The sequence below is a fragment of the Cupressus sempervirens genome, chromosome 3 (assembly GCF_028749045.1).
Source record: "Cupressus sempervirens isolate cs-2001-9-10 chromosome 3, ASM2874904v1, whole genome shotgun sequence".
NCBI classification, from domain to species: Eukaryota; Viridiplantae; Streptophyta; class Pinopsida; order Cupressales; family Cupressaceae; genus Cupressus; species Cupressus sempervirens.
This window is the reverse complement of record NC_143120.1, coordinates 349227801-349371979: the sequence shown is the minus strand read 5'-3', so window position 1 is coordinate 349371979 and position 144179 is coordinate 349227801. Positions and strand designations below refer to the sequence as shown.

The 144179-nt window shown below is 35.5% G+C and overlaps 1 protein-coding gene across 7 annotated transcripts; it reads right to left on the bottom strand.

Annotated features, from left to right (window-relative positions):
* Positions 1-64170: 64170 nt before the first annotated feature.
* Positions 64171-120715, bottom strand: LOC149566422 (RNA polymerase II degradation factor). Of its 7 annotated transcripts, none has more exons than XM_089819773.1 (15): positions 120188-120715; positions 116279-116530; positions 114732-114842; positions 114574-114629; positions 114185-114329; positions 98905-99084; positions 98392-98700; positions 70816-71046; positions 68230-68430; positions 67974-68111; positions 67423-67878; positions 65546-65644; positions 64872-65449; positions 64663-64764; positions 64171-64548 (listed from the first exon to the last, which is right to left on the bottom strand). In XM_089819773.1, the coding sequence occupies exons 1-15, from the start codon at positions 120551-120553 to the stop codon at positions 64545-64547; spliced, it is 3228 nt and encodes a 1075-aa protein (XP_089675899.1). In that variant the 5' UTR covers positions 120554-120715; the 3' UTR covers positions 64171-64544. The 7 variants fall into 7 exon arrangements, with proteins under 7 accessions (XP_089675899.1, XP_089675900.1, XP_089675903.1 ...); XM_089819774.1 differs by having other exon boundaries at positions 114741-114842; XM_089819777.1 differs by lacking the exon at positions 70816-71046.
* Between the last annotated feature and the right edge of the window lie 23464 nt (positions 120716-144179).

Genomic DNA, 144179 nt, shown 5'->3' with positions numbered 1-144179 from the left:
ATGATTTATTTGGAAATAATTGTTGGTCATGTTATGTGATGGGTTTTATGCTATGGTGATTTATTGCATTCTTGTATCTCTACACTTTCTATGAATGTGAGTGATGTAAATGGATTAAATAGGTATTTTAATACATGTTTCTTTGGCTATGATATTATATGCAATTGCACTTGATCATGTGTTTTAGTGTACAGGAATTATATCCCTGGTAGTGGTACATGGAGATATTGATTCAGCTATTCATATTTTACCAATGTCATCCTTGTATGGTCGACGTATCCCTATTTTAATTACTTAAATCTAAACCTTTCGGTGATTAGTAAATCTGAACTCATCTGCATTATGCGATTAGACTAGTGAGCGTGTCTGTGCATTTAGAGGTTCACTCTATCACGAAAGTGTTAAGTAATTTTCTGTGATTTTGGGTTTTCAAGTTTTAAATCTTTTCGGATTTAATTTCTAGTAGCTTTGTCTTAGGTGAAATTATGTTATAGCTAATAACCTTTTTTTTTTTGGGTCAATTCAGAGTTTAGGTACTCTAGCTAGCTAATTTCTAGAATCAACTATTCACTTGAAAAGTGAATTCATTATTGACTTCTCACATTTTAGAAATAGAATTTGAGAGCGATTTGGAAATCCTCTTCTGAAGGATTCTTGTTTTGTTCATTCTGGGAGCTGTGAGCATGGGATCCTTGCGAAGTTGGTCTCATTGGATTCGGCTCAGGGAGTTTTTGCTTTGCCATCAATTTCAGTAGTTTTGGCGAAGTATTTATTTTATTGCACGAGTTTCAATTTCTGCCCTTTTTGCTGTCAGGTAGGGCCTTCTTGTTTTATTATTTTCACTCCATTTCAGCTTTTGTTTCTTATAGCAGTATGTTAGGAGGTTGAAAACTATTGTCCCCCTTCATTTCTATTTGGTTGTTCTACCCAGTTGGTCGAGTATGAACGTTTTCCCTATTTTTTAAATGGAGGTTTGGGTTTTTGAGCCGTTATGTTGGCCGTTTTTGCATACGGTATTTGATTTTAGTTATTTTTGGATTTTCAGGGTTTTTGTACCCAAAGGCCCAATGGGTTTTAATTTTGGGATTTTTCCAAAATTTGAGTTTTTTAACCTCGTTTTGTGTGCCACCCTATTTTCTCAAGTTTTCTTGGCACAATGTGGGTCGTGGAACTAGATGATCTGTTTGGATATTTGTCAAACCACTTTTGCATCTTTTGTTGCATTGGGATGCATCTTGCATCCGTCCTCTCGATTCTATTTTTGGTTGAGGGATTTTTTGCTTTGTGTTCTCATCCAATCCTTTGTTATGATCTTCGTGATGGTGGTGTGCGACACACGAGTACATGTGCATACATTATCGGATGACTTGCGAGTCTCGATCTTCCATGGTATTTCTGGAAGTGTGATCATTGGGGTTGGGTTAGGAATTTGCATGCCTACGGGCACTCATTGCGGGATGAGCATGGGTAGGGTAGGGTAGCATATGGAGGAGGCTTCTATCTTGCATCTTGGTGATCATGATGCCATGCGTTGGCAAAGGAAGTTTTATATAAGTGATAACTAAAGAAAATACTGGGTGGTAATAAAACTTAAGATAATAAAATGTGTGAGCACCCGGTTAAATTCGAGGACACAATGTGTGAGCACCCATTTAAATTTGAGGATACACAATCTGAGCTTGGGCTTTTAAATGCCAAGTGACTCTCCATGATGTCATCCCCTACATAGTATCCCTCTAAGATGTCTGACCAAGACCTACAGTTATGCATTGTCTTTGTATTGGATTTAGTCATCATACTTCTTGGCATGAGTGTTGGCCATGGATGTTTTCTTTGTGTGTGGTTGTGGTTGGTTCATTATCTCCATTAGCATAGTAGGTGTGCACCTATGAGTGCCACATGGTTGGGAGGCATAGCTACCTACACCATTGCTAGGGACCGATGTACAAAGATGGTCTTGTATCCTAGTGCGACCATTGTTGGAGGTGTTCACTTGGTACTTCAGTCTATGGAGTATGCTTTCTTATGATTTATGCTTTCATTGGGATGTTGTTTATCATGTTTAGATGATGTTATTTTTAACGCATTCTTTATTATGATGACTAGCATGTAGTAGGTGACGTTATCAACTTTGTAGGATTATCTTCTACTTTACTACTAGCATGTTAGATTTCCTTTTCTTTTTGTAGCATGTTTAGTAGTGATATTTCTGTTATGATAGTATCAAAAATTCAATCAGTAGCTTGGGAATGTTGCGTGCGGGGGATGGCTAGGGCCCATGATGGTCTGATGATGCTATTATGGTTGGGAGGAACAGTGTACTTAGCTTTTTATTTACATTTAAATGTAATATTACTTTCAATTTACTGTGATGTTTCTTTCTATTTATGTCATTCATTATTGCTTTGAAATGTGGATCTGGTACGCCCTGGTGTGGAGGAACTTTGTTTTGTAGTTTTCGTAGCTTTCTGTTGTGTTTCATGTTTGCATGTTGATTTAAGATCTCGCGTGAGATTGCACTTTCTTATACTTAAGATATATTTTAATATATGTGACAATTCATTTGAGATAGGTTGCAGACCTCTACGAGCTAAGATAAAGATTCTAGGAAATTTCAAGGCTTCAGAAATTCAGACTTAGCCAAATTTCAAGACTTCAAGATTTTAGCCTTAGCCAATTTAGAGGAATCTGCTTTTGTCTTTCAGCTTGGTTGATCTCTTATGTTTTATTGGTTATGTTTTTGTCAGTGATGACATTTGGAGATTCGTTGGTGTTGGATGTTTGTTTGTCTTTTGTTGTAGTATTTTTGATCTGTGTAGGTTGTTACCATGTACACTTACACTTGGTTTTAAAAATATATATTCTTGCTATATTTCATCCTTGTTCCAAGGATCTTCAGGTGGGGCATTACAAGAAGCATGCTCTTATGATGATGAGAATAAAGGTGACATCAAGGTTTCCTTGAGGTACACATATCTTTAGAAAGAATGGGTACCCAAGGAATTACCTCTAATTAACATTGATTTTTGTGTTAATAAGAGGATATATCGCATAGTTCCATCATCCTTACATGGTTTGGCCTATTTTCCATGGATGGCATAAAGGTTAGTTATAAAAAAAAATTTGAATTGATGGAATATGTAGGACCTTATTACAATTACAATAATTGGATGTAGACAGTTCAATAAAAAAAAAGTATGCATAGGTATGCACTGCCAGCAAATTATCTACAATGGAAAGAAAATGATCAAAGTAAAAGACTTGCTATGTACATTGATGGAAGGCCAAAAGAAATAGGGAATATTGTAGGTTTTATAAATAGTATGCATCCTAGGCCAACTAATAAGCAACCTAATTGTATTTTTGAGGTGCGTAAGGGAAATCATATTTTTTTATGTGTGATAAAATAAATAAGTGCAAGGGAAGAGCTGCTAATAGATTACAATTTAAATCGCATAGATACAAAGAAAGTTACTATCATGGGACTTGTACGTACTATAAATGTAATATTTAAACTAATTACTTCCAATTAATAACTTCAATATATAATATACCATTTTATTAATATATTTTTTTGCTAAGTCAATTATTTCTTTCATTATGTCAATTTTTTTATATACATTCTTTGTCACAGGACAACATGGCCAATCCATCGGATGACAAAAGCAAGGATGTTGCTCCCACCCCTTCTTTAGTGCAGGTAAACCTTTTGTATAAAATTTGGTGTAATTGTAATTTTACAAAATGCCATATTATTATGTTATTTTCCTTAAGGTTTTGGACTTTTTTTTATTGTTTTATTGATATTTTTATCACAAGTTGATGCTTAGGGAAAGGGAAAAGAACCAATAACACAAGAGAAATAAGTTTATGATATGGCAGCCATAGTATTATGTGATGATGACATTGCATATACCACTGACCCTATACACATGTATAGAAAGAGCCTAAAAAGAATCAATCTAAAAATTCTTGTGCTTGTGATGGATCCAAATCCAACCAAAGAGAAAGAGGCGATGAGAAATGAATTGTGTTAGAGAGCACATTGTCTAGAAGTAAGAAACAATGAATATTTAGCTAGTACAATAGTTCAATAAAGCTTTATGTTTTATACTAATTTATGGATCATGAACCAAAATATGTATGTGTTGTTACAAAAAAATTTGAGACCTCACCGAGTTGTTGGACCCAACGAGGGTACTGCTGCAGTTCCTACAAGTATGTGATTTCAATTTTCAACCATCAGAAGGGACATCATCAAAATCACCATGTACCACGATTCTCTATTATAGTACATTAATAGTCAAAATTGCACCATTATTTTCTTCATGATTATTATTTACAATTTTATAAGAAAGGTAAAGTATATTATAGTTATCATGTTTTTGCAATCTAATATTTTAAAAAGACAATACATTCTATATATGATTATTTTTTAGGTCTTGATGATGTGCATATGCCTCCTTTGATGAGGTCGGCCAACACTCTAAGATTTTTGATTGCAGGATCAGAAACAAGGAGCATGCAATCATCCATGCCTGTTGCAACTAGAGCTGGTAAATCCTTGTTTTGATATATTTTGTTATGTGTTAAATATGATTTGATTTGTACTTTCTTGTTCATTTGATCATAGTATGTCATTGATTAACTTTGTGTAGTGATAGATACACCTTCTCATGATGATAGAACATATACCAATACTGGTGATAATTTACCATCCTTTTTTGGAGCAACCTATGTTATTTCTACTGGATTGTTGGAGACATCATTATTGATGATTGAGAAAGATACGATTCCCTTAAAATTGCCTAAGATTTTGGGTACTTTAAAATTGTAATTATTTAGAGTGTAATTGTAGTTTACTTATTCATAACTCATTTTCAACTAATGATCCCACGATGATTTTGTAGGAATTTTTTTTTTATGAATTTATTTTTTATTTAACATTGAAGATATTTGGGCCCACATTGTGTAAAAGTTACATATCTTTGTATAATTGGTAGAATATTTTTCCATTCATCCATTTGTTGTAATATATTCAAGGTACATAGCTTAAACTAATTTTTTTATCTAAATTTTTTGTTTTTTGTTAAAAGGTGGATTGAGAAAGGCCCTGAATTAAAAGATCAGCTCATAAAGTCTCTAGAGGATCTCTTTGGTCAAAATATTTTTAATAGAGCCCAAATTCTTAAAAAAGATTGCAAACATCTAAAGACTATGAGAGACCAATACAGAAGGGCTCTATAGGTCAACCCAAAGTATGAGCATCCTCCTATGCTTCTAGAGCTGGAGTGGAATGAAATCATTGATGATGAAATAGAGATAAGACTAAAAGATAAAGGAATTAAATGACCACCCAGAAAAATAGGTCTGTGGTAGTATTAATGTAATTATGCATGTATTAGTGATCTTTATATTTATATAATCTAACATATTTCAAATTTTACATATATAGGCTGCAGGATACATCAAAGGCTACACAAGCTAGAAAAGATAAGGTTGGCCAACACCATCTTGGCTCTAGTGGATAAATGAAACTTCATGAACAACTTATAAGTAGTAATAGATGAAATTTCATATCAATTTTTTAATATAAAATTAAAAATAAGAAACATATTCAATATTTATGACATTATGCAAAAAATGTAGGGCTTTTGAATCTAATCTAGCATCTACAGAAGAGGACAAACAAATTGGCTTCAAGTAAGGCTATAAAGTAGTGGTTTCCCACCATTGCACAAATTCTAGTGGCCAAAGAGATGTAGAAGATTATGGTTCATTGGTCCAAACATAGGTAAATATGCCTAATGAATAATAACTCAAATTGAGAACTTCATGAGAAATAATATATTTGATGTTAATTTTGAACAATGATAACTATGTTCATGACATTTCATTGCAACCTTCTACTCATGACACATATCCTACACATGAGGAAGGCCCTGATGTGCATTATAGTGATATAGGTATTTATTAAATTTATATTGATAATTAATTATGTAATTATTAATAAAATTTAACATTCTCAATTACAATTGGTGTAACCTTTATGTGAAATTTTTTGAGTATGTAGAATGTCATGGTGACAGAGTCGAGTGTGATGTTAGTGTTGATCATGTTGAGGTTGGGACTAAAAAAAATGTGATAGTAGATGATGTGGCACTATCAGGTAAGGAAAAATCCATGTTATGTTCTTCAGATTAATGAAACATTTATAACATTAAACAAATGTTTAGAATTAAACCCATTTGTTTGTTATTACAGGGGTTCATCAACCTTGTGCTTGTCATAAGATCAGAACCACAAGAGACAGAGGAGAATGCCAAAGATAGTTACGATGTGCATATTAGCCTTTATCTTTGACAAACATCAAAGAAAAAACAAAATAAGAAATGAATGTTAAAAACTTTGTTTGATGATGAATGTGTTGATGACTTTTTTTATGAATGATTCTTATTAATGAATTTTATGCAATGTTATTTAATATTGTTATGTGATTATAATGATTGATGTGTTCACAAACTATTGATGAATGTTTATATGTATTAATGAATTTTATGTCATGTTAATGAATGTTATGTGATTATAATGATTCAATGTTATAGTTCCTAATGAATGAATGAAATATTTACTTAGATGTTAATGGGGAATTTAGAGTAACTATAGGGGGGGAAGAGAGGCCAAATGAGCTTCTACCTTTATGTGGTTGTCCTTGTTAAGTAGAGAATATTAAAGGATTCTTGAAACCAAGTGAATCTCAAATTAAACTTATCAAAACTAAATACCAAAATATGGTCCCATCATCGAGCGACTGGAGAACTTCACCATAGTCACTAACGACTATCATTTCTTCCATGTCGACGTAGACATGTCTATGATTTTTGTTGCTATAGACTCCATATCAATTACCACTATAGTTTTGTTGGCTAACAATTTATCTTCCTTAGATTTTGGTTTATACCTTGACTCTTAATGTGTCCAAAGTGGTGAAAAACAAAATAGTTAACAACAAAATGGGTCAATGTAGTAATCTATTAGAGACCCCTAAATTGAAAGGTACAACTCCCTTGTAGTGCAAAGATTTGCAAGGAATTTGTTTTAAGTAGATCAACTAACTTTGAGGGTATGTTCTTAACTAGAGAGAAGAAGTGGTATAACTAGATTGCTTGACACTTCAAACAATCTAGGTCGACTTCGTATTTTAACTCACAACCTCCGTAGACATGAATGTATGTAAGTCATTATTAGGCTCATCTAACACCTAAAATGTAATCTATTCTACATTTGAATGTAAGATATAGAAATGCACAATGTATAAGAAGAGAAAAAATGGTCAACTAGACAATACCTAAATTGCTTGAGTTATTGAGATTTGGCAATACACATATTGCTTCCTATTCAGTCCCCTTTATTAACCAAAATCCCATACTTATCACACAACAATGAAATGCATATGAACTAATCTTGCACAGAACATAGGAATTGAAAAAACATTGTAAATGAGGAAAGTAAAGCTTACAATCACTGAAAAGAAGGAAACAAAGCCTGGTTTGTTTGCAATCTTATAGTTTTCATTAGCAACATGTTTCATTCCAAGCACAACACAAGACTTAAATAAACAACAAGATTAAAATGCAAAATTAGAGTCTTAGATAGTAGTCCCAGCTACAAGGGTTTTCCCATATAATAATTTTTCAATCTATTTTACTCTTCAAAAAGTTACACTTATAGGCCTTGTTACGAATGGCCAATTACATTTGATGATTACATTATAGAGAATCTCTAAAAAGATGAATGCTAAAAATACAATTGACTGAGTCATCATCCATTACAAATTCCAAGCCTATGAGAAGAATGCCAAATATGGCTACAATATCATATGAGAGAGAGAGGGGGGGCAAGACTTGTCATATTGTAGACAAGAGGTATGTAACACATCTGACAGAGTATCAGTTCTTCTTCGGAGTTATGGATTTAGCTCTATAGGCATTCATTAGCTCCATGACACTCGGGATAAGGATGTTCTCAGCTTTGACCATCCAATAGTCATGCATTTTTGTTAGATCTTCCACTCTGTAATCTTTGATTGAAGCTTCTCTATTGCACATTTTATGATGTAGTCCACTGTTATGAGTTCCAGAAGCTTTCCCACTTGGAAATTTTCTAGATCATAAGTTTCTTCAATGAATGCCAAAGAATTAGTCTCCATTCACTCCATGTCCACCAGCTGATGGTTATTGGTGACATAAGATTCAGTATGAAGGACCTTTAAACAATTAAATATCCTATCCATTTCCTTCACTAAATCATAGACACACTTCAAGTTAGTTTCAAACCTCACCAAACTCTCATATTTTAACTCCAAAGATTGATTCCAATGAAGCAATGGCTCTTTTCCAGTTTAAAGTATCCCATGGTTCACAACCACATTGGTCTTTATACCAATCACCTCTTGTAACAAAGCCAATTTCTTTGTTGAGTTTTCTTATTCCTTCTTCATTGAGTCCTAGTGCTTTGACACTACTTCCCTCAATCTATCTATGTCTAATAATAGATTTCCCAAGTTCTCTATGAGGGGAGGACCTTGGAACTTGAGTTCATCTATCTAGGCATGACAAATTTGACCAAGTTGCCTCTTTTGTTGTAGCATAAGCAGTAAATTCTTATTCTCCTCTACACTTGGATCAAATGTAATTGAAGGTGCTCTACCAAGTATAGCTCTAGTGTAATCCATTAATTCTTTATTTGAGTCCTTGAGTACCTCTTTCTCAACCCTCAATTCTTCCAGTCTATCCTCAATCTTCTTATTTGTTGATTTCCATATGTTGACCATAGAATCATGCACTAGAATGCCTATGTCAATAGTTCTAATTTGGAAATCACTCATAGTCAGTTCATGAGACTTTCCCTACTTCTAAGGTTCTACAATCTCTACTAGTATATGACTAGTAGAGGAATCAGTTGCCAATGCTATTATGTTCTTCTTCTTCTTTGCCATCTTTAATGCTAGCTGATCTGAAGTTGCTTGCACAATGAGCTCCTTGGATGAGGCAACTTCTTCAGATCTTTTCTTTTATGATCAATAGTCTCTTCCAACCATGACTCAGTTGAAATGACATTGATTGCTGATTGTAGGGTTGTAGGATTGAAGAACTTCCTCACCACTGAGGGTTTGTCCTTGCTCTGGGTGATAGTAGGAAAAGTAGTTACCTTGGTGACTAAGAGGGTGAGTGTCACCCTACTGAGATGCCTCTTTCTCTTGATTGTCCAAGGGATTATTGTAACCATCCAGGTTGATGACTTGCACAATAGAGGAGGGCTTAGCCATTGACTCCTCCTCCTACTTCTCTTTGTTCTTCTCATCATACCCCACATTTCTCGTGTCTAGAAGAGATCCTCCTCCAAAGGTTGGAGTAATTTGGATATTCTTTTTAGGAGATTGGTCTCCTCCTCCACTGAAAAACTATTTTGAACCAGCTAATGTTTAAGTAGCAGAAGTTGTGGATGTAGCAGTAGTTGATTAAGTGATTCCAAAAGATACTCCACCAATAAAACTTGCACTTCCAATTCTTTTCTTCCTCACTCTAGTCCATTCCACTCACTTTTCTATCTTTTTGATGATTCCATGCATTAGGACTTCAATTGTGTCAACAAGAGGACCTTCAGGTAGAGGTTATACAATGGGAGTCTTCTTGACTTGCTCATAGGTTGAGGGATGCATGTAAGAGCCATCATCTTCAAGATCATAAACATCAACAATATCATTATATAATTTAATTTCATCTATTATTAGCCTAGACCAATACCTCTCTCTAGTCTGGTATTCATCATAACATCCAGTACAATAGTCTTCATTATCTGAGACATGCCTGTGAGCATATCCAAGCTTCAAATGATATCTCACAAAGTTCACTGGGTCATACCAAGGCTTTATTACCTCATAATCAATAAATTTAATCTTACTATCAAAGATTTTGACTAGATTCTGGGCATCTAACCTAGAAGCATAGGAGTAAGGTCCTACCACTATTAGGAAGGAAATCATGACTATCTTCTTCACATAGGAACACAAGGTTTTCACCTCTGGTATTTGTCTACATAGTTCAACAAGAACAACCTTGTGCTCAGGATACCTAGGAAGCCTTTTGGGAAACCATCAAATGCACCAATCATCAAGTAGAAGAAAGATGGAAATTAGATGAAACAAAATCTAAATTGGCTCATAGTTGATATAGCCTTAGGTGAAAACCTTCGCTCAGGGAAACCCTGCAATTCCTGACATAACCTAATTTTGAAGGCATCATTAACCTTTACATATTCTTCAAATATACTTTATAGATATAGATGGGGATATAATTCACACACTTTTTTAATTTCATCGTACTCTTCAATATTGGAAAGACCCAACCAAAGGTGGTGTATGGCTAAGGCATATATCAAGTATGAAGCAATACAGAACTTCTTGAATGTCTTAGCCAAATTTAGCCAAGAAGCAAGCTCTTCACATATTATTTGAGCTCAATCAATCTATAGTCCATCAACACATATGGCATGTAGCAAGAAGAAGTGATGTTTGATGAAATCTAAGATTTCCTCCCTTCCTTTCAATCTTGGCAATAGTGCCAAGATGTCCACAATCTCTCTTTTTAAATTGGTTCCAAAAAGAGTCTTCAACAGTATACTTCTTTTAGAATGAGGTGTCTAGAACCAATTTCTCTACATGTACTCTCTTCTTAGGGTCTTCTTTTCATTTAACATTGATGTAGAGGATAAGAATTCAATGTCACAAGTTTTCTTCTTTCACTGGGATGCCAAATGCAAATTGCATCAACACTTTGTTTATAGATAGTGGAATGGAAAAATTAGGTAGCAATATTTACTTTGTCTCTGAGTTGTATCTTTAAATACATTCCTTTACCAGCCCTGGCACTTGCACGGCCATGGGGAATCTGACAACTTCAACTAATCTTCTTTCCTTCAATTTTTGGGTTGTTGGGTGAATTGACCTTCTATGCAGATCACCTAAATCGTAAATTTGAATGAGGTATCTAAGAATTTCTTCAATTCACTTTCAAAACCAATCAGACAATCATACCCTACTGCTTTGTTTTCCATTAGCTTACAATTTCATAAAGGGGACAAATTGCTTGATAAATAGTCATTAAAACAATAAACAACTATGTTTGGGAAAAATATGATCCTATAGATGCGAGAATCCAAACGTTGGTGCCACACGAATGAAATAAATCACAACTAATGGCCATAATGGTAGGATTTGTAATAATTTGATGGTTAATGATTATTTAAAGCTTTCCACTTCCACCGATGTGATGATTCATAAATATGATGATCATATCATTCACTTAAATCTCATATAGTAGTGATATTAGCCACTTACCAAATCAATTGAATTTGGCTTAATGGAAACTCCCTTCTTTACTTCAAAATTTGGAACAACAGTTCTCACCACAATTTCCTATGTGTGGGGAAGGAGATCTTAGAATTATATTTTTGCAAGCTTGTCTTTTCCTTTAATTCAGGATTGTAGCATGAGCAATACTCCTTCGGCACCTTGAGCACTTTATTTTCCTCTTCTCCGCACAAGGATTTCTCTCTTAATTCTACAACTTAATTTGGGGAAGCTGTAGAACTAATTCTCTACCTCAATCACAAATACTTGATTTCTTTTATTTCGGGGGCAGAGACTTGCAACTAATTTGACCAAAAGCATCTTTCTACCATCACCATACAATGTCCCCATATGTAGTTCTTAGAACTTTTTTCCTCCTTGTCCTCTAGAAAGGAAGCCTTGAATGTTTCTATTAGATAGAAAGGAACCATTGAGACCTTTTATTTTCAAAGATAGAAGCATTTTGAAATATTTTTCCATACCTTGGCCACTTCTCCTTGTATATCCTTGAAATGAATTATTGACTATAGATTCATCATTTAGTTATGCGTATCAAGGGCAGGATTAACTTCTTTATAACATTGCATCTAGGTCCCACTGAATTAAAGAAATCTTTTGAATGGATCACAAGTTTTCTTAGCTTTGGAAACACATTAGAAAATGTTTGCTTTTAGAGGATGAGCAGCTTAAAACATGAAGTTTCATCTCTCTGCATAGAAGTTAAATTCTAACTTCAAATCTTTGATCTAAGAGTTTCTTAGCTTTATATCTTTGCTTCTATTGGTCTTTTATCATGAATCAACTATATATATATATATATATATATATATATATATATATATATATATATATATATATATATATATATAGATGCCATTGTTACTCTATTCTTTGGACTCTTTCTTAATGAAGTTCACCAAAGATGGATAACCAGCAGAATGGATCATAATCCGTAGGAAATATGCTTACTTTAGGTAGGAATAAAATTGCAAAATAAATAGGAATTTCCTCTCATTGGGGAGACACTCAAACAACAACCCGATTAAACCTAGATCACCTAATACCTTAATGCAGTGAACTGATAAGAATCCCACATGGAGGTACAAGGGGTTGTAGAGTAGGGAAAACCCAAAAAAGACACAAAAAGAATGCCCTAGGATTCTTATGAGTAAGAGAGCCACCTAGGGGCTATCTAGACAAGAAACCGAATATAATTGCAATAAAAACACATCAAGCTAGAAGCTCAAAAGGGATGGACTAAAATTTTGGCAAAAAGTTTCATCACATGTCTACACTATTAGGTATTATCACATTTCCATGATGAATCATATTCTTCTCTTCTATGATAAATATTATCTATTGGTAAATAAACTTGTCACTTTGAAACTCTTGACAATGTGCCCAATGAAAGTGTGAAAAACTAGATACAACTATAGGATAAACCACTTCATAGTGTGATATTCCTCTGCATTTATGAGGGGAAACTACCTTGTATATATTTTTTAAGAATGAATCCTTTGAGTAAACTAAAGGATTTTTACTACTTGAGATCCCTTATAACAAATGTACAAATAGTTCTGAATATTTTATTAAAAATACCCTATTAGATCCACCATCCAAACCCCAGACTATGCATATGTGTGCACAATAATGAAAATTTGATTTATAAACAACACATATACACTCAAAAAATATGAAATAAGAGAATATGGGAAGTAAATTCAATAGAAATGATTATTTCCTTTATGAACTAGAGTAGAAATATAAAAAAGTTAATCATGTTCTCATATGATGAATATAAGACAAGAACATATGAACACATTACACACTTGGTAATACTCTTAAAATCTTCTTTGTATACTGATAATTTGTTTTTCTTCTATTTCTATTTCATAGGTATCGACTTCAATTGAAGCAACACTTAAACTCTTCATTGCATCTGCATCAGACACTTTGTTTTCCATCTATGAGTTGATCCTATTAGTGAACATATTCAAGAGAAATTAGTAATCAATATGTTGCATATCCTTTACTATTTATGTTTCAAACAAAAATTAAAATATTATGCTTGAATGGACCAAATTAATGGAGATAGTATTAGATGTTAACTATGTCAATCTCTTGGTTTTAGGCAATGCAAATGAGGCCCTAGTTCAATATGAAATCTCAATTGATATGCATAGGACATTAGGTGGAGCTGAAAAATGCAACAGGTTTTATTTTTTGTTACAGGTCATTAATTAGGTATTTTAAGATATAGACCATCACGAACATTGTAATTTTGTCTCTTATAGTCGAGGGTAATATCCTTAGCATGCAAGCAAATGAAGACTTTTTATTTTCTCCATTGTTGAGGACATTCTCTTGGCCATAGAAGCCAAAGTGTAGGGCCCATTTGTCGTTGCACCAAAAGCCATCACTATTAGTGAACATGGAACACCACATAATTAACCACCCGTGGGTAGGGAAGCGTGTTGCATCACCCAACAATCTCCCCCTCGACGCGCATACCAAGTGCTTACGCAGGTCGGGAAGGCACCGGGGAGATTTGAACCCATGACCAGGCCAAAACCAGGCTCTGATACCAATTGGTGGGCCCATTTGCCATTGCACCAAAAGCCATGACTATTAGTGAACATGGAACACCACATAATTAACCACCTGTGGGTAGGGGAGCGTGTCGCATCACCCAACAATAGGAAACTTGGAAACAAAGAATATAACTGTTTCCACATAACCCATAATAGATCTAAAATAAACATAGAATTAAAATTCACATGCAAGAGAATAGAAAACATACCCACAAAATTGTGACACAAGATATACCCTGGGAAACCCTCATTGAGGGAAAAACCCAGCCTCCAAAAGCATCCATCATCATGTATTATTCAGCAAAAATACCATTGCCATACAACCATGGAAGCCTTCATGGCCATAGCCACAACCGAGCAAACTATGTGAACAAGCATGAATCCACACATCCCATGCCATGCTTTCAACCTTCACAAATGCTCCCTTGGCTAACCTGTCAAGCCTTGTCCCGCTCGACTCTTTCCTTTTGTCTTCTCCTTGTCACTCTCTCTCTCTACAACAACTACCCTTGTGGCTGCTTATATAGTAGCAAGTCCCACAAAACCACGAAGTGGTATTACATAAACAATGTGCTAAAACCATGTGCTACCTAACCCACTGACCCCACATCTAATATTGGGCATTTAATTCTTTTCCCCAATATTAAATAATTACATGAAATATTTTCACAATGTTACAATACAACTCATCAAGAATATTCCATGGGAATCTTTACATGTTGCACGTCCATCTAGGTACAACATTACATAATAAAAATAAAATAATAAAATAACAATATTATGCAATGTGTGCAACACCCATTATCTCAACACAAAGTTATAACATTCATAATGGTTTATTAATTTAAAAAACTTAGAGACCTGTTAAAATAATGTAAACATGGTGCATTTTTTCAGCTCCACCTATTGTCTATGCATATGGAATGCAGTTGCACATGCATTCTTGATTTAAAGTGGTTGAATATTATTTTGAATGGGAGGGAGAGAAGCCAAAGACATATGGGTGCTTTAGTGGTTAAAGAAAATGATTCTTCACTATTTACATTGTAGTTCTATCACTGATTTCCTTATTTTGACTATTGGTACATTCTACATTTTGACGTTATTATAAGTAATATTTTGTTTACTTTTTCAAAATGTGTCATGCCTTAATTCACTAAAAGTCATCTCTACTAATTGCAACCATATTGGTAACATGTTGATCTTACTCTTCTTAAAGTTGTTGTTATAACACTATAGATCTTAATATGCATATAGCACACTCACCAATGCAACAAAATTAGAACATATCTTTAAACTTTTCAACATCTTTTATAACACTATTGATCATGATTTTTGTATTTGGTTGTAAGGTACCAAGCAATAGAACTGAATAAGAAATTAAGGTTGTACGGTAAAGAAAGAAAGTCTCCATCATTTGAGGGTAATTCCAAGTAAGGATTGAATCTATTTATGGTTTGATCTAGTAGGAAAGTATTGATGATAAAAAAATTTAAGGTTCCTACATAATGTTGTTTTGTTACATGTTTGGTATTGAATGAGGGACCAACAAAAAACCAAGAATCACTAGTAGTTGTCCAATATAACAAATTCAATAACACTTTGTCCTACTAAGTATAAATTTATCTTTCTTCCTAGTGCTTGTTGAGTTGTCATTGTACATGATGCTTAATAGTAGGAATCCTTTCGAACTCCTCTCTTGAAAGGCTAATCTAGGATCAACTCCAAGGTTCTAGGTGATCTTGTGACCTACTAGAATCCACTTAGTAGAAGATAAATGTGAATGTTCATGTAGAGGCTTTTGCTAGTTCTAACCAATTTGTGAAAAGATGTTGAATTTGCTTGCTATCTCAAAAAAGTAACCACACAAAAATAAATATATTTTTGTATTTTTCAGTTTATAATGAATCCAGTTTTAACTATGAAACTATATAAATTCCTAAATTAACCAAGTGTTTGTAAAGGAAAATAACAAAGATAAGGTAACAAGAATTTTAAGCAAATGACTTCAAAAGTAAATCTCTAAAGGACATAAGCCATGGAAACAACAGGTATGTGAGTTAAGCCTTTGAAAAGATTGGTAGGTAACCAATGAAAATAGGAGCAATGCTTCTTTAATTCCACTAATGCAATTGTCAATGGGAATTCCGTAACCATAAGATGTTTCACTTTTCACTAGATTGCAAGGCCACAAAAAGTGTGCTCATGCAAGACAAAAAGCTATGCAGGAACAATAGGGTGATCTCTTCTCCAACTAAGTACATCAGTGGAATTTGTAAACATGTGGAAAACACTAGAATTAAAAGATTTCTCAATCAAAATAGAACAATAAAATAATTGGCTCCATTACACTCCACGGACATACATCCACAAAATATAACACACTTTGGCAAGAATAACTAAACTCAAAATGAGAGAATCAAAAGCATATATTATTGCATCAAAATAATAGCTTGGAATACATATCTTATTCCTAAATTTATAGGAAATATTCTCATCAATTTGTGTTGAGAGTGAGATATCTCTTTATGCAAATATATGCTTCTAAACTAATAAAACAAATCTATTTATGTACAAACTGACTCTCTAACTAGTGCTAAGTAGGACTCCACTCTTGTTTATATCACTTAATGTGTGCATGAGCCTTTACATGTCTTAAAAAAAGAAAGCATGAGAAAATAAGACTAATAAATCCATTAGATGATGTAGGAGTCTCTAGAGATGCCAAAAATAGAAGCTCAACCTTATCTGGAGGTTTGCAAGAGTTGAACTGCTGTCAGAATGCATTTTTGCTGCATGGAAACCTCTAAATTTGGAACTGGCAGTTAACTATCGATGCACCTCTAACTTCTTCAAAAACTTTTGGTTCACCTTTTGAGAAGCACACCTTTGGAGAAGCACACCTTGTGCACCTTGGAAGAAGTGCACCTTGGGAGACAAGTCCAAAAAATGCAAAATTTTCCCAAGTGGCAAAGCTGAAATTCTAGCTTTTGGGTTTTGTTCCCCTTCATACCAAAGCTATGTCTAGATGTTTGCTCTTGAATTTCTCTATGATATTCGTCACTTGGGTTGTATCTAGAAAATCTAAAGCATCATACTTATCTTTTACTACTTGCTGATAGTTTCCCACTTTTATACGAGTCTCTGCAAAATCTTTGAGCTTTACATCCAACTCTAGCAATGCCTCCTCCATCTTAAATGCTTGTCTTTTGTCTTCATCAATCAAAGCTTCTGCAAATATCTTTCAAAAATATTTGATGATGGTTTTCAATAGTAGGATTTTATCTCTTGACTCATGTTTAGTGATGTCAATGCACACATCACTATAATACTTCTTTGCTTCCAAAATTTGCTCTTGGGTTTGATCCTTGAGCTTATGAATATCCACATGTAATGTTTCCATTACTTTATTACCAGTCGCAATCTTCTCAATCCAATAATCTATTTATCTAACTCATCCCCTATATATACATCCATCAGCATATGATACCTCTAACCTCTTATTGATTGCAATGCTCAATGGTCATTTCACTAGGTATGTACCTCGTCCATCAATCCAAAATCCTTGTTTAAAATAGCAACCAGTTTCTCTGCATTATTATGCATATGGTGCAATAAATTGAGGTTCCCCTATATTATCTACACACCCTTTTCCTCAAAACTTTCTCATCATAACTGAAAAGCCTTCAAAAATGGATCCAACTGTACAACTTCCTTTTCTTTATCTTTCCTCTCTAAAGATACTTGAAGAGTGGCCTCTAGATTAACTGGGTCAATAGGACTGACGAACTCGTGCAAAAATTCCCTCATGATTTTATTCTACTTTCTCAACTTGACCAATTCAGCCTCATATTTATCTAAGTAATTAAACACTTCTTTAATTCTTATGGTGACCATTAATTTAGCCATGTCCATAGTTGGCTTTCCCAACAAGACTTCTTTGATATGATAATCATTTGTAGTTAGATCTTCAAAAGCTACATTTAGAGGATGGATAGCAATGTGAATGAACAAGTCCTGATTTTGGTCCCTCGTAATGAAGGCCAATGTATGTGCATCACCCTTAGGTAACTTAGGCTTCTTGAGAGCTTCTACTAATTTTCTCATTCCCTCTTCCTCGGTACAATATAGTTCCCTTCTAATGCATAACCATCACCTCTTTTCTCAACCATCTTGGAGTAGTTTCCATTAGAGACTTATACTTGGATGAAGGTGCGGGTTTGTTCTGCTAGACCCTTTCCCTTATTTCTCCTCTCTGGAGTCCTTTCTTTCTATGAGGGATCTACACCAGGCATCCCTGTGTTTGTTGAGCCCATAGTCCTTACCTCTATATCTTGAGAAGTTTGTTGGAGTTCTTCATATATTTTCCCCTCCTCTGATACTTCATCAATGGGTCTTTGTTGTGGCTCTTCTTCTTACACTGGTTGCACCTGTTCTTCATTGACTGGAGGGAGAGGAGCGGTTGAACCTTTATCCAAGAAAGATAAATCTTCACTTGGTGATGGCGGGGCACCTTGAATTCCTTGTGACTGAGGTAGTGATTGACTCTAATCCCCTTCCAAAGGCTGATTTGTTGGTGTATCCCTTATCTTATCACCAACAAGTTCAGTGCCCACGATCATGAAGTTAAAATTTGACATATTAAATTCATCATTTCCTTGATTCTCTTGCTCTTCAATCCATTGTTGTAGCTCATCCTCTGAAGTAGTAACCTGAATGGGTTGTGTAGGAATGGATGGTGGCATTATAGTGGAACTCCTTTTTTCTACCTTAGTTTTCCTAGCCAGATGAGTCCTCTAACTCAAGGGAAGGTTATCCTCTTCATCTTCTTCATCCTCTTCATCTTCTTCAAGAATGGTTTCTGGGACTAAAGGAATAGGAATAACCTTACTTTGCACTTTATGTCTCCTAGTCCTTTTAATTGGAGTCTTAGCCTTTTTCTTCTTAGGAGCTAATAGAGAGGCTTCTTCTTCTTGAAACTGTGGGAACACCTCCTATTCTTTCTCTTTAGATCCTTGTCCCTATTCTGGTGGTGGCACTTGTGAATTATCTTGAGCTTGAGTGGCTTCTTGGACTTGAGTTGCTTCTTGGATTTGAGTCCCTTCAACCTCAAGCTCAACTCACTATGGAGAAACTCTTTTCCTTTTATTCTTTCCCTTTTGTGCCTTGAAGTACCCAACTTCCCTATCATAGTGATATATTGTCTCTAGCCTAATTGGAGTTTGGGCTGTGAACATTGGTACTGTAACCTTTGCCCCTCTACTTTTCACTGGGCCGACTATAGCTTGGAAAACTACTATTTGAGGAATCGAGTCCAACTTAAATGGTCTCTCAATCTATTTCTTGGTCAATTGGATGGTATGCCTCACCCTATCATTGATTTTTGCATTTTCTTCTCTGTGAATCTTTGCATTCATTATCAGTTGATCGCATATCTTATATCGATTATATAGAGGATTCAAAACATCTAAAGTGTCTTGTTGAACAACCTTCAATGGGACCTTTATTTTCAAGGTACTGTCTACCAAATAAAGATTCATCCTACAATAATCCCTTATCTAAATGTCATAGTCATCTACTACATTCATCCAATGATCCTCTATAGCATCTTCATGTTTAAATTGTTTTCCTGCCAACAATTGGACTTTGCCAAAATTATCAAAACATGGACAAGGGGAGCTATAATCCTCCAAGAAGTATTGATCCCATTCTAACTCAAAAGTTAAGATATCCTGCTTCTACTTGACACCAAACAAAACTATGGTGATGGGCCATACCCAGGTCTTCTTATGTTGTTTCCTTACTCTGTCATATGCAGACAAGAGTTGTTGTGCAATCTCTATCAAAATGAGTCTATCACATGGATACCTAGGGAGCTTCTTGGGATTTATAGTTCTACCCACTACCTTAAGTAAGTGAATGTCTTGAATTGGATGTAGTAGGCACCTATTTCTATAATTTTTGTTGTTGCCTTTTCTGGCACCCTTTTTGCATAGTCTCCCTCAATGAACCAGGTGATTGCCAAAATGAAAGAATCATTCACTATTATGTATTCTTTACTATGATCCAAGAGATATTTCTTTGCTAGATGGGGGTATACCACATAAGGCCATGCATCAAAATCTTGTAATTAAACAATCTTGGGTAGTCTGTAGTCCTTGCTGCTAACAGATACACCAAATAAGATGGCATATAAAACCTTAGATCATTTTTTACCACTAGTAGTTGTTCATCTAAATTCTCACTGAGACTTATGGCCTAGTCAATTGGCATATTTTTCATTCTAATGGTTTCAATGAAGTTTACCATCCATATGTTTAAGTGTCATGTTGCTAGTAATCCCATGATTCTACTTAAGAGTACTATGGAATGTCCAATATCATCCTTCATGTAACGTCTTTTTATATCTACTTTCCCATATTTTCTTCCCAAAGATGTTCTATCAATGAGATATGAAGATTGAATAATTATTGTGGCTTCTTGTTCATGATTTCTATACCACCTTTCTACTTGATGGTATGTCAGTCTTATATACTGACTTGTCCTCAAAAGATGAAATACATTCTCTATATTCTTGGGTCTTAGATTGAGAATGATCTCTCTAGTTATTCTTTTGACCACCCTCTCTTCTGAAACATAATTCTTAGCCAAATCCATGATCAACTTAGAAGATTTTGCTGAAACTAGGTGCAAAGTTGCGTTTACTAATCCTAATCTTATAAGTTCAGACACCATTGGGGGCCTCTCATTTGGTTTTTTGCATAGAACCAAGAATTTATTCTAGTCAATGTGACCCATTTATTTATCTTGGATCTCTAAATGCACATTCTAGAAGTGTGATTTTAGTTGGACACCTTGAAACTTAAAAACCATTGGCTTAGGAGCAATCTTGTGGTGAGGGAGGATGAAGAAGAAGCCATTATATCTGCTAAAAAACAAAAGCCTATTAGTCTGGAAGGTGGAAAATATCAAACTTAAACATGCTCTGGACACCAAAGGGTGTGCACCTTGTGCACCTTGCGGGGTGCACAAGGTGCATACCCCTATATTACAAAGGGCCTTTTCATAAAGAAATCGGGTGCGCATATGCACACACATGTGCACCCAAATTTCTTCAAGACTTGGCCTTTGTAAAACCAAAAAATGGTGCACAATTGTGCACCATTTTTATGATAGTCTTCACTCCAAGTCAATGTAAGGTGTGCATGTGTGCACCTTAGATAGGTGCACACATGCACACCTTAAATAAGGTGTTAAGTTTTATAGTTTTTTTAGTTTTTGCAAAATAATAAGGTGTGAACCTTGTGAAACAAGGCTTATATAGGCCCGAGATGTAGCGCACCTCTTGGGGGTGTGCACCTATGCATGTGCACAGGTGTGCACACCCAAGAGAATGTGCTCCCACACTAGCGACTAGCACACTAGTGCACCTTGAAGGGTGTGCTAGTTGTACTAGTGCACCCTTTAACCATAAAAATCACATTTTTTATCAAAATTTCCAGTTTCCAAAAATTGGGTTTCTCAAGCAAAGGACTAGGGTTGACTCAAACACTAGATAGAGCCCTAAAAAGGACTCAAAGCAAAAAAATAAACTAGGGGGTCCTCATTTCCAAGATAAATGGGGCATGCATTGTGAAAACCACAAAAGTTCTTAGTGGTTAGCATACAAAGGTAATTGACATCTTGCTTTTAGAACCTTTCTTTTCTTTTCATAGTCATCATATTAGCCTAGAAAAATACAAAAACATAGATTACATATCTTAGGGAGAGTTGTTTTTTGAATTAGAAGGAACATTTTTCATAGGTCATTCCTTTAGTGCTCATAGATATTTCCTTGATTTCTCAAACATCATTTATATTCACTCACCTTGGATTAGGCACCTTACATTTGTCTTTGACTGATATTCTTATCACCTATTTGTCCTATTTTTTTGAAATCAAAAAAATCCACAATGATATAGAACCTTGTCTAGATAATTTTCCTTTGAAGTCATATAATATATCTACCTTAGATTTAATATTAAAAATAACAAAAATTAGATTCCTTAGTCTTGCATATGCCAACTACTTGTTCTATGACCAAAGATATGATGAATCCTAGTTAGGATCAAACTAGAAATATGACTTTTATTATTGATAACTTTGTCATTGAACTATAATGATCTTGAAACATTTTTGGGACATGAGAGAAAAATAGTTGATAACCTACTACATACTATAGAAAAGTAGAAATTTTCACTAAGATCAATAAGGTAATGACCAATGGGGTAGCCATAGAAAAGTTTTGTATTCCTAAAGCACAAGGAGCAAGTTCTAATGAGCTACATAAAGGAGAAAATAAGTAGTTCTCTTACAGATTTTTTTTCCATTTTGGATAGTACATGTTGATATGAATTAAAACTACCATGTTAGGTTGCTTGCAATAAAAACTCATTTCTAGAATGATTGAGTAGGTTTGCAAAAGTTACAAACTTGTAAATGTACATGTTTACTTCTTAATTTCCCTTGGAGTTTCAATGGTATGAGGCAATTTTTTTGTAAATAATTAGCTTGTGTGATATACCTACATTCATGCTTATGACTTTTTAGTATCCTCTTGAGCCATGCATCTAGTCATACAAGATTATGACAATATCATTGGATATTATCACACATAATGACAATATATATACATTTTTTAAGAAAGGGTAATACGATAGAATCATTATTACAACAGAGACATGGATTCTTAGACTTTATTATAAGTATAAAGTGGTATTTGCAATGAGATATCCCTCAAGTAGTCTGAACAAGCCTATATTTTTGGCCTTGAACTTCTCAAGTTTTGTTTCATCAAGGGAAACATCGAGGATGCTTTCATAATTCATTGTAAAGCACATCTGCACATTTGCAACATCTCTACTTTCATCTAGCTCTACATTGAGATCAAATTTTCTAAAAAAGAGGGAGGTATGTGAAACTTTTGTTAAATTTATTTCTCTTGTCTTTGCATTGACATCAGTAAGACCTTTTTGCAATCTAAATCTTTTTTATCACTATGATTGGGAGGCAAATCTAAGTCTTTATCCTTAAATTTATCACAAATGGCATCATTTATTACACTTGTACTAACTTTAGATCCTCTAACTCTTACTCTTCTTCCCCTTCCTCTCATAAATCTACAATATTCACCCAATTTATCCCTTTCCACATCCTCCTCGTCACTTTGATTCTCATCTCCTTCTTGTTCTTTTATTCTCCTACTATCATTATTTTCATCCCCACTAGCAACATCTAAACTTCCCATGCATGAAACTTTCTTAGCGATCTTAAGACCCCCCACATATATGTGAATCATTGATCAACATCCCCTCAATTCATTATCATTTTTTTTTTCCAAAACAGGGATATCATCAAAGTTTTGATGGTCTTTCATCAATCTTCGATGATGTTTTTTGTCGATGATATGGCAACGTCATCAAAATTGCCTAGGATTTTGACAATGTTTTGTTAAGGTTTCGACGAGGCCTGTCATCGATGGCATGGAAAGATTGTCAAAAACTATTGGTAATCATCAAATTTTTGATGTCTATTGGTTATGGCCTGATGCCATTTTCTTGATAGAGATTGGACTCATTTTTTATGATGTCATTTGTTGATAAATATATAGTCGTGTCTTGTGTCGATATTTCGATGCAATTATAATGAAAAAATGTTTCAACTATATTCTACCAAAAAATCAACAAATATTCATCAAAAAGTAGGTCCAAATTTACTAGTGTATAGTTCCAAAAGCTTGAGGCCAATCCATTCCAGATTATATTTGTAGAATTCAAATAGGAGGCCATCAGGATTGGGTGACAACATTTTCTAGGGAGAGGATGGCATTCTTAATATCATCAAGATTTATAGACATAATGAACTTCTTAGCATCACATTTGGAGATATTTTTGGGGATAAATTTGAAACATTTCTCTAAACTAGCCTTATTATGTTTAGAGATTTCTTAGGTAAATAAATCTGCATAGAAATTTAAGAAAAACCTCCTTTATGCAATTAGGATCATTTCTTTTCTCCTCACATATCTAGATATTTCCTATCATTTCTCTTTTATTTTTGGGTCTTGTGATATGGAAATTTTATCTCCCTCTTTAATCTAGTTCATTCTATCCCTTGTTTTTTGTCCTTTAATCCTATATTGTTGCACCTTCCTAAGTTGGCACTTAACCTAAATCAACCTTTCCTCTAACTGAGGTTCATAAGTTATAATCTTTAAGTTGTAGATATTGTTCAATGGTATTCAATGTACTCTGCAAAAATATTTCCTCCTTATTCCTATCCATGACTTTCTTCTTACCAATAATTTGATACAACTTCCTCCAGGATTCCACTAGGGAGATCCACGTTTCTCTAGGGCTAAACTCTAGATTTCATAGTTTATCAAGACTAGTCATCATATTAATGACACCATCACTATCTTCATCATTAAGGAGGGAAGTATTGAGTTTGAAGCTACCTCTTTTCTTTTTCTTGTTGTCAGAATAATTGTCCAAAAACACATTAGCATATATCAGATGGTGATTTGAAAGTGATGAAGGAATAATACAAACTAGATCATGGTCATTATTCTTTTCAATAGAAAATACAAATTCTTCAACATATACCCTATCCAATTGACAATAGACCCTTTGTTGTCTTGATTAGTAATTGCACCATGTAAACCATATATCAAAGAATGATTTCTTTTGAAGAGCTTGAGGGTCAACAATTTTAATTTTTCTCTTGAAGTTGGACCAAAAGAATTGTTCATTACCTTTCCAATAGTCATCTTTCCCCGCCAATCTTATCCTTTTTGTTTTCCATCATATTGAAGTCTTCAACAAAGATCCAATGTGCTTTTTGAAAATCATTAGTTAAATATTCCCATAGAGTATCTTGCTCCCTATAATCATTAGGTAAATAAATGCTACAAACCCCAATACACATGTCATTGTGTTTATAGATAACCCATAAGGCTCTATTATAGGGGTCGGAACCATTTTAGATAACCTTATCAACTCAATGTAGACCAACTAAGATAGCAATGCCACCTTTTCCTCTAAGGTGATTAGAATAAAATCCTATAGTTTGGTCCCAAATAAATCTCAAAATGGTATAGGCTTGAAACCCTACAATATTAATTTCTTGTAGGAAAATAACATCTTTTAACTTGAGGTTGTTACATCATTTTCTAACTATATATTTCCTATCAGACATCTCAAGGCCTCTTACATTCAAACTATGCAGATGTATCATTTCGATTGTTGGGATATAGAATTACTATAGAGTCTATTAAAATAATCAAGAATATCCTTCCTGGATTTCCTACTATCATTGGAAGGGATTGCCTCTCAAATATTTTTCTCTTTTTCTTTGAAGATTTGTTCTAGACTTTTGTAAAGTGCACTTCATTCATTCCTTCAGAACTATTCTTAACATTCTTTTGGATAACAACTAATTTTAAGGTCTCATTCAAATTCTTGTCTCTACTCAAGGTCCCGTGGGTTCTTCTCTTAATATTCTCTTGTCTTTCATTAATGTTGTTGAGAGCCAATTGTTGAAAATTCAATTTTGGTGGGAGTGAAGAATTAGCATTAACCTTAGAATTAGCATCAATAAAATTGGGATTTGGTTGACAAATGGTTAGGGTATTAGAAACATTAGACCCATAAGTAGGCATTACTTCAAATTCATCTTCAAATAGAGGGTTATTCAAAGTGACATATTTACCACTATCAGTAGTCTATGTTAGTGCATCTTTGGACACTTTTGCATTCAAGTCCTTAAGAGAGTCTTTATTATTGTCTAGAGTGCTAGACTTAGAAGAATTTATATCATTAGTATTATCTTCCTTGGACAAGTCTAGTTTAGCAGAATCCTTAGGGTTAAATTTAAAATTTTTATCAAATTTAGGGTTCTGCAAATTATGGAGGGTCTAACACTCTTTCTTTGTGTGACCATTTTTTTTGCAATGAAAACACAACCCTAAATTTCCTAATAAGGAAATTTCCCACACAAAATTTTCTTCTTCTAGATTCATCGAGATGAAATCTAGAAATTCAATATTAGGTGTTAGGGAAAGCAAAATCCTAGCATTTAAGTGAGGTAAAGTATACCTAACATCTTCAATATGTAGCACTAAGCCCAACAGCTGAACAATTTGAGCAATAAAAGGCTAGAATTTTGGTTAAAGGTTCTTAATCTTAATCCAATGAGGATTGGAATGAGTGATAAATTTCTCAACTTTTGCATTAGTCAACCTTTGATAAGCCCTAAATAAAGACCGGTCAACATTCCAATAGTTCTTTTTCAACACCCTCTCCTACATTCCATGATATTTTTAAAAAAAAACCATAAATGACTCTTTCTAAATCATTCTACAAAAACTCACTTGAATCCCTAATTTATTTCCCTAAACATTAGCAATCCATTCATTAAATTTATTTTGAGAGGGCAATGGTTCCTTATCTAACAAAACAAACAAAATAGCAATATCCGTCAGCCGCTTTTGTTCTTTCCTAATGGCTAGAACCATGTCTTCATTAGGAGATAGAGAGAGAGTTTGAAAATCATGAGGGGTGGACTTACTATCTCTTTCTTCTCTGACATCTTCATCCTTAGTTTCTCTTCCCTCTAGTATATCTCCATTGGTTGTGGGTCCTTGAACACCAGCTTCTTTCCTACAAAAATCTCCACTAAAGGTTATAGAAGGTGGACAATCTGGCTTTGAATCTTCAAAAAGCACTGCCTTGTATGAGGGTCGATTGTTTACACTACCATTAATGGGTGGTACCTTACTATTAATGCCATGACAATAATTATTCTTAATCCCCTTTTCAATGTCTGTCCTAGAGCCCAAATCTCCATCATTCTTGGACACATCCTCTACACACATGGGTGAAATAGGCTGGGAGTTAAGGGTACTTGGCTCTGAAGACATAGTATCAAAAACCCTAATCAACATGCAACATATGAAAAAAATGAAAAAAAGTAAAAGGATGATTAGAAAATGATAACACAAGACACCAAAGAGCACATGAAAACCAAGAAAAAATATGGAGGCCACATAAATGAAGGAAAAAGTATCACAGGTTCTACACTGCAATCGATGAAGTCATACAGTTATAGAGCCCCAACCCACTGAAAGTGCTTTGAATACATACATAGATACATATATACACACACACACACAATTAATATTATCCAACTTGACTATAAAACTTTAAGACCAAGATCACACAATATGGACTTGTTGAGAAAGATTTTAGAAAAAACCATCAAGCATAGGCAACTTTAAAAAAAGCCAAATTTGTCCCATGAATAAGTCACCACAATAGAAGTTGTAATAACCATAAAATAGTTGAATCCAAAGAGTCCTTAGAAATTTCTTTGCATCTTCAATCAACAACATCTGAAGCATATGTTAGACTATTTATGTTATATATAAATCTGAATATGTTTGAGTTGATGCGCATGTGAAGGGTAGAGTTGTATGGGATGCACAACTAACTAAACAAATATTTTAATTCAATGTTAAATACATCCAAACATGAATTCATATGTATGGCGTCAATCATTTAATGGAATGATTCTCTCCTTTGGTGATATAACAAATATTTCTTGGTTTACAATTATAAAAGAAGTGGTGGCTTAAACATCACACATTAACAACTGACTTCCTAGGCTTAAAAAGTAAAATAGTCAAAGTTGACTAATTTTTTGCAAGATTAATTTGTTCCTTAGTGTGTAATATTTAAGGATTGTCATAGATTTGTTTTAAAAGAATTCAAAATTTGTAAGTAGATGTAATTGATTGTATAAATCCAAATCCATGGTCTTTACCTATATGCACCTTGCCTATCCAAAATCAAGACAATGGTAATCAATACATGTGCCCATCAAAGCATAGGGGATCTTGTCAAATGGTGTAATTACAAGTTCCCTACAAACATACTTGTGAAAAATGGTTTGCCTAGAAATAATAAACTAGTTGACAAAATACTCAAATATGTATCATTGAAATTGAAGAACTCACAACCCTCATTTCCTTCCTTCCTACCCACATGGAAATATTTACATCTAATGGTGTAGCTAAAAGTTCTTAGGTAGGCACAAGTGCAATATGTACAAGCATAGGAAAGGTAGTTTTTTTCACTAAATGTCTCAAGACTATTGGAAGTAAATTGGTAAAGTTAGATACTAAGAAGGTGGAGGGTGAATGAGGATCTATAAAGCTTTTATCCTTTGAAACAATGATCAAACTAATATCTTTCACCTTAAACCCTTATCTCAACAATATCACAAATCACATAAACATATATTGCAATTATGTATTAGATCTAATATCTATTCACATCCATAAACATGAAAGTAAATAAACAACACATAACACAAAGATTTGATAACCCAAAAATCCTCCAAGGCAAAGGTAAAACTGGGGTGGGGATGACACCCACAAATCTTCACTACTATAGCAATAAAGTTCACCTGTTAGGGCTACAAGTTTGATCACTTCTAATGATCTACCTTGTTAAGAGCTTATAAGACTTATTTAGTCTATTTTGATTAAAGGATTTAAAACTTACAGCAAAGTAAGCACTTTATTAGGAGATTTACATAGGCCTATTAGGACCAATCTGTTAAGATATTTACCTGATTCACTTTGCTAGAATGTATCAATACCTGATCCTTTTGTTATCACTCTAATGCTTGAAAATAGATCTTCTCTTTCCAATGTATGATCCTCTCTCTGACCTAATATAACTCTACTATGCAGTTCACTACTCTTCTTGGTCACTCTATCTGATTCTCTTTCAAACTTCTCTCAAGTATCCAAACGCGCACACACATACACCATATAAAAAATAGGGTTTGGATCCTCCTTTTATAACTAACTGGAGAAGGTTCCAGATCAAAATCAATGATCCAGATTTCTACCTTTTGCTGCTTAAACCTTCTATTTTTCTAATTGGTTAATCACCTTGAATAGAGATTAATGATCCAAAAATAAATGTGTAAGTATTTCCTTAAATTACTCCTCAGTCATTAAACATGCATTAAGTCAACCAAAATGGGTTTAACTTAGTGTTTGTGCAATTCCAAATAAATATGCCAATGGTTGTTTGCTTGGCACATGAACACTCTGACACTTGGTCATGACTAATCTTCATGTTGTCCCTCAGCTTCTGTATACTCAGCCCTTACTATATAACTTGACATGAACTAATTCTATATAGCTCAATTTTGTTGGAAATAATTCTTCAAATTGTATGTTGTCATTGATGTTACACAAATTTCAATATCAACTGAGTAGTCGGGCAATGAAGAACATTCAATATTAATCAAGTAGTCAGGCAATAAAGGGTATTCAGTATTAACTGAGCAGTCAGGCAATGAAGGACTTTCAATATTAAGAAAGAACAATTAGTATTAACCAACTGGTCGAGCATCAAGCGAATCACAGTGTTAACTGAGTGATTAATCCCAGTATTGACCGAGTATCAACACATTACACATGTTAATTAATTAACTAATTGAGGCTAATTAATTGTTTGTTTAATGGTTATTTGAAAAGGTATTAAAGACTAATTGATAAAGCTTATGATATATAAGAAAGGTTAAGAAGTGAGGAGAGTGTGAATAATGTGGAACAAGATGGATATATGATCAAACAAAAAGGGAAGACCATGCAAATGTGGGAGATAAGTAGCAAAAAATATTATGATCAATAAGGATCCAGAGGTCAAGCCAAAAAAGAGATCTAAATCGATAAAAGAAATTGCTTCATAAATTAGGTCAAATTATTATAACCTTTTAATCATTGTAGCAGTGAATAAATATCCTAACAAAGTTGACTTAATAGTTAGATTGTAAATTCTCTAGGAAGGTGACATTTCAAGATTGAAGTGTTTGAAGACCTCTAACCAGGACACTCTGAACAGGGTGATCTAAATCCTCTAACAAGGTCATACTTAACAGTATGTATTGTAACCTTTAATAGGGTTGGCTCCTAATAAGGTTCACTTCAAAAGAGTGAAAATATTGTAACTAGTTGCATGGTGGTTTTTCTAAATTGGGTTTCCACGTTAAATCTAAGTGTCATATGTGCTCATTTTATTTTTTTAATGCTTTATGTTTTTGCAACTAAGTTACCAAAGGTTAAAACAATAATAATCATTAAGACTACTTTGTTAATCGAGCTACAACAGGAACTTAGTTTTAACCAAGCTAGATAAAGTATTTCATTATCAGTGAAAAGTTTTATTTGGCATCTAGGGACAAGGAATTATTTTTGTGGTAATTGATTAACCCCTCCCCTTGTAGTTACTATCTTCATTTCCAATAATTGGTATGAAGGCATTTGGTGCTTGCAGGAAAGGTTTCAAAGACCTAAGCTAAAGATCAAAATGTCATATAGAAGGGATATTCTCAATCTTAACAAAGAAATTTTTTTAGTATGGCAAGAATTAATGAAGCTACACATATCAAGCATTGGAGATACTAGTCTATTCTACTTGGAAAATAGATATGTGCCACAACCTAAAACTATGACTATGGAATGGATAAAAAAAGGCAAAAGAACACAAGATAATGATGATTGATATAGCTTCCTCTCTCAACTATTCTAAATTTGATGAAGTTAAAGATTGTCCAACTACATTTGAAATGTGGGAAAAACTGCAAAAAGTCTAAGCAGGTGATAAAAATGTCCAAAGAGCAAAGGAAGAAATTTTAAGAGGCAAGTTTGATCAAATGAAAATGAAAGAATGTGAAAACAATGTCCAATATAATGAAAGAATCAAAGAAAGTGTATGTGAAATAAAATCTACAAGAAGAAAAATAATTGATGAAATAATGGTAAAAAAGGTACTAAGAACTCTTTTTCCTATTTATGTAATTAGAGTTTCAAAAATTCAAGAGATGAGTGTTGGAATTCTTTAGAATAACTAAGAGGAGGGGTGAATCAATTATCCAAGGTCTAGATGTACAAATAAAAATTTTCAATGCTAATTAGATCCACATCCATAAAACCCTAACATGCATGCATCCATTAGATCATACAATACCTTAACTTTGTAGGTTACTATCCTAGTTCAAAATAACTTTGCAAAAATGTAAACATGAAGTAGCATAAGAACATTCACACAATTGACACAAGGATTTTATGTGGAAACCCAATTTGAGAAAAACTATCAGTAAAATGCTACTAATTCTCATTCTTCTAAAGTGATGCCCTATGAAAGGCCAACCTTATTAAAGGTTATAATAAACACTGTTAAATGTGACCTGGTTAAAGGATTTCAATCACCCCATTTGGAGTGAACCTTGTTAGAGGATTTTGGACGATTCCATTAGAATGTCACCCAATTAAAGGATTTACAAATGACTGTTAGGTCAACCTTAATCGAAAGGATTTTATCCACACTGGTCCAATTATTAGAAAGTAATAGTAGGACTTGATCTAATAAAACTTACAACTCACTTGCAAATTACAAATCTATGCTTCAGTCCTCCATTCTTCTTGGCATTCATACTCTTTGGCTCTGATAGCTTGTTCATCCTTCAAGCATTCATCTCCTTACACCTTCTTTCTTTATATGTCAACTTTAGTCTCTTCTATTTGGCCACTAGATGAAGCAATACCCTAGACTCCTTGTCTTCCTTAGATTCTTGCACATGAAAACCTTTGCTTCTTACCAGCTATCTCTATAAATAGAGAATTTAGATCTTTTTTTGTTAACCACAATTGTCCATTTTAAGGTTAGGTAGGATTCAATAAATCTACCCACTTTTCCATTTGGTTTCTCTAGAAACATCCTCTATAATCTTTCTTGAAATTGTCTCAAAATGGTTTATCTTGATTTCTATGCCACCAACTCATCATATTTATCTTCCACATGCTTCACAAAAGTCAAGAAATCAAATTAGTCAGCTTAGATTTGTCAAATCTTCAATTTAACATTGTTTTCTCTCACTTGGCATCTATATTGTTCTATCACTCAGCCAACACTAATTCACTCAGAAAACACTAAAGTTTACTGATGCTCAGCACCAACTAAACTTTACTCGGCATATACTAACATTCACTCAACTTGCATTATTTGTCTTCTTTTCTTCACACCTCTTGATCTTCACTCAGCTTCTACTAATTTATGCTCGACTTGCACTGATTACTTGGCAAGGCTTGGCAAACTCTTTTCTTACTTGATCTTATTTTAGTCTTAACTTGAGTAATCTTTCATTTGAGACTTTAAGTAGATAAACAATACACTATAGTATCCAAAAAGAAATTATCTCACTAGCAAGTGGCAGGTTTGACATCATTGACAAAATAATGATTGTTCCATTACAAGTTCTTCAATTCAAAACAATATATTTTCAACAATGAGATCAAATCCAATAAATGATATAACCTTGGATGCACTTGTGGGAGGATTGACTACTTTTGAATTTGACAACTTTGATAACTATTCTCCTAATCCTAGCAACTTTGATCTACATTCAAAGCCAAACTAACTCTTGGTAGAAAAGGAGAAAACTCAAAAGGAAAATAGGTTTAAAGTGATGAATAAGATGATATTGATGATGATCTTGAAGTCCTTGAATCATTACTTGCACAAAAATTACCAAAAGGGAAAGGTAATTTTAAAGTAAAAGTTTCATTGCTTTGTTTATCATGTGAAGAGGTTGGTCATATTGCTACAAGGTGTCCAAACAAAGAAGATAAAGATGAGAGAATAAATAGCAAGTTCAAAGGCAAGAAAGACTTCAGGATCCACGAGGACTACAAAGACAAAGGAAAGAAATCTTGTTACATTGCTAAAGATTTTGATAGTGATGATAATGAAGAAGAAGTGGTCTATATTGTTGTTAAGGATGAATTTGATAATGAGGAAAATGAAAATATGACACTTATTTCTCATGTTAGTAAAAATGATACATGAATCATAGATAGTGGTTGTTCTCATCACATGATTGGTGGCAAAACTAAGTTTGAACATTTAGAATACTATGATAGTGGAAGTGTTGGGTTTGGAAAAAGTGAACCATGTTACGTAAAAGGAAAATAATTCATAGCATTAACTGAAGGAATCAAATCTAACAATGCCTACTGGGTTGAAGGAATAAGACACAATCTACTTAGTGTGGCACAATTGAACAATATAGGATATAAGGTAGAATTCGTGAATGGAAAAGCTAAGCTATTGGATGGTAAAGAAACCTAGTTGGGACTAGCAATCAAACAAAAGGTAATTTTTTTTACCTATTTCTCACTAAAAATACATATTTATTGGCACAAATAGAGGAAATTTGACTATGGCATAAAAGTATTGTCATGTTAACTTTGATAACCTAGTTACCATAAAAAACAACAAAAGAGTAAGAGGCATACCAAATATAAAGAAACCTAAGATGGACATGTGTAAAAAATGTCAAATTGGAAAGATGAGTAAAATAAGTTTTAGAAGTAAGACTTTCAATTCTAAAGAAGTTTTGGAACTAGTTCATACAGATCTTTGTCGACCAATAGGTATAGAACACTACTGTGGAGATATATACGTCATTCTATTTATTGATGACTATTCTAGGATGATGACTATAATGTTCTTAGAAGATAAATCTGATGCTTTTCAAAAGTTCAAATGGTATTTGGCTAGAATTGAGAAGAAAAAGGGAAACAATCTAAAATATTTGAGATTAGATAGAGGAGGTGAATTCATCTCAAATGAATTCAATGAGTTATACAAAGAAAGAGGAATCAAAAGATAGGTATCAACACCTAGAACACCATAGAAAATGGTATAGCAGAAAGAAGGAATATATCCATCATAGAGTGTGCAAGAACACTAATGATTGATAAAAATGGTGCACCAAAATGTTGGAAAGAAGAAATTAGCACAACAGTTCACACACTAAACTGAGTCCAAATGAAGAAGGAAACAGAAAAAACACCTTATGAATTATGGTATGGATATAAGCCTAATGTTTTTTATCTCAAATTATTTGGAAGAAAATGCTATATCTTGAAAGATAAAAGGAAAGGAAAACTTGATGCAAAAAGTGATAAAGGTATATTCCTAGGTTAGTTCAATAAAATTAAGGCATACAAATGTTTGAATCTTGCAACTCACAAATTCATAGAAAGTGCACATGTGAAGATTGATGACTTTGTAGAAAGAAGTAAACAATAAAGTAGAAAGGATCCCAAAGACTACAGAAATTTTATTTACTATGAGGAGGAACCTAAGACTCTACCACAAATTGTTGAAGCTAAGCAACAACAAAGTGAACTTACCAAGTCATAGATAGTATAACATGAGTCACAAAAAATACAATCCGAGTTGTAGTCAGTTCAGAAAGTGCAACCTAAGTCATAGGCAATACAACCTGAGTTAAAGTTAGATCATCTAGAGGAACCTAATTCATAGATAGAGGAGCCTGAGAAAAAAGGCAGAAGATCACAAGCATGGAGAACCTAGTGAGCCTAGTTCAGAAACAAGAAGGAAAGAACCAAAACTTGGAAAATATGTCAGAAGACATCATGCACCTGAACAAATAATTGGAGGAGAGATAGATGGCATACCGACAAGGAATAAATTAATAGGTACATACTTGCTTAGTTAATTTGAATCTAAATATGTAAAAAGATGCTTTAGAAATGAAGGTCGAAAAGAGGCAACGAATGAAGAAATTGAGCAAATAGAAAAGAATAATAACTGGTCTCTTGTACCTAGACCTAAGGATAAGAATGTGATTGGTACAAAATGGATATTTATAAATAAGTTAAATGAGAAAGGAGAAGTAACAAGGAACAAGGCAAGGCTAGTATGCAAAGGTTATGCACAAGAAGATGGTATTGACTATTGAGAAATGTCTTCCCTTGTTGCAAGACCTAAAGGAGTCATAATTCTACTAGCATATGTTGCACATAAAGGATTCAAAGTATATCAAATGGATGTAAAATTAGTCTTCTTAAATGGAATCCTAGAGGAAGAAGTCTACATTAAATAGCCTAAAGGTTTCATTGATCCAAAAAAAAAAGACATGGTATGAAAACTACACAAAGCTCTATATGGACTGAAGCAAGCTCCTAGAGCATGGTATGAAAGGTTGCATGGATAACTGGTAAGAATTGGTTTTGAAAAGACAAATGATAATAATAATTTGTATATAAAGGAAGGACCAGAGGACAAGATATTGCTTGCAGAAATATTTGTGGATGATATCATATTTGGAGGACATGAGATGCTATTCAAATCATTTGCTAAAGAAATGAGGAAAGAATTTGAAATGTCTATTTTTAGAGGGATAAAATCCTTTTTTGGCGTACAAGTTCATCAAATCAAGGATGGCATATACATCACTCAGTCAAAGTACATCAACGAAACATTAAAAGCATTTGGAATGGAAGATTTCAAACAAGTTGGAGAACCTATGTCTATTGGACATAAACTTTCAAAGGAGGTAAATTAGACTACCTACAGATCAATGATTGGCAAACTACAATATGTGGTACACACCAAACATGATATTGCATTGGCATTCAACATAGTTATAAGGTTTTTTGAAAATCCTTAAAAAAATCACATGATGGTAGTAAAAAAGATTCTAAGGTACCTAAAAGATACTAAAGAATATGGTTTATGGTATAAGAAAGGAGGAAACCTTGAGTTAAGAACCTTTACTAATGCAGATTGGACAAGAAGCATTGTCTACAAAAAAAGAACCAATGGAGGAGCATTCTTTCTTGGAAAGAGATTAGTACCTTGGACAAGAAAGAAGCAGAATTATATTTCTCAATAAACAAAAGAGGCAGAGAATGTTATTGCAGTAGTTAGTTGTTCTAACATAATATGGATCAAGCAATTATTGTCAAGAATGAAGGAGGAAATCAAGGAACCAATGGTTATCTATTGTGATAGCACAAGTGCAATCAATATATCCAAAAACCTTGTAATGCACACAAAGACAAAACACATTGCAATCAAGCATCATTACCTAAGGGAATTGGTTCAAGACAAAGAGGTGATAGTGGAATATGCGAACACCAAGGAGAAATAGTAAACATATTTACTAAGGCATTACCTAAGAATGCATTTATGTATCGAAGAGGTAAACTAAGGGTTATTCCTCTATTTGATGCTCATTAAAGCACAAAATAGTGATGCATCAACCAAGTTTCATTGAAGATCTATCAAGTCGATAAAGATTTTCACACTTTAGGTGTGAAATGAAAAACATATTACATATGAATTGGTACAAAAGGTACATAGTAACTTCAAATTATGTATCCTTTGGCATTTGATGTCAAAGAGGGAGAGTTTTGGTATTTCAAGAAGGAAAGTATACAGATGATGGAATATACAACAAAGAGAGAGCATAATGAAAAAGGTACAAGGAAAAGTGATGATAGATGTAAGAATGAGAATTCATTTGAAGCTCCTGAGACAAATCCAAGTAGAGTCAAAGAGGGAATTGGTATAGATGAGAATTAGAATCAAACTAAGGTTATTATCAAATTGCTCATACTTTTATCATTGTATGTTGACATGTTGTGTTTCCTTCAATACCAAAGAGAGTGATTGTTGGAAACAATTCTTCAAATTGCATGTTGTCATTGATGTTACTCAAATTTTAGTATTAACCGAGCAGTTGGGCAATGAAGAACATTTAGTATTTAGTATTAACTGAGTAGTTAGGAAATGGAGGGTATTTAGTATTAACCGAGCAATCAAGAAATGAAGGATTTTAAGTATGTTGCCCCACTTTTCATCCTGTACCTATTTGCAAAAGTGGAAAATTTTGTGTCTTAGTTTGGTCTAGGTATGTCTAGGTCTAGTCTTTCCTCCTTAGGTGAAAAGATTCTCCATCAAATTTCCCATCTTTTCCTTCTCTCACATTTCATGGCTGGGTGGGTTTCTCCTTAATGTCGTATGGGTAGCTTGGTACCTAATTCGATGGAGATTCTTGCATTTCATGAAGTTATTCACAAAATTGGACTTGTTCATGACTTGTCTTACTTTTCCCAAGAAGGAATGACACTTGCAAAAGATCAAATATTGCCTTCTCCTTGGCAGGTTTTTAACCTGTGAAGGTGATTCCTCACGGCGCTTAAAAAATGAAGATCATGGATCAAGATAAGAAGATAACAAGTTGTTTTATGGAAAATTTTTGTTTTTATTGCAGTATTTTACTTTAATAAACACTTGGGATTCATCGTGATGCTTGAAATCATCTTAAGTGGAAAACCTAAAGATGAATTCTCCTCGGCAGGCTTGTGACCCATGAAGTTTGTTTTTCGTCGAAAATAATTATGAAGGAAAGAGGTGAAGAAGTGGGGCCCCCTTTTGACTTTTGCAATCCTTTTGTGGTTTTCTGAACCCAAATAAAAGGTTAACTCAAGAGTTAGAATGTAAATATAGCTTGAGCAAAAAATTGAAGATCGCCTTCTCCTCGACAAGTTTTCAACCCATGAGGGAAATTTTTCGCATTCACAAAGAGATCAACTATTTAAGAAAATTGGGTTCACAAATTACACATGAGGCATCTGAAGATGTTAATAGAAACAATCTAACCACTCTTGGAGAGGTATACTAGACAGAATCTAGCTAAGCGAATATTTCCTTACGGAGTACTCTATTCTTAATTTTTTGAAACTGAATGGAAAATGGGAAGGTAAATATGAAAGGAAAGAAAGTTACCATTGGGCCAACAAAAATATTGAAAAGGCACCAAAATGTTCATTAGAAGCTCCTGCATTTACTGATTCAATGGATTTATCCTTCAATTCATTCATGTGGCACAGGTCTTGAAGATTAACAAGTGAATTAGGATTTCTATATAGAGGGAAACATAAAAAAAATTCAAATTACCGCTTTTTCTTGAACTGTTATGCTATTGAATTGCACAACATTTTCAAATCTCTTATACTTGCAAATTCTATCCTTTGTGTTTTATTCAAGTTCAAAGTTTTGATTCACTTCTTCCTCAGATAAAATGGCAACCAAATTTGTTGGATTTGATGGACTTAATGGAATCAAATCCACATTGCAGAGTTTCACAGATACCTCACTCTATTTCTATGACATGCAAGATTTTCAACGGAGGCTGAGGTTAGAGCCAATTCATCCTATAATCGAGAAGCTCCAAGGAAGTGGGCTAGTGGAGGCAGCTAGGTTTATGGTGGTAGTTCAAGCTCCTAAATTGATTGTTGAATGCATAAATCACTACAACTTGGATACCAGACAAATTTGTTTTCCTAACCATACAATTCTAATCTCTATTGATAGGAAAACTATGGTGAATTGCATTTGAGTTCCAGAACGGGAGGAGTTTTCTAAATTGATAATAGGAGGAGCAATGTCCGAGTTCTCCTGGAAGAAGATGGTGTGGAGAAAAGAAATAATGTGATCCTAGTTTCAAAAGTCTTAGGGCGCCAAGAGTAAGGTTCCTAAAACTTTATTTGGCATTGATCTCAAGCCTGAGATTGTAGACATTCTAGTTCTCTTGCACAGATTGAGAGGTGAGGTAGAAGCACTCAATTTTGTTGAACAATATTTCTTTTTGGTACAAATTATCTGTACAGATACATAGTATGTTGATTGGGCCTATGAGGTAAGTGAGCATTTGTCCAGAGCCCTTAGTGCCGCGAAGTTTTACAAAACCTTTTATATGTCTTATTTTCTGATTTATATGCTAGCTTCTCCACAATTTTGGCCAGGCCTTCCAAAAATAGAGAACTTTCCTGATTATGTGAAAAGCTATGAGTTATATCCATGTTTGAAATTGCAGAATAGTTATGCAGAATATGTCAAGGTTAATGACGCATTTACGATGAGAATTTTTTGGGAACTCCAAGGATACCCAGAGAGGAGGTTCAACCTAGAGGAAATGGCCGCTATTAAATAGTTTGGTAGCTATTTTATCCAATTCTCATCCTTCTCATATTTACATCATGCAACTTTCAATGGACTTCCTTTAAAACTGCCCGGGCATCTGAGCGATATGATCGAGTTGATAGAGATCATGAGGCAGGTGATCCAGGTGAATGTGTTGTACAAGCCTAAAGAAGAAAGAGTATGAATTCCCTATGAAGGTTGGAGCCTACAGTTGCGAGTCTCATTCTGATGTGAAAAATATGCTCAAAGAATTTGAGACTAAATATCAATTGGAGGCACATGAGGTCATGAGACCTATGTTCAACCCGAATGGATATGCAAGAGATGTGTTGCAGATTGGGAGCATGATCAAACGTGTTACCACTATCGAAGACTATTGGGTGGACTGTAGAGTTGAGCTTGAAAGTATAGATTGTGCTTTAGCTAGGCTCATAGTGGAGAATATTAAAACATATGGTATCAAATTTGATGTAGAAGGCTTGAAAGATGATGGCCAAAATATGTATTATAATACATATTTAACTAAGTTAAGGGGCATTCCTATCAGTTCAAAGCCTTATCTAGATGTTGAGGAGAATTTAGATATTATGATGACTAGGATCATCAAGAGAATGGGGAAGTGGGTTGAATGGACAACCAAGAGGAGCCGAAGCAAAGGTGCAGCCACTCAAGCTTCTTTAGGAGTTGCAATGCCTTCATCCCAGAGTGCTACACTAGGCATAACAATAGCTACTACTCAAGGACCAACTCAACCTTCATGTGGAGGTGATCAACCTCCAAACAAGAATGTCCCCATAGCCAAGACTTGTCACGATGGCTCCCTCCCGATCATTGGAACCTAGACTGGTGCTAAAGAAAAGAAGATAGAGGAACCAAAGGATAGTGCTACTGCCCCTATTCCATCCCCACATGTCACACCAGTTCCATAACCTCATGTTTAGCCAGCAAGTGCTACACTTCTGCAACCAAGTGGCTCTATAATACAAATAGTAGATTTGGGAGATGGAAAGAGCAATAGTAGTGAGTCTACCAAGTTTGATGAGGCAAAGAAGAAGACTCCAAAAGTAGATAAAGGCAAGAGCTTTTTTAAGCTCATCTCTTGAGATCTAAAGAATCCCTTCTCTTCAACTGTTGTGGAAATCACTCCAGCTAAGAAGAAGATGTTTAGTATAGAATCACTTGGGATGGCCTCCAAGGTGATAGGTACTGACTCTTGGTTGGAGGATACTCTGGAAAGAAAGAGGAAAAGAAAGATGAAAGCACTTCCTCCAAAGATATTGTATCCCTTGCAGTTCATTCTGGATCTGCATTAACAAAAGTAAAGAAGCAAAAAACCTTGTCTATATTTGGGCAAGATCTAGAAACAGGGCACTTGAAAATGGAGATAGCCAAGCCCAACAAAGCAGGAAGAATTGAAGACATGATTGCTGATGATTTTACTCTACACTCTATGGATCTTGGAGAAGCTAGGAATGACACCAAACTTGGCTTTTGGAAGTCAACCAACAAAGTGATTGAGGGGCAATTAGAAAGTCTAAAGTTGTCTAAGACCAAAATGAAGGCTGAGATAGAAGAATTGAATAAGTTCATCAGACAATTAGTCACTCCATTGGCAACCATCTCTAGAGTATCAGTGACCAAAAATCCTACTGCTACTAAGGTTCAAGCCCTCATCTCTCAACTTCAAGAAGATAGGCATTTTGGTTAGATTGGTAAGGAATGGATTGAGAAGCTCAAATCAAAAGGAGACACTATTATAGAGCAGATTGATAATGTTATATTAAGGTTGGAAACAAAAAAAGATAACATCATATCAAATAGCAATACTATGGCTGGAAAAAGGACAAAGTGCGATGATTATGTCTCCCTCTTGAAGATGATCATTCAGATGAAGGAAAGGGAAGTTGTTGAAGCAAAAATCTTGTTGAAGGGAGACGAACCTTTGTTCGAGTGGCTTCAAAGCATGCAGTTCAAAATAGAAATGATCTAGTCAATAGAGAAAGGGCTTAAAGAAATAGAGGATAAAGTGAAGAAAACACAAGACAAAGGATTTGAACTCATGAAGGGACTACACACAGATTCAAAGACTAGTGGTCAAGGAAAAGCACTCATTAGGATCAATGTCATGAAGGAGAACTTTTCCAAATTTCTGGATAGTCTATCTGAAGTATCTTCCAGTAGTCAAAATAGGGTTACTAAACTCTAAGCACTTAGTGAATGCATACACATGGCCATAGAGGAACTACCAAATCAACTGAATGTTGTAAAGGAGTTGGCTAGAGAACATTTCAAATGGCTCTTAAGATATACCAATATACACGTGCCTAGACATGAAGAGTTCATCCCAATCATAGTTGTTGCCAAGGCCTATAGAGAAAAAGTAAAAAAAGGGAAAGAAGTCAAAGTGATTCACATTCTGCCTCATTTTTTTGTTTTCTTTTCTAATTATTGAAATGTGGCAAATTGGTGCCTTGCCATTTGTCATTTTTGAGAAGATGAACCAATTGAACTTCCATTGTAACAGTCATCTCGAAATTGTATATGTATGAGATTGAAAGATTAATAAAAGGTCGACAAATTTTTGGTGTGAAGTACTTTATGTTGCAGAGACAATTGAATGGTATTTTATATCAATTATTTTCTATTCCAGTTCTATTAGATTTAGTCTTATGTTTTCTCTTTTGTTTGAATTGAAGAGAGGAAAGAACAAAGTTTCACTCCCCTATTTCAAAGCAACAAATGAATGTGATAAGTAGTGTCATTGTTCATTCAAATAGAAATCCCTTCAGCATTTTCTATTTGTTAATCACAGTTTAGATTCAAATTAACGTAGTTCAGTACTAGCTATTACTCTGTTAAGCTTTGTGAATTCATAGGATGTGTGGATTCATAAACTGATTTAAATCTTTAGAAATTTTTATTTGCCTAAGTTAGATCTTGTTTAGGTTTGGCTTGGTTCTACCTCTTATGTTCTCAGGTCAAGAACACACCCCAAATTAGTTTTAGGAGGAAAACATAATTCATTGCAAATCTATTCTAGACAGTTTTACCTACCAATTTAGAGAAAATCCAATCCATCCATAAGTGGCTTTTCAATTGTTTGTAATCAGATATTGTTCCAAGTTTGGGTATTTAAGGGTTATAATTAAAAAGAACAAATCTATTTACCAATAAATTTTTGGCAATTTTACTAGGGATACAAATAGTTGCTTGACTAAAAAGCCAATGTCATGAGGAAAAATGGTACTACCTCATGAAAACATTATTCCAGTGCTCCAACCTAATCTTGGTTTTCAAGACAATCAAGAAGACATAATTTCATCCCTTAATAGATTTGTTTGGAGACATAGGAGGAACGTTGAATATTACTAGAGTGCTAGTCAAATATTGGAAGAAGAAGAAAGAATATTTGAAGCTTAGGAAAGAGTTGTTCAAAGGAGGGACATCCAAAGAGAAAAAAGACAATTGAGACAAGTAGCTCAAAGACAAAATTAACTTAGCACCCTGGAAAAAACAAGGTTCCTCAGAAGTACCAAGGAACAGGGTGGGCAAGACCCTATTTTTGATAAACTTGTAGAGCTTGGTTTTCCCATCTTAGACGTTCCAAAGCGAAAAGGTGAAAAGAAAATTCAGAGTAGACCACCTTCCCTTGTTAGGAATCAAGACACTAGTACTTCACATTCTACCTATCAGGTATTGGCCCTGCATGGAATTACTGCTCCCCCAGTTGCTAATTTCCCACCATACACTGCCAAAACAATCATGGTTGCTCCATGGGCCATAGCAATAGGACCATTATCACTGACAACTTACCATCCCATTCTGGCTAGTTCAAGGAAGAATTTCCCAAAATTCTCAGGAGATGGGAAGGTTACTATAGATGAACATATTAAAGCCTTATTTGCAGCTACTCACATCTTAGTTGTTGGACATGAGGATTTTGTCATAAGATTATTTATGGAAACCTTAATAGATAGTGTAGCAGATTGGTTCTATCATCTAGATGATGGCTCAATAACTGATTGGGATAAAATGAGAACGGCCTTCAAGACAAGGTTCAAAACTATGGAAGATGAACATGCCTTGTTAACACAATTGACTTCCATTAAAAAGTAATCCACCCTGAGTATGAGAGATTTTGTTGCCAAGTTCAATAAGATTATTAGCAAAAATCCAACTGCTGATAGACCTATAGCCGATAATTTGAAAACCTTCTTTATCAATGTGATGCCTCTAGATGTCAATTATGATTTGAGAAGAGCACATCCCACGGATTTAGCAGATGCACAAAAGAAGACAATTAAATTTGAAGATGATTTGATTTCCACAGGAAAATGGAAGCATGAAGTTCAAACTAAAGGAAGTTCCAATAATACTACATCATTTGATGAAATGATTCAAACATTATCAAATGAATTGATAGTAGTAAAAAGACAATTACCTAGATTCAGTAAGTCCTATCAGCGGAATTATCAAAATTTTCCAAGAACAATGATGGAAAATATCCGCAGCTCACGAGCTCACAACCTAGGTTGCAAATTGAAGTAGCACCACAGAAGGGAAACATGTGTGTCTTTCACTTGACCATAGATCACAATAGTGAAATTTATCTGGAGACTACACGTGTGATGCAGTTATTATCTACCAATGAATTGAACATTGCAACTCCTTGTTCAAATTCTGATTCATATTCAAATGGTGACTCTAGAAATTTATTTTTGGAATACAAATTAGATTCCAAACCAAAAGGCAAATGTTATGCAACCATTGATGGAACTTCATATACAGTGCTTACTCGGGGCCAAAGACTAAAGAATCAATCCTCCAGTCATGCTCACAAGAATGATTCCAGTCCTTCAGCAAGTAATGTTCATACTGATCAAGGAATATACACCTCAAAAATGGGTAAGGAAAAAATATCTTTTGATTTCATTCAATTCTATGAAGAATCAAAATTTCAAATTTCACCTATAGATTATTTGAAATCTCACCCTTTTGAGTTAAAAAGACTAGTAGATCTATATAAAGGGAATGCATCAGATTTGAATCACAATGTGATTGTTGAAAAAGGAGACAAATATTTGACATCTAGCTTGTTTAATCAAGAGGATTATACTATTTTAGCAACATCTCCTAGGCAAAAACTCGACCCATTTTATATCTCATTGTATATTAATGAGTGCAAGCTAAGCAATTGCATAATAGATTCAGGTGCATCAAACAATGTTATGTCATATTCTATAGCTAAAGCCCTAGGTCTCAACCTTACTGAAGTGCATGGGAGGTGTTATTCTATGGATGCCAAAAAAGTCCCTTTGCTTGGGAAAATCAAAGATGCTCAAGTAGCCTTGGCCTCACATCCAGAGAAGAAACTCTTGTTGACCATTCTAGTAGAAGATATTCTAGCAAGCTATGGACTTCTTTTAAGCAGGAGTTTCTGTCAGGACTTAGGAGGAGAAATTAAATGGCACTGGTCCCAAGCAGTCATACCTATCAGGAATAAGAAAGTCAAGTTAGAACTTGAAGAAAAGGTAAAATTCACAGTTCTAAAATTAGATGATCCTAAAGCCTAGATCCTCTATCAAGAGCTAGAATTTGGCAATTACATGTTATTTACTAAAGAGGCTCTAGATGAACAAAGAAATTAAGATCAAAGCAAAGGAATTCTTAATGGAGATAAAGATGTAATAGGCATATCGACACTTGAATTTGATAAATTTTGTGCCTCCTCAGGGTCTGGTGTAGGTGTAATATTGATACCCCCTGAGGGAGAACTTGAGCCCATGGCTTTCAAATTAGAGTTTGGGAATACAAATAATACTGCAGAGTATGAGGCTTTGTTATTAGGGATAATATCAGCAAAAGAAAAAGGAGTAAAGCTCCTGAGAGCTCAAGGTGATGCTGAACTAATTGTCAAACAAATTAAAGGACAATATTCTGTGAAAAATCATAAGTTAAAGAACTATAGAAATAGATTTTGGGATGAAATAAAAGGTCTAGATGCCTTTTCTATTGAAGCAGTGCCAAGGGAGATGAACACCAAAGCTAATTCTCTAGCAATTTTTGCTTCTTTGCTACTACCCCATCCAAAATTCATGGATAAGAAATACCAGATTGAAACTGTGTATCGAGCTTCTGCTCCAAACAATGTAGAATCCTAGAAGGTTTTTGAAAATGACAAGAGCTTACAGTTGTTCCTAGAAAATGACAAATCCAATTCTGCACACGAATCCAAGAATGATAATCATGAAAGTTCTGATGTCGACAAGAATCAAAATGATAAAGTTTAATTGCAAGGTAATATCATTCCCCCATACTTTGTAGCCTTGGAAAAAAAAATTAATAGACATGATGCCTACGTAAAGTAGAAAAGTCCAAAAAGGGGACCTACCATTGGAGAGTATGAGGGGGTAAATATTGGAGACACTCATGATCCTAAAATGATCAATATTGTAAAATGATGTTCATCTAAAGAGAAGGAAGCTGCGAAATGACTCTTTATAGAATATCAGGATGTTTTTGCTTGGAGTTATGAAGATCTAAGAAGCCATCAAGGTGGGGAGGTAAAACATCAAATTCCACTGAAACCTGATGCAGTTCCTTTCTGGAAAAAACAAAGGAATTATAATCCTAAGGTCACAGATGCCATTTTTTGAGAGTAGATAAAATGTTGAAAGCAAGAATCATCTACCCGATCCATCACTCCACTTAGGTAGCTAACATAGTACTGATCAAAAAGAAGAATGGAGAAATAAGGATTTGCATCAATTTTCGCAATTTGAACTAGGTGTCTCTAAAGGATAATTTTGCTCTTCCCAATATGGATTACTTACTATAAATAGTGGCTAGATCCAAAATGATGTCTATGCTTGACAAGTTTTCAAGTTACAATCAAGTTGAGGTAGAGGAGAAAGACCAGCATAAGATGGCATTTACCACTCCTTGGGGTACGTTTGCATATAACAAAATGCCCTTTGGACTCATCAATGCTAGTGCTACATTCCAGAGATGTATGAACAAAATGCTTGATGATCTGAAGGACCAAATTATAGTTATATATTTGGATTACCTCACCATGTTTGCAAAAAAGAGAAAAGATCACATGGAATATTTAAGGAAAGTCTTATAGAGATGCTGAGAACATGGAATCTCACTCAATTCGAATTAATCAATTTTTTGTGTGATAGAGGGAAATCTCCTTGGTCATATAGTGTCTCAAGAAGGCATTAGAATTGATCTTGAATGAGTAGAGGCCATCTGAAGATTAAGCTTGCCCTCAAATAAAATAGGGGTTAAGTCATTCTTTGGGCAAGTGAATTTTCTCAGAAGGTTTGTACCAGATTTTGTAGAAACCACTAAACATATTGTGGATATGATGAAGGGAAATTCAAATTTCAAATGGAATGAGGTAGGAAAACAGGCCTTTCAAAAAATAAAAATTGCTATTGCTAATGCCCCAATGTTGAGTCACCTGAATTATAAGCAAGATTTCCTTATTTACTGTTATTCTTTTGAGCATACTTTATCAACAATACTTATGCAAGACAATGATGAAGGGGTACAAGCCCCAATAGCTTTCCTGAGCATACCCCTGAAAAATCATGAATTGAAATACTCACAGATAGAGAAGCATGCTTTTGCAATAGTCAAAGCACTTGAAATTTTTTTGTTCTATATCTTGCATTCACATTCTATCATTTATGTCCTGGATGTAGCTATGAAAAGTGTGTTGACACAACAGGATGTAGGTTGCAATGCCAAAGGAGCATGGATAGCAAAGACACAAGAATATGATATAGAAATCAAGCCTACCAAGCTAATAAGGGGTAATACATTGTGTAAATCAATTGCAAAAAAAAAGATCGTTGAAGAATTAGAAGAATTAGGAGAAAAGCAACTAGTGTTGGCAGTAAGTCTTCATGATTCATGGTTTGAAAATATTACTTATCTACTAACATATGGAGAATGTTCGAAGGGCCTAAATGCAAGACAAAGAAGAGATCTTAAGTTGAAAGAAACTAAGTACATAATTTGGGATGGAAAATTATTTTAAAAGGCTATTAAGGGTACTTTTCTTAGATATGTAGATAAATAATAGCAAGAAAAGTTGTTGAAAACATTTCATGATGAAGTGTGTGGAGGGCATTTTTCATCCTCAATCACAACTTTCAAAATATTGAGACATTGTTATTACTAGCCTAGGATGTTCAAAGATGCCTATTCTTGGGTGGAAAACTGTGAAAAATGTAAGATGTTTTTCGGGTGTCCTCAATTGGCTACTCTACCATTAAGGCCTGTCATCATTGAAGGACCCTTTCAACAATGGAGTCTTGATTTTATTGGTCCTATTAGTTCAACATCCAGTGTTGGCCACTAGTACGTGATAATTGCAACTGATTACTTCACTAAGTGGCTGGAAGCCAAAGCAACCAAGAAAACTACTTTTGAAGTAGTGTGTGAATTCATTAAGGAGAACATACTGGTCAGGTTTGGTGTTCCTATCAAATTAGTGGTGGATAATGCGACCTACTTCTCTTCAATTAAGATTACTAATTTTTGTTTTGAGTATGGAATCACTATTAGTCATTCATCTGATTATTTCCCACAAGGAAATGGTCAAGCCAAGTCTAGTAACAAGAATTTGATAAATATTGTTAAGAAACTAGTCTCAGATAATCAAAAGACTTAGCACAAGAAAATTCATGAGGCACTATGGGCAGATAGGGTGACACCTAAAAGAGAAATTGGCATATCTCCTTTTGAATTAGTATATGGAATTGAAGCTAATCTACCATTACCTTTAGAATTGGCTACAAACAAACTCAGAATAGTGACCGAAGATGATATCTATAAAGATAGTCTAAAGAAGAGAATTTTGTATCTGATCAAGCTTGAAGAGGAAAGAAAAGAAATGGTGGGTCACATCACACAAAAGCATATGAAGGTGAAGGATATATTTGATAAGAAGGCTAGACCATGAAAATTCATGGTAGGAGATAGTGTGTTACTCTGGGATAAGCGAAGTGATCCAAAAGGTATACATAAAAAGTTTGACACCTTGTGGAAAGGTCACATCAGGCATTTGAGAATAATTCTTTCAAATTGGCTTATGAAGATAGCGAAGTGCTACCCCTAACCTATAATGGTCAGGATCTGAAGCTTTATCAAATTGCAAATTGAGAACAGGAAACCCCTATATTGTATTATACTTAGGTTTAGTTTCTTTTCGTGTTTCCTAGTTAGTTTCTCCTCTTACCTTTATTTTCCTATTTTTGTTTTGTTTTGATCGTTGTCTTTTATTTTTGTGAAACTAGAGATTTTCAGTTCCATGCTTGGGTATGCTCTACCCAAGTCCCTAGTCAAAGCTAGTTGTTACTCCACTTTTCATCCTATACCCATTTTGCAAAAGTGGAAAATTTTGTGTATTATTTTGGTCTAGGTATGTCTAGGTATAGTCTTTCCTTCTTAGGTGAAAAGATTCTCCATCAGATTTCCCATCTTTTCTTTCTCTCACATTTCATGGCTGGGTGGGTTTCTCCTTGATGTCATATGGGTAGCTTAGTACCTAATTTGATGGAGATTCTTGTGTTTCATGAATTTTTTTGCAAAATTGGACATGTTCACAACTTGTCCTACTTTTCCCATGAAGGAATGACACTTGCAGAAAATCAAATATTGCCTTCTCCTTGGTGGGATTTTAACCCATGAAGGTGATTCCTCACAGTGGTTAACAAATGAAGATCATGGATCAAGATAAGAAGATAACAAGTTGTTTTATTGAAAATCTTTGTTTTCATTGCAGTATTTTACTTTGAGAAACACTTAGGATTCATCATGATTCTTGAAATTATCTTAACCAAAAAACTTGAAGATGACTTCTTAGCGGGCTTGTGACCCATGAAGTTGGTTTTCTGCCAAAAAAAATTGTGAAGGAAAGAGGTGAAGAAGTGGACCCCCCTTTCAACTTTCGCAGTCCTTTTGTGGTTTTTTGAACCCAGAGAAAAGGATAACTCAAGAGTTAGAATGTAAATAAAGCTTGAGCGAAAAATTGAAGATCGCCTTCTCCTAGGCGGGTCAATCCATGAGGGCGATTTTCTGCACTCACAAAGAAATCAACTGTTTTAACAAATTGGGTTCGCAAATTACACATGAGGCATCTCAAGATGTTAATAGAAACAATCTAACCACTCTTGGAAAGGTATTCTAGACAGAATCTAGCTAAGCGAATATTTCCTTACGGAGTACTCTATTCTTAATTTTTTGAAATTGAATGGAAAATGGGAAGGTAAATATGAAAGGAAAGAAAGTTACCATTGGGCCAATAGAAATAGTGAAAAGACACTGAAATGTTCGTTAGAGGCTCCCGCATTTATTGATTCAACGGATTTATCCTTCAATTCATTCGTGTGGCGTGGATCTTGAAGATTAATGAGTGAATTAGGATTTCTATATAGAGGGAAACATAGCAATTTTTCAAATTACCACTTTTTCTTGAACTATTATACTATTGAATTGCACAACATTTTCAAATCTCTTATACTTGCAAATTCTATCCTCTGTGTTTCATTCAAGTTCAAAGTTTTGATTCACCTCTTCCTCAAGTAAAATGGCAACCAGATTTGTTGGATTTGATGGACTTAATGGAATCAAATCCACATTGTAGAGTTTCATAGATACCTTGCTCCATTTCTCTGTCATGCAAGATTTTCAAAGGAGCCTGAGGTTGGAGCCAATTCATTCTATGACTAAGAAGCTCCAAGGAAGTGGGCTAGTGAAGGAAATTGGGTTTTCAGTGGTAGTTCAAGCTCCTAAATTGATTGTTGAATGCATAAATCACTACAACTTGGAAACCAGACAAATTATATTGCTTGACCATATAATTATAATCTCTATTGATAGGCAAACTATGGTGAATTGCCTCTAAGTTCTAGAATAGGAGGAGTTTTCTGAGTTGACAGTAGGAGAAGCAATGTCTGAGTTCTCCTTGAAGAAGATGGTGTGGAGAAAAGAAATTATGCGATCCTGGTTTCAAAAGTCATGGGGCACCAAGAGTAAGGTTCCTAAAACTCTATTCAACACTGATCTCAAGCCTGAGATTATAGACATTCTGGTTCTCTTGCACAGATTGAAAGGTGAGGTAGAAGCACTCAATTTTGTTGAATAGTATTTCTTTCTAGTACAAATTATCTATTCAGATACATGGTATGTTGATTGGGCCTATGAGGTAAGTGAGTATTTTTCCAAAGGCCTTAATGCTGCAAATTTTTACAACACCATTTATATGTTTTCTTTTCTGATTTATATGCTAGCTTCTCTACAATTGTTACCAGGCCTTCCTAGAATAGAGAACCTTTTTGATGATGTGAAAAGCTATGAGTTCTATCCATGTTTGCAATTGCAGAATAGTTATGCAGAATATGTCAAGGTCAATGACACATTTATGATGAGAATTTGTAGGGAGCTCCAAGGATGCCCAGAGAGGAGGTTAAGCCCAGAGGCAATGGCAGCTATTAGTTAGTTCGGTAGCTATTTTATCCAGTTCTCATCCTTCTCATATTTGTGTCTTCCAGGTTTCGATGGATTTCCTTTGAAGCTACCTAGGTATCCAAGCGATATGATCATGCTAATAGAGATCATGAGATTGGCAATCCAAGTGAATGTGTTGAGTGCAAGCCTAAAGAAGAAAGGGTATGAATTCCCTATGAAGGTTGGAGCTTACAGTTCTGATTCTCGTTCTGATGCAAAAAATATGCTTAAAGCATTTGAGACTAAATATCAATTGGAGGCATATGAGATCATGAGACCTATGTTTGAACCGAATGGATATGCAAGAGATGTGTTGCAAATTGGGAGCGTGATTAAACATGTTACCACTATCGAAGACTATTGGGTAGACTATAGAGATGAGCTTGAAAGCAGAGATTGTGCTTTCGCTAGGCTCACAATGGAGCAGATTAAAACATATGGTATCAACCTTGATGTAGAAGCTTTGGAAGACGATGACCAAAATTTGTATAGTAATACATATTTAACTAAGTTAAGGGGCATTCCTATCAGTTCAAATCCCTATGTAGATGTTGAGGAGAATTTAGATATTATGATGGCTAGGATCATCAAGAGAAAGGGGAAGTGGGTTGAATGGACAACCAAGAGGAGCAGGAGCAAAGGTGCAATCACTCAAGCTTCTCCAATAGCTATAACGCCTTCTTCATCCTAGAGTGCTACACCAAGCATAATAATAGCTACCACTCAAGGACTAGCTCAACCTTCAGGTGGAGGTGATCAACCTCCAAACAAGAATGTCCCCATAGCCAAGACTTGTCATGTGCTAAAGAAAAGAAGACGAAGGAGCCAAAGGATAGTGCTACTACCCCTATTCCATCCCCACATGTCACACCAATTCCATCACCTCATGTTTCTCTATTCCCTTCTCCCCATACCACTTCAGTTCTCTCTCCTCATCATAGCCCTGTTCTGCCAGCAAGTGCTACACTTTTGCAACCAAGTGGCTCTACAATACAAATAGTAGATTTGGGATATGGAAAGAGTAGTAGTAGTGAGTCTACCGAGTCTGATGAGGCAAAGAAGAAGACTCCAAAAGTAGATAAAGGCCAGAGCTCTTCTAAGCTCATCTCTTGAGATCTAAAGAATCCATTCTCTTTTACTACTGTGACAATCACTCCAACTAAGAAGAAGATGTTTAGTATAGAATCACTTGGGACAGCCTCCAAGGTGATAGGTACTAACTCTTGGTTGGAGGATACTCTAGAAATAAAGAGGAAAAGAAAAGATGAAAGCACTTGCGCCAAAGATACTGTATCCCTTACAGTTCGTTCTAGACCTGCATTGACAAAAGTAAAGAAGTAGAAAACCTTGTCTATACTTGGGCAAGATCCAGAAATAGGGAAACTAACAATGGAGATAGCCACGCCCAAAAAAGGAGGAAGAATTGAAGACATGATTGCTGATGATTTTACTATACACTCTGTGGACCTTGGAGAAGCTAGGCATGACACCAAAGTTGGCTTGTAGAAGTCAACTAACAAGGTGATTGAGGGGCAATTAGAAAGTCTAAAGTTGTCCAAGACCAAAATGAAGGCTAAGATAGAAGAATTGAATAAGTTCATCAGATAGTTAGTCACTCCATTGGTAACCATCTCTGGAGTATCAGTGACCAAAAATCCTACTGCTGCTGAGGTTCAAGTCCTCATCTCTCAACTTCAAGAAGATAGGCATTTTGGTCAGATTGGTAAGGAATGGATTGAGAAGCTCAAATTAGAAAGAGCCTCTATTATAGAGCAGATTAGTAATGTTATCTTAAGGTTGGAAACGGAAAAAGTTAACATCATATCAAATAGCAATACTCTGGCTGAAGAAAGGACAAAGTGTGATGATTGTGTCTCCCTCTTGAAGATGATCATTCAAATGAAGGCAAAGGAAGTTGTTGAAGCAAAAATCTTGCTGAAGGGAGACAAACCTCTATTCGAGTGGCTTCAAAGGATGTAGTTCAAAAGGGAAATGATCCAGTCATCAAAGAAAGGGCTTAAAGAAATAGAGGATAAAATGAAGAAAACACAAGACAAAGGATTTGAACTCATGAAGGGACTACATACAGATTCACATACTAGTGGTCAAGGAAAAGCACTCATTGGGATCAATGTCATGAAGAAGAACTTTTCCAAATTTCTAGATAGTCTGTCTGACATATCTTCCAGTAGTCAAAATGAGGTTACTGAACTACAGGCACTCAGCAGATGCATACACGTGGCCACAGAGGAACTACTAAATCAACTGAATGTTGTGAAGGAGTTGGCTAGAGAACATTCCAAATGGCTCTTAAGATATACCAATATACACGTGCCTAGACATGAAGAGCTCATCCCAATCATAGTTGTCACCAAGGCCTATAGAGAAAAAGAAAAAAGGGGAAGAAGTCGAAGTGATTCACATTCTGCCTCATTTTTTTGTTTTATTTTCTAATTATTGAAATGTGACAAATTGGTGCCTTGCCATTTGTCATTTTTGAGAAGATGAACCAATTGAACTTCCATTGTAATGGTCATCTCAAAATTGTATATGTATGAGATTGAAAGATTAATAAAAGGTCAACAAATTTTTGGTGTGAAGTATTTTATGTTGAAAAGACAATTGAATGGTATTTTATATCAATTATTTTCTATTCCAGTTCTGTTAGATTCGGTCTTATGTTTTCTCTTTTGTTTGAATTGAAGAGAGGAAAGAATAGAGTTTCACTCCCCTATTTCAAAGCAACGAATGAATGTGATAAGTAGTGTCATTGTTCATTCAAAGAGAAATTCCTTCAGCATTTTTCATTTGTTAATCACAGTTCAGATTCAAATTAACTTAGTTCAATACTAGTTATTACTCTGTTAAGCTTTGTGAATTCATAGGATTTGTGGATTCATAAACTAATTTAAATCTTTAGAAATTTTTAGTTGCCTAAGTTAGATCTTGTTTAGGTCTGGCTTGGTTCTACCTCTTTTGTTCTCGGGTCAAGAACACACCCCGAATTAGTTTTAGGAGGAAAACATAATTCATTGCAAATATATTCTAGGGCGTTGTACCTACCAATTCAAAGAAAAGCCAATCCATCCATAAGTGGCTTTTCAACTATTTGTAATCAGATATTATTCCAATTTTGGGTATTTAAGAGTTATAATTAAAAAGAACAAATCTATTTACCAACAAAGTATTAACCAAGCATTGTCAGTATTAACCAAGTGGTCAACCATCAAAGGAATTGCAGTGTTAACCGAGTGATTAATCCCAGTATTCATCAAGTATCAACAAATTACACTTGTTAATTAATTAACTAATTGAGGTCAACTAATTGGTTGTTTAATGGTTATTTGAAAAAGTATTCAAGCCAGCTTGACAAAGCTTATGATATATAAGAAAGGTCAAGAAGTGAGGAGATTATGAATAATGTGGAACAAGATGGATATGTGATCAAAGAAAATTGGAAGAGAAAGCAAGTGTGGAATATAAGTAGCAAAGAATATTTTGATCAGTAAAGATGCGAAGCTCAAGCCAAAATAGAGATTTGAATCTACAAAAGAAGTTGCTTCATAAATCAATTCAAATTAATATTACCTTCTAATCATTGTAGCAGTGAAGAAATATCCTAATAGAGTTGACTTAAGAGTAAGATTGTAAATCCTCTAGCAAGGTGACATTTCAAGATTGAAGTGTTTGAAGACCTCTAATAGGTCATTCCTAACAAGGTGATCTAAATCCTCTAAAAAGATCATACTTAACAGTATGTATTGTAACCTTTAACAGGGTTGGCTCCTAATAGGGCTCACTTCATAAGAGTAAAAATATTGTAACTAGTTATATGGTGGTTTTCCCAAATTGAGTTTCCACATTAAATCTTGGTGTCAACTATGTTCATGTTATTTGTTTTATGCTTTATGTTTCTAAAACTAAGTTACTAAAGGTTAAAATGGTAATAATCATTAAGACTACTTTTTTAATTGAGTTACAGCAGGAACTTAGTTTTAACCAAGCTAGATAAATTATTCATTATCAATGAAAATTTTGATTTGACATCTAGGGACAAGGAATTGTTTTTGTTGTAACACATTCACCCCTCCCCTCTCAGTTACTCTCTTCATTTCCAACAAGTTTATACTAGATTTTGTCTCACTCAACATATACAAGAGTACTCAATGACCATAGACTTGCCCGGCAATAATAATTGCTCAATTTTAGCTAAAATGTGAAAAAGTCAAATATGCATAGCTCGACCTTAGTAGGATGGATCAGTTGCAATGATGACCGACCAACTCTTTCATAGGCATGACTAAATGTTCGACACTAATAGACAACAAACGGTAGAGATCAACAATCTCTCCCTTTGACAATAGTAGCAAAAATAATTTGTCATGACTCAAAATTATATTCAAACTAAAAATCCTACTCCCTCTTAGGCTATGACTCAGTCGTCAAAAGACTTCAATATATACAACTTATATACATAGCTTCTGAGATACTATGACTTACATACTTTGACTTCAAAATGAGTATCCATTACATTTTTTTTTAACTAATCATACTTTTGATATCCATCTACATATATTTCCCCTTGGTGATATTCCACCCTTTTTGACATATATCCCCCTTGTTTTTGTCATTCATGGCTGCTGGGAGGAAGGGGTCAAACCATACTTGTCCAAAAATGGTTTGTGAATCTATATAAGCATTGCAAGTGCACTGTTCAACTTGATCTTATAGATTCCAAAGCTAAAATTTGTATTTCTAGATGACAAGCTAGGTCAACTAGACCTTCTACAATAGTGAGGTGTGAATCTTTTTTTGCTATCTCCTTCACTAGTGACAACTCTCTTTGCATCACCTTTGGATGCAGTATCAACATTAACTGAATGGAAATGAATTTTTCTCAAATTCTCCCATCTGTGGCATGCACTTCAGCCAATCTCCCTTAAGCAAAAATCAATCTATTATAATGAATGGAACTTGAACTTGTGTCCATGTTCAAAGAATGTCTTGTAGACTTTGGATCTAACTGTAACTTCTCAATCTAATCTTTAATACCTTGAGTAGACCTTGGTACATCACATAATGTTTTATACAATTTTTTAATATTATGTACCACACCTTCCACATTATTTACAAGATTGGAAAGTTCAACATGCCTAATGGCTATTTCAGTTGACACTTTATCTAAAACTTTCTTCTCAAATTTCTTCTCAGACCATTGCAATAATTTCTCATTTGTATCTATATCATCATTATTTATCTTTTCAACAATATGCACTCATTGGTCTATGATATTGGCTTTCTCATCAACATCTTTGATATCACGTGCATTAACAAAAATATCCTTAATCTCTTGAAGTACCTATTTTTGTTGATGTTCCCTTCTCAATTCTTCTTGTCTTGTCTTCTTGGCCAAAAAAACTTGCAATATCTTCATTTACTCATAAGTTAAATCAATATCAAACTTGGGAATCACTATAACTTTTTCAAGTGTCACTGGCTTGCCAGGTGAACTTTCCTTCTTCTTCAACATTTTCTTCTTAGGGGTGTTGTTTCTCGGCAATGCTAGTTGTAGAGAGTGTGATGAAATATCTACACCCAGTCTATTTAGGTCATGTGCTCCACTAGCATCAATGCTTGTTGAAGTTGACTCCTTCTGAGTTGTAGTCACCTTTTGTTTAGGTGTAGCACTTATCTGAGCTTTAGTCTATTCCTTGATCACTACTAACCCTATTCCTTGATCACTACATCACTTGGTGTCTCTGTCTCATTTATTCCCTCAGTAAGAGGTCCTGAGACTAATTTTGTTCCTTCACTTGTAGTAGATTTCTCTACTTGATCATTTTGCACATCAGTCTAACCCTATGTGGTTTGATCTGCCTTAGTAGACTCTTCATTTCTCTTCTCTCCAACTATTGATACACTATGTTCCTTGGCATCTATGACTAATGCCTTTTGTTGCATTTTTTGTAATTGTGCATTGAAGTCAATAGTAACAATAGGTTCTTATGTAATTGACACACGTACCTATTGATCCACACTTTGCTCTCCAATCTTTGGATATTCCATAATTTGAACAATAATTGGATTGCAAGTATCTATCAGTGTGTCTTTTATAGATTTTGGAGCTTGCTCCCCTTTCTATTAGTTGGTAGACACTATCTTTTTTGGCTTGGTTGACACTAGAGTCACATTGGGAAAAGTATTGTTAGGACTTTCATCCTCAATGATGACTGTCTCTATCTGTTTTTCCTTGTCTTAAGCCATTTTCTCTACAATTACCACTAACTATTATGCATCATTGTACAAATCTTTTGTGTTATCTAGTTCCACTCTTTCATCTTCCTTTTCCTTTTCTTCAACTAGTGCCGACATTAGCCCAAAATATTTCTTCCATACAAGTTTTCTCTCTTGAATTGTCTCTTCAATTCTATTCCTCAAAATTTTGTATGCTCTATTCTTAGGTATAAATTTCTTTGCAAAATCTCTTAGGGCTATAGACATATGAGTCTTACCCAAATCAAGCATAGTTTAGGTTGAGGTTGTTTCCTTTGTTTGTCTTTGTGTACTTAATGCCCATTTCCATTAAGAATCGATCTAATTTTACAATTCATTGGAAAATTATTACCCTAATTATATAGGTGTATATTTGAAATTAACCATCAAATCCAAAACTGCATGTTCAACCTTTTCTTTATCACCTCTATCTAAAGATTCATATTTTACATGTTTGAATCTAGTTAGGCTCATTGAACTTTTAATATTTTCTCATACATTTTTTATATACTAAGGAGATTGCCTTGGCACAATGTGAAACTTACTCAAATCATTTGATTTTGTCCTCTCGCCTTCATCATCTTTTTCTTTATCATATTTGACAATGAGTTTCCTCCTCAGCCTCTTCTTCTGACCTTGCTCGATCTCCTTGACCTCTACTTTCCTCTTCTTGGGAGACTTTCCCTTTGCTAGCCTAGTAATATTTATTGTTCCTTTCTTTGGCTAGGCAGTTGCAAGGGTTGTTTCCTTGGATCCTTGCCTAGTTACTCTTCTTTGTGGTGTAGAAGTGGGTGGTGTAACCACTTTCTTGAGACTCCTCTTGACCTTGGGATCAACAATCACAATCTTCTTGCCTTTTAGTGCCTAAGGCTCGGCAATCACTAGCTCTTCTCCTTTGGATTCATCATCTTCATCATCACTCTCCTAATCTTCCCCTTTACTTTCAGTGATTTGTAGGGGTGCCTCACCAAGTTTTCCCTCTAGATCTTGAATCATTTTCTTTCCTTTCTTGCCCATCTTAGGGACCTTCGTCGGAATCATCACTTTTAATCTTTGCAATTTCATATGTGTCAAAAGGATTGACATTCTTGTCAATCTCCTATGATAACAATGTTGTTACTGCTACAGACATCTCATCAACATTAACATCATATTGCATCAACCTCAACCATGCAACTCACAATATGACAACCTGAGCATAGGTATAGTCGGTATCCACCATTAAGTATATGTGATCAGAGTATTTATCAACAACTGACATAGGGATTCTCGTCCTATTCTTCATTTTTCTTTTGAATTCATCAAGATAACCATCCAAAATTGTCTCAATTTTTTTACCTAATTGCTAAATGTAACCATTGATTTTCTTAGTTATGGATTTTTCCTTGTCCCATACTATATCTTGAATGGTAGGAAATGAATTCTGTACATAAAAGAATATGAATGCTATGAAAGCCAAACTTACTTGAAGTATTATTTGTCTTTTTGATGGCTCCCTGATTTTCTACTAACTAAACCAACTAATGCAACTTGTCCAAGTCGTAGCTATGGTCCTTCTTAACTATTTTATATCCCAATTCTACTACTATGCAAGGCAGACTATTCACTCAGCTCAACTGATAGAATTTATGAGCAATCACTCAGACTACAAACTCAATAATAGGATCACAATTGCATCTATAGACATCCCTTGGTTATTCCACCTCACTTTGGTAAGTTCTTCAATCACAGCCTGGCCTAGCATTAAACTATCTTGACTCAATCAAGGGTAGAGTAATCAGTAACTTGATGGATGGTTGATTTAGTGATCTTCATTGGCCCATTCTCGCCATAATTTCATATTGTGCAATCTTCTCAGAACAATCTTAATCCACTTGACCTTAAAAGCCTTTGGAAAATCTAGGGTACGAGTTAGCCTTTTCTCGACAACTACTATGTTTGTTTCCTTCAGCACTCCATTTTTGCATAGTGTGTCATATGTGTTCCTCAGCTCAAAGTGTCCAATTTCTCCAATCTTACACATGTAGCATGATCGCACATCATGCACCATAATGACTCGTAGTGGAATAGATGACAATGCTTCATATGTGTCTCCAGTCATCGCAATCTCAAGATAAGCCTTGAATTTTGGCAGGTAGCATGCATCATTTCAAAAAAAAGGGCATTGATGTCCTTTAATGCCTACTTTCCACTTCTAAATGTAGAAGATGCTATTGTGAACTAGAGTTTCTAAACTTCAAACAATTTTGTAAAACAATCAAACTTAGTTCAAATAAACCTTGCAAACTTACTCAATTTTGCTAATAGCACAATAGATGCAGGCACTAAATTGCTCTGGAATCTCCTTTGAATCGATCTGCAAACTCTCAAATCGCTAGGTGAATAAAGAAATAAATTCAAGATCCACTATATACCTTCAAAAGGTGGAAATACTCTTTCATTTAATGTTTTGTACATTTAGTAGGTTGGTTCAAAATGCATGACAATTGTCTCGGCATACATAAGACACCTCAACATTCATAATTCCATTCACTGGCTCGATGTTAACTATCTTTGAAAAATCCCATATCTTACTATTCAAATCTCTGTTACACAAAAAAAAAAAAAAAAAAAAAAAAGCCTTCAACTAGGAATGTGAATTGTTTGATAAAATGCCATGGATAGATAGCATCTTAATTGATAAAATTGAATAATTGCAGAATGTACAGAAAATGGGTTTTGTAAGGAAGATCTTCAAATCCTTATTAAATGAAGCACATGTCACAACTTAACATTTTGAGTGTTGTTTGTACTCCATTATGTGAATGCAAGTTGTCCATACTTCACTTATACTATTTTTTTAAATATCATTGACGTTCCATTATTAATTATTTGTCACTTGTTGGCTATACTAAAAACCTTCTACATGGTTATGAGAATGCTAGTCGGAAATTAGATTGGTTGCACCTAGAAAAATTTTAGCTATAAATATCAGTTCATAAGATTTCTTGGTAAGAAGTTTCAATCAAGAATGGTATGTGGGAGAATGAATACCTTGTCGAACTTACAAAAGAATCGATCTCATATGAAGAAGCCAAGGAATGAAGAAAACATGCCAATTTTTTGACTGATGGATGAATATCTTAGTACTAGAATAAAGTTCTTGATTTCTCATAGCCATAGGATAGATAATTACATAGCATAAATAAAATAAAAACTCCAATAAAAAAGGTTTATGATATCTTAGTCATCTATGTCAAACTTATCACAACACAACTAGAAAATATATCTCAAGGATTTCATCATCTTATAAGTGTTTTTCCTACTAAAGATTTTGTAGCACATAGTGTGATTAGTCAATGGTTATTTACAATACTTCATAGCATAGTACTACAAAAAGCCACATGCGTAGTGTCCAATATAGTGAAAAGATAAGTGTAATGAAGAAAGGAAGTGGCACTAAATAAGACCTACAAATATGGTTGTTTCAACAATAGGTGTTATCTTCCCATACATGACAAATCAATTCAATCGAATCAATGCTATAAAAGATAAAAAGAGTTTGTAAGGATTGGTTATACCACCAAACTATCCTATTACTCGAAGGATAATTTTGTTCATGGAAGAACGTGATGCTATGTAGCCTTGATGCAAGAAACAAGAAGATGGAATGTACTATGATTGTCAGAATCAGTGAACATCAAGTTTCATGAACCACAAAATCATTGGATGAGTAAGAAAGAAGATACGGTGTCACTTCTACAATGTGAATATCATTTTTTACTCTCTTTGATGTTATGGCATATCACCTTTTCATAAAAATGATTTATATCACTTATTGTAAATAAAAGTCATTTTTAAGCTCAATAATTGTTAGGTTAAGATTTTAACTTTCATTTTTGTAAAAGTTAAGACTTGGTTAGAAAAGACATGAATGGGTAACCTCCATATTCTAACTTGGCTGGTTACTAATCTGAAGCGTTAGTTATCAAAAGAGCCTAGAAATAAAAAGCTTAGGCAATGTAAACGTGGGGCTCTAGGAAACCTATAAAGTACTCTAGGAAACCTATCCCCATTAGTGCCAAACCATAACGTCCAATCCAATTTATTTTCCTTGTTGGAAGACACAAGGTGAATAAGCACTAAAATGTAGAAGTATGGGTGAGGAAATTTAGATTCAAGCATTACTTAGCAGCTCCTTTCTCCTCACAACTCTCCTACTTCTCAGCATGAAGATAGTTGAGCCCACGATCAAGATTAGGACCAATCACCTCACCATTACACTCCATGGGCATCTCTTAATAAGGGCTACTTCTAATCCTTTCTATTCTTGTGACTGTCTCGGCATGATCTTCGCTCCTCTATTGCAAAGGCCAAGCCTATGAGAATTGGTAACACACCACGTGGACTATTTTGAAATGATATACAAAAAATTGTGAATTTTATAGTGTACATAGAATCTGCCAAATAACAAGCGTTGTCCTCCCCAATCGAGCAATAATCCAAGCAGTCTAACTAAAACCAAGACTAATGCATTCCTCCTCTGTTTTAAAGCTCAATTTCCATCTTTTAAGGAATGATATGACATGATAGATTTTAAAGACGTCCACAAGGCTAAAGTAGCCTAAGGGACCTACACGATCACCCCCCCAAAGCAGGAGCGGAACTAATATAGCTGCAAAGTTTTCGTTAACTTGTCTCTCCTTCTCTGAAGTTTGATAATCAGAGTCATTGTTCTCTTCACTTGATCTTCCTTGAATAAGTAGTTTAAGTCCTTGTTCTGCAATATCTCTATATACCCAGATCTGATGTTGTTGTATCCCAGACAATCCTTGACAAAGTGTTGCTCCGTCTCTACTGCTCCCATATTACAAAATAAACATGTTTTGTCTACCCACTCTTCCTTTAGAACTTGCCATCTACCAGTTTCACATCACAACCAATGTGCACTAGTTCCGAGTTCTGAATAGACTAGAGCAACCTATGAACCAAAGGTCCCTAGAAAAGTGCCTAAACATAATATTTGTAGACAAGAAAAAAAGGAAAGAAGCCCTTGGAAACAAGGGAACAAAAAGCAAAAACTACGAGTGAATAAATTATTATTATAGAAATGCGAGGAAATTAAAGAATATTTCTCACGTAGAATCATCTATTTTGGTATTGGTTTATAGACAACACCACACAAAAAATGGACCCACGAAAGAGAAGCAAACAAATCACAGCCAAGCTAATCCTTAATAAATGCGCAAGCAGATTACATATACATACAACGCACTATGGATACCTAGAAGAGAACAATTGCTTCCCATCCTTATGTGTCGCTTACTCATAAATCAGACTATTGCCTTTCCCATAAAGAGAAGAAAAAGACACTTTTTCAGTAGTCATTTAACACGCCAGCATGCATCACCAAAAGAAAAATAGTAGTATTAAATACCTACCTTGTTCACTAGGGCCCTTGGATTAAGACAAGTATCCCTTTCCAACTTTTTACAGTTAAGAAATTGTAAATTACACTGTAACACCAATCCTGGGGTATGTGGGAGCGTCAGGATAGAGGGACGAGTTTCCAGGATAGAGGGACAATGGGCCTCAATTATGGGACGAGGGTGGATAGCTAGGGAATGGCGACAAGGGGAGGATGGGGTGTTGTATAATATGCATATTGAACTTGAAATGCCAGTTATGAAATGATGTTTCAGTATAACATACCAGATTAAAATGCTTGAACATAGAAAAATTGCAACACAAAATAGAACCATTGACCATTCAACATAGTAACAAAGTAAATACCCAATAGTAACATCAAAAACTTAAAAATCAAATAGAAATTCAAGTACCCATCCCAATAGCAGTTTGGTTTCGGAATGGCAGTATGGTAGTGGAATAGCGGCGTGGTTGCAGAACTCGAGTACTCCAAGTACCTGTTGCAGGGACATATTGGGGACAGGTCCTTTAAGGTTTGGGAGGGGGTGCAAGTCCCCGTATTTCACTGGTATATTGTGAATATACTTATGCACCAAACAAAAAATGATAAACAATAGAGCAATCCTTGCGTAGAAAAAATCACTAAGAAGCTTGAAAGAAATTTTGAAGGAAATAGTTTTATGGCAAGCTCTAAAAAACAGCATAAGTTAAAAAATACCTTAGGATTAAATTAGGTGTCATGGTATCTAATCAGACTAGCATAAAAAGAAATTCCACAAAAACTTGAACATTATGTAATAAATTAATCAGCACCGGCATAAGATGATCAGCTTACCGACCACCCAATGTGATGAGACTCCCCACCTTTATCTAGTCTTTATTATCCATACACGTGGTTACTAGTTTCCATTTCTATCTCGAATGAGCTTAACTTTCCCTGCTGATTGGTCCAAAAGTGTGAATTAAATCTCACTTCTCAATACAACCATGTGATTGATCCCAGAAAAGCATTGAATGTAACACTGAAACCTAGTAAGCTGGACTTTGCTTCCAAAATTTGATCTGTGTAATTCCTCTATGACCAAGGTACATCCCCAAGCCTCTCTTTAACAGGAAATTATAGGGAAGCAATGGCAAACATGGAAGCACTGTGAAACAAGCTACCTTGCAAAAACCAGACTAATAACTCATATTTAAGTACCGAGTTTATTAAGATATATGAGGGTTGGCTATTTGAACCAATTGTCCAGTTTCTTTGAAGGCCTACAATATCAGTAATATAATGTAAGCTTTAGTGCCTAAATCAAGCAGCACATAATTGTAACAGTGATGTATACGGACTAGAAACTCGAGTCACAACATTTGCAGTATGAAATGTATGATCATAGAAAATAACTTTCTAAACATATGCACATAGCTTCACTAACCATCTAACACAGCAGAATCCCCTTAATTTAAAGTTCTGGCAACAGACCTGTCATAAAAATGGCCTAGCAACTACTATTTCATTGGAAAACAAAGAAGGTAAAAGACACCATGTCACACCTAGCAGTTGACATGATTCGTCTGATAATATATTATAAAAAATAGCTCTTTTTTCCAAGGATCACAAACTCTTAAAAAATTCTATGCATTTATTAAACATTTGCCAGAGCCATAGTGTCAATGTCTAGATATATTCCTGACCTCGCCTCATCACAGGTTTAGTGTCTTTAAATACAAAAATAAAGATTTGTCATTAATTATGTCTTTATGCACAAGGAAACTATATTTTCAGATTTAAAAGTTACAACGTTACACCCATAAATACATGGCCGAGTTGTTCAATTTATATTCGACATGTTCTAGAGAGAAACCTGCAACTGCCACTGAACCAAAAACTGCATACAAAATCAAAATGTAAAGACATTCCTACCTAAAGTTTAAATTCTTTTGAGCCCTCCGTAAGTGCAATTAAAATCATAGTTTTAGATTATTTTCACCTTCAAGAGAAAAAGATGGGGGCATGATGATGAAATTCTAAAATTAGTTCAAAAAAAAAAAGAAATTGATGATGAAATAATTTTTCCCATTGATTGTGAAACTAAACCCAATCTTGAGTAGCAAAACAAGAAAGCAAACTAACACTGCAAAAGCACCAATGCAATTGATCATAAGATTTCAAAAGTCAGATAGTTCTTATTGCAGCATGGACAGCTTGCTCAAACATGTTGCCCAGCAACCAATTTGTAGGGGAATTCCTCCACTTAACAAAATCATTTCGGCAACTCTTTCTGCGCAATATTAATTGGCCTCAAGTCGATTGCAGGGCCAACAAAAGAAAAAAACCCATAGGTCCCAACCAAACGCCCACAAACTCCACTTGCTGCAGAATTAATTTTCAAGGCATCGAGCCATAAATCTTACGTGACACATACTAGATCACCTGAAAAAGTACACATAAATGAGTATGACTTATAAACTGTATGAAATCTAATGTTCTAGCTGCCAATCTTAATATGTTGAAGCAGTTGCCCTGACAATTGAAAAAATATGTTACCTGACTGGGGTAGTAGAAGGATCAATTCTAGTAATACGACTCTCCTGAGTCTGAGGTCTGTTAACAAATTCTTGCTTAATGTAGGACGCAGATCCAGGAAATCTGATAAAAAATAAAATAGAAGTTTCACTTTGCAATGCAAATTTAAAGAATCACAAGGATCATGCCAATATTGAATTTTTCCTTGTTAAAGAGTAAACATCACTCACCTCCCTTGCCTTCCAAAGGACATTCCAATTCTCCCATTGATTGCCCCTGAATTTTTATAACCATTTGAAACTGCCTTGTCAAAGTTTCCCATGGAAGAAGCATTTGAGTTCATAGCCAATCCATCGAGTCTAGTGTCCGTGGTTATAGCATCTGCTTTATGAATATCTTCTTTGGAATTGAGAGGCAACTTTTCTGTGGTTCTATGATTTACATGAGGATTTTGGCCAATGTTTCCATTTACTACTGGTGTCCTTGATGCTGAACTTTGACTTTGTTTCAGCATCTCAGCATGCAGATGTGCATACTGATTGGAAGAATTAGAAACTATTTGTACCATAGGCGATGGATCTAAGGAAGAGCCTTTTACATCCTTTGAATTAATAAATATGCCCTTTCTTAAACGATGCACTTGAGACTGTGCTACAGGAGTTACTGCTATAGTTGGCATTCTTGCTGATCCAAAAGGTGATGCTGCAGCTGCAGCTGCAGCTGCAACTTTTGCTTCAGCAGTAGTTGCAGAAATTGTAGCATGGGCTCCCTCACGTAGATGAATAAAGTCTCCCTCAATGATAAACAACTAAAACCACATGCAAACATTACAATCATAAAGTGAGAATGCAGGATCTTGACTCAAAAGGTAACTGTGAAGAGCAACTAAATAAATGCTACTCACTTCACGGTGAGAAGCTACAAATTCATCAAGTCGTCCATATTGTTTCTTGTAATCATGCCAGTGAAGAGGAGCAAGCATTTTTCCAAGTCTATTTGGTAACTGCAAGCAGAAATTTTTTTAAATCACAAAAAAAATCATGTCCACTTAAATAAGAAATTAAAAACTCTCTCAAACTTTGACACTTTATGTACCACACAAAAATAATTAGCATTTATCTGACAGAAGCCAATACACACAAGAAGCATTAACATAATCTACCTTTAAAGGCATGAGTAACATATAAATGAGTTTTAAAGCAATATATAGTTGCAAGATGCCAGGGTCTGGTCCAGAGTCCATCCATTCCAAAGTAAATTTTCCATATGGAAAAAGCCCAATTGAACCCTCCAATCCTTTTTTATTAAATTCTCTTTTTCAAATATCTTTATATTACACTCTCTTTAGGTTCACAGAAAATAGGGATCAATCAATCATTTGAAAAGACATACAAGAAGATTGAGTTTTTGAACTGGCCTGTGCATAGTCATGGCCAAATGCGAGATGATGCAATAAAAGTTAAAACCAGGACAAGAAGTTTAAAAGCTAGATATCTACAGCAATTTCTCCTGCTTATGGTTTCTACAATATGCCTTCTACAGCTATTCTTAGCCCCGAATTCGAATTTCACTAGTGCCTCCATATCTTCAATTAGTGCTTGCCAGTCCTCAGCACTGAAACAGATATGGCTACAGCAATTGCTATCAAATAGTGTCTCTACTTTGCTAATGTCAACTTTGATAGATTATCATATTGCTGAACCCCAACTTATCCTATGTACGTTTGGAGCAACGTGTCAATTCTTTTAAATCTCATGAGATATAGTTGTAAACACGAGGTACTAATTTTCTGTTTGCTCCCCCATGCCTGTTCACTAAAGAATAAATGTAATAAACTGAGATTAACCAAATTCATAAAATCTGAGGTTTACATTAAATAAATCATGATAAATCAAAAAAGCTCCTTGAAAGTTGAATGGCAGAGGATATTCAAATGTGGTGTTAATTTTAGCATGCTTTGAAAATCAAAATAAAGAATTGTTTAACAGTCATCTAAATGTAGAAGCAATGATTGTGGAAAAATTATTAATTTTGGCATGCTTAGAGAATTAAAAATCATAATATGTAGAATTGAAATGAGTGTAGCCTGCAGAGCTATGCATTCTTTTGTGGAATGGGCATACTCATGATAGTTGAGAAACAAAATGTAGAATATACAAGAATGTAATTTTGGCCAGTAGCACTGTGTCCTTTAGTTTTGGCCAAGATAATAAGTAATTTTTGGCATGCACTTTCATTTACCAATAGATGAAGATGGTTGGCATGAACTCTTCAGCTTTCATTGGGGAAGCTTACTAGTTTTGGAACCGAAATTAGACAAATTTTAAAATAAAAAAAAAATCAACCATATTTTATTTTAAAAACTTTTTTCAAGAAAAGACTTCAAAAATATCTATTTCCTTATTAACACCAAAAGTAAAATTAAAAAATGTGCCCTTGTGAGAAATATCTGGATGGTATTGCTCCTATATCACAAGTTAATTATGCTATTTCAGAATTTGGTATTGCTGCAATTCATTGCTCTTTCATGCTGATTCATCTACAGACAAACAAACAAAAAATCTCTTCTGCACCTTCTGTCTAATCTGAAAGATCGCGCCAAAGAGTATATTTTATTTTAAAGAATAAGGCAAGCATAATACAATCTCCACATCTAAGATCACATACCCAACCCTGAGGTGCATTCCTTTCAATAGACAATTTGTAATGATTAAAGTTTATTTGAGATGTGTTAAAAATAACAAAACCAATACAGTTACTAATACTTAATTTTCTACTTACAGTTGTGCTGATCTTGATGCGAGCACTGGCTTCTGCAGGAATGGCTCGAACAAAGCATCCCAACAATGACCTCTCATCTAAAAGAGGTGGGTCAGACGGCTTGCAATATCCATCCAACACCGAAGATCTCTGTGGTGATTGTACTGGAGAAATTTGAAAATCACCAGTTTCTGAGTGAGGCTTACAATCAGATGCATTCTGATGAAGATGACTTGAACCTCCAAATGGAGAACTCGGAGAGACTGAAACAGGTGCTCGAGAAATTGGGCCCAATTGCTCCGCAGTCGAGGATTTATTCTGTGAATGTGTAACATGCTGAGATTCATATGCCATGTCTTGATTTCCCAAATCTGCTTTTGATTGCTTCATCTGATGTTGTGAAAATGATGGCAACTGCTGCTGTTCCAATCTTCTACTCTGCTCCGAAGGTTGGAAGGATGAATGAATTGATATAGCCTAATCCAAAACATCCTTCAGAGTTAACTTCCATTCCAAACTTATTCAGATACAAAAAAGCGTCTGTTCCTGAAATTTCCAATAACCATTTTTACCTGTGGGTCCTGCTGACAAGCTTGATCCAGGTTCTGTAGTTCTGAACTTTCCTGTAGTTGGGGGTGATGTTCATCATATTCCTGCTGAATAATAGAAGACATTTTTTTTTCTTGATTTTCTTCTTTTGGTTTCTGTGCCTGCAATGATAACACAGTTTTTTTGTATATAATCATACAAAAAAAATTAAAAACCATGATCTGCTGAAAACCACAAAATTAAAAGCAATTCCAAATGATTAATGAGTCACGTACTAACCTGCTGCTCTTTCTGCATATCCACCATATCACCCCCTGTCTGTTCATGTTGAGAGTGTGTCTGCAGATCTTGATGCTTAGAATGCAGCACTTGAGATTTCATATTCACTTGATGAGTAGAATGTGATTGCGGTCTTGGTGGAAGTCTCTGAACTTGTGCAGGCTGATTTTGATGCATGTAATTATGGCTTTGATGGGTTGGCTGCAAGACATGGCTTGTGTCAGACACAATCTATCCAATAAAGAATATGGTACAAGCCTCAGATGATTTTAACATGCATTTAAAGATGCCAAGAGACAACCATATATCATTAAAATTAATTTATTATAAACATGAATTATTATTATAAATTGATAATTAATTTATGTACAACTTATTTTAACAGATTAATTATTATTAGTATTATATTATTATAATTGGTGTGATTTGAAAGATAATAGTTTAAATATCCAGCACCTTTACTGAAATATTAACTTAACTTAGGTAGGCATGCCTCTAGATTAATCTCTATATTTTAAAAAGATAAATTTTAAATATCTATTCTAATTAATATATCATTTGATTAATTTACTTATAAAATACTAATAATGATTATATACGAATCAATATTAACATATTGTTTATAAGATTATTTCATACGTGTAAATAAATAAATTATTATTTAACTAACTAGAAATAATTTATATATACCAGATGATCTTATAATGATATATTAATATTGATTCCTATATAATTATGATTAATATATTGTAAATAAATTAATCAAATAATATATTAGATATATTACAATATTATTATGTATTACAGTATTAGTCTATTAGATTACATTTATTTTTATAATTATTAAGTATTCTGTAATATTGCACATGGCATGATGTGAAAGATATAATTCAAATATTAGGCACTTCAATTTTATATAGGTTAGATAGAAACCTGTAGATTGATGTCTCTTACCATATGTTTTAAGAGAGATGTATTTAAGATGTCTATGCTAGTTTTACAGTAAATTTCAAATAAATATATTTGTCTTAAGCCCATCCTTGATCAGAGACTGCTTCTCAGTTCTGCAATGTTTGCAGGCATATATAATCTTCTACTTGAGCACAAATTGCAGAAACAATCTTAGATCAAGAATGGGCCCAAGACAGATTGGGAACTTGTCTCAAGTACTGGACTTCCTCTGGAACCTTGCCTCAATTTGTCAGGAATCCTGTATTCCTAAAGCTTGCACCAATGATGTGCTCACTGTGGAACAACTTCTATAGGTTTTGGAAATTTGGTGAATGAGAGTAGAGTGCCACAGTAGTTGTCTCACTCTCAACATTGGAATCCCTTGGCTAAAGAAGGATATGTCATTGCCCTTGTACTTAAATTTGGTTCTTAAATGCCTGCATATTTGCTTATGATAAATAAGTTGTAATAAAGGGTGGAACATCTTATATGGCTGAGGTTTCCAAAGGGCTCCCAAACTTATTTCTACGCATATGGTCTGTGAAGTGACAGTATGCTTGGAAAGCTAATTTTAGTTCTAGGCGTTGAGAAGACATACACGAATTTTACCTTCAGTCAAGTTCTTCTTGGGCTCAACTTATCTAAGAAATTGCCCAACGAAACATGTTAGCTGGAGGCAAACTTTGGAAAAGATGGATTGATTATGAATATATTGCCTTCAAGTGCAGATCATGCCTTGTTATAGACTATTTTGCCGTGAAGTTCCATAAATTTTCTTAGTCTACTCTTAGCCAAAGGTGACTTAGCTACTTTATGTGCTAGGGCTCCACATTGATACCACGTGGTTAGTGGTGTTGAGTATACTCTCTGGGACCTCCACAACATTTCCCTGTCTAGATTAGTTGATTCTCCTCCAGATCATGCTAGTAGGACCTCCTTTGAGTCTTCCAATTCTCCTAAGGACAACATTTCCATGCCTAGATTAGTTGATTCCCCTGCAGATCATGCTAGTAGGACCTCCTTTGAGTCTTCCGATTCTCCTAAGGCGCCTGCTCTTCAACCAATTGTTGCAGGGCTTGTAAAGGTGCTCAATTAATTATTTTACCTAACAAAATAGGGATGAGTATGTAAGTTCAAGATCATAGTGTGGTTTGATAATATCAAGATAGACAGAATATATCTTTGAATGGATTTGATGAACTTAAACCAGAAACCAGGCTTCAATTCTCAATTTTTATGGCTCCTCAGTGGCCGACTCAGCTTTACTGAATTATAATAAAGATTAATGTTCATTAATATCATATGCCAATTCTATAATAATACGGAATATTTACAATTGCATAATTGCTAGTTATTCTATTATATTAAACACAGCATATAGTGTAAGAGATATAATTTAAATATTTGAATACTCAATATATATTTAAATACTAGAAGAATATATTAATATTAATTTTAAAGGGTGTTTGGGTTTTTGTAGTTACATTTTAAAATATGTTTCAGTACCTTGAGGCACACACTCGATATGTCAGCAGTAAAGGAAGTTTTGCTAACACACTCACACAAATACGCCCGATTTTCCATCACTATAATTAAACATAAGAGCTGAAATTTCAAAAATAGCAACAAGCATACCTGTTGATGTTGTGGATTCAGAACTTCTTGGCGAGGAACAATAGCAGATATTGATTGAAATTGCCCAAACGGAGGTGGAGGAACCTGGCCAGCAGGTGGTTGTAAAGTTTGTGGAATGCTTTGTTGATGCACTCCAAACGGGTGCATCATTCCCATTGGATCTGATGGAAGAACAGCACCCATGCCAAAAACTGGAGACGGTGAAACAGGTAGTCCAGCAGCATGCTCCACCTTTAAGTACAATTGTATGACACTTCATCAAAATCACCATGCTTTAAAAGGCCAAACTAAATACCAAACATAAGTTTAGAGAAATCACATCACACCAACACATGTAGAGCAATCATGTCTAGACTTCTCAAATGGAATAAAATAAAATCTAGAATCCAAAAAAGAGGGTAAAAACAAAGGCTACCCAACAAAAAGAAATTGAAGATAACTGAAATGGAGTAAAAGGTAATTGAAGACATAAAGGAGGGGAGGAGAACTAGGAACCTTGCTCCAAAGACAAAGTATGAAAATCACTCATTATGTTTTTCTTTGCAAATTCTTAACTAAAACATAGTTAATTGTTTTTCTTTTTTACTAAGTTAGTTAATCATTCAATCTTAATTTTCAGCACATTGAACCACTGGTTAAAAAATCTCATTTCCATTTGTTCAATCTGTTTTAAAAGAAAATGTTGTCTAAATTTTAAAAACAAAATGAAAAACATATTTGTCTTTTCTTTTTTTCGTAGCTGAATGATTACATTTGACTGTTTAGTGTTCACTTTCCTTTTGACACCTGCTCGAAATGCTGTGTTTAAAATTGTGCAGTTGCACTTTAAAAATGCACCTTCAATGGTCTGAACATGTATTTTAGTAAATCTTGGTTTCTTGTTTATAATGTTGTTACATTTTGTGATGCCAACAAAAATTTGTACTATGAGACTTACGAGGAAATGGGGATGGGAGAAAAAGTTTGAATGATGTTCAAAACCGTTGGCCTAGAAGATTGAGGGGCAATTTAGCCAAAAGAATCTTTTGTATCAATTTCCAACCATCAATAATACAAACAAAGCTAATGCTGCAGAGGACAGTCAGTATTGGAAAGCAATATTTGCTCTCCTGGTTGTCATGGCAGCATTACCAAGGTCAACACACATTGTCTTTGTGGCATTGTCCAAGAGATTGGAGTATGCGAGGAGCTCACACTTGATCAATTGGCTGAATTTGGATTGTTTCACTTTCAAGTAATCGTTCCACTTCATCTGCATCTACCCATTATTTTAGGGGTTCCAAGAAAGTTTCTAGTGCCATACTTACATCTTCTGAGGCAAGAGTGGAGCCTAAGAGCAAAAGAAAGGCCACATGTTCAGCCCCAATCAAATTAACAGATATATATAATTTATTGGTTCTAACTTCTAGACAAGGCAGAAATGACCTTCTCAAACACTTTTTTGTTAATTGTGTTCCACATTTCGCTCTCCTTATCTAAAGAAGGCTATGACTAAGGTATTCAAAAAAAGTAATACTACCGTGCCTTCCGATCAGAGAAATCTCTATGCCACAATCTTGGACAAACATTATTTCAAGGTAGATGAAGACCACATAGATCTCCCATGGCTGCAGCAATATTAGAAATAGGTGGCATTTATTAGACATCACTCACCTATCATTATTATTCATGTAAAGATTGGCCTTACTTCCTTTAGGTGATTGACCACTTACAAAAACACAAGCATGTAAAATTTTACTTCCATATCATAAGAAATGCATTTAGGAGGTTGATCCTCAAACTGCAGTCCCAGTGTAATATATGCATGCAAGCTAGCCAAGGAATCTGCTGAATCCACACAAAGGAAAATCTTTGGATCCCTTGTACTATGAATACAATAAAAAATGCATTAGAGGACATCAACAAAATTCAGCATCAATGAGGTTGTGGCAGATGCAAGGAAGACACATATTTTAATTTTGCAAACACCATACATCTTGGGCATTGTTTTGATCATTTTACTAGATATATCACATCATATGTTTTGTATTCTCAATTTCCCTCATTGTTGGATATGGGAATCCTGAAAATTGTAGTATTCAGGAGATCTACAACTACATTATTATGTAACTTGAAATAATTTTAAAATGGTATGATAATTGTGTCATCAATGATCTCTTAAATAAAGTTTACAGACGCTAATAATAGCGTGAACAAAAAAGAAAAGTTGTCTTAATTCAGACAATGTATAAACATAGAATTGAAGGAGCAAACAAAAAAGAAAGCCTAAATGGCCATTATCTAGAACTAGCTAAATATAGCGAGACATTAAAAATATTAAAAATATTCTAATACCCTCCCTTGATGGTCATTCTATCAACTACACCAAGTTGCCCCCTAAACTTGCTTAACTTTTCCAAATTGAGACACTTGATGAGGATATCTACAGTGTTGTCCTCAATGCGTACATAATGCAATGTCTCAGTTCCATATTCGACAAGTTGGCGGATGTAGTGACAATGAAGATCTACATGCTTTGTTTGTTCATGGAATACTAGATTCTTGGCTAACTTCATAACTTTCTCACTATCATAAAAGAGGGGAGTTGGGCCTACTTGAGGCATATGCAAGTCGACAAGTATCCAACAAAGCCAAACTTCCTAAAAAGTTGCCTAAATTGTTCCTTTGTACTCAGCTTCAACAGATAAGAGTGAAACCGTATGTTTCTTCTTGTTGGCCATGAGAATGGACCTTAAGCCCAAACTGAAAAACATACTCAAAAATAGACTTCTAATCATCGATAAAACCTCCCCAGTCTAAGTTTGTATAACCAATGTATTGAGGGCCTTGACTTCTACCATACAAAATGTCAAAATCAAGAGTGCCTTTCACATATAATAAAAAACCACTTCATAACAACCCAATGTTCAGCCTTTGGGGCTATCACGAAGTGAGAAATGTAACTAACAGCATAGTTGTTGTCTAGTGGTAGTGAGATAGATAAGACTATCCACTAGTTGTTTGAATGCTAACTCATTCTCTACTGGTGAATCTGATTTAGCTGAAAGCTTTAGCCCTTTCTCCACAACTCTAAAAATGGGATTGCAATCTTGCATCCGAAATTTGTCCAACAAACTTTTGACATACTTTGACAAAGATATGAAAATGGAAGTATCGGTCTGTTAAACTTCTACACCAAGACGGTGGAGAAATCCCAAATCTATCATGTCAAATGTCTGGCACAAATTCTATTTGGTTTGTTCAACCAAGTATGTTGCACTACCAATAATAATAAATATCATCAACTTAAATGACAAGAACAAGAATCTCACCACTAGCATGATTGACATACAAAGTAGAATATGAAGTACTCTACTAAAGCCCCTGATCAATCAAATACTTATCAACCTTGATGTACCATGCACGGGGTACCTATTGAGGCCATAGAGAGTTTTTACCAATCAATCAAATAATTATCAATCTTGATGTACCATGCACGGGATGCTTGTTTGAGGCCATAGAGAGTTTTTACCAATTAGCAAACCTAACGCTCTTTACCTACAATCTGAAAACCTAGAGGTTGTGTCATGTAAACCTCTTCCTACAAATCACCATTTGAAAAAGCACTCTTAACATCTATCCAATAGATGCTAACCAAACTATGTTGAAAGGGCTAGGACAAGACAAGTTGTACTCATTTTGGCAGTGGGAGCAAATGTCTCCTCATAGTAAATGCCCTCTCTTTTGTGTAAACGCTTTAGCAACCAACTGTGCCTTATCAAGTGTGTCATTAGCCTTACACTTTACCTCATAGACCCATTTACAACCTATAGGTTTTTTCCCTAGTGGAAGAGCAGACATTCTTCATGAGACTCTGATGTTCAATTGTCATTGCATGTTCCCACTCTAGTATACCCTTAGACTTTGACTATGCCCGGGGCTCAAAAATAATGTGGATATTAGCCATAAGAGCAAAATTGATTTTGGCATGTCGCTTTCTCTTATTTCGAGAAGATCTACCCTCACCTAGCTCATCATCATGAAGAGTAGAAGGGCTAATATCTGTTGTAGAAGGAACAATACGACATGGAATCAATGGATGTGTAGCCTAAATATCCTTTAGTGGAGTTGGTGGCACAATTTCAACTAGATCCTTCCCATCATGAGAACCAAATGGAAAACAAACATCCATCTTTATAGCCTATGGAAGGTGATCTTCAGAACAAGGTTGAAATGGACATGGGGCTTCATCAAACACCACATCTTGACTGAATATGAGACCATTTGTATCAACATCAATCAATCGATAAGCCTTATGTATATCATTGTATCCTATGAACATCACTCTCGAGCTTTGAAATCCAGTTTGGTGCACTTGGACTCTGGAATCCAAACATATGTTGTAGAGCTAAAAGCCTTCAAATGACCAATTTTGGGCTTCTCTCAAAACCAAGCTTCCTTCAAAGTCATCTTCTTAACAGCCTATATGGGAGACATTCAGAAGATACATAGTTGTAAAGATTGCTTCTGCCCAAAACTTCTTTGTAACATTAAGATGCTCCAACATTGATCAAACCATCTCAATAATTGTACGATTCTTGCGCTCAACAACACCATTTTGCTAATGGATGTAAGGTGAAGTAAGTCATTGCTTAACCCCATGTGATGCTCAAAAGTAGGAGAACCCAAACAAACAAAATTCTCCACCATTGTCGAGCCTAAGAGTGATAATCTAACAACTGAACTCTTTTTCCAACTAAGGTCTTGAACTTTTGAAACACATTGAACACCTCTCATCTATGCAGAAGAAAATACGCCCACATCTTCTTATTGAAATAATCAAGTTGAAAGAATCTACAATTTGTGACTGGTGGAGTAGTCATGGACCCACAAACATGTGCATGGGCCAATTGTAAGGGCTTGGATGCCCTCCAAGCATTATCATCTGAAAACAAAGCCTGATGATGCTTCCCAACCTGACATGGTTTGCCCTCTCCATGAGTCTATGTCTAAATCTCAAGTAATCCAACGACAAGACTATTTTGTGCCAACAAAGAGAGAGTGAATATTCAAATGCCCACATTGTCGGTGCCAAAGATTGCTGATGGAAATTTGTTAGACTACCACGGCTTGCTTAGGAGAATCACTTGTATCAATGAGTCTATATAGACCAAGATCCACAAGACCAGCTGCAACTGTAGAATGAAGGTCCCCATCAACAATAGTACACTTGTGTGCACTGAAACAAATCTGGTTGAGTAACTATAGATTTAGCTTCATGCTTAAAACATAGACATTGAAATATGTCAAATCCCTCCCACAAAGAGAAATTTGTATATTTCCTATACCGACAACTATACAGTCCTATCCTCCTTCAAGAACAATTCAATTAAAGAAATGCATCAACTCGATGAACCAATCTTGACAATTTTTGATGATTTGATGGGCATGCGACCATGAACATGTAGAAGGTAAACTCCTTCTAGTTAAAATGCGTAGTACCTTGGACCTGTTGTTGAGAACCTTTCTTTGAAGATTGCACTGCAACCAACCATTTCCGACAATCTACCTTCATATTGGTGACAATAATTATACTGAACACTCCTTAGAAGTTGGAGGTTCACCTAACCCTTTCTGATGTAGGTAGACTAGGTTTACCTTTATACTTAAATAAGGCTTTTTTTGTGAAGGCCACCTATTCAAAGGAGCAAGAACTGGCTTGAGTTCCAAAATGTTGCTTCCATCTAGCCTGTTGCAGAAGCTTATTGCAGATATCTGAAAATAATATCAGGGCAACACTAGTAGAAGTGATATTGAGCCTCTTTGTAAGTATAAAGTGCTTCTAGGATTAGGGCAGGCTTTTCAGTATGATCACTACCATATCCTTTTCCTCATCTTGCAGCCAATAACCTCTAGTTGGTCATGTAGATCCTTGATTTTCAGCAAATGTGCCAAGCGAGTTGTCTTCTCATCCATCATGATAGAAAAAAATACATTCTTTAGAAAGAAAGTGCAACTCTTGTCGAATGTCTCATTAAGATTCTTCAAGATGCCCTAGACTTTTTTAGTTGTTTTACTGGAAGGAACCCATGGGAGTTGATCATTTGTAGCTGAAAGTTTTAGTAACATGAAAGCTACCCAATTTCGTTCATCCTATTTATTTTGATCTAGATAAGCTTGAATAGAACAAGCCTCTATCCCCAAGACAATCTTTTCAAGACAACTATATTCAAATATCATCATGTCAATCGGCCCTTGGTCTAATGGTGAAGTTAAATGGCTCACAAAGAGCCCACCAAGGATCAAGTCTTGTTGAGTGCAAGGCTCCAACATCATAAGGGATGAGGTCGGGATTGTGCCCCGAGTGATTTTGATGGCGTGGATGCACCTCAGCCCTTGACTCTAAGCCAAAGAGGTTTCAAGCACGAGTGGAACCGTATCAGATTCCTAAATCATTTCTGTGGTGGCCTTCGCTGGTTGGTAGCTAGCAAGCTTCGTGTCTTCGTCGAGTTGTCTCGCAAGTCTAAACCCTCCATAAAAAAGCAATCATCATCATGCGCTACTTCCAAGTGTTGTAATTGCGAAAATTGAACCATTGATTCCCTCGCAACATAATGTCGGTCAAAGAGGTCATCACTGAAACGAAGATTGCTGGTCAACCTAGTGAAGACACATAAATTGAGACAAAAAATGTGTTAGAAGACTAAAAAACTGGATAAGAAAAAACAAATTGCATAAACTTATAATAAAAGTCAAAATATATATATATATATATATATATATGAGAGACCACAAAATATATTGAACCCAAAACTCGCAATTGATAACTGGATGTGTGTTGGCCAAAACAAACAATAACAAATGGCAGGTCTTTTTTGTTGACAAATCTAAGGAAAATACCTCAAACAATTTGGAAGTGTTGACGTGGCAATGCAAAATGCAAAAAAAGGAGTGTCGGGTTGATTGTAATCCTGTGCACTTGTTTTGTTTTTCATCTTATTATTTATTTGTTTATTTTCAAAAACGTCGTGTCTAGAAATATTGCGCAATTGTGAGTAAAAAATCAAGTTGCGCAATTTGCAATAGGATAGCCTGTCAAGGAGAATGTGTGGGGGCAGTCTTTGTGGACGACGTGGCATGGGAAAAAAAACCAAAAAAAAAAATTGTCTTTGTTGAGCTTGCGTGGGTTTGAAAGAATTGTCGGGCATTGTGGTTTTCTTAAACGTTATTTCCTGTGTCAACAATGTTGTTGACAAAGATCAACTTTTCCTTTTGGGGGATTTTTTCACTTTTGAAGAGCTATCTCAAATACAACTGGAAAGCTCACTTGTTGACAATTTCAAGAATGAACTTTGTTTGGCCCTCCCTCTAGCGCCAATTTCCTATTGATGTGAGTTTTGTTCTACTGCAACATGCAAAATTAAATACTTAATGTTTCAAGGAGAAACACTAGACACTCAATTCTCTCTTGATATAAGGTCATCTCTCATGCTAAGCTTGCAAAGTAAAGATCATGAAATGTTGGTTATCACAAAGGGACATAAGCTATCCATTCAATGGATACCAACTCTTACATTGCTAAAAATTTGGCTTTGTGCAATGAAAATATAGCTCAACCATTCCACTTCAACTCCAACTTAAGCTTCTAACTTCTATTTCTCCTTCTACTTCTACTATGAATGCAAGGAATCATAGATGGACTTAGACTCTACTATATGTAATCTCACCATTTGCTCCACCCACCTAGTGCAAGCTTCCAAGGAATACACGTGATTTTCACCTCAATGTCCTCTCTCTAATCCCATCATTTGGATGCAAACCAAAGATTGAACATCAATTAAAGTTAAGTGTTTTCATCGACAAGAGGCTAGTGGCTCGGATTTGTTCAAGTCAAACAAGAAAACATCCACAATAACTTCCATTCAACTAAACTAATTCCACATGAAAAGAAATCTACTCCAGGTGAAAGATTTAGAAACCATGCAACACTTCAAAGCAATAACAAGTAATTCACCATGGAAAACCAACAATGAATTATCCATTACTTTGAATGCATCATAGCAACGATATGATCGAGTCTCTCCCATAGCTATCCTACTCTAGTTTACCTCTCTACTACCTCCAATCTCTAAGTTAATCTCTCCTCTAATCTCTAAAACTAATTATTACAAACGAAAATGCCTTGCCCTTTCATAGCAGTTCCATTACAACGAAGAGCCGAGATCAATTTGAGATCAAGGGCCAAGATTTCTTGCCACAAACCCTAATTAGGGTTGCCAAATTTGCAACCAATTACATGAAGGCACCAATATATGCCCCAATAAGAGAATTACAATGATTTTGATAGCCAATGAGAAAAAACAACACTTGACACAATTTGATTGACTATGGTTGAAACTGAAATTTTCTAACTAGAGGAGACAACCAATTGCCACCTCATCATCCTTATCATGTGCTTGGAGTCTTGGCCTGTAGAGTATCTCCGACATGTGTGATCTTCACCATCCTTTGAAGTTTCCTCATGGAATCGCCTTTAACCACTTGCCTCTTCGTGAATCCATGAACTTGATCTTTCTTGATTCTCCTTGAACACATCCTCATGTAGCTGGTTCCTCTATGCTTTCCAGAATTTCCTCTTGATTCCGACTCGAGTTTGCAAGTTGATAGCTTGACCATGAATCCTTCCTTCTCACTTGAGTCCTTCGACTTTAGTCATCTCCTTGTAATAGTCTCTTGAAGTTTTGAAGCCTTAATCATCACCTTGCCCTCTAGCTTCTCCTTCTTTAATTCACCTTGCCAAATTCTATTGGCGTGATGATGGAGGGTATGTGCACCAACAACGCTCTAATTTTCCAAGATTTTCCAAGAATGAAAATCAATTCAACCCTTCTCCTCAATTCACCTTGCAAAACAAAGGAGGAAAACATTAAGCTTGTGAGAAAAATCTGAAAATAAAATTTCATCAATAATAAAAAAAATTCATCCCAATTTAAGACCAAACATCTTGCAAAGTTGAGGCAAACTTTAGTCTCATCACAATCCAAAACCAATTATTATTATTATTATTTGTATTCTTTATTCTTACTTTTCGTCACTTTCTCTCTCCTCAACTTTCTTTTTTTGAACTTTGACGGGAGAGGTATGGTGGTTTTGGCAATTAACAAAGGATGAAAGTTGGCTAGGGAAATTTTGGAATATGTGAAATTTCCCAAAGACATGGTATTCTAAAACTTCCCATTTGAACGTTCCTTGGCGATCCCTTGCTCTATGGTGTTGGTCTCATGCCATAAATCAATCTTCTAATGCCATAGAGGATGGCAAAACTTGGTAGACTCAAAGTGAGGAACTTTCACAAGAGGGTGGATTTTCCCCAAAGGAAATTTCGCAAGAGCGAGGAACCACAATAAGGCCAATACACCTCATTTCATTTCATTATTTTAGAGCAGCAAGGAGCAAAGTGAACAAAAGAGGTTGGAGGAGTTTGTGAGAGCTTAGTGGGTGATTTTGCAAGGGATTGCAAGATCAAGAGGAGCAAGAGGAGCAAGAAGATTTGATTTGGCAAATGTCTCATCAAGTTTAAGGTAGGTTTTTTTTATTTTAAAACATTTTTTTTTGTTTTAGAAATCAATTTATAATTGACTTTTAGCTTTGAGTTTTCGAATGTTTCATTCTTGAATCTTGTTGATAGTAAATAGTTGATAATTCTTAGATTCTATGATTTTTATAATTTATATTAATTTTTTGTTATTAAAATAGGCCGAAACATGTTTAGCTTACTTTTTTTTTCTAAATAGTAAAGTTTTAAGTAGGCTGAAACCAGTTTGTTATAATGTTTTTTAAATAATTCTTAATTATTTGAGCTGAAAATTGAAATGTATCACGATCCATAATCATTCTTATTTTGTGAAATGCAGTTTTATAAATGGCATCTAGATTCAATCAAACTGCAGAAGACGTGGATATTAATGAGAGAAGTACATCTGATTAATACTTGAGCATGAGGGAAGTGATCATGGGGCTAATATAGATGCCCCATCTAAGGAAGAGCCTCCTTATGTTGCACCAAGGGTGCCTCCTATTGATTGCCCTTCACAGATTTTGGTGCAATTCGCTAGGGGTACTTATGCTCCAAAGTCCCCTCTTAAACAATTTGCTACGAAAATTACATGCTCTACACCTACAGGTGGTGGCACACGTAACTAGAAGTGTAATATATGTGGCACAGAATGGTTTGGGAGCATTATGAGAGTTAATGCACACCTTTTCTGGACTAGTTATGGTGTGAACCCATGCATATTCTTGGCAAATCTTGAAAATGTGAAACACAAAATTGAAGTGAACAAACTATGGGGCATTTCTAATGACATTTAAGTCTCGGTGCCTAGATCTTTGGCTGCTAGGCAACAGGTACAAACTATACAGCAGTTACAGCGGCAGTGAGATACATCTACTTGTATCTTGCATCAGAGAGCAGCGACTATGTCACCTACACCATTTTCCTCACCTACACACAGTTCAACGGGAGATAGAAGCAAGGGGAAATGGAAAGCAACTACAAGTCGTAGTGGTAGTAACCCCATTGCTCATTTATTTAGCATGCACGCAAGGGAGTGGTAAGATGATGTTGTTGGTGATTTATTCTTTTCCAATGGCATCTCTACGCATGTGATTCAATCTCCCTATTTTGTGAGGATGATGTCCATGGCAGTGAAAGAGGGAGAGCCATCATATGTGCCACCAGGTGACCACAAGTTGAAGACTACATCGTTAGATAGAGCCTATGACAAGGTTGGGATCTTGATGGAGTAGATGAAGGCATGTTGGATGGATTCAGGCTGCAGCATTAGCATGGATGGGTGGATGGACATTAGTCATCGTCCACTCATCAACGTTATGATCACATGCACCGAGAGCCCATACTTTTTGAAGGCAGTTGATTGTTCAGGACATCGTAAAGATGCTGATTTTCAATTTCATGTGCTTAGGGAGGCCATAGAGAAGGTTGGGCCACAAAATGTGGTCCAAATTGTGACAAATGCAGCCCATGTGTGCAAAACTGCAAGGAGGCTTGTTGAGGCAGCCTATAGGCATATTTGATGGACTCCATGTTGTGTGCATGCCATGAACAATGCACTCAAAGACATGGGAAAAATTGACCGGATTAGACAGGTGGTTAATGATGCGAGAGGTGCAGATTTTTATCTACAATCACCATGCATCACATGCACTTTTCAGGAGTTTTGCAATGAAGCAATTCCTAAAACCATTTGAGACTAGATATGCATCATATTATATTCTCTTGGAGAGAATGATTGAGTTGCAAGAGCCATTGCAACTCATGGTTATTACACAATAATGGAATCGATGGCCTGAGTCCAGAACAAAGCAAGGGAAGAGGGTAAAGGAGACAGTGAAGAATAATCAGTTTTGGAGTGACACAAAATACATAGCCTCCATTGTTGGAAATATAAGAGGAGTAACTGAGAGGGGAGGGGTGAATCAGTTACTACAAAAATAAATCCCAGATCCCTTAGATGTCAATACAAAATGCAAACAGATAACTGAATATTGGTGAAGCTTGGTAAACACACAAAATGCTGTAACTCAGCAATAACTGGATTAGCTCAGTAGAAGATTAACATATAAACCTTTAGATGTTATTTGTGATTACCATTACTTTAACTTAGTTGCAAACACATAAAAGAAAATAGCATGAACACATTTGACACCAGAATTTAATGTGAAAACCCAATTTAGCAAAAACCACCAATAGCAACTAGTTACTGATTTTCACTCTTCTGAAGTGAGCCCTGTTAGGAGCCAACCCTGTTAAAGGTTACAAAACACACTATTAGGTGTGACCCTATTAGAGGATTTAATCACCTTGTTAGGAGTGCCCTTATTAGAGGTCTTGAGAACAATTCAATGGAATTGCCACCTTGTTAGAGGATTTGCAAATAGCTGTTAAGCCAACTCTGTTACGAGATTTAGATCACTACTACAATGGTTAGAAATTAACAATGAGATGACCTGATTTGAATGCAACTGAATTGCTGATTACAGATCTCTGTTCTGGTACTTGATCCTTCTTGATTGAATATGGCTTTGTTGCTCCTCAAGGATATTCTGCTTATCCTTCAAATTCGCTTCCTTTGCTCATCATTAAATCTTCAATCACATCATCATCTCTTGCATTTGCACACTTTGAAATTACAACTTGACCTTATATCTTCCACTTTGTCAAGTCGGCTCAAACACAACTTGGAATAATCAATATTCATCACCTTAATCGAATGGAATCAATAGATAAATCAATTAAGTTTATTACAACAAAATAAGAAAATCCTTCGTTAGCCGACCTAGCTCGGTAGAAACTAACTCAAAAACGATTTCCTTTGTTAACCAACAGAAGCTTGGTTAACACTGCAAACTCACAAAAATCCTTTGGCAACCGAGTGAGCTCGGTTAGCATTGGTTCCATCCAACTTTCCTTCGTTACCCGAGTGAGCTCGGTTAACACTCGCTTTCTGCAATTTTTCCTTTGACGCCCGAGTGAACTCGGTAGACACTGCCTTCTGAACTAGGCAAACACAGGAACACTCAGTAGACACTAAGAACTGTCTTCATTGCTCGAGTGAGCTCGACAAATACTAACTACTAGTGATATGACATTTGTGTAACATCAAAGACAACACACAATTAATCAATTGTATCCAACATCCATCATTACTCCAGTGTAGGTGATTAGATATGGAGATGCAAATTCACCTAGCCTTGGAGAGGTTTATGAGTGCATTGATTCTATGCTTGGGCAAATGAGGGTTGTTGTGCGTGTGAGAGACCCCACTCTAGCATTTTGTACGAAGCACATTGAGCATATCATTTACCGCAAGTGGGAGAAGCTAAACACTCCTTTGCACATGGCTCCCTATGCATTTTACCCGAAGTGGTACATACCTAGGCCTGGTAGAGTCACACCACATCAAGATGATGAGGTGAAGAATGGGTTCTTTCGATGCATAGCCAAGATGTATGATACTGAGACTGCTAGTGAGATTCGCACCGAGTGGTCCAAATTTGCTAGTCTTTCAGGTAATCCTTAAATCTTGAATCAGTGCTCTAAACTCTTTATATTATTATAACTATAAGTTCTTTTTGTTATTACTTATAAGTTATTTTAATATTATGTTGTAAACTTGTAACTTGTTACTCATAGGATACTAGGATATTACAAAGGTGGATCTCAAAACTATGGCACAAAAGAATCCCATTTTGTGGTGGAAATGTCATGGGATACAGAAGTCAAAGATCACCTCACTAGCCATCCAACTGCTTTCTCAGGTTTGCAGTTCCACCCATTTATAATGTTAACTTTAAGAGTTTTACTTTACTGATTTATGATTCATTGATTCAATAATTTATCATTTATCTTTTGTTATAATTGTTTGATTGTTTGTTTGTAAGTTGTAACTTTCAACTTTGTTATCTCAAGGTTCTAGCTCCACAACTACAAATAGGAATTGGCCCACCTATAGCTTCATCCACTCTGATAAGAGGATCAGACTTACCTCTAAGAGAGCAAAGAATTTTGTTGTACATGGTTTCTTGCGGCTCAAAAATCGCAAGACACGCGAGTACAAGGAGAGCCCAACAGCACGATGGGATGTGGAGTCAGAGGATCTAGCTCAAATTGATGAGGATAACAATGGAGCAAAAGCTAATATAGGGCTAGTTGGTGTTCCTTTGGAGGATCAAGATCTTACCCACAAGGAGTCTAGTAGTTCTAATGATGAGGAGTTCGGTATAGGGATGATTAGGGAGCACTTGGGATGATTTCATTCTCATTATTGACATTTTGTCATTTTGTTGATTGTATTCACTTTGATATGGCTATGATACATCATTTCATTTCACTATTTCATGCTACTCATCTCATTGTCATCATGAGCATCTTTATGATATATGATATTCATATTTGAACAATGAATTTTGAATCTTTTGTCTTTGTCATTTGATAAATTGATAGTCAATGGTTGGCTTACATGGTATAATGTGTGGTTTCATTTATCATTATCATTATTACGTTTAAAAGTTTTAGTATTTTACTAAGTTCAATAGTCATTGGTAATGGTTATGAAGTTTCAAGTTTGAACTTATGGATTGTGAATCGCATTTCAATTTTCTATATTCAACTATATTTGATATGTTATATTTAAGTATCATTTTATAATTAGCATTTTTAGTCATATACATATACTATACAACCCCCCCCCCCCCAACCTGCACCCCCGACGCCCCCAAATTGAGGCCATTTTTTTCCGCACCTAAAACTCGTCCCGACGTCCACCCGCATCCCCACGTTGGTGTAACACTGCAAATTTCACAAGAGGGTGTAATTTCCCCAAAGGAAATTTCAGAATAGGGTGGATTTCCCCCAAAAGAAAATTTCAAAAGAGGGTGGAATTTCCCCAAAAGAAGATTTCAGAAGAGGGTGGAATTTCCCCAAAAGAAATTTCACAAGAAGGTGGAATTTCCCCAAAGCAAATTTCGCAAGAGGGTGGATTTTCCCCAAAGGAAATTTCGCAAGAAGGCGGAATTTCCCCAAAGATTGGTTCATTCATAAACTATGTTCCCCTTATCAACTCTACAAAAAAAACCATCTCCCAGACTAAAATTTCACTCTCCACATGGACTTAGACCTCGAAAACTCCCTCTAAGCAGCATCAAAATGCTCACAGAAGCCTCACAAAATTGCTTCCTAGTGGGCTAAAATTACCCTAACTCATCCTAGACTTGAACACTAGAAAATGTTGCCAACTCGCCCCCTAAGACAAAGACTCTACTAGCTAAAGCAAAAAAAGAGGTGGCCCCACTTGCAATGGGGTGATGGTGTGAAAACCACACAACAGAAATGAATGGGGGGTTAGACAAAACTTAGGTTGAGAAGTCTAACTTCTTCACTCCCGAAAATTGTGGTTGTGAGTTGAATACATGGCGACAAAAAAGTGAATATGCAATGAAAAACTCATAGAAGTTTACATCATAATTTCTGGAACCCTCGGTATTTGCAATGAATCCCTAATCAGATTTATAGATGTACTGCAAAAATAAGGTGATATAAAAAAATATTTTTTCACCACAATAAGAAATTCACCCACAAACCCTTATTGCTCTAATAACATGAAATAATTAAAAACAACATAATTATATTATTAATAAACACTTAAATAGAGTTTACAAATGCTAATAATATCATGAACAAAAAAGAAAAGTTGTCTTAATTAAGAAATCTAAAAATAGAACTGAATGAGCAAAATAAAAAGAAAGGCTATAAGTCCATTCACTAGAACTAGCTAAGTATAGCGAGAGACTAGAATATTGAAAATATTCTAATATAACTGACCAAATGAGGGACATCATTTATTTGAAGGCCACCAACCTAGAGTTCTACCACATGCATGTTCAGCCCATTGGTCAACAAAAGTGGCAAAAAATCGGACACACCCCATTGCACATGGCTGCATATGGAGTGAGTCCAAAATGATATATCAGAAGACAGGAAAAATCGGACACACCCCATTGCACATGGCTGCATATGGAGTGAGTCCAAAATGATATATCAGAAGACAGGTTAGATTTGTCCCAATCAATGATGATAGGTGAAGGTCTCCTTATGAAGGCCTTCAAGAAAATGTACAGTCTGGAAAAATATCAAAGATAAAAAAAAGGTAGATCATACTTAATTTACCAAGTAGATACAAAAGTTCAACATAGATAGAAATAGCTATTTTGAAATGGTAAGAGATTATCTGAATTTGTTTGGACAATTGCTCATATGGACCGATAAACATAAAAAAATGAAGGTAGAAAGAAACGAGCAAAATAGTGAAAACATCTTCCCTCGATGACTTATCACAGTTAAACTCCTCATGATTGGAAAATGCAAAGTTAGCTAGTTTGGTTGGTATCAAACATGCACCATATAGGGAAATATGTAATGTTCCAAAAAATTTAGAGTGACAATTCATAAAATCTAATTTTACAAAGTTGTTGAAGAAACTAAAAATAACTCAAATTGATTTAATAGTAATAATTTAATTATATGATATTATAATATTGTAAAATGTCGCTTTATTATATTAAGTTCTTCAAATAAGATTGAAATAAAGTTGATCAACTTGGCCTAATGTCCTAGATGCTTCTTGGAGTTCCTTATTATGAAGCTGGAAAGAGGAAGAAACTATGCTTCTTGGATTTGATAATTTGTTTGAAGCTTTGCATGAAGCAAATTTCTTAGATGGGAACCTTTAGGAATTCTGAAAGGAAGTTGGACAAAAACCTGGCTCTTCCCAAGGGTGATTCACAGTGGAGTTCACAGCTGGGCACATTTGTTAAGTCTCTGAAAGAAATAAATTTGCATAAACAAAATATCTGGAGGTATTTATAATTTAATGTTGTGTTTGACTTTGAAAAAATTAGAATATTTATTCTGAAGTATCACATTATTCCTCGGGATTGAAGGCCGGTGTTTAATCAAGTGTGGATCCCAATCCTTATTTGGGACAAGTATTCGATAGTGGATGGCTTATTTAATTGAAGTAACTTTGCCTCCTATAATTCTAAATATTTCTTTAGGTTTTCCAGCTATTTAGTGTAAATATTTATGTCTTCCGTTAATTAAGGTTTGTGGCATAATATAAAGCATTTGATTTTTGAAAAAATAAGAAGCGGGTATTGGGTGTACAAAATTGTGTTGCTGCTGACGCGATGAATGAGACAACAGCAGCATTGTGAGTGGTCGATGACAGTTGCAGGAGTGTGAACAGTTGGGATGACTGGAATATGGCCCTGAAGATTTTTAGCGAAATGATGAAGTTTGCAGAAGTATGTTTGAAGAAACCTCTTCGTTTTGCATGTCCATGAGTAACAAAATCAAAAAACACAATATTTATGAAGGAAATCAAAATTGTTTTTGAATAGGAGATTAGCGGCGTTATGGAATATACAGTCTCATGCAAAGTTTTTAAAAACTGAGGAAGAGCCGTTTCAAAATAATGTCCAGCGAATGCTTCTCAAAAGCAGAGGAAGTCTTTTTTAACTGTGGTTGAGTAAAAAACTGGGAGTATATTGAGCTGTGCCATGTGAAAATTTGGCGGTAGTGCTCGTGTTAAAAAGTTTTTAAAAACATGTTACAGTGAACCTGTGAAACGAGCACTCTTGTTCTGACATGAGTTAGGTGGATTTTTGGTGCTGGTAGGGAGGTTTAGGCAGTTTTTTGTTTGTTAGTTGTGAAAAAGGGCATCACAGTTGTGCAGAGTGTTTTTAGACTGCATGGGAATATTTCTGTACGATACACTGGAACAGGAGTCAGGTTTGCAAAAGTGATTGAAACCTGCTGAAGTGGACTGAAGAGTATCGGTTCTGTGCTATGAATACTGGATGTCGTTTGAAGTAGAGCTTGAGTTTTTGGAGTAAGTTTTTGGTGTTCTGGGCTATATTGACAACAGTGGGATAGTTGCTTGTTGCTCACATCTAAGGCACAGGATAGAAGTCGTGTCTCTGACAGACTATGAAGACATTCATGAGGTAGAGTCTGTGTGTTGATCCAGAAAAGGGAACTCATATATGCAGGGGAGCATTCAGTGTTGAAGATTTTGAAGAATTAGTATATCTGCTCATTGGGTGTTTTATCATTTCTTGGTAAAACAGTGATTTGAACTGTTTGTAATCTTGTTACCCTATTACTATTTGCTGTGGGTAGGAGCCCTTTAAAGGATGATTGTATCTTTTCATTAAGGTTGAAGCCTTAATTGTTTCTGGTTGAGCCAAAGAGTTGGAGCTCTCATTGTATTGGGTAGCAGCCCACCTTGTTGGAGTTTAGTGATACCATGGTTTTTACCGAAATGAGTTTCCACAAGAAAATTTGTGCGTTCTTATCTTCTTTGCTTATCAATGTTATCATCTAGTTTGTTCACTTTTAAAAGCTGTCAAAATACTGATTCACCCCTCCGCTCTCGGTACTTTTTCTATTTTCAGAGGTGTCTTGTTGGAAAACCCTTGAAGGAAACAATCTTGTTAAAACTGACTTTTTCTATCCTGGGTTATTAATACTGGAGTTTTCCCCACAGTGGTCTTCTCAGATTATGATATGTGGACTTCTGATTGCAACTGTTATTCAAAATTACTTGTTTCCGACAACATGACACAAGTTCTAACAACTAAAACAGAATTGTTATTGTTAACAAAAATGTCTCTTAACTTTAATGGTTTAAGCCCCCCATGTTAAAAATATTTAACTTATAACTAATGAACAGAGAAATAATGAAAAAAAATATATGAAAACAAAGTGTGGACTATCTACCCTACATACAAATCAGATTAGCACCATAGCCTTATTTTCCTTGTGCATATAACAAATTCTAAATCTTGATTGTTGAAATTTATTCCTCCAACATTACTTGTGATTGGTAAATACAGGGAAGGGAGGCACACTCGGATAAGTAGCACTAAGTAAATCTGCAAAAGATGGAAGATGCAAGAAGCAGTGTACAAAAGGCTGTTCAGAAGGAAGCAAACTGGAAAACAAAAAGAGAAAAATGATAAAGGTTTGGACCATTGTTTGACTTGTAATCTAATTCATCTGGAGCCAATCTTACTCCATATGACTGCATATAAAGACTATAACTGCAGATGACTTCAACCACCATTAAACTTGTCCAGTTAGACTCTACTTTGCAGTTGCAGGTAGGGAACTGAATGTCTAAGATCCATGTGAGAGTGGTCTGCAGTATGCTGCTGAGAGTTAATACTTTGCTGTTCCCAATTTGAAATACATATTGGAAGTTGCTGTGGACTAACACCAGGATAGAAGTTTCTTAGGCATTTGCAATTTGGCATGTTCACTTTTATTTTCAATATGTGTGGAGAAAGAATGTGTGGCCTTTAGGTAGATTGCTAACTTGAATGACCGAAACTTTTTTTACACTAGTATACATTGAGTTGGTCCGTTAGCCACGATTATGGCTAAGAGAATTGAGATAGCTCCAATAGAGTAGGCAACCACCAAGGAGGAAGCCATAAAAAAAAGCAACCTAGGAAGCTGATTCTATTGCCGAAGAAAGTGAATAAGAAATCATTTCCCTAAAAGATAGCTACAAAAAGATGAAATGTAGAATGTCCCAATAAGTCAGAAGAATCTGCAGGTCAGTGATCAAAGAATGAGTCGCGACATTCAACCACGGAAAAATCTGTTGGACAAATTTGATTGAACATTAATGATAAATTTGGCGATATAACAACAATCTGTCAGCCATCAGTAGAGGATCACAGAGTTACAGGGGGGCAGATTTTTCCTGTTCAGGCAGAGACATTGGCAGTCATAATAAAATGTTGATTTGATATGGTAAATTCATGTTGTTGTATTAAACAGATGAGATGAAAGCTCCTTATATAGGTCTACAAAGACCATGTTTCTGAAAAAAAAAATCATGAACTAAAGATGAAAATTAGGAACTTCATAGTAAACTAAAGACTAAAAATGACCATTGACAAAACATTACAATTTTCTAATACCCTCCCTTAATGGTCATCATCTAACTTCCCTGCAGAAACAATATATGTCTTGTGGTCATAAAATCTTCAAAATATTCTGCTGCTGCTGAGACCTTCCCTGGATCTGCAAAATTTTAACGACCAAGAACCCATCCAATCTTATGTTGGGTAATGAAGGTTTTACCCATTTTAGCCAAAGAGACTGGGATAAAACTGAAACCACAATTTTCAGGAGAATCACCAGACCATTTTGCAAAGATGATTCACCAAGAACTTTTGTTAAATGAGCACTACAACTTAAAACTGACTGCAAAAAGCCACAAATTTGTTTTTTTTTGGAGAAAAATCAGAAAAAATAAACAATTTTGAGGTGAAAAATGTTAGAGTAAGTCATTTATTACTCTAGGTGCTTTAGCTCTCTTAGGTGCATATAATTAATATTTTATATTAATTATAATGTGCAAACCTAGCTTTCTTTCCTTTAGGGTTACATTCACCTTAAAAGGTTGAACTCTTGTATTTTGTTTTCATAACTCAGAATACATTTTGCTCTCACATTTTCTGAGAACTTCTAAGCTCTGCTTTTTCCATTTTCTGGCTTCTCTTTGTTGCAGGATATTTGCATGCAGGTGTTCTTGAGGATTTGTGTTCTTCCCAAGTCCCCTGGATACTAGATTCAGGTGCTTCTCACCATATGGCATCTTTTCAAGAGGTCTTCTCCTCTATTGAGACTTCTCTGATTTCTCATATTCTCATGGGGAATAACACTGCTCTAAGAGTCTGCGGGAAAGGTTCAGTTCGCATTTAGGATGGCACATTCCATGATGTATTGTATGTTCCATCTCCCTCTGCAAACCTTGTCTCGATGTATCAGATTACACACAGTGGATCAGGGAAGATAGTTGAGTTCACTAAAGATTCAGTCTACATTCGAGATAGTGCAACAGGAGGCCTTATTGCTACAGGGACAGTTGATCATACCACCTGTCTCTACACCCTCTCGCACTTTGGTCCACCATCTCCATTATCAAAGCATTCTTCTTCTCTTTCACGAGAGCATCATGTGGTGCAGTCAGGACACGTGAACCTTTGTATTGTTCCTGAGTTCACCACACCTCATTTCGTTGACGTCTTTTCTTCTTCAACTCTGCTAGACCCTCTAGCTCCACTCATCGAGCCTTCAGGAGCACATGTTGCGGATTCTATAGAGGACGGTCATCTCCTCTTTCATGACAGTCTCATCACACCTGGATTGGGGATTCCTTTTCAGGATCCTCATGTTTACTCTTTTGAGCATCAGTTAGGTCTTCCTGTCATTCAGTGGTTTCCTTGTTCTGTGCCCTTGTTTCTTCCACATTGGAGTTCCATTGGTTCGTTTATTTCTACAAGGACTTCATCATTCTGGGGAGGCTTTGCTGTCTCATCTCTCTCTCATGGGGGGGTTGTTTATGGTTTTGAGAGAGTCTCTTGAGCCATAAAATTTCTTTTTTTTTTTCAACATGTTTGTTCTATCTCTTTTTGGAGAGTGGTTTTTCCCACTGGGTTTTCTCCTTTGTCTCCAGTTCATAGAGATTTCCTTGTATTGGGTACCTGATCAGGCCTTGTTGCCGAGACCCATATTCTTGCTTTCATAGCTTTGCTAGGTTAGCTTCCTCCTAAGCTTCGCTTAAGGGGGGGTGTTAGAGTAAGTCATTTATTACTCTAGGTGCTTTAGCTCTCTTAGGTGCATATAATTAATATTTTATATTAATTATAATGTGCAAACCTAGCTTTCTTTCCTTTAAGGTTTCGTTCACCTTAGAAGGTTGAACTCTTGTATTTTGTTTTCATAACTTAGAATATATTTTGCTCTCACATTTTCTGAGAACTTCTAAGCTCTGCTTTTTCCATTTTCTAGCTTCTCTTCATTGCAAGATATTTGCATGCAGGTGTTCTTGAGGGTCTGCGAAGTTGTATTTCTCAACTTCTACAAAAAATCCAGTAAAACCCGGGGACTTGCACACCCCCCCCAAACCTCAAAGTACCCGTCCCCAAGATGTCCCAACATCGGGTACTTAGGATACCCAAGTACCCCCACCTCCACCATTTCGCAAGCATGCCGCCACTAGAAAGGGTGCTTGAATTTTGATTTTTGAATGTTCTAATTGGATATGTACTATGTTACTATGTTTAATGGTTTTGGTTCGTGTTGCAATTTTGCTATGTTCAAGTATTTCAATTTGGTATGTTATACTTAAGTTGCCCAATATGCACATGTTATAATTGATTTTTTTGGTTGTTTTTTGCTATGAAACCCTAAAACAACCCTAAAGGGGAATGCTGAAGCATTCACAACTCATTTTGGAGCTTTGTTTGCACCTGCAGCCACTTATCATTTGGTCTCTAGTTTGCATTGCCACTGTAAAGCAAAGTTAGTTGATGCATATTAGTTGATTGAATCTTCAATCATTAACTAAGTTTTTATTTTGTTGGAATTTTGAACATGACCTATTTGAACTTATTGTCTAAGACTAAACTCTAATGTTGGACAAGCACATATTGATATATCATATGAATTTTGAAATATCTTAAATTTTGATAAAGGGTTAAAAATCGTAGTCATACTATCAAATGATTTGTTTTTGTAAATTTCTTGCATTTCTTTGCATATATTATATATAGAATTATATATATGCATTTCCTCCTGCATCCACATCCCAAAAAATAAAATTCCCTACAACCTGTATCCGCTTCTGGAATCCGCATCCGAATTGGTAACTTAGCTTAGAACTAGTGTACAACAGCATACTTGGATAAAGATTCATAATGATTAAACATGGTATGGAATATCCATCCTAAATACAGATCAAGGGGTCAAATTGATAAATATAAGCCCCTAAAATTGTTGTGACCCTCTAAAAAAAATTTCTCCTACTAAGAGACTTGATATGTGTGTATATATATATATATATATATATATATCCACTTCCAACAAGAATAGACTTACGACTAGGAGAGCAGAGAAGTGTCTTGTATATGTTGTCTTGCATCTCAATGATCACAACACAGCTCAAAATAAGCATACCTCGCAACAGTGTGATGGATATAGATCCCAAAGAATCAGCATACCTTAATGAGGATTGTCAACTGTGGAAATAGATATCGCCATATCATAAGAAGCGATTGAGTCCAGTATTCAAAGTAGCGAGTAGTTTTTGACAAATATATTAGATAACAACTTTGATTCTTAGGCTTTTTGCTCAGTATGCCTTCTACATATGTACCATTGCTGATGCAAAGCTTCTTTTTTGGCATTTGTCAGTATAAATGATATTTCATATTATGTCTATGGTTACTATCATCAATCATAGACATTAGCATTTAAGATCCATATATTGTTATTGTACTTATTAATTATAAATATGGCTTCTTTTTATTTGATTATCCTATTTTTGGGTTTTCTTAATTTATTTATAATTTAGAAATTAAGATATCTATTTCTTATATGACTGGCACTGGCATGCTGTGATGTTAATGTGGTACTGTTGCTCTTGTCATCAAGGTTTAAACCCCACTGGGGTGCTATTGCTGAATGTTTAAATAGCATTAATGTCATCCATTTGCTGCCTCCCCAGCTCATAGCTCTGAGTCAGAGCATATACTTATCTTACAAAAAAATATAATTCTTATATAATTTTACTAGCAGTCTCCCCAACCTCAAAAATTTAAAGAACTAACTAAAATCAAAACAAGAATATCAAAGTCTTTATCATTGAAGTAATAGTATTTTAATCAAGGGCATGACGCTCAGAATTCTATGGAACTTCCAATAAATTGTTCTTTTCCCTCTCTCCTAGGCACAAATCTTCCACATCCAATTCATATTTGGATGGTCATAGAGCAAACGTGTAAATTAAGAGAAAATTCATGTCTAGATAGGGCTATGGAAAACTCAAGGAATGTATGTACCATGCCCATCTAGAATCTCAAACATATCCCATAAAATTTTTAAAAACATAAAAAGCAATAATCTCTAGAGAACACAGTGCTAGTTTCAAGGATGTAATACCCTTCTCACATCTTCGAATGACTACATTTTAACATGAAATGAAAGATGACCTTATCCAAAATGACACACCAATCTCTATAAATCACAAGTCTCCTATTGCAATTGTAAAAAAGTTAAAGAACACATATTAAAGAAACAGTTACCCATATGTAATTATTAGGAACTATTACTTTCCTTGCCAAATTCTTTATTATTACTCATTAATATATGTAAGCTGGTTATTCCATCCTTCTCAAGTACTAGAATTAGTGGAAACTTTCTGTTCTAAGATCTATTGCAAATTTGAACATGGTCTTCTGATTAAATATTGCACAATCAATTCCTCTATTTGCAAATATATATATCCATCTAGCTAATAGATCCCAGTCCAAACACATCTACTAACCCGTAAAAGCTTGCAAAGAAATTGCACCTATGAACGCAAGCATGAAAATATGAAGACACAACCTTACCTTAGAGTAACTGGCACACATATGGTAAAAACTCTAGCATGAGCAAGGTTGAATGATTTTTTCATTTATCATCCCCATGACTGCTTACATCTCAAGGAATCATGTTCAAATGATCATTATCCAAAGCCTGAACTCTTCCTCAATTGGCATGGCTTTCAAAAAGATACTCCTATTTGTCCAACTATAAAAGATAAAATGCAAGATATAAAGAAACTATGCATGGGTCTTGACGAAATTCAACTTCCAAGGAGGCTCTTGGACACTTCAGCCTACTCTTAGGCTCTTATACAACCTAACCAAAACTCTCATGGACATGGAAACCAAAGTATCTCTCCACATTACTCAAAACATATTAAACTTTCCTAACACAATCCCTTGAACTAGTAACATAAACAGTCAAAGAGAAGACTAAAATGAGGATATCCAAATTGCCAACTGACCAAATCTTTCACACAACATTTTCGTTTCTTTGTGCAAGAGCATTTGCGTTTTCAAGATGGATTTGACTTAGCAGATGATAAATTCACCCCAACGATTTTCAATTTTGCCGGAAAAAAATATACCTCCTTCCTTAAAATTTCTCAATCACCAAAGCTAAAACTCACATGTACCACAATGATTCAACTACCTTCAACAATCTTAGCCTCGTAATCTGATGAAAACTTGCGTATCTCATCTTCAATCATATCAGAATAGCAGTTTGCAACAATTTCAAGGACCTCTCTCATTGAATCTACACATGATCCACATGTAAAGGCAACATTTCTACATATACTAAACTTTGTTTTTCCACCTTCAGAAATGAATTTTAAAATTGATTTTCCAAACTCAAAGGCCTTTGAGCTTACATTACCTAATATTTATAGGATGCATAAACATGGGTACGTATTGTAGAATACCAAAAACAAATTGAAGAGAAGATTCTAAAAGGTGTTAAAAAGTTTAGCAGCTATAGCATAAGATACTCAAAAGCAATGTGAACTATTATATAATGCAGCACATCTCCCAATTCTAAAGAGCTATTGTATTCTATTGTTTGTGAGCAGTGAGCTCTTAGCAGTGATCTTGTAGATTGGGTTGTAAGCATGTGGTTTGTGGTTGAAAGTGCATCCTGTTGTTCCCTATTTGCTCTTAACCAGGCAGTACTTTTAGTAGAGTACATTCATCTTATGGGTTTGACTCCCACCGGAGATTTCCCTTAACAAGATTCCTCGAGAACATATATGGTGTTATGAGTTGTGTTGTGCATCTTGCATTATTGTTTATCATTCAGATCTAAGATTGGTTTAATAGGTTAAGGTTTTAATTGTATGCACGCAACTGATTCCCCGCATTGATTGAAGAGATTGGTATTGTTGTTTTGGTAGTGTGTTTGAGTTTCTTCATTTAGATCCTAGCCGACTAGATGGAGTAATATGTTGCAATTCCTGATGGTTCTTTGGTGATGCTATTGAGTGTTTGTAATTGATGATTTGGGTCCTATCTAAGTCTCGATTGACTTGATTTGGATGGAACTGGAGATTGAGCATAATGATTATATTTTTTATTGTACTAGGTCAGCTCCTACACCTAGTTGATATAATGTATATAAATGAGAGATCATTTTTGTAATTGTAAGTGAGAATCAAAGTGAGAGAAATGTGCAAAGGAAGTTGAGGGAAGATTTTGTGTGTATTTTGCATTTGAGGCAAAAGTTGTACTTCATTGGAACTATATTGGCATTTGAGATGTTTGTCAATTTGGTTGTAATGGATTATATGTCCACTCAATTATAATCAAAGATTCAACTGGTGAACTCAACTGGGTGCCAAATTTGTGACGTATTGTGAGCAGTGAGCTCTTAGCAATGATCTTGTAGATTGGGTTGTAAGCATGTGGTTTGTGGTTGAAAGTGCATCCTTTTGTTCTCTATTTACTCTTAGCTGGGTAGTACTTTTAGTAGAGTGTATTCATCTTATGGGTTTGACTTCCACCGAGGATTTCCCTTAACACGGTTCCTTGAGAACATATATGGTATTATGTGTTGTGTGGTGGATCTTGCATTATTCTTTATCATTCAGATCTAAGATTGGTTTAATTCGTTAGAGTTTTAATTGTATGCACACAAGGAAGTGATCAAAAATAAATAAATAAATATTAGAGAGAGTACCTCAACAATAATGTGCAAGGAAGTGATCAACCGGTAATGAGGGGGCAAAAATAAAAGAGGCCCAAATTTGATTTCAATTATGCATGAGGGCAAGCAAAGATGTTTGATTCAGTGCACTACTTTGAATGGAAAGCCAAAACAAGAGCCTCAGAGATGTACACTTGGCCACTCGTAATGATGGTTACATCGTCATAAAAGTTGGGGCTTCCGAGGTGGTTGAGGTATTTACCTCAAATATAGGCAAACACAAGAAAGCAAAGCGTCACTTTGTTGGAATTGATTCAATGGTGAAAACTTGATAATATTGTTCCGTCCTCTCACAATTGTGATGTTTCTCATGTTGATTACATTGATTGTCAGTTGATTGCTACTTCAGAGGTTGGATTTGTGAGCCTGTTGACTGACAATGGAAACAATAAGGATGATCTCAAGCTCCCCATTGATAAAGACTAGCTTACCTGGATCAAAGATGGTTTTGGAGAGGGTGAAGATCTTATTGTGACTGTGACATTTGCAATGTGAGAGGAGTAGGAAGCAAAAAGGAGTATAAAGGTGGTGACAGTAGTGGATAAGGTAGAAGGGGTATAGAAGGTGACTTGAGGTTGAAGTGGAGAAGGCAATTGCACGAGACAAATCAACAAGAGGTGTTAATGCCTCAAGGTGTGATATCACCACAGAGATGGGGTCACCACCATGACCCCACTGGTTTAAAACTCCTCTCAAAAGTGATTACCAACCAAAAAAATATTATTATTAAATATTAAACCCCAAAAAAAAAATTGACCAGACACGCAAACTCAAACCTAAGCAACATTGGGGTTACCTAATGGTTAGTACTAAATATGAAAGCCATTCACAATACATTTTTATATTGAAATCGTTTACAAATCTTGTGCTTATTCAAGCAACAACATGAGAATTACAACTTATTCAAGCTCCTTCTGAGCAACCACACTAGAAACAAAATTTGGAAGACCAAGAGTCACTACTTAGAATCCACCTTTTACAATGAGACAAATACAACGAATAGAAGACCAAGAGTCACAACTTAGAATTCCACAAAGATGTCCCTCTTGGGATTTGAACCAAGGTCTCCACAATGAGAACTCATTGCTTCAACCAAGCTAAACCCCTTCGACTACATTCACAATACATTCACAATCCCCTCACATTAAAATACAAGTTAATTGTGATTCATGCTTTCAGTTTAAATGCTAAAACCTAATTACAATTTTTATGGAATAGGAAACAAGTGATATTTGACAAAATGGCATGTTCCCTAAAACCAAGAATAAAACTCTGGAGGAACCATTGTCAAATTCTACCACCATCTTACTGGGCATAAAATACTAAAAACAATCATTTTATTGTATCATTAAAATCTTCCTAAAGCTTACCTTAGATGGCAGATTACGGACCAGAATAAAAGGAGTAGCTCCATCTACATTGCCATTTGGTATCGCCCCAGCCTTAGCTTGGTTATTTAGAACCAAAGTACTTCCATTTGTGTTTGTCTTTGAAGCTGTCTCCCCATTTACGTTAAAATGATTACCCCCTTTGCTTTCTGAATATGATTGCTTCTTTTCTTTTGATTCAGTCTGATTCAGATTGGTATTGTCTTTGGAAATTTGACTTTCTCTTGCTTCTTCTAGCTCAAATTGTAGGTGCTGAATCGATTGTGAATAGTATCTCTCTTGATCTGCCAGCTATGCAATGTAAAAAACAATGCTAGAACTATTAGCCAAATCAACCCTTTCATAAGTTCTATTCTCTGCGTCTTAAACTAAAACAAGCTCAAGTACATAATGAAAATTTTATAGATTCTCTGCTGCCACGATTACTTTTAAAAGTTCCTTGCTATCAATCAAGCATTGCATCATAGATATCCACTAAATCATTTACAAACCAACCTGTCTTTGGCAATTTAACCATAATTGGTTGAACTGATCAGTACGATCTCTCAGCTCTACTTGCAAATTATGCTGGTTGTTCATATGAATAGCATCCATCTCCTGTAGGCGTGCTAGCCATGTATGTGTTTCTCGTAACTGATCATCCTTGTATAAAAGCACTTCTTGTGCAGACCTCCTCTGCAAAATTAAATGGACAAGAGCAAATTTTGTATAAGAATCAAAAGTTGGAAAACACGGTAAAACAAATTTCAACAAACAATCATTCTAGTAGGCATGCTCATCTACAAAAATGGAATAAAGATAGAAATGATATTTAAAAAACAAAAGTTGAGATTAAGCAATGAAGTTTGCACTATAAATTAATAGAAATTTACAACCAATGACATGAAATGTTAATTCCACTTATGCATTGTGGGTTCAGCCGCTTCAATGAATTTCTGGATTTCCAATAATTGAATGTAATGATTTGAGCAAAACCAAAATCTGAATATTTTGATGAACACAAAGACCTTAACCTTTCATTTTTTTAATGATTATGTAAGGTTTACAAACCAAAAGCTGAACTTTTTGATAAATAAGAAGAATTGGAACTCTTAATGGCAACACTGAAGCTCCAACATGAGAAATTCTAATGCAAACTATCAGTAAAATCCAATTTTCCACATAAAGAAGCCTGGCAGCATCATTTGACAACAGTACATTTGTTCAACTGAAAGTGGTCATAGAATAACATATGGAATGCAATACTCTGACATAGTAGTAATTAGTTCAGTTACAATGGTTTGCCATCTCTCAATTTGTCTATTGGTTCATTTTCAGAAAGAGATATGGACTTAAGTTACGAGATAAAATTATACTATGTTACCAGATTTGTTGTCCAAGGCAGAAAAGCCGGATTCAGTTCTGACTAAAGTCTTGACCAGATGTCATTTTCTGCAAAGTTGGCAGCAGGTAATCAAATTCAGTCGGAAGTCTGTCAGACACACCCAGGCCAAATTTTAAAAAATTCGCAACGAGTTCCAAACACAGCAGCAGGACCGGCCAGACTTTGGCATAAAAACAGTTTTTTTTTGGCATAATTTAGTCAATTTCACCCTCCAACTCTAAAATAGACCACTTCAACAGCCAAAAAGATAAATCATGTCATTTGTGCATTTGTAAATAGAAAAGAGAACCTCTTGCTTCCATTGCTAAACTTTATTGTTTGGTTATCATTGCTCAAGGACTGTAGAAAGGTGATTGTTGCATGCTCTAAGCTTGTCTGTGAGCCATTCCTGTTTGGTTGTAAATGTGGAGAACTCCTCAAAGACATTGAAAAGGAAGATCAACAAAAGAGGTAGGTTTTTGTTGAATCATTAGTTCTTTAAATTGTTTTTTTCAAAATGAAATTAACTCTCTAGTTTTATTTTATTTTTTTCATTTTGGTGTGTGGCTTTGTATGTTGTTAACAGACACAGAGAATGATAAGTAGTGCTAGCACTAGGAACTCCCAGTTCAAAACAGACCTGGGCTCTCCATTATGGAAATATGTAGAAATGGTTCAGCAAATCAGGTGGAGGTATGTTTGGATTTGCATGTGTTACAAAGAGGAATATATTAGCTCTATCAGTAAAGTGAATGCACAATTGTGCTTTATGTTGTCTTTCTGAGGACCACTGCAAATGTTATAGTACTGCCATAATGTTTTTGTATGTCTTTTCCAAATGGCAGCGACCTCTTATATATATTGAGATTATATTAAGAGGGTACGTGTACAACTATGAGTCATAATAGGGGACGGAGGTACTTGGGTCCTTAGCTGTGATGCTATCCACCGAGTACCTGGTACTTAGGATACATGTACCCGGTACTTAGGTACGTGGGTACGAGTACTAAGGGTGTGGAAACTATTGGTTCCCAAGACCACAAATTGAAAATCCAAGAGCCTGCCACTTCTCCAACAAAATTCTGCAATCAGTTCTGGCCAAAGAACGAGAATCACTTTGATTCCCTTACACTTCAGGCTCCACAACACCTAGGCAGGTAAACCTTCTCCTTGAACCTGATCACTTGGTTTAGAGATTTTCTAAAGCGAATTTAAGCTTTGGAGTTCTTCAATTGGCAGGGTCCTTGAACTCGATGAAACTGAAACTGAATGCTAAGTACTTGAAATAATTGAATGTTTTGTATAAGATTTGTTAATAATGAATTTGATGCTTGTAGGAAGGAAAATATAGATTTTCTGACTTCAATAATAGAAAGACCAGTGCCTCTGCTCATCCGAGCAATAGAGTCAACTTTGGTGAATTTTCACGTACAACTTCATAAAGTTCTTATGCACTTGAACTGTCAGCAATTTAATAATCAAGATGCGACAAACCAAATATTATGCAATCTAAAATTAGTCCAGATTGAACTTTAACTCCTCTGATAGGGAGACAAACTGGACACAGATATGGAAACAATTAAATATTTCACTATATCTATGATGATCACATTTAAGATGCTAAATGACCGTGTCCACTTATCCGACATTTAAATTGTATACAAAATTCCAAAAAAAAAATTACAAAGGACAATTCATCTGCAGTTTAAATCTCCATGCCATTTAGAAATAAACAAAGGACTTTTTATTTTATTATTAAAATAAAATAATTGAATTTATATTACAAAGTCGTATTAAACTTCTTATACCTCCGTATAAGTAAAATAAAATGCTTTTTTCAGAATATGATTGTCGAATGTGTCTTATTTTCTTGTCTCAAATGAATCATTTTCCTTATATATCCCACTCATGAGAGAACGTGACTTTTCAAAGGAAAGGTTATGTCTCTTTGAAAAATAAATTACACCTTGCAATTTTAATTTGCACCTTTTCATTTCCTTAATTTTTTTAATTAACTTATATCATGGTAAAGCAATTATTATTAATTCTTTCATGGGCAATCCCTTTATAATTTTTGCGATAAGAGTTTCTGTCGCTTCAAACCTGTCTCGCGGATTTCTCACACTTTTCTGCACATGTGAGTGAATCCTTTGGACGCAACTCGTATTGCCAATAAGTATTAAATATTCACACTGATATACGGAGCCTGGGGTGATACTGCAGAAAGCGTTGTTGCTTGTTTTGATCATGTCGAGAAAAGCATATATGTTTTCAGAACTGCCTTGACTCGGTGATGCTTTTGGCATTCATTCCTTAACTCATTTGATGAAACTCCTGTCCATTCGAAGATGCAACACTCATAACTGCGTATCTTTGAGAGCCACAAAATCAGACGCTATATGCAACCTTTCAATTCCAATGACTGTAACACTTCGTATAAGGAATGAATTCAACAGTTACACACATATGTATTGCAGAGATGCCAAGATAAACACTACAAAATCACTCAACCAATTCGTAGCATCGAATACAATATCCGTTAGTGTTTCCCATCACCGAGTATAATCTTTCGAAGCCATATATAATTCAATTGATTTTGGTCGCTCCTGTGTCTTTACTGCATATACGTTATTGCCATCACCTTTGAACCCATTATTGTGCTGGATATGCAAGATTTTGGGATATCATAAAACTGTCTTCACACTTGTGTTTTACATGTTTGGAATTCAACGTCATCAAGTTCTCTTTATACGGCATCCAATCACGTCATTTGTCTTTGGAGCATATTTGTCACACATCCCTGCCATACACACGCACAGATATCTACATGATGGTCATTGCATACTATATTATCAAAATCGTTGATCCTTTGGTTAAAATGATTTGTGGATGATTAATATTTGCTTGCTCCAAACATTATTATTATTCCCTTTTTATTAGGAAATCAGGTTTGATTGCTTTTAAGACTGGCAGAGCTCCTTATTCCGTATGATCCCATGAATATCTCTATGCCGTGGTTTACTACACATGATAATTCCCACTTATGCACAGTGCTGTCAATTACTTGGAACAGTTACTTCTCCCTTTTCTCATACTCGTGTATAAACTTATGTGCTCATTCTCCTCAATAGCAGGGCCCTCACTGGTATAAACTTTCAATCATTTGTTTGAACATTTGTAGCTGCAAGGATCTTCAGAAATTAAGTGTTGAGGATTTGAGTTGCCTGGAAACAATTATTCTTCACCACTATTATATTCTGGAAATTATATCAGGAATATCTGTTCTAGTGAAGCTGATAGACTTAAACTTTTCTCACTGTCTGAAGCTTGAACAGAAAATTTAGTGTTTTCAAGAATATCAAACTATTTATTGCAATGTCACTGTCATTATCCAAATCTGGAAGCACTGTTACTGAATGCTCAGGGCTAGTTATGATGTTTTAGAGAATCACTAAATATGGAATGCAGGTGAAATTTTAGGATTTTATACAATGCTTTGTGATATGGTAAGGAAATCATTGAATATCGCTGGCATACAAAGGAAGACAGTTTCCCAACATGATCAGTTTATTTTTTCACTAAAGGTTTATTATTTTTTAAAGGCAAGGGAATCATGTCAGCATAATTGGAGCCTTAAAATTTGGGCTCCATCAGCTACAAGTACCCATGCAACCTTGCATATATATATATATATAACTTCAGTTTAGTCTCATGAGTTTATCCAACTGAAGCTACCAAATATCAACACTTTATCCCCTAAAATAGCATCAAGATTTGTCCAAGCCAGCAAAGAGTTGAAGGACAGCCTGCAACTAAACCCCTTCTTGCAAACCATTTTGTACTAAAATCATAGTTACACCGCCGTGGGGGACGGGGGGGCAAGTTTCCGAGACGGGGGGACAAAGGGGCATTAATTTGGGGATGGTGGGGAGACGGCATGGGAATGGCAGCGGGGGACAGGAGTGGGAGTATATATATATATGTGGTACTTAAAATGCTAGTGATGAAAATATGTATTGCAATATAAGATATAAAGATGTAAAAGAGTAAATACTTGAACATTGCTTTGAATTTGAACATCAAACATTAAACATAAATAGTCGAATCTGCAAATAGTCAACACCGAGATGTCACCCATCCTTGGTGGAGGTGGAATCTGGTGGCGCCGCTAGGGGCGAGGGGACAGAGAATACTTGAACGTTGCATGAATAGAACATCGAACATTAAACATAAATAGTCAAATCTGCAAATAGTCAACACCAGGATGTCACCCATCCTCGGTGGAGGTGGCAGAATTTGGCAATGCCGCTAGGGACAGGGGGACGAAATCCCCAAGTCCCCAATGTGTTGAAGTCTCCGGGACGTGGGGCAAAAAGGAGAGGGGCACATCCCCGTGTTACTATGACTAAAATATATTAAAGGCAAAAAATAAGTAGATGAAGCAGTTGGGAATCCAATTTCTCATCCTTTGCAAAGATCTAGAAGTAAAAAAGCATCAAAGGCCTCTAGCTCTATGGCTTCAATTTCTACTTCGACTAGACAACCCACAAAGTGCAATCCATTCTTGCATGTTCCTTGAGAAGTAGTGGCAAATAAGAGAGCAAATAGGCCCTTGGAAATGCCATTTCACAATGAAGCTATAGACATTGCCAGGCAAGACACAGCGAGATGCATCTATGAAAATGAATTGGCATTTAATGTTGTTTGCTCACCCTATTGGTAAAATTGGTGAGATCAATTATTAAAGCTCCAAGGGGGTTCAAGGGCCCAAGTTATGAGGTGTGCACCACTTTATTGGACAAGCAGGTGAGACATGTAGAGAATTCCTTGAAGCCCCTTAAGGATTCATGTATCAAAACAGGTGCCTCCATAGTATCCACTGGATGGAAAGATGCAAGAAATTGCCCTTTGGTCGATGTTATTGTAGTGTCCACAAGATGTACAATGTTTTTGAGAGAAGTGGATTGTAAAGGTGAAGGGGAAAAGAAGGGCGGTCTATTCATTGCAAATATTCTCATCCAGCCATTGAACAAGTTGGTCGTCAAAATGTCACTCAAGTTATAACAAACAATGCCAAAATTTGTAGAATTATCGGGTTATTGGTTGAGAAGTGCTTCAAACACGTTTCTTGAAAACCTTTTGCTGTCCAGTCACTCAACCTAATGCTGCAAACAAATGGCAAAAAATTGAGTGGATCAAAAAAATGTATGAAGATGCCCACGAGATCCAAATGTTCGTCACGAATACCAAATGTCATAAGATAATTTTAGAGATTGGACCTCTTGAAGATGAGAAAATATTTAAAATTTAAAGATGTTCTAGACTTTAATTTAGCAGAATGCATTTGTTTTTAGTTTTATTTATTATTGTTGTGATTTGAAATAGGTTGTTGAGACCCATTTTGACTCCAACATTATTGTTTTGAGAATGGTAATCAATGCTAATTGGAGCCTATGGAGGCACTCTAGTAGTACAGAGGCATTTGTCATTAAGGCAATGATACTAGATGACTCTTGGTGGGATCGTTTTGTGTACCTTGTGACATTCACTGACCCTTTATTCAGCATGATCCCTTTATTGAGCATGATCTGATACACTAACATTAATAACCCTTGCTTGGGTGAGGTATACAATGGCATAGATTCCATGATTGATGATATTAAAAAAATCATAAATGAGAAAGAGCAAGATCTTAAAGAAACATTCTTCAAAGAACTACATAAAATCATGGTGGAGAAAGAACAAAATAGCTACCCATTTGCATCTTATTTCCCTTGCATTGAGCCCAAGTATTATAGTTAGTTAGTCCTCAAAGAGAGTAGCACTAGAGTTGCCCCATACAGAGATCCTGAAGTTGGTCACAATAGAAGTCAGCCCTTCATAAACTCTATAGTATATAGTACATACCAATCACATACAACCTATAGTGAGGGTTGGACTCATGAGTTTCATAAGCACTGATGATTGTGGTTTGAGGCTCTTAAAGACTAGAACAATGTTGATGCTCGTGACAAGTGGTACTTTCATAAAGAAATGTACCAACACCTACAACCTCTTGCCATCAAAATTTTATCACAAGTTCTTAAGATTCTAATTTCTAAATTTTTGTTGATGAATATTGAATTTATATTTTTAAATTTTTTATTCAAAACTCTTTAACTCTTTTGCTCTCAAATTTTGAAATTGAAAATCTTGACAGGTTGCTAGTTCATCTAAAAGGAACTGGACCACATATCATTCATCCACTTAATAAAATGCAATAGACCACAATCCAAGAAGGTAGAGGACCTACTCTATGTGCATTCAAACATGAGGCATCTAACACAAAGACAATACTAAGAAAAAAATGGAGGCAAAGTATTGGGATGTTGAACTAGAGGGTATGGAGTTGGATGATTTGATTGCTCGTCTTAATGCACTTGCAGTTGATGATAATGATCATGAGCTATCTAGTAATATTGAGGTTGTTCCCGAGGCTAAACATCACTAGCACCCATGCCAATGGCATTGTTTGTGCTTCTAGTTTAGCACAACTAGATAATCATGATATGTTTACCAATTTTAATGATATTTGGCAGTGATGGTTGGTTGATACTGTTGGCGTCATTATTTTTTAATTGAAACATTGATATGGTGTACTTTTGGTATTTATATGTTATTTGGACTAAAACATTAATATGTATGATGGTGTATTTTGCTATGTTGGTTAACCATTAGCATAGTGGACTATTAATTTATCTATTGCTACACACGTGTATGTATTAATACATATGTGTGTGTGTTTCTATATGAACGAACCCAAACGAATTTGAACCTACCCAAAAAAAAATTGAACCCAAATCCAAACTAGAACCTGATCTAGCAACTTAGAAACTATAAAACACATATTTCTCGCCATCTTGAAATTTGTCTATACATGGATAAAAGATCGTTGCACTTGGCCATTTACAAAATCAGCTAATGAAATTTCATTAGCTATCAAGCGTACATTCTACTAATTTACAAAGAAATTCAATTCATCATTTTTTTTGGTTTGGTTGATGTTATATTTAAACTAAAATTGCACAAATACTCATGTAAAAGACCAAAACCATATTAAGAAATTTCCACACCCCCATCAAATGCTAGTATTCAAATCCATCCTCGTTTATGTCTATAAGTGACCTTATATGGTTGTTTAGTTGATTGCAATCCTCTTTGTTGTTATGTTGACTGCAACATCAACTATTCATCTTCAACACCCATTCACCGACAAGCGAGCTCACCCATCCTCAGCCCCAAGGTTCCTGCCTGCTTCCTTCCCTCGCCTTTGCATTACATTTCCCACCTCTCATCTTCATCACTATTATTCCCATATTTTTAGTTAGGTCTTTTATTATTATTCATTCCTAATTTTGACATTTGATTAATCATTTGGTAGGCTATGCATTCTTTGGGCTTATTACTTCAGTACGTATAGGTGGCTAATTTTGGTTTCTAATCAAGCACTCATATCACTGTTCTCTGTTTCAATTGGAATATCAAACAATTTGGAGAGTTGTTTTGACATTTGATGTCTTAAAAATAGGTCTTTATAGTGACACTATTTATCCTATGGTGTGCAGACAACTAAACCCATTCTCATACTCCCTTACTCCAGCCACTCTTAACTCTAAATGGGAATTACATGGTTGCCACATGGCTCATGAATCACCATCTGTAGGTGGATGAGCATTGGACATTTCCCACTCATCATTGTTATGGCTTCACATAAAGAAGTATATAGTTTCCTATGACTGTTGGATGTTCTAAGACCCACAAGGATACCAAATTTTGGTCTCATATTTTGAGAGAAGCAATGTAATTGGAAACAAAAGGGTTCCACAAAGTATAGATTTGACCTATGTAATGCCCCCTCCCCGAGAATTTAATAAATAATTCATAATATTAAGCTATGACAAAAAAATAATTAAATAATATTATATTGATTACTGATAAAAATTAAAATAAATAATAATATAATTATAATCTAAATAAAATAAATAATAATATAACTATAATCTAAATAAAATAAATAATAATATAACTATAATCTATAATTATATTATAATATTATACACTTGATAATTACAAGATAAATAATAAATAACTTCAATTAATGAGCAAATAGGCTACAATACATTATAATATAAATTACTATATTAAAAATATTATATGTGTGTGTGTGTGTGCGCGCATAGATATGGTCATATAATGAAGCTAGTATGAGTGACAATTAATATATAATAAACTATATTAAATCTTAGCCAATAACAAAATTAAATCTCTCCCCGTCCACAAGGGTCCCGTCAGCAAATGTCTTTAATAGTTGAGTTTCTCTAGATTATGATATTAATAATTAATATTTATATGACTTAATTTGGACATGAGAGATGGGAATCTTGTTCACCAATCAAACCTTTGATATATGATTAGACTCCTACTCGACATTCAACCAAGAAATTGCAATCAGATGGCCACAATATGAATAATGAAGCACATGAGACAACAGTTGGAAAAGACACCACTTTCGGGTCCAAACTCAGTCTTCTTCCAAATTCTATATAAGGCAAAAATGAATACACTCAACACCCAACATATAATCAGAAAGAATCATACAATGCTGACAGAACAGACATAACTCGATAGAGTATGAAGGAAGAATAATCATCATCAATAGGGGAGCCAATGCCACAAACTTTATACCATAATTGCAGCAATCAAGTGCTTCACACCATGCCAAAGTTTGGACAAGAGTTGGTATCTGTTTAATGATGGCAGCTATATCTAATGAAGTATCACATAAATAGAGACAACAAGCCAAGATAATCGTCCAACCTATAGTTCGTGATAAAACATCCAAGTCAACAGCTAACACAACACTTCAGCAAATTGAATATGGCGACTGATAACAATTCAAGACGACGTATATATTGCACTATCAATTTGAAGGAGACATGAAACAACGAAATTGTCGCCACTAATTGGAAATTATCGAACCATAGTCAACAATTCTGGTGCAAAACCAAATACAGAAAAATTAGCGATTACAGAGTCCAATAATTACATTCACAAAAATCTATATATTTATATTTATATATAAACTATGGATGGGAATAAAAAGGCACTTTTATTCTTTCTCATATGTGTGGAAGATTTTTCTCTTTACGAGTCGTGATTTGTCGGCTTTGCAAACACAAATTTATATTGACATTCAATAACCATAGGATATGTCTGAACAAGAACTCTAGCAACCATTTAGGGATCTCAGTTATTTTGTAGACATATTAAGCAAAGGGGACCTATCCTACCACTTGACTTGGAATATTGAGAGAACGGAAATGAATATGGAGGTCAAAGATTAATAAAGATAAGCTATGTAGAGAAACTCAAATGTCTTAAAATGTTGATAGGAAACTAACCATATTGTTATTTGTTCGATGATTAGTAAAAACCCATAATAATCAACGTCCGATATAAGGAATGATGAACACATCAGCAATTGCATAATAGAGAAGATTATGCTACTTGGAGAGGACATGTAATTGAAATCCTTATGTTAGTCAATGGATACAAAATAGTGGTGCATTACATTAATGAATAATCAATCGAAAGGCCACAAGGATAAAATACTACAGATTTGACTATTGTTTCCACATAATGAAACATCATTCACATATACCTCACGAAAACTTATATATTGGTATAAGCTAATCTCTCCATACTACATATTAAGAGACCTATAGGTTAATATTTAAGATAGTGTTCGTTTAATTGAAACCAAATATCAAAATAATTGTTGAGAGTAAAGGTTTTAATAGAAAAACAAGACTATGGTACACTGAAATCATAAGAGCATCATCCTAATAGTCTAGACTACCTAATAGAGGACGTTACAGAGTATGGAGAAAGTGCAATTCAAATTTTGATCAAGAATTGTTGAGTAACTTAAGCATGTCCCTTGGAGGGGGCATTACAATGGTATCAGAGCCAGGTTTTGCCATCCTATAGGTTAAAACTTAAAAGATAACTATGGAATCATCAAATAAGAGATGACTAAAGAAATAACCATTATGTTTCAATTCCAGAAAAGAAGATACATATAATTGCAGCGATATATATTCAGAGCAATACTAAAGAATGAAATCATAAGGAACATATTGAGATCATTTAAGGATGATATGATTCTACAACGGTTGTTCAATACGATCAGCAGACGTCACCAATATTTTGCCTATAGAATGGTAGGGTTCCCTCCTAATCTTTTTTTATATCTCTGGGCCCCAATAATAATAATAGGCCTCCCTGTGCATGCACCGTGCACGCAAGGGGGCCCTACCCCCCTATATATTGAAAGGCGTGCTTGCCCCTATAATTTTATGGGCGCATATTATTGTAGCCTATAGAAACAATGGGGGTAGATCCCTAGCCTGGCCCTATAATTTTTAGGTATGGCCTATAATTTTATGGGGGGCATAAAATTATGTGATAAAATAAGCATGAGTTATGTACACAACTTAAAAGAGGGCATTCGTGATGAATGTCGAGATTCCTAAAGGGAATCCTAAGATCCAAGATATTTTTTTGCAGAAAGCATTTTTTAATATCCGTCACAGAGGGCATTAATGGTAAGCGTCAGCCATAGAGGGCATTCTTGAATGTTAGCCACAGAGGACAATCTTGTGAATGTCGGCTATAGAGGAAGTTCTTGAATGTCAACCATAGAGGGCATTCTTATCAATGTCAGCCATAGAGGGCATTATTGGTGAATGTCAGCCTCAAAGGGTGTTCTTAGTGAACATCGCCATGCTTGGTAGAGGGCACTCTTGGTGAGCATCACCACTCTTGGCAGAGGATGTTCTTGATAAGCGTGCGTTCTTAATGAATGTCACCATGCTTAGTGGACAGTTTTCTTAGTGAGCACCACCATTATTGGTAGAAGGCATTCCTAGTGAGCGCTAACATTCTTGGCAAAGGGTGTTCTTAGTGAGCTTCACCAATCGTAGCAAACGATATTCTTGAAGAATGTCACCATTCTTGGCAGAGGGCATTCTTGGAGATTGTTGCCATTATTGGCAGAGGGCATTCTTGAGATTCTATATCTCCAAGGCTTAATCATAAGAGTCAAGCAACACTTATCAAGGGAAAAGAAAATGCTATAAGAAACCAAGATAAGTTTGATCTTTGAATTATTCTTAGTATTTTAAATTAAATCTCCTTTAGATTTCTTAAATTTATAGCTATATGCAGTCCTAACTTCAAATTTACTTAGAAGCTTGCATTGCTTGAGGACAGGCAATTTTCGAGAGGGTGGACTGTAATGTCCCCTCTTGAAAAGAATTTAATAAATGATTTATAATATTAAGCTATGACAAAAAAAAAGAACTAAATAATATTATATTGATTAAATAATATTATATTGATTAATGATAAACAAAACATAAATAGATAAGTAGGAGATAATTTCCACAAGTCAAAACATAAATAGTTATATAATTATGATCTATTATTATATTATAATATTATATACTTGATAACTACAAGATAATTAAGAATTAATAAAAAATATTAAATATTAAAATAAATAAATGACTTCAATTTATGAGCAAATAGACTACAACATATTATAATATAATATATATTTGTGCATAGGCAAGAGCCTGCAACACAACAATAAATTGTGAGCCTCTTATCTAGGAGGTCTTGGGTTCAAATCTACTCAAGCTTAACACATAATAATAATTAATCTCAATAAATAATAAATAATCTAGGCTCTGGCCCATTACCTATCAAAATATATATATATATATAGTAAGTAATGAAGCTAATATGATTGACTATTAATATTTAACAATAAACTATATTAAATCTTAGCCAATTTCATTATTAAATCTCTCCCCATCCACAGTGGCCCCATCAGAAAATGTCTTTAGCAGTCGAGTTTCTCAAGATAATGATATTAATAATTAATAATTCTATGACTTAATTCAGACATGAGTGATGGGAATCCTCTTCACCAATCAAGCCATCGATGTGTGATTAGACAACTACTCGACATTTGACAAGGAAATTGCTAACAGATGACCACAATATGAATAAAAAGACACATGAGACGACAGTTGGAAAAGACACCAGTTTCAGGTTCAAACTCATAGTCTTCTTCCAAAATCTACATAAGGCAGAAATGAATACACTCAGCACCCATCATATAATCAGAAAGAATCATGCATAGCTGACAGAACAGACATAACTGGATAGAGTATGAAGGGAGAATAATCATCATCAATATGGGAACCAGCGCCACAAACTTTATACCATACTTGCAGCAATCAAGCGCTTTACACCATGCCAGAGTTTTGAAAAGAACTGTATCTGTTTAGAGATGGCAGCTATATCTGACAAAGCATCACATAACGGAGACGACAAGCCACATTAATCATCCAACCAACAACTGGTGTTAAAACAGCCAAGTCAACAGTTAAGACAACACTTCAACAAATTGAATATTGCAATTGATAACAATTCAAGACAGCAACATATATATTGAATTATCGATTTGAGTGAGACATGAAGCAAAGAAATAGTCACCGCTAATGGGAAATCATCGAACCATAGTCAAAAATTATGGTGCAAAACTAAATACAGAGAAAATAGCAATTAGCGAGTCCAGTAATTGCAGTCCCAAAAATCTATATATTTATATTTGTATATAAACTATAGAGGGGAAAAGAAAGGCATTTTTATTCTTTCTCATATTTGTGAAAGATTTTTCTCTAGACTACCTAATAGGGGACATTACAGGAGCATTAAGAAAGTGCAATTCAAATTTTAATCTAGAATTGTTGAGCAACTTAAGCATGTCCCTAGTAGGATACATTACAACCTGCCTATATGCAGTATTTTATTTTCATTGTATTTATTTAGGTATTGGTTATACAACTACCAAGTTCTAAAACCTTCATGATTCAGCAAATCCTAATAACAAATTATTAGAAGGCGTATTTATTTCGGTATTGGTTATACAACTACCAAGTCCCAAAACCATCGTGATTCAGCAACTCCTAATAACCAATTACTGGACGGCTCGTGTCAAAACCTTTCTGCAGCTACATTGCTATGCAAATGAGTTAAGAAGTGATAAATCACCTGAATGGAGAAGCCAAATGTTGAATTCTCTAAGTTAATTAAATGTCCCATAATTTAGCAGTCTGTTTAGACATTTTAGTATTTATACAGGTAGCGTTTATAGTTTCATTTCATCTTATTTGTTCTGTAATGTTTACAAAACTACCCGTATTCTCATACTTCCTTAATGCTTCCACTCTTGATACTGAATTATTGTAATGCACTTGTAGAATCTGTCTATGTATCTCTCCTTTTATCACTTAAGTTGCCCAAGAATTTCCAAGTAAGTTATCGACCATGTTTAAGAACATAGATTGTCAACATATATCTGGAATCAGAGCCTTCAATCAGATTAGTCATTATTATAAATGTTGAACAAATATATGATAATTGTACAATGCTATAAATGAATCCTTAACATCACTAAATTAATACTAAAAGGAGGATTCTCTTAGGATCTTCCCCCATAACCCATTCACATCACGGAGTACCATGTGCGATCACACAAGGTGTCTTGAGCCTGTCCATCAAGTCCAGGATCACAGATAGACACCCGCCATTCGGCCTCCCAGAACCTCTCAGGTCACCACTACTTAAAATGGACCTTATGCTTGCATTACTTGCATGACCATATCCCCCCTCCATAATGGATGGCTTAACGGTTGTAGATCTCAAGGGAATCCCCATCATCATTCTGCACGCCAACTTAACTATGCACATATTGGAAGTAATAGAACATCTGCATATGTTCCTACTTCTTATCAAATGGAAGCAAAGATAATCAAGTCTGCACAATCAGAGTTCAATATATTTGAATCATGCAAATGCTTGAGCAGTATACAAATCTGCTGTCATAGTTCTATTAAATACGGGACTGTAAATCTCCTATCTGATTGAATGCTTTTGATCTCTTCTTCCATCCCCTATTTCAAACGAATTATTCTCCCTTTATATCTTCTAATATAAGATAGAAGCCATGTCTCTTCACTATCTTTATTCTAGGAAATTGCTGTCTTAAACTGTTTTCTTAATTTAATTTAATGATCATTTGACTCCTTAAACATATATTAAATTACTTTCTTATATAAAAAAGCTGTTGGAATAAAGTTTAAGGGCTGCAACTTTATGTAATTAAGACTTCTGCAACTCCTCATTTTGGTGGGGACATGGAAGCCTTACTATACTACATTGGCATGCTAATAAATTGAAGTGGTAATAAAAGCAGATTGGTAGCGGAACAACCCATTCAAAAACACTTATGTGCAATACCTGCTCATCCAATTCATGGATTTCTCTTTCCTTTTCGTGAAGCTGTTCCTTCAAATCCTGTAACTCTGTAAGATGTTGTGTTCTCTCAGATTCCAACTGTGTAGCTGTTGCTTTCTGCTCAGATAGTGCTGTCTCATATTCCCTTCTGAAGTCCAAAAAATGATGAATCTAGTCATTATGATTTACAGCTGTTAGCACCAAAATGTTATGATGCTCGAAATGGTACTTATCACATAGCATCAACGTATCATGTGTACATCACTTAGCAAAATATACATATCAAGTCCATTAACCGTGTCTTGAAAGATTTCAGAATACATTTAAACCACCGAATTTACACAATGAGGTGAACATGCTCTACATAGGCAGACTCATTTCTATATCCATACCGTAAGGTAGCTAATTCATTATTCTGCTCTCTAAGAAGGCCATCTTTAGCCCATACCTAGAAAAGAACAAACCAAAGAAGAAAATTGAGTGCATGTTATTGTTTAGGAATTGGATAATGGTAACAAATATGAGCTTTAACAAATGAAATGTGGAAAACCTGACTCACTGCTTCATTGATCTCTATCTGGTTCACATGAAGTTGTCTCTGTCTTTCTTCTAACTGTTGCTCCAATTCACGCATATGATGGTCCTTCTGTTCTAGTTGCTCCTGTTAATGATCCATATTTTGTTACTTGTAAATTACATCAGAAAGACACACAAGATCCACATGCACACTGGTAGTTAAAATAAAAACATAAATTAAAAGAGATAAATTAAGAAACTCTTCCTTTTAACCAATATAATGAAATATATACAGATTTATCTTAACAGTAGCAAAAAATAACACAAATTACAGTTGCTCCTGTAACACATTAAAGGTACAAATACATAAAAATGACTTTACTGTAATAGAAGGTACATATCCTATAATTATAACTTCTCAAAACAGATGAAATAAATCTACAATATAAACGGAAAAGTACACTTAAGGAGGATGAAAATCTTGTCAAGTTATCATACATTATTTTCAGATTAGTGTTATTTCTCTTGAACCACACTATTTTAGTCTCATAAAAAAAATAAAGCATCCATTTTACTTTTTTATGCAACAAAATGTGCAATAAGTCTTTCTGGACATTCAAAGATGCTGAGCAATTTTTTCACCATTAAAAAATTATGTCCATAGGCTACTAGTAACTTCGCCTGATTCACTTCAGAATTGTGCCTACAGGTTTATAATTTGTTTTTTAGATTAGTTTGGTGATAGCAGTTCTAAAGTTTGCAAATTATGATTTTTTTTTTGACATGTTACTTTGAAATTACACAATGTGAGCAACGTAATTTTAAAACTAAACAGCTCGTGAAGGTCAGTAACATCATTAAAAAGAGCAAAGCACATTGTAAGTTCCACTACTAATGGCAGCACTAATGATTCAAAAGTCACAGTACTCATGCTATAGATGAAATGACATCTGCAAATATTTCAATAGGAGTCTGTAGACCATACTTCTGACTTCATTTTTTTAACACAGTTTGTCTTTAGGCTTCATGGGTGAGTTAATGCTACAATGTTAAATGCATGCAATGAAATAAACATGGCATTAAAAACCAATACAATTTGAGAAAGTTATCCTCTTTTCAACATAATTAAGCAAGATGTTACAGTAAATACTATTCTAGACAGCAATCAAACGAAAACCAACAAGTGAATATCCAAAGCCATTGAAAGAACTATTTACAATCTTAAAAAAGATAATCTAGAGTAACAGTACATCTCAAAATAAAGACTGCCCTTAATTACTACATCAATATTAGGAAAAAAAGAAATGATAAAACAAGTATCTTTCCGACAATAATTTATTACATGACTATTCACATGAATGATAAACCACAATACTAGCATCTAAATGTGAACATAGAGCATTCACAGAATCCCTTCTCGTGATAGTAATGGACCAAAGATTTGCTTGAACATAAATGTAACTCAAGTCTAAGAAATAGAAACTAAACATAGAATACAAAATAGAGGTAAACAGAAGAATAGGGAATAAAGCTTAAGTGGAAGCCACATAAAATAGAACAACGAATAATTTATGAGAGCACCTGAAGACTAGTAACAATGCTGGCATGCTGTTTTGTCTGCTCATCAAATTCAGTTTGGATACGAATCACATCTGCCCGAGCAATAAATTGTGCCCTAATATCTATCTCCATGCGTTGCAACTGTTCTCTTTGCCTTACAATTTCATGCAAGCGCTGTTGCATGGAGTCCTCAGTACTGCTCAGACCAGATTCAATGGAGATGGAGCCTAAATCATTATCCAGCTGTATATTCGCCTGCTGCACATGCTTTATCTATAAATATACCAAATCAGGAATCAAGCAAGGGATCAGAAAAATTTACAATGTTGACAAAACTAATAATTAATATTTGACTATTAAAGTTATATGCAAAATTTACAAGTAGTCCAAACACAAGACTAAGAACAAACTTGTACCATGCAGGTAATACAAAACACTCGATTTCTTCAATCCTGTTTATGACTATTCCTTATTGCTAACAATAATCTATGTCAGCAAACTATTTGAATATACTTTGCCTATTCTTAACATGAACTCTCAAGTTGCAAAGAAAAACATGAAGCTTCCAAGCTGGTTGTGGCATATAGATGAGAATGGGAAGTAAGTGCTACAAAGACCCTCAGATTTCTCAATCATTAGCAACAATTGTTGCTCGAAATAATAAAAACAAATAAAATAAAAGAGCATATTAAATACAGTGTTAATAAAGAAAACAATGTGCCACATGCTACAAAGCCACTCAGATTTCTCACAGACTTGTCAATCATTAGCACTAATTGTTGCTCAAAATAATCAAAACAAATAAAATAAAAGAGCATATTTAGTACAGCGTTAATAAAGAAAACAATGTGTCACTTAAAACAAGGAAAACATTCAAAGATCAACGGATGTTGCAGGAGCTGAACTTGTGGTCCCTACTTGGAACATTGAAAATGAAATCTCAAAGTAACAAAATGGTTGAAACATCAACTGACAAAAAAGAGTAGAAAGTGGGTACTGTCCACGGAAATTGGTATAATACCTACTTTGAAAACCAAAGATGCTAAATGGGTGCCCTGAGGGTTGAACAAGTGACCTATTGTAAAAAAAAGGTTGGAGCATATGTGACCTACAAAGTGCAAAAATAACAACAAAATGAGCATCCTGGGGATTGAACCTGTGATCTATAACTGAAACCAGAACATGGGTGTCTGTATGGATTCAACCAGTACTTTCAACATAACTCCATAAAAAGGATTCCTGATTAAAATTAGACCTGTAGCCTTGATCATAATGTAACAAAAGATACAAAGTGAGTGTCCCACAGGGATTGATCCACTACTAATAATAAACAAAGGTTTCTGTAACAAATGAACACAGGAGTTTCTATAATATATATTATATAGGAGTCAGTGGATCCCTGGTTGAAACTGCTGCCATGTTTATAAAAGCACAAAACTGGGTCTCCATGCGGAATATGCAATGTACTATTTCAAAAAATAAATAAAATCACAGAATAAGCTAATTGAACCCCATAACCCTTATTATAAAAAGAACATAACATGCATCCGCGGAGATTAAATCTGTGACTTCTATGCATGAAAGGATGTAGCCAAAAAAAAAAAAAATTATGTCAGAATATTGCAACTTATAGAATTCAACCCTGACAGCTGTTGACTAAAAGGGGCCAAAATCTATGATCTCCATGATGATAGCCTTGGGGACGAACTAATGAACTGGATGCCTAGATAACAAGAAATAATAGTGTAGCGGTTATGTTATTATAAATTTCAAGCACATAGAGTAATAATACAGAAATGCTGCCATTATCAAATCCAAGGTGTGCATGTTTTCAACTATCACGAATGCGTGCAAAATGTAAAATCTGCTATATCCAATAAAAGGTGTGAACATAAAAAAATGAGTGCACATAATGTGAATCAAACCTCAACATCGTATTAGAAGAGTTCGGATCACAGGTTTCATGGATGTCAAAAATGTGAACAAAAGTAACTTCCAAAATAAACCAAAAAGTTTCACACCATTAACTGAAATATCATGACCTCTTATACAACATCACAAAATGGAGGTATAAAGGAGCTCAAACTGTGAGTTAAAAGCAGCAAAAGTGTGAAAGAACAACAAATGACCACTATATGGATGATCATGAAATAATAATATGGGATTGAAATTTGAACCTGTGACTCCAAGGTAACAATTTTTTTTTTTTTTTAAATTTACATGATATCAAAAATAGCGTGATGGAAAAGAGGAGAATCTATTATATACAACTTCAGGCTGAAAAATATTATAAGGCACTGGAATTTACAAGAATGAAACCTGCGAGATCCTGATAGAACAACAGCATGGACTGAGCTTCTGACCTCAAAGAACCAAAATAAGTTAATAGCAAAAGACAAACGACACAACAGCTGTCCATTGTGATTAGAACCACGACCTCCTATTATGAAATGATAGAACACAAAATAGTTGTCCTAGGAACTAAGACTTTGATCTCATATGATACAAAATAGGTGTCCGTGAGGATATAAGCTTTAAACACCTGACCCCTATTACAAAATATACATCCAAAGGGATTAATCCTCTAGCCTCAGCTAATTCAACGAAAGACACAAAATATTTGTCCACATGGATTCAGTATGTGATCTTAAAGAAACAAAACAGTACACGGCAGGCATCCATAGATATTGGATTTTTTATCTCCTATGCAAATGTACACCTATGGGGATTGAACCTCTGACTCTGAGTAAAAAATTTTAAAATGGCTACAAAAGGGTATGAAGTAGAAGAATACATTACGAGTTGTAGAATAGAGCGAAAAGTGTCACATCCAATGAACGGCTGGAAAATATGCAGTAGGAGAGGGAATAAAACCTGTATCCACAGGGTTTGAAACTGAAATAAGATTTAATCAGTTGCCTTGAACCATCAAAACAAAGACAGGATGGAAACCCCTGAGCTTAAACCTATGACCAATTAAAAAAAACATGACTTAATCAGTTGCCTTAAACCATCAAAACAAAGACAGGATGGAAATCCCTGAACTTAAAGCTATGACCAATTGAAACAGATGTGGATAGAAATCAAATCTGTGACATCGAAGAAACAAAACAAAATAAAAGGTGTAGCAAAGATAACCAGACCTCTGAACTTCTGTTCTTCATAATGGCGGTCCATAGTGATAAAAAACTGTGCCCTCATAGCAACCGAAAATAAATAAAATAGATGGATATTATAATTATACCTTGGGCGTAATATCATTAAAAAAATCCAAAAATGGCCATAATTAAACAGGTGAGATTAAAGCAAAAAAATAAAAGAAAAAAGGAAGGTATGCATGGAAACTGGAATCTGTGACCTAAGGCACCCTAATTAAACTACCAAAAGTTGCCACCTCAAAGTAAAAAATACAACAAACCAATAAAATTCGGTACGTAAAATTGTGACCTATGAGCAACGAAAAATGAAGCTATAAAAGTGGGCATGAGCTGAACTTATGACACATAAATTGTGTCTTCGAGGCTTGCGAATGTAAATGCGCCTTCAAAGCAATCCCAAAAAGGATGTGTCTATGGGAATTCAAGCGATAGCCTCCTATTACACGAAACACAAAATGGTTGTCCATAAACAATGAACCCGCTACCTAAAAGAAATATTAAAAAGAGGCGCCCAAGGAGATTAGCGTATGACAACCTGTTATAGAATGTGTGTGCATGGGAGTTGAACCTGAGACCTCAAGCCAGTGACAGGAAAAAAAATAAGTATCCAGGGAATTAAACATGCAACCTTGAGTAATATGAAAATATAAAGTGAGAATCCAAAGTAATTCAACCAGAGATAACCTCTTGTAAAATGGCTGTCCGCAGAGATTGAAATTGCAACCTGAATGGAAGCAGATGGAAACAGAAAGAGCATAAAATATAGCAATACCTCATAAATTGTAGAATCCTCGGGCGGGCTGATATTTTGCCTAGGAGAAGCCAAGTTGCCGATACCAACCATCAAATTCGCCGTCCCAGATTCACCAGAGTCACTAGAATGCTCGCTACTTCCCCCAGAATGAAAAGCTCCATTACAACTACTACTGTTATTATGATTTATATTGCTGTTAACACTTCCACTATTACTATTACTTCTGGAGGACCTAATTGCTCCCCTCCTGCTACTGCTGTCATTAATTCCCTCCACAATAGCCCTATTACTACTATTGTTATTGTTCTCCCCCCGCCCACCTGAGCTTTCCGTCACCATTCTCCACTCTTTCCGCCCTACTTGTACTGCCATTAATCCTTCCATCAGAGAGACATTTTTTCCCCTCTGTGCCCTAAATCAGAAACCCTGGTTTATTTATTTTACCGTCAATAGACAGATTAAAAAATAATAATTACTCGCTTCAGCAGATATTTAGAATCGATGTGAGAATTGTGACTGAAGATTAACGAGAAGAGAAATGTACACGAAAAAGAGTCCGAAGGATATCGCTATGGTTAAATACGTTTTAAAAACAGAAAGAACGGGAAATGACGGAAAAATTCAATTGGGAAATGACGGGAAGTCGGAGGTGTTTAAGGGCTAGATTTGTGTTGGGTTTAAAAGGAGGGGGAGGCTTTACCTTGTCGTAATTAAGAGGGGGAATTTCTGAAGTTAAAAGCGTTTTTTGGTAGTATTGTTAGTAGTAAGTTCTTAAGTTTATCATTATTATTGGTTCCTCTAGGAAATTTATGCATTTATTAAAAGCGAATGAATGATCTAATTAGTTTGGTTTTATTTTTTCTATTATAGACATTTTATTTTTATTTTTACAAATTTAGTGAAATTTGTTTTTATATAATTTGATTGGCCTATGTGTGCTACAGTCATGAGTTTGAAAATTTTTCATTTTTTTTGCACTCAAAATAATTTTATTTTATTTTTGGCCAAATTTTAGACATCAATACTAAGAATATAATAATAATAATCATAAGAATGATGCATATTGTCAAACATTGATAGATTGTGATTACAGTTGTATTCTATTTCATAAATATCAACACAAACAAACAAAACAAGACAACATGATAAGCAATTAGAGATGACTTTTCGTATCATTTATGATTGTTGTGTTGCATAAGTTTGGTTAAAATAGATACGAGGGGATATTTCTTTTTATAATTGTGGCTTACAAATTATTTTGAGGTCAACATTTGTCCTTGGTGAGCATTGATTATGGAATCCTTTAGAATTGTTTTTTCCCTATTTATAGCATTGGTTGATTATTTTTAATTCACATTTCTAAAAGCTTTCGTCTCTTCCTACTGAAGCACAAGGTATGTCTAGGATTTTTCTATTCTTTTTCTTTTAGATTATATTGTGTTGTAGCTATATTATTTTTTGTGATCATCATATTTAAATGGAATCTATTTATGTAAGCTTGTCCAAATCTATTGGTTAGACTATATTATGTTGTAGCTGTATTGTTTTATGTGATCATTATATTTACATTAAATATATTTATAGAAGCTTGTCCAAATCTATTGTTTAGAATCGATTTATACAAGTGAAATCTATTTATGGAAGCTTGTCCAAATCTATTGTTTAAAATCCATTGTGTTATAAAAGAATTAAATTTTTTTCAAAATTTCAAATCGATTTTTCAAATTTTCATATCTACGATCTATTATGTAGAATCGATTTTGTTGTAAAGGATTTGAGTTTTTTTTTGCCAAGATTTGTGTGTATATTTTAGATCACAATAATTTTGAATATTGATAAAATTTAGAACAATATAATATGTTTGATATATGGCTTCTGATTATTGTGGAAAACTATGTTGGGAATTTGAATACGGTTTGTGATTAGGGTTTTTGATGTTTAGTGTTGTTTGTGTAAATGTGTTGTCTTTGTGTTGTTTGTGTAAATGTGTCTTTGAGTGTTTAACTGTATTTATAGAATGCAAATCTAACATAACCCACTTCACCTCTAAACATGAGAGATCTTTCAAGATACAAGCCCATCCACCTTTGAGCCTTTCTCTGTAAATCAATTTTTTGTTTCGATGTATGGGGTAATTATTAAGGATATTTTTTAAGATCTTTCCCTTAGGTGTTCTTAGTTTTTTCCCTCATTTTTAGCACAACTTTGCTTTGATGTTATAATATTTTATAAGCTTGGCACAACTTTGCTTTGATGTTATAATATCTTTAAAAGATGGTACTCATCACCTGAAACTTATCAATCATTCATTATATTGGAATAGCCATGCTTTTTTAGTTAAGTGCATCTCCTTATTCTAATGTAGGAGCTTTATTCAATTTGGGAAAGTCTCTTAAGAAATATTAGTTTAGAGATCATTTTCATGTGTCCATGTCCATAGGAGATTTGAATGTTAAGATTAGACAATTTTCAGATTACTCTTTTTTATGAGCTTTTTACAATACCTATAAAGCTTGGAATGTCATTCAAGTTTTCAGGCTCTCTGCCCACTTCAATACTTAACCTAAGCAGAGCCCTCAACTCTTCCTCATCTGGCTTGACACCCTTGCTCACCATATACTCATCCACTTCATATGCTTTGTTAGCCTCTTTGCTCTTACAAAACACAAGTAGAGCAAGGTTGTAAGACCTTAGCTTGGGGGAGAGATTTAGAGACACCATTTTCTTGACCATTTCAAAGGCCATGTCACCATCCTCCCGAACTTGAATTATCATCTCCATCCCAACTGTCCCTGCCACCGAGATCCAAAATTTCCTCCACTCCTTGATTGGATATCCTTTCCATGACCCAATGGAGGTTTTCCAATAGTTTCTTTCTCTACAAGAGGATCCTTCCACGACTGCCCTTCTGCTAAGGCCTAAATCTTCTCCCTATAAATCCCTATTGATAATGATAATGATACAGTGTTTATAGATGGTCAATTTAGTATTCAATCATTTCGAATCATAAAAACCACTAATTGAGTGGTTTAGCTAAGAAAATAGCACATTCATCTGGCCTCGTCTCTTAAAAGCAATGGAAGAGATAGAAGAAACAGGTATACATACCTACATCTTTAGTGTTATACTTAGAAACAATGTTAGATTCCTTTGAAATACCATACTGAGCAAGAAAGAAATTGAGGGGTTGATTACCACCTGCTTCCATCTTCTTAATCGAGTTGTAGAGCCCATTCCAGGGTCACAGCCTGTTCTTTCAGAGGTAAAGACCTAAGGGTGGGACTCTTCATTGCCCCTGACGTAAAGTGAAGTTTCGATTTCCTTGAAATGGCAGGGTTACTTTTCTGAAATCAGAGAGATTGAAGCTAGTAGGGAAGAGTGATTTCCACCCACCCCTGCCCCACACATGGCTTGTAATGAAGTTATTCCCTAGGATAATAGTTTCTAGTTGCCTTACTATCAACCCCATTCCCTAGATCTTTGACTTTGTAGCATTATCGGCATGTGATTAATTTCACATATTATGGTCAGAATAGGGGCTAATTTGTATCGTTGGGGACTTGTCATTAGGAATTGATATTACCTTTTCCACGCAGTGATCTTCAACTCAATACTGCACTCATCCTTGCTCACATGTTTCTTTCTTTTGATCTTATTTTTCCTTTAATTAATCAAACACGCATTATCACCTTTGATCATGTATCACTCGCTGCTTTGTGGTAGAGCTAACTGATATTCTTCTTCATCAATCTGAGATCTAGCCCAAGTCCCAATACAATCATTTTCAAAGTTGCATTTTGTATATTAGTTTTCCAGATGACCAATTCAGTATTTCTATTCAATTGCTCACACAGACTAAAGAGATGCAACTACTAGTTGAAATATTGTATTTCAAATTGGAAAACATGCGTAGATTCTTGACATTAGTATTATCTCCTCCATTTCTTTAGAGTTTCTAGTAAACTTTGTATTTTAAAAGAGCATAAAAACTCTGCCATGCAGGTTAAATGTAATTGTCCAATAAAATTAGCATATGCATAAGCATTGAAAGGGATATCCAATTTAAGTTAATATGGTTGTGGTAATTGTGCATTTGAAATAGAGGCTCCACATGAAAGAAATTTGAACATGAGGCAAGGAAAGCCCCAAATCATTCTAGCATAAGCATCCAATTTAGAAAGCAATTGGGTTTTTAATGTCAAAGCAAAGGTGATTTTGACTACAGCAAGGAAGGCACACTTCACTAATCACTAGAGTCACCTAGCCTAAGTGACGAGTGTGTATGTCATGTTAAAACCATTTTTGCAACCAAGCTTTGAACTCCAGTAACTTCATAAGCTTGGATTAGCAATCAAGCCCCAAAAGTCGACAACTCAAAACAGAACCGATAGTTGCAGTCCCCAATATAAAAGATTTTCCCCCCATCCATCGTGAGCTCAAACTAATGCCCAATATGTGTGTAGTTAGAAACAACTGACGCAATGAAATTTTAGTGAATATTCTCCATTGTTAGGACATTGAATATTTAATGCAAGTGGAGAAATTGAGCTGAGATAATCAATTTTCTTTCTTATGTAATTTGCAATGATGCCTTTGGTATCTGACAAAGACCAAAAATTTCTTTCAAATGGGATTAGAATACTATGTAACTATCATGTTATACGATAGGAAGAATGTTGACATAGTTATGCAAAGATCTATAGTTAGTCTTTTACACGGTGGGTGGGGCGTAGTATCATCTACACCAATGTTAGTGTGGGCCTTGGAGAACATAATAATAGTGGTGTTTGAAGGAATTTCAATAATTCAAGTGGGTATAACTATAGAATCCAATATGTGTATAGATGATGTGATGGAAGTATAAGCTATGTCGCTTGGGACACTCACATTATTAAAGGTATTGAATGAGTTGATAGAAGTTGTAGAAGGGAGAAGAAGCATAAGCATATGGGAGGGTGATAAAGATCACATGGGCTTGGTGTTGACATGTTATTCCTACTTTTGAACTTTCTTATTATATTTTCCATCATTAGAATATCTCATTGGTGAAAGAAACTATTTGATTTATTTATTAACACAAACTTTCACCAAATTTCTTTAAAAAAATAATAATGTAAATTTCAATGCCAACTATTGTTTTTTTGAAAGGAGTGTATGCACCGAGTTGTGGTGCCAAAAAGATGACAAGGTTTTTTTTTTTTTCTAATTTTCAATAGCGCGTACGCACTATGGCTTGGGTCACCCAAGCCATAGCGCGTACGTGCTATTTTGATATGAAAAAAGTTGTATGATGGACCGCAGACCCGTGGCCCATCATTTTCATTTTGCTTTTTGGCTCTCCAACAACGCGTACGCGGGTTTGATAGCAAAAATTCACCACCATTTGCCAAAATGCCTCCTCACCGACGAAATCCAAGACAACGAGCACACCGACGACGATGAGGTAAGTGATATAAACTTAACTTTGCATTGTTTAATATGTTTTCCATATTGTTTTATTGGTTTTTGATATTCTTTTGTAGGGTTTTTACAAATTTCATTTAGATATGTTTATTTAGTTGGATTTCAATTGATTTTTTATCAGGAAATGTCCATAATCAACCGGAAAATCCACAAAACCCTCAAGAACCTCAAAATCAAAACCCTCCTCAAGAAGAACAACAAATTCCACAACCCGAACCAATTGCAAGACCTCCGCCAGGCACACAAGAAAATATAAGAAATGAAATACAGAGAGGCAAAACTGAATTAGAAAGACTCATTGCTCGGTTGAAAGAATTCGGACAAACCAATCCAATGAGGGCTCAATTGGCATCATCCCTTGAATCCATTAACACTCAGATAGCCTCAGTTAGTGGTCAGTTAGATATTTGGCGGGCTAAGAGGGATGAACAAAAAAGATTTTATGCAAATAAATTGTCATACGAAGATGTTAAAAAAAAGAAATATCAAAAGGTAGTATATGTGCATTATTTAGAAAACCCGGTGAGCCAAATACTGTTAGAGAGGGTACTAAACGGTTCCCCATCCATTGGTGTATACACGATGCTATTAGAAATATTTGTTGGGATAGATGGTGGATGGTTTTTGATGCCCCTCCTTGCAACAATCACGAGGTCCCCATGTATTTTTTGAAGAAATTATATTGTGAGTTTGTCCTTGGGGAGATCCCCAATTATTTTGATATGTTAGACTCCCAGGGTAGAGGTGGGGGTTCATCATTTGAGAGGCCAAGAGCACGTCATGACCCTAATGTAGTTAGGGCACCTGTGGTCCATCCATAGCACGAGCATGTGATTATTCCTTCAGTTGTGAAGGAACATGTAGAGGCCAGCACTCTAGGGACCATTAATGCTTTGACGTAGACCCTCATCCATTCCATGAGCCCATTAGTTGAGGGGGAGCCTTCTATGCATCGTGGTCACATGTGCACTTCATGCGGATCCCTATGCACATTTGGCACTCATGCCGGAGATGCTGCAAATGATGGGCTTGTCACCGATGAGTTCTTGAACGAGACATTTGGCATTGACACACAGGTAAATTACTAATTTGATCACATTTCATATGTATAGTGAATGATTAATTAATTAGCATTTATTGACATTGTTCAAAATTTAGGGTCAAAGTGTTGCTCGGCCTAGCAGCGATCCTCCAGGGCCATTTTTTGTCCCTTCGACGAGTCCTGAGGTATGTATCAATTTAATCATTTTAATTAATGCATATATTTATTATGTAATCATATTAAGGATTGACAAAAAAATTTATGCATGTGCATCAGTTCTCCACAGGACCCTCAACCTTTACCATAGACACAAAGCAGAGACATCATACGAGCTTCACACAGGTACAGTTGTTTCATGTTAATTTAATTCATTTGAATATATTTATTCCATGTTTCATGTTAGATATCACGTGTATTGTATGACATGCAGCTCATGATGTCGGACACACCTCCTCATCTGCGACAGTCTGTTGATAATGGAGTGGCCGCAGCTGTGGCTAGCTCACAGCCACTGACGGAGGTATGAAAGAATTTTCTTCATTTTAGTTGTTGTTTATAATAGTTAATCTCAAAATTTCTAATGTTATTTATAAGTGATTATATTTATTGAATTTTTGTAGGGTCTTGTCACGCCTGATCGTCCACGAGCATTTGAGGTGGACTTACAGAGTGACTATTTGTTGGCGGTAAGAAAATAATTGATTTTGTGTGTACATATATTTGATTTCAACGTATAATAAATATTGATTCATATCTACTTTCTTTGTATCAGTTGGACCTGGAGAAGAGCCTCAACAAGAGGTCAAGTGAGCGTGTCAGGAGGGCCCCGTCATCTCCACTGTCTCCCTCCACACGACGGCAGAGGATGTCGAGAGACTTGTTTCCTTCCCCATGTATATATATAGGCATCAGAGAGACATATTTGACATACATTTGATGTACATATGACATTCTATATTTGATGTATGACATTTATTTGATGTATGACATTATTGGTTAATATATGATATGTTTGTTCATATACAACATTATTGGTTATCATAATATATTATGTGTTTGTTAATGTATATTAGATTATTGGTTATCATTTTATATTATATGTTTGTTCATGTATGACGTTAAATTAGATATGTTCATGTATGACATTAAATTAGATATGTGCATGTATGAAATTAAATTAAATTGCTAGAGAGTTTCCATTATGTCTATGAACTAGTAGATGTTATTTTTTGCTTTATTAGTATTTCTCAAAAACTACAAAGAAGTTGTTTCTGGTGAATAGTTGTAAACAATTGTGATCATCGACTTCATGTACTCATAGCTTTGGCTGCGAACACTTGTAACTTTGGCTATAAGCATCCATGGCTTTGGCTATGTGCACTAGTGGCTTTGGTTGTAGGCACAATATAGCCTTGGTTGTAGGTTGTCTTTCTTGTTGCATGTCAAAGTTACCTTCAAGAATATCATTAGTCTACGATCATTACAATTAAAATACTATGACATAATACCTTGGAAATAATAGTCTTTAACCCATTACTTTATTTGTTAAAACATCATGTAGTATCTACTATAGTGCTTCTACTCAAATATGTTTTCAAAAATACTCAGTATGGCAAAGAAATGTCTATGGAAAGCTTGTCAAATAGGATATTGAAGAACTAAATGTGGACAGTCATTAGTACCCATCAATAAGAACACGGACATCTTTCTCAAGCAAGCCATATGACATTAGCTTAATTTATAAATTTCCTTTGCAAATAACTAGAAGATGCTATGAATCTTAATATAGAGTTAATCACGAACTCATTATTCCATCCAAGAAGCATATATCACCCTAAGCCAATTAATCGACAGGATAAAAATTAATTCAATTTCAACAAAATTTTGAGTATAACAAGCATCTTAGGGATTCTTACAAGAATTAACACGATGTTCACAAGAGCATTACAAGTTCTCGTAATGCTATTTCACATATTGTAATCATATTCAATTTTGAATGGCCATTTGTGTTACAAGCATAAAATTTCTTTAAGGTCTTTTAATTCTAGACATGAATTTTATTTTGAAGCTTTTCTATGACAACCCACTCAATGCATATATTGTTGTTCCACATTATGCTGATTTGAGTTTCATTGGTTGATTTGAGTCTAGACATGACGTTATTCACTACCTTTTTTATATATTATTTTTTTGTAGTGAGGTTCTAGCCTAAATGAATGTATTAATCATCGAAGTTGTGAACCTTGGTCGAGATCCTTACAAATATATTTTCAAATTGGACCTCAAATAGTTTTCTCAGTCACCCCCTGTACACAGATACTGAAATTGTAGTTAATTACAAAATTAATACTGAATTAACATAAGTTTAATTGAGAAGTATTATGTACCTCAATAGGCTAGATTATTATTGACCGGGAAGCTTTATCTTAGAGCACTTGGTTTCCTAAATCTTTAGCACAATGACACTCTTATGGAATGTGGAATTAGGTATGCTAGCTAAGGAACGTTCTTTAAAAGGCAGAGGAAACTCAAGACTCACATGTTTCCAATCAATATAAATGTTTAAATCGCTTCTCTAATTTTTTCTATTTATGATCTTCTTAAAACTTAACTTTCTAAATGCATTGATGGGGAAATAAAGATCTTCTAGGAACTAAAGGCTAATCATGTTTAATACTTACAATTCTTTGTTTTTATCTAATAATTTAAAAAAGATTGTACAAGTGTTTTCAAAGAGCAACACTTGTCACTAACATCATAAGAAGGAATATCCAAGGAGAATTACCACTAATCCCCCACCACCAAATTCAAGAGAAAACAAAAATCCACTACTAAAAAGATAGTAACAACGATCATCCCTAGTCTCTTCCTTATCACAAAATGATTACCATCAAAATTTGCATTTCCAATTGTGCCATGTGCGTTGAAGCGATAGTAAAATTTTCACTCTCTTACCTAATGTCTCCCATTTCTAAAACTCCTGGGGAAGGGCAAGGCCATATTCTCAGTACTTCAAAATACAACGAGTTCCATTTTTTCCCATATTGATAATCGTTGACTTAAAGTATAGTCAAAGTATTGACGACCCATAGGAACTCAACCTTTGAACATCCCATCTGTAAATGACATCATAAAAAAAGTTCAATAAACCCACATGAAATAGTGAAACAAAAGTTGCATACTTGTGAAGATGATCAGACTGCAGGTGATCAATACGTCTCAAATCTATATTCAGTTCTTTTACTATGCATATAAATGGTTTGTTATATAAAAGACTTATATCCACCAGATAAATAATCATTTTCTTACTATGCTATCCTTATCCTTGGCTGATCTCTGGTATTTGCAACACGGTCCTATAGGAATTGGAATCTCATCCATATCTCGCACGAGCTCCGAGATATGCCTCGTCAAAGATTGCAGCCTTGTGGGATTTAGTGACCCTTAGGGACATTCCGGTTCAGCGTGCCTGAGAATGTTTGAGCACTGAAGGGGACAAGATGAGGTTGGGGATAGGGTTTACTCGGCCACCTGGAGCTAATGGAGCAGACAGTTTGATCCCATGACGAAAGATGAGAGAGATTTGGCAGTTGGCAACTTTGTACTAGCCAACACTGCAAGTTTCAACATCATCCGAGATGGCATTGTAGAATGAAAATGGAATGCAATCTTCAAAAAGAGAGAGAGGTTATTGTAGGTCTCTGCAACACGGTCCTGTAGGAATTGAAATCTCATCCATATCTCGTACGAGCTCCGAGATATGCCTCGTCAAAGATTGCAGCCCTGTGGCATTTAGTGACCCTTCGGGACATCCCGGTTCAGTGTGCCTGAGAATGTTCGAGCATTGAAGGGGAAAAGACAAGGTTGGGGATCGGGTTTACCCAGCCACCCAGAGCTAATGGATCAGACAGTTTGATCCCATGACGAAAGATGAGGGAGATTTGGTAGTTGGCAACTTTGTACTGGCCAACACTACAAGTTTCAACATCACCCAAGATGGCGTTGTAGAATGAAAATGGAATGCGATCTCCAAAAGTGAGAGAGTTTATTGTAGGTCTTTGCAACATGGTCCTGTAGGAACTAGAATCTCATCCATATCTCGCACGAGCTCCGAGATATGCCCCGTCAAAGATTGCAACCCTGTGGGATTTAGTGACCCTTAGGGACATTCTGGTTCAGCGTGCCTGAGAACGGTCAAGCACTGAAGGGGATAAGATGAGGTTGGGGATAGGGTTTACCTAGCCACTTGGAGCTAATGGAGCAGACAGTTTGATCCCACGACGAAAGATGAGAGAGATTTGGCAGTTAGCAACTTTGTACTGGCCAACACTGCAAATTTCAACATCACTCGAGATGGCATTGTAGAATGAAAATGAAATGCGATCTCCAAAAAGAGAGAGAGGTTATTGTAGGTCTCTACAACACAGTCCTATAGGAACTAGAATCTCATCCATATCTCACACGAGCTCCGAGATATGCCCTGCCAAAGATTGCACCCTTGTGGCATTTAGTGACCCTTAGGGACATTCTGGTTCAGCGTGCCTGAGAACGTTCGAGCACTGAAGGGGACAAGACAAGGTTGGGGATAGGGTTTACTCGGCCACTCGGAGCTAATGGAGCAGACAATTTGATCCCACGATGAAAGATGAGAGAGATTTGGCAGTTGGCAACTTTGTACTGGCCAACACTACAAGTTTCAACATCACCCGAGATGGCGTTGTAGAATGAAAATAGAATGCGATATCCAAAAAGAGAGAGAGGTTATTGTAGGTCTCTACAACATGGTCCTGTAGGAACTGGAATCTCATCCATATCTCACACGAGCTCCGAGATATGCCCCGCCAAAGATTGCAGCCCTGTGGGATTTAGTGACCCTTAGGGACATTCTGGTTCAGCGTGCCTGAGAACATTTGAACACTGAAGGGGACAAGAAAAGGTTGGGGGTAAGGTTTACCCAGCTACTCAGAGCTAATGGAGCAAACAGTTTGATCCCACGACGAAAGATGAGAGAGATTTGGCAGTTGGCAACTTTGTACTGGCCAACACTGCAAGTTTCAACATCATCCGAGATGGCGTTGTAGAATGAAAATAGAATGCAATCTCCAAAAAGAGAGAGAGGTTATTGTAGGTCTCTACAACACGGTCCTGTAGGAATTGGAATCTCATCCATATCTCGCACAAGCTCCGAGATATGCCCCGCCAAAGATTGCAGCCCTGTGGCATTTAGTGACCCTTAGGGACATTCCGGTTCAGCGTGCCTGAGAACGTTCGAGCGCTGAAGGGGAAAATTTGAGGTTGGGGATAGGGTTTACCCGGCCACCCGAAGCTAATGGAGCAGATAGTTTGATCCCACGACGAAAGATGAGAGAGATTTGGCAATTGGCAACTTTGTATTGGCCAACACTGCAAGTTTCAACATCACCTGAGATGGCGGTGTAGAATGAAAACGGAATGCGATCTCCAAAAAGTGAGAGAGGTTATTGTAGGTCTCTGTAACACGGTCCTATAGGAACTAGAATCTCATTCATATCTTGCACGAGCTCTGAGATATGCCCCGTCAAAGATTGCAGCCCTGTGGGATTTAGTGACCCTTAGGGACATTCTGGTTCAGCATGCCTGAGAATGTTCAAACATTGAAGGGGACAAGATGAGGTTGGGGATAGGGTTTACCCGGCCACTCGAAGCTAATAGAGCAGACAGTTTGATCCCATGGTTCTAGAAGCTTCACATAGCTTCTCTTCAACTATGGATCTTGTAAGCATTGTACCATGACTATTGGTGTTGTGAGAATATACAAAACATATATATTGTTTGACCAAATATCTTCAATGAACATGAACTATATGGAAGAAGAGAAGACATGTTGCAAAGTCTTTGAAAATTTTCTTCAATAAATGTAAGGAGCCATGGGTGATTCATCCAAATTATTTGGTAAAATAAGAGGAGGAATGAATCAACCTTGATGATAGAGGTAAATGTTGAATAATATTTATTTAATCACATTGTTTGAAAAAACTTTAATGACCTTTAAATACAATTGAAAGAAATGGAATTGATCTCCCTTACTCATGTAGATGAATAAAATTGGAATTTAAAAAAGAGAGGGACATCCACCATAAAACCATGCAATCATGCACTTCTTGATGGGAGTATCATAAGTTCATTGTTAGATGGATATGCCAAATGTGGAAGAATTAAAAGGAAAATATGTTGATTGATTGAATACAAGCATCAAACCAATGTGATAACAAAAAATCAAAGTTGATTCCATAAGGTCTAACAATATCATATAATTCATTTATCAATAATTTGAAACATCATAAGCATATGTCTAATAATGTCATACATGAAATATATGTAAAAAATGACATACATAGAAAAAATTATACAAAACATATGCCCAATAATGCCATATAGGTGTAAAATGTACATCATTAGATATATACTCTTTCCAACTAGGGGAACAAAATAAATCCCTAATTGTCTTTAATTGCCAACAAGTGGGAGATGACCAGTGTATATAACGAGGTCTTCCTAACATGCTCACTAGTCCATTAGTCTAGAATCTTCTATAACTTGACATGTTACAATCAAAATTATATATGAATAAATAACTATTTTATATAAAAATTATATATATATATATATATATTTACACATAAAACTTAATATTTTCTTACAGCTAGCTGGTAATTCCTCTGTATATACACCTCAGGGATACACTGATGGTCAGGAATAATAAGACCCTACAAAAACTATCAAAGTTACCACTCAATTGTGCCTATGAATTTTATATTGAATTTGAGTACTAATGAAATTTTAATGTAAACTCTTTCATACCTTAGTCATTGGCTTAGAACTAGTGAGTGCAATAAGGACTCGTTGATCAATACAATGATGAAGATGTAAAGGTATCTCTGATGTCAATAGCTGAAAATGATAATACATGAGACTCAAATGCAATTATGAAGAATACACATTTTCTTTTGTCTCCATATCAAATAAAATATTTTGGTACCTCTGTGAATGTAGTATGACATCCTTCATTTTATAGTGTTGATCCCAAAGCTACAACACTTATTATTTATTACACATGTATGTAAATCTGTTAAGCATCAAATTCAACACCTTTGTCTGCAAAATAATGTACTATATGTTAGAGTAATAAATTCATTTCCTTAGTAATTAAATTATATTGATATAATTACTAAGTTACTTATTATATTGATATAGTTTACTTATAATTCCTTTCAATTTACAACTAATTGAAATGATTTCCCTAATTTTCCATCTAGTCACTAGAAAATTGGATTTGTTGTCTCTTTCTCTTAAAGAACCGGATCTACTAGTTCCTTTGGTCTAGAAGCCTTCCATTGAGATTGGGGTTTTGAAAGGTTCAAGGGTTGAGGAACTTTTTATAGAATATCTTGAATAAGGAGAGGTCATGTATAATGGTTTTGAGGAAGGCTAGAGTTCCATCCAGATGGTGTTGCAAAATGGCCAAGCGAAGGAGGAGGTAGAAGAATAAATAGAATAAATGCATGAGAAGGAGGGTCATGGGGGCAATGGATTCAAACCCACAACCAAGCTTTTATACCATTATACAAATTACAAATTATAAGACTATGCCTTTCATGATAGTCACATTTTCATATTGGCAAATGAAGAATGACTTTTGGAACAAACATAATAAATACTTCCAAATAAAAATGAAGCCAATGTATTGTATTATAAGCTCGAATGGTAAAGACCAAGCCCAAACATTTGTTAAGGTGTAGAATTTATAATTGTCAGGTTCATGTGAAGAAGTCATTGTTCATATTCTCATTGTTGTGTAATTTGATGATAAGAAGAATACAATGATATAGAGGTTGATAGTGACTTAAAACTTTACAAAATGCAATCAATGAGAATTTTACACTGAGGGGGGAGTAATAATCAATGTTTCATTCTCATTGTTTGACAAACTCTTATATAAAGAGGGAGTAGACAGATGATATGGTTTAGTCTTCTTCCGAGAATCTTAGTCATATTGGTTCAGAAGGATTCATGATACAACTACTATACTTAGCATGACCAATTGATGCTAAAAACCTTAGTATTGATGCTACAAACCTTAGTATTGACATAACTTAACCTCTGCAATTCCAGGCATAAGATGATTATCATACAATGGTACTTGAACAAAGAACACTAATAAATATTGAGGATGTGAATTGATAATACCATTTCGTAGATGATTTTGGCATCTCACCCTTTATCACTTGTGCGTCAACTTTATTAGCCCTCTTCTTTGGTGACCTACAAATGAAGAATTAGCACAATAAAAAATCAAAGATAAGATTAAAAAAATGGGTCCTATTAAAGAATCTAATATAAATTCAAATAATGTATCTATATTCTAAACAAATCAAAACTAAATCTCATCACTTACACATCATAACAATACGGTCCACCTTAGTCATGTGATAGTCTTGGGGAAGAGGTTGTAACATTGTAGTTGGATCCAATTGATCACTTTTTCTCTCTCTCCCAATTCAATCTAATGAGCCAACTGGATCTGCTCGACATTTTAATGTCTCAAGTATTGCCTCATGGTCTGACTCGCGAACTTTCGAAAGAATCTTATTATGTGGTTTTCCACCATATTTTATCAAGTGGACATTTGATGCGACAACAAGGTTTGAATAATGAAGAATCTTCCTCTCTGTTTGCCAATCCTCGAATAACCACAAGTTAGGATTCTTCATAGGATATCGTCTAAGCCATGTGCCTGTTACAACCACCGCACCGACATGGTACTCTAAACCTTCACCATCTATAACCGAGTGATCTAATTTTTTTTTGGCTTCAACACAATGACACAAATAATAATCTGTCCCTTCTTCATTGTCTTCAGGTGCAATAATAGCAAAAACATGGCCTGCAGTGACAAATGTACAAAATGCGGTCATTAATTTAGAAAATACTTGGGTAAAAGTTATAAAGTTACATATTGAAATTACAAAGATATATATATATATATATATATATATATATATATATTACCAGGTTGCACTAAATCTGACAAGCGGTCAAAGTCAATAGATGAATCCATCTCTACCATTTCCAGTGCTTGTGGGGGACGATAGGTGTCAATTGGGTCCAAAACCCGTATATCCCATTTTTTCACCCATTCAGTTGACTCACAGTCATCCCAATTTTCCTATGCACATGATGGACAATAGCATGCCATTTTTCGTGTGTGGATACTCCATGAACCTGCATCAGAGCTTCTAAAAGAGTGTAACTCACTAGATCCTGTTAGTGTGCAACAATCTTGATATGGTGCAATGTTAGTATTATCTATCAACCAAAAAAATCTATGAACTATAGACTCACCTTCCTTACCTGGACCCATTGTAGTGTTACACCATTGGACGATGGATTTTGCATCTATCAATATTGCTCCATCTTTGTACTTTAGTTCTTCACGAGCCAAGGCTCTTTTAATGCATGCGCTTGCACCATCGTGCTCTCCTTTACCATGACCAGCCTCTGTGAAATTCCACATATATTGAATTCTACACAACCTGTGCATCTTGCTCAACCAATAGAACATCTGTGCATTCTTGAATTGAGATGCACAATTGTCTGACCAAATAATGTGTTGACGATATGATATGCCCCTGTTAGCCAAATCTCCATAAAATAGTTGAAAACAACCATGTACAAACTCCGTAGAATGTGATCGATCATCACTGATGTAAAAATGGTACTCCCTCAAAATATTCCTGTCATCCTCTGTACTTGTAGGTGAATGCATGAATGTTATGTGAACAAATATAGAAACCTGTTGAGATGTATAATACTTTGCTTGCACCTCATTTTGTGGTTGTAGTGTGTAGTTCTCTACAAAATCTACAACCAAAATAATGGTATCCAATGGAAACATATCCTTGCACAACTTGAATTGCAAATCCAACCATCGAGCTCTATGGGTATGCCTTGCATACTCATACATAATCTTTTCACGAAAAATCTTCATGAACTCATACACTGGAATCTTTTCAATAACTAGATCACATCTTTTACCATGTTTCCCATCTTTTAGAGCATATGTCACTGTCTTGAATTTTTCGTAATCTACTATTTCATTTCCAATTGCATGTGTACTATCCATATGTTGACAAGTTGATAAAAGTTGCAAAGAACCACAAAATAAGCATGTACCATCCAAGCATGATGTCTTGTAAAATTGTTGGTCGTCCCCTATTTCACATAAAATGTTGGATATGAATTCCTTTGAAGATCTTGGTGGCTCTTTTATATCACAATCCTGCAAAACAAACTGAGAATGTAAAACTACGCATATGTGCCTAAAAACATCAAAATGGTTAGAAAATTCAATATGTATCCTACAACAACAAGTTGTGCGTGTGTGATTTATTTTCACATAAAAAGGTTTACCCATCTCAAAAAATCTTTGACTTATTCGAATTTGAGGATACATACCAATAAATTTTGCAAAAAATTGTGTCTAAGTTGAGTCCAAAAAATGTTTCGCATGTGGCTCGCGATTTCGGCTACCAATCCTCCTTCTTACAACATCTCTTTGATTAGGAGAAACGCGTGTGTTATTTTTCCAAAAATTTTCGATCAATGATTTCAAGGCTTCACTAATTTCTTTATCCTTTCACGGTAGTCTACCGCTAAATGTCCATAACTCATTTTTTGTTGGATCTTCTAATCTCTCATGCCTTAGCATGGCTCTCCTTAAGGCACCTCTACCAATTTTTAATGTTTTGCTTGTCTTTCTCATGAGTCGAGCTTTTTTCATTTGGCTACTTACTATTGTCGATGTGAGTACTCGTCTTGTGATATTACTATCTTTGGTGCGTGATTTAGAACCCACTTTGTCATAAGCACTCATCAGATTCTTTACAATATTTCTTTCATTTGAATCATCCATCGTTCTTAGCCCAAGAATCTTCATGATAGGCCTAAATTTCAAATTCCTCATCATTTCAACAAATAATTGGCATTTACCTGTAATATTTAATTCTTCAAAAAATAATCTTCACATATGATTAACTTTTCTTTGACAAGTACGCTTGCTAATCTTGTCAGGCATTGATTTCAAAATGTTAGTATCAATATCAATCAAATATTTTGGTTTTCTAAAACGAATTCTAGAAGGTGTTCTAATCTCTTCAATTCTCTCAACATTTTGAACATCAATATAAGGTTGAGTGTATTGCGTACCTTGAACTGAAGATGATGTGCCTTGGCAATAAGATGTAAAAGATGGAATATCACCTACTTGATGTGTTGATGTTGTGCTTTCAACATGACATGATGGAGTGTGTATATCATCGAATCTATAAATCAGTGTCTCTTCAACATGAAAGGATGATATGACTTCAACATTGGAAGATGGTGTAGTGGATGATATGACTCCAACATTCAAAGATGGTGTAGCGGACGATATGACTCCAACATTGGAAGATGGTGTAGCTTCACAATTCAATTGTCTTCTTGAGCGTAACAATCTCATTCGTTCTCTTTGTCTTTCTAATTCTTCCTCCTTGTTTCTTTGTATTGGTGGTTCTTGATCCTCTTCGAAAGTTAATTCTTCATCATTGCTTTGCAATTTTCTTTGTTCGCGTAGTAATTTCATTTTAACCTCTTTTAATTGTCAAATCTCTCTCTCTATCTGCATTTGTTTGAATCTTTGGTTTCTTCCTTGGCATGATGATGATTTCTACATGTCAAATTATTCAAACATCCGAATTACTTAAAATCTGTAAATTACAAATTATTCAATTACATATAAAAATTATAATTATTTGAATGAATACACAATATATATCAAACAACTTGTCAAATTTCTAACCATTTCGAAATAACATTTCATTCAAATATACAATTTTTAATGAATTCACTATATATTACGTAACATATCAAATTATAATCAAATTTGTATCTATATATCGACAAACAATATTTAAAATGGATTGCACTAACCTTTTCTATTAAAAGAATATTCAAAAATTCTTCAAATCACGTATCCAATGATTGAATTTGGTGTTTGCTAGCTTCCAAAAGTGTTGAAATAGTGTTTGCTAGATGTTGAAACCCATGTTTTCTATCAAAATAACAGAGAGCATAACAGACCAAAAGTTAAAAATGGATGAAATGGGCCCCAAGGTTGGTTTTTGACCATTTTTTGGTGATTTGAGATAGTGCGTACGCACTACAAAGCGCGTACGCACTATAGTGCGTACACACTATTTCAAAACACATCACTCCCCATCCTCCCTACTCTCTCTCCCATCCCCTCCCTCTCTCTCTTCCTACTCTCTCCCATCCTTTACTCTCTCTCACCCTTCCTCTCCCACCACCTACTCTCTCTACCTCTCTCACCCCTTCTCCTCTCCTATCCCCGACTCTTTAGATCTCTCACACACACTCTTATCCCCCCTATCTCTCTCCCTCTCCCTCTCCTACCACCTAATTTGTCTCCCCCATCCCCTACTCTCTCTCTTCTCTCCCATCCCCTACTTTGTCTCTCTTACACACGTTCCCATTCCCCCTCTCTCTCCCTCTCCCGCCGCCTACTTTCTCTCCCCCATCATCGTACTCTCTCTACCACCCCCTACTCTCTCTCACCCTCACACTACTACTACCTACTATCTCTCTCTTTCAAGTTCTCTCTCTCCCTCTCTACTCTCTCTCCCCCATCTTGTACAAGCTCTCTCTGCCTCTCTCACTCTCTCTCCCATCGCCTACTTTCTCTCCCCCATCCCCTGCTCTCTCTCTCTCGTCTCCCATCCCCTACTCTCTCACACTCTCACACTCTCCCCCATCCCCTACTCTCTCTCTTCTCTCCCATCTCCTACTCTCTCACACTCTCACTCTCTCCTATCCCCTACTCTATCTCTCTTACACATACACCCCCACCCCCCCCCCCCTCTCTCTTTCCCTCTCCCATCGCCTACTTTCTCTCCCCCATTGTTGTACTCTCTCTCTCTCTGCCCACCCCTACTCTCACACTCTCACACTCTGTCCCATCCCTTGCTCTTTCTCTCTTACACACACACTCCCATCCCCCCTCTCTCTTTTCCTCTCCCACCGCCTACTTTCTCTCCCCTGTCGTCGTACTCTCTCTGTGCCACCCCCTACTTTCTCAAAACACATCACTCCCCATCCTCCCTACTCTCTATCCTCCCTACTCTCTCTCCCATCCCCTCCCTCTCTCTTCCTACTCTCTCCCATCCTTTACTCTCTCTCACTCTCCCTCTCCCACCACCTACTCTCTCTACCTCTCTCACCCCCTCTCCTCTCCCATCCCCGGCTCTTTAGATCTCTCACACACACTCTTATCCCCCCTATCTCTCTCCCTCTCCTACCACCTAATTTCTCTCCCCCATCCCCTACTCTCTCTCTTCTCTTCCATCCCCTAATTTGTCACTCTTACACGCTTTCCCATTCCCCCTCTCTCTCCCTCTCCCACTACCTACTTTATCTCCCCCATCGTTGTACTCTCTCTACCACCCCCTACTCTCTCTCACACTCACACTACTACTACCTACTCTCTCTCTCTCTCTCAAGTTCTCTCTCTCCCTCTCTACTCTCTCTCTCTCTCCCATCTTGTACAAGCTCTCTCTACCTCTCCCACTCTCTCTCCCACCGCCTACTTTCTCTCCCCCATCCCTTGCTCTCTCTCTCTCTCGTCTCCCATCCCCTACTCTCTCACACTCTCACACTCTCCCCCATCCCCTACTCTCTCTCTTCTCTCCCATCCCCTACTCTCTCACACTCTCACTCTCTCCCATCCCCTACTCTATCTCTCTTACACATACACCCCCATCCCCCCTCTCTCTTTCCCTCTCCCACCGCCTGCTTTCTCTCCCCCATTGTCGTACTCTCTCTCTCTCATCCACCCCCTACTCTCACACTCTCACACTCTCTCCCATCCCCTGCTCTATATCTCTTACACATGCACACTCCCATCCCCCCTCTCTCTTTTCCTCTCCCATCGCTTACTTTCTCTCCCCCATCATCGTACTCTCTCTCTGCCACCCCCTACTTTCACACTTTCACACTCTCTCCCATCCCCTACTCTCTCACTTTCATAGATACACACACTCTTATCCCCCCACTCTTCTTCTTCTCTCCCATCCCCTACTCTCTACATCTGTCACACACACTCCCATCCCCCCTATTTCTCTCCCTCTCCCTCTCCCTCTCCCACTCCCTCTCCTACTGCCTACTGTCTATCTCTCTCAAGTTCTCTTTCTTCCTCTCTCTCTCTCTCTCTCTCTCTCTCTCTCTCTCTCTCTCTCTCTCTCTCTCTCTCTCTCTCTCCCATCCCTTACTCTCACTCTCTCTCCCATCCCCTACTACTTTCTCTCAAACTCTCACACTCTCTCCCATCCTTTACTCTATCTCTCTTATAAATAAATACACATTCCCATTCCCCCCCTCTCTCTCTCTCGCAGTCCTTGTCCCTCTTCCTACTCTCTCCCATCCCCTACTCTATCTCTCTTAAATGCTTCCATTCCACCTCTCTCTCCCTCCCACTCCCTCTCCCACTGCCTACTATCTCTCTCTCTCTCTCTCTCACTCTCTCCCTCTCTCTCCCATCCCTCTACCATTGCCTACTCTTTCTCTCTCTCTCTCTCCCCTCTCTCATTCTTGACTCTCTCTTTGACACACACACACACACACACACCCATCTCCCCTCTCTCCTCTTCCATCCCTTACTTTTTCTCTCACTTGCTCTCCCTCTCCCACTCCCTCTCCCACTGCCTACTCTCTCTCTCACTCTCACTCTTACTCTCTCCCTCTCCACTCTCTCTCTCTGCTACCCTCTAGTCTCTCTTAAATTTTCACACTCTCTCCTATCCCCTCCTCTCTCTCTCTCTCTCTCTCTCTCTCTCTCTCTCTCTCTCTCTCTCTCTCTCTCTCTCTCTCTCTCTTACACACAATTCTATTCCCCCCTGTCTCCCCTCTCCCACTCCCTCTCCCATTGCCTACTCTCTCTTCCATCCCCTACTCTCTCTTGAGCTACTTTGTCTTCCCCCTCTCCCATTCCATACTCTCTCTCTTTCACACACATGCACTCCCATCCTCCTCTCTCTCAAGTTCTTCCTCTCCCACTCTGTCTCCCATCACCTACTCTCTCTCTCCTCCATCCCCTACTCTTAATCTCTCTCTCCCAACCTGTACTCTCTCTCACACTTCCTCTCTCTCCCATCCCCTACTTTAAATCTCTTTCCCACATCCCACACTCTCTCTTTTCCACCCATAATCTCTCTCACACTTCCTCTCTTTGCAACCCCTACTCTCTCTCTCTCTCATCCTATACTCTCTTTGCCACCCCTACTCTTTCTCACTTTCTCTCTCCCATCCTGTACTCTCTCCCCTCTCCTATCCCCTACTTTCTCTCTATCTCTTTCATGCACACACATAGCCATTCCCCTATCCCCCCCACCTATTTCTCTTTTGCAACTTACATCTTAATAGTGCGTGCGCCCTATAGCGCGCACGCGCTATTTAGAGCTGAGGTTTAAATAGCGCGTACGCACTATAGGGTGCACACACTATTTAAACCTTAATCAAACCCAAGCCTAAGGCTTGGTTTTGCCTTGGAGATCCAACCCAAAGGTTTGGATTTGATGAACAGGCCTGAGACGTGTTTTCCAACAAACATACAAAAAATGATTATTTTTTCTTCTGTGCTCCCCTTCAAGATTTCTCGTGGTTGGGTATCAATAAGATCAGGTTACATAGCATTATAGGTCTCTGTGTTAGCTATCTAACCATATAATTTATTTTTAATTTGAACTATTTCAAGCCTTTCATCTATAATTTCTTTTGAATGTATGTTCACTTTTTGTCGAAAACCACCACGTACTAATTGGGCTATAGATTTTAGCTCATTCATCGAATTTTGTAACAACTTAGTTTTTTAGAAACTAGACTCCATTCTACACGCTTTGAAAAAAAAAGTTTTGATTTTAGATTAGTTTTCAATTATTTCTAGGGGGAGCACACAGATATTTCACGTTTTTGGGATGTGTCTAGTTAAAAAATTCATTAAAAAAAAAAAGACATTATAAAATTACTCGAAAAATTTGGGATAAACTACATAGTGTTAAGTAACTTTTGACCAGAGCGATTAAAAAATTTCAAAAAAAAAGTTAAAATTTTAGGGGGGCCACACTTTGTACTATGCTATGTTTTTTTGGAATAAACAGTACCACTTTTTGTGGCCCCCTTTTTTGAGGACCTAAAACTAAACCATTTTGAAAAAAAATTAGTAGTTTAGAAACTAGATTCAAAGGACTACGACTTTTTTTTTGTCATATTTGAAAATTTTGAGCGTAACTATCTTCAAATTCTTGTTGAAGTTCAAAATTTGCAAATTTTAGGAAAAAGGTGTCCACTTATACCCCCATTTTGGCACCACAACTTTGTGCACTTACCCAAAGTAAACCTACAAGCCCATATTTTCATGTTAATGATAATATGCGTTGCATCTTGAATGTTAATTTATTGCTAGAATAAAAAAAAACATAGCAAAACAACACAAAACTAAAGAGTATTATTGTGCATCTTCTTGATTTTTCTTTTCAATCATGAAAACTTGTGCTATATACAATACTTGTGACATGTTTTTTGATATCTTGAGCAATTACTTCCTCTACTAGGAGAATTATACTAGTGACTAATATAACTAGCTTTATAAATTTCAAAGAATGTAGAATCTAACAATTGGAAAGTTGATAACAAACTTTACAACTTGAAAATGGATAAGCAAGTATGTATTCCAAGGCTGTAGTGGTACTATCCCATTATAGGACCAATTGAATCAATTGCAATGTGACAGGTCTTCATATTTGATTGTTCATGTGTTGAGCAATCTCTAAGGACACTAGTAGGTGAAGAATTTCTAAAAAATGCTTTAGGAACAATCTTCCATGCTAATATTGTTTCACGATTCTTGTCAAATTGTATGTACTTGGTACAAGAAGCAATAGTTATCGAGAAACTAACAAATGCTTATGTACAAGAGTACTTTGTGCTACCGACAAGATACCATGAAGAAATTTGTGCATATCGAGGAACTCAACATGCATCTATTGTTGTTGGCCTCTTTTCCCATAAAGCAACTAAAGAGTGTGAGGTTGCATCATGCATCTATAGTGTTGTGCATCTAGCTATTACTAATGAATGTGATCTTGTTCTAGTTCATGTGTTAAATGCACACGCTACTCACTTGGGTGAACATCTTGTGACAAGAGTGACAAATGTCTACAATGCATTCATGTCTTTGTGCACAAATGTGGCCAAGGGAACTAGTGTTCCATGTGAACAGAAGCATCCAAGTGAGAAACAACTCCCAACTGAAGCAGATCTAACTACTCCAACTACGGATTTGACTACTCCAACTCCTTCAACTGTAAGCTCTTCATGAACTATTTGATTGTCTAGTAGTACTATAAATTGACTTATGCT

Bases quoted from the DNA above. Each gene is read 5' to 3' on its own strand.
- LOC149566422 (XM_089819773.1), bottom strand. From the start codon at position 120,553: ATGGAAGGATTAATGGCAGTACAAGTAGGGCGGAAAGAGTGGAGAATG. The intron at 99,085-114,184 runs GTATTGCACATA...TTAATTTTGCAG, and splicing joins TCCATGAATTGGATGAGCAG to AGGAGGTCTGCACAAGAAGT. The intron at 64,765-64,871 runs GTGAGTGATGTT...ATTTTTTATCAG, and splicing joins TCCTTTGGAAGGCAAGGGAG to ATTTCCTGGATCTGCGTCCT.